At 51.6% G+C, this 133,850-nt stretch overlaps 2 protein-coding genes and 1 long non-coding RNA gene across 15 annotated transcripts; 1 reads left to right on the forward strand and 2 right to left on the reverse strand.

The window, feature by feature from the left end:
- Positions 1-26,068: 26,068 nt before the first annotated feature.
- Positions 26,069-30,281, reverse strand: Gm30263. The gene is made up of 3 exons (XR_386555.2): positions 30,073-30,281; positions 28,282-28,353; positions 26,069-26,868 (listed from the first exon to the last, which is right to left on the reverse strand). It is a non-coding gene; the product is annotated as a predicted gene, 30263 (long non-coding RNA).
- Positions 30,282-52,805: 22,524 nt separating this feature from the next.
- On the forward strand, positions 52,806-117,185 carry Syt7 (synaptotagmin VII). 13 transcript variants are annotated; one of them, XM_030250997.1, is made up of 14 exons: positions 52,928-53,517; positions 77,344-77,447; positions 81,967-82,046; positions 85,761-85,892; positions 86,399-86,521; positions 86,789-87,016; positions 90,303-90,671; positions 94,342-94,464; positions 99,554-99,689; positions 103,156-103,426; positions 106,832-107,001; positions 107,381-107,495; positions 107,989-108,188; positions 112,344-117,184. In XM_030250997.1, exons 6-14 carry the CDS (start codon positions 86,973-86,975, stop codon positions 112,446-112,448), a joined length of 1,533 nt encoding a protein of 510 aa, XP_030106857.1. In that variant the 5' UTR covers positions 52,928-53,517; positions 77,344-77,447; positions 81,967-82,046; positions 85,761-85,892; positions 86,399-86,521; positions 86,789-86,972; the 3' UTR covers positions 112,449-117,184. The 13 variants fall into 13 exon arrangements, with proteins under 13 accessions (XP_006527267.1, XP_030106855.1, XP_030106857.1 ...); XM_006527204.4 differs by lacking the exon at positions 86,399-86,521 and having other exon boundaries at positions 52,806-53,517; XM_030250994.1 differs by lacking the exons at positions 52,928-53,517; positions 86,399-86,521 and adding an exon at positions 53,525-53,880.
- Positions 117,186-119,374: 2,189 nt separating this feature from the next.
- On the reverse strand, positions 119,375-121,451 carry Lrrc10b (leucine rich repeat containing 10B). The gene has a single exon (NM_001111140.2). The coding sequence runs from the start codon at positions 121,317-121,319 to the stop codon at positions 120,441-120,443; it is 879 nt and encodes a 292-aa protein (NP_001104610.1). The 5' UTR covers positions 121,320-121,451; the 3' UTR covers positions 119,375-120,440.
- Positions 121,452-133,850: the final 12,399 nt, after the last annotated feature.

Here is a 133,850-nt window from a genome sequence, read left to right on the forward strand (position 1 = left end):
GCAGGTTTGTGTACTCAGACAGACCCTGCTCTCAGCCTCTGGCTCTGTAGCCACTCTTGGAATTATTATTAATGCTAAATTTACATTTAAAAACATTGTGTGTGTGTGTGTGTGTGTGTGTGTGTGTGAGCTCGTGCTTGCACACCTGCGTGTACCTGGCACCATACACAGGTAGAGGTCAGAGGACAACCTGTAGGGGTCAGTTCTCTCTTTCCACTCTGTGTGTTCTTAGAATTCACCTCATGTCAGGGTTGGTGACAAGTGCCTTTCCTTCCTCTGGCAACCTCCCTGGCCCCGCCATTTTGGAGCTTTTAATCAGTTACGTGTGAGAGCCCCATGTTTCCTTTTCCATTGCGCTCTGCAAATTATGTAGCTGGCCTGTTCCTAATAATAATGCCAATTACTGACAGAGCTGGCTGTACACTTGGCACCAGGTCTTTTTTTTTTTTCTCTTGTATGTAAGTCACCTGCCCCTCACAGCAGCCAGGTGGAAATTGCTTCTCTTCAAAGCCAACCCACATGAGAAGGCGTGCCAGGCACTAGGTACTCCATGTCTACTGGGGCTCCAAAGGCTCACAGCGGGGCAAGGGGTACCATTACCACCCCCGTTAGAGTTGGGGACTGAAGTCCAGGAGAAGTAACTCACCACAGTTTGTAGCTAGGGAGAGTTCCAGCTGCCATTTCAATTCCCACGTGTCACCCCCGTGTCCTCTACATTGTGTGGAAGCCAGCACAGGCCCTGACTGTCTAGCCAGGGCTTGTCTCATGTGCTCTGTACCCCCACACTCCTCCTCCCAGCCTCCATGCTAGCTGTGTGACAGGCACCCCACAGTACCTGGGTGGGCAAGTCCCTCTACCCACGCTGTCAGTTCCCGTTGCTGCCGCCTCCTGGTGTGACAGCTGCTGCACCAGGCCCAGGTGTGCAATCTGTGCCCCCTCCCCCTGAAGGTGTCACTTTCCATCTCTCCTCGTGGTGCTGAGCTCATGAGCCTCCCAGACCACAGCTGCTGCTTCTGGGACTGGGCTCATCAGTGATGTTACTGCTAAGATGACAGTTCCAGGGGGACTCAGGGTGGCTGGAAGCCAGTCCGCAGGGATCCTCGAATGCTCAGTCTGGCTTATGCAGCTTCTTATCTGAGAGTGAGGTGAAGAGGCTGGGCTCAGCAATTAAGGATTTAGGGTCTGGGCATGTATAACCCTGAGTTCAAATTCTAGATTCAGCATTTAACGGTCCCCTGGAAAAGCTGAAAGAGTGAAAATATAGGTGCCTTGGTGAGGTTCTCAGCCCTGACAGAGAGCCTAAATTTCAAGTGACAACTTGGGCATTTACTACACGTGGGACACGGTACTATTCCAGGACTCACCCTGTGCTATCCTCCGGGGCTTCTGTTGGGACTGAGCAGCCTGGTGCCTGTGCACCCCTTCCTTGGTACCTTGTAAGCCATTATGGTATCGTTGAATAGGATTGCTACTGAGTCCTCGGCAGATGAGATGTCCTGCTGGGAGGGTCAGAGACAGGGCACGGGGAGGGAGAAGGCCAAGTTCAAGGCCATGTGTCCATAGCTCTGGGAATCTGTAGCTGAAGCCGTGGGTCTCTGGATACCAGGCTGGTGACTAAGGATCAGGAACTAGGGCACCAGGAAGCGTTACACAGATGTATAGACACAGTGTACTTAAGGGCAACTCTGGCCATGGAGCAGGCTAAACCCACATCAGCCTGACTCTCCGCCAGCGTGTGGGGGTAAAGGGCAGAGCTCTAGGTCAGGTCCCTTTGCCCAACTCTTAGAAAGCCCCCTCTTCCCCACTCCCAGGCCCTCTCCCCATCACTATGCTCACCAGCCCCTGCGGAGCTGGCTAACGCACTCATTGAGATGCTGCAGCGGAGGTGGGGCCTAGGAGGACTTTAGTAGCCAGGTTCAAGGAATGCAGAACCACACTCTGAGTGGCCGGCATCCACAACATCACAAAAATACAAGTCGTGAAAATTAATCCTAATTTGGGCTGTTGAGTTCTCAGTCTGGTCTGTCTGAGAGACAATTACCCCCAGAGGTCACAGGAGTCCTCACTTAAGGCTCAGAGTCACTAGGCTCTGGTTTTACACACAAGGGTAAGAAGCAAGGGGGAGAGGACCTTCAGCTTGGGTGACAACAAGCCACTGTTTTTCAAACCTGAGCTTGTATACCAGCTGCCTCAGAACGACCTGAAGACTGAGGAATGTATAGACTCTTGAGTCACAAAAGAAAGATAGTGATGGATACTCTCAGAGGGAGCAGAAAGTACTCATTTATATAGACAGTGAAACATACGGGAGGTGGACAAAGGGCAGGAGAGTGGGAAGGGAGGCTGTGTAGCAAGTGCAGAGGCTCTGCACCTTTGCAGCGTGGGAAAGCTCTAGAGACCTGATGCACAATCGGATATTTACTACTGGACTGAACACAAAAACAAGGGGTGTCCAAAAGGCAAGGGACACCAACTGTGTGGCTGCAGTTCAATCCTCGGACCCACGTGGAGGGAGGAGAGAACCAACTCCTAAAAACTGTCTGTCCCCTAATGTTCGTACATACCACGACATGGCACGTGCCCACATACAATCATAGGCCACCCAGCCCACGCACAAATAAATGTCGAAAAAGCAGTTGCTTGGTGTAGTAGCACACGCCTTAATCCCAGCACTTGGGTGGCAGAAGTAGGTGGATCTCTGTGAGTTTGAGGCCAACCAGAGCAACACGTGAGACCCTGATTCAGAAACAAAAACAACAAACAAAAAGCAGCTAAAATTGAGGCTGGGGATATGGCTTAGTTGACACAATGCTTGCCTATCAAGCACAAGGGCCTCGGTTCAATCCCCAGCATTGTGTAAGTCAGGTACAGTGAGGCACACCTGGACCCAGCACTTAGTGTTGTGTAAGTCGGGTACAGTGGGGCCCACCTGAATCCAGCACTAAGTGTTGCGTAAGATAGGTACAATGGGGCATACCTGGATCCAGCACTCAGGAGGTAAAGAAGCAGGAGACTTAGAAGTCCAAGGCCAGCCTTAGATAAATGCACAGTGAATACAAAGCCAGTCTGAGCTAATGAGACCCTAAAACACTCAGTATGAATTCAAGACAATGGTCTAGGCTTGTGACTCGTGCACTTCAGAAGATATCTCGTTCAAGGCCAGCCTGGGTTATAGGGCAAGGCCTTGTCTCTCAAGCAGGCAGGAGTGGGGCTGAGATACTAAATTTTACATTATGACCTTTTTTTGTGCACTTAAAAAAATTCTTTACAATCCTGCCCCTGGCACCAAAGATCCTTTTACTCTCATCTGAGGGATTTGAATTTTTACTCTCCTGGTTGGGGCTGGGAGGCAGGGAGTCAGACACATGACTTGCTCATGCAGAGCCAGGCTCAGAGACCTCTGAAAAAGCAAAGGCTGTACTGAGAGAAGTCCTCCCCTCCCCCTGCCCTCACAACCTCCCTGCCTAGCAATCATAGGAGCCCTGTGCCCTCATCTCGCCTCTGCCAGCCCTAGTGAACTTCTAAAGCACAAATCCGATGCAGGCACGCAGCTCTGCAGCTCTGCGGCTCCATGAAAACCCTCCCAGCCTCCTGCTGGCCTTTGTAAAATAGAAGAAGCGACTTCAACAGAGCCTGTTCAGGGAGGGATGGCAACACACTGGGCCAGGGAGCCTCTGGTGTGGGCAGAGGTCCCACCAGGGTCCCTGCCCAAAAGACAGAACAGAATTGGGCTGAGAGAAGCTTTCAAAAGAGAAAGCTGTTTTGAGCAGAGCTATGGGAAAGGAGGTGGTGTTGGCCAGCGCCCCAGGGAAGGTGAGAGGAGGTAGGACCCAGGGTAAGGGGCAGCAGGGCAAGGAAGGGCAAGGAGGTACATCTCATGGGTGACAGGTAATCAGGAGACCTGCACTGGTGAGGGCAGGCATGGGAGGGAGAGCAGAGAGAAGATAAAAAGGCAGTTTGGCTGGAGCTAAGGACTGGGAGCTCTTAGGGCTGCCTCTGTCTGTCTGTCCCCAAGGTGGTGTCAGGCTTGGGATCTGGTTGCTGACTCTAGGATGTCCCCGTTGCTTTCCTTACTCCTGGGTGGGGGCTTTAGGGAAGGTGATCTTGTTCCCAGCTACCCACTCCTCTAGGCTCAGTCTGCCTCTCCTTCCAGCCTATGGATCCTGTCTCCTCTCAACTACACAATCAGACTGCCTGTTGATAGGTTTATCTATAGTCACTCATAATAGGTGTTTAGTAAAATCTGGTGGACTGTTGAATGCATGGGTCTAAGAGGGCAACCCCTACAGATCCTCAGACCCCACTTCTACCAGGGCCCCTCGGGCTTCCTAGGACATCAGAGATGAGTCGGGGAGTCACTGTAAGAGAGGTCCATCCTAAGGGAGGTCAAGTTGCAAGTCTCACTTATCTCATGACCAGCCATCCCAAAGGAACGCACAGCTTAATACGAAGAGGTCCCAGACAGTCTCAGCAGGTCCAGTCAGAAGCCCCCACCCCCACCCCAACTGCAACACCCATTGTCAGCCTCACCAGCACAAAGGAATCCACAAAGGAACTGTTCCCATACCCAGCATGCATTCCAGAAAGCTCCCTTCCACCCAGAAGTATCAAAAGATACCTTTTACATTCACTGGTACTCACTCACAGGGGGGTCTCTTCTCCCTACCCACAGCCAACCATACAGCCTCTCAGCTAGAGCCCGCTCAGCATAACAGCCACAACTCCTAGAAGACCCCAAGTTCACCCCAGAGGCCAGTGTCTTGTGACCCTCCTGCCACAGAGTCATCATGGTGTAGCTCATGCAATACTTCTGCTTTTCAGGACCAGGGAAAGCAGAGATAGCCCTGTGAACGCTGGCAAAGAACTCATTGAATCATTGTTGGCAGGGAGGTTAATTGGATACAGATGTAAGCTTGTTCCTGGGACAGGTATGTTAATAGGAGCTAAAACTTCTGAGAAACCTCGGCGCTGGAGGGAGAGATTAATTCATCAGAGTCCAAGGTCACAGTGAAACAGCACCCAGAGAGCACCCATCGACAACTCTGACTTCTCACCTCCTCACTACCAGTGCCCTGTGGTTCCCAACAAATTCCTGCCCCTGAGGACCTAGGAAATAGCGCTGTGCAAGGCTGGTCTCGGAATCACTGATGGAAGCTTTGCTGTGATCCTGTGTGGGGTATCATCTCAGCTTAGGAGACTGAGGAACTCGAGGTTTGCTAAATGAGATGAGATTTGTCCCAGTTGGCAGTGAGAGGCTCTACAAGGACCCTGACTTCAGTCTCGGATTCATTCTAGCCTGGACCACAGAATGGCCAGGAAGACGTTCTCTCGCTGTCCACTAGGAGGCGCCAGTTCTCCCTGTTGGTACCAAATGCCGTCGGGACCCTCAGCCAGAGTGGCTTTCTTTGGTTTCTAAGCTAGCTGGCCTGCTAGCCCTCGGGTTAAGGTCCAGAGGCACAACAATCCTTCCCTTCAGTTTCCAGGGGTCAGAGAAATGGTAGGGAGGGTATGAAATCCACAAGGACCGGGAGCCGATTATCACCCGCCTCAGTTCTCATGGGAACCCCAATGTGTTAGATCAGAGTGGAGTCAGCTATAAATGGCAGAGGCTCAGAAAGGCTTGGTAACTGGAGGTCACAGACCAAGACTGTGGCATTCAGGGGCAGGAGAGTGCTGGTCTCCAGGCCTGCAAACCAGAATGGTGACAGAATGGTAAAATACTACACAGAGTGCTCCAGTTATGTCTCAAAAGTGATGAGCTGAGGGGCGCACATGATACAAGGCTGGAGCAGCCAGCAGGGTGTGTGCGTGGTAAGGGTCTCCCTGGTGTGGGTGCTTCTCTCTGGGACATTGGCACAGTGAGGGGGACACAGGATGGCTTTGGAAAATCCCAGGCTTCCCAGGCAGGTGACAGAACCAGCTCTCCCAGCCAGACCCAGCAACGTGGAGGCCAGAGCCACCTGACTCTAACTATAAATAGAGAGATGACGGAAGGCTCCGGAAGCCCAAGGGAGGCCAGAGAAAGGGAGTCTGATGCTCCCTAGAGACTGAGGAAGATACACATACAAGGCACCCTTCTGTAGTGTGCCTTCAAGGTCAGCTAGGAGTCCTGCAGAGGGCTGAGGAGGGGACTCTTGGCAGGCACTGGCTCAGAGGGTGGGGCAGAGGTGAGCAGAGCTGTGACAGATGACAGGTCCCAAAGGCCAAGGGGCTTTGGAAGCCAGAGGGAAGGCTTTGTGCTTCGTGCAGAGTCGCGCTCTTACAGGACTTCTGGCAGCGTGTTGGAGAACGGGATGAATGTCCAAGAACAAGAAAGGCATAAGAACAAAGAGCGAGTGATTCAAGGCCGCTGGGGGGCACAGTGCCAGGAAACACAGCCAGCCTTCCTGTGGAACAGAGGCAGATTATGGGATGCCGGAGGCTGCCGGCTGGCTCCAAGTGTGTTCCCCACCGAACTCCTGATGCTGAGCCGGACACAAAGTCACCTGAAATGAAGATGGCAGATCCAGCATATCCCTGAGTTCCTCTTAAGATATCTATAGTCCTTCTGTGATGTATAAACCTCTTGTTTCTTCTTTGCTGTGCTTTAATGTGCACGTGCTTGTTGGAACTGGAGCAGCCGTTTGGGACCAAGAAACAAGTACTAATATAGGTACCCGCGTGTGGGACTGCCATACCAGCCCTGAAGTAGATACCTCCACCTTCTGTTTACTTGGGAGAAAAAAGGAAACAGTATGTGGCCACTGTTGCTTTGTTGGTTGTGTTGTTGTTTCTGTTTTTGTTTTAGTTTTAGTTTCTTTCAGATGAATGTATTCTAAGTACATACAGGTCATTCATGAATCTCCCGAGAGCCCTTATACATGGGCCATTTTACATCTGATAAGCACCTCAGTCATGCTAGATGATTCTGCATGAAAATTAGCAGGTGTTAATCCTTTCCAGAATCTTCCCCGGGGAAGCAGCGGTGGAATGCCCGCCCGGCCATGTGGCATGGGTGGTGTGGATAGATGTCTGTGCCAGGGCAGTCAGCCCTCCAGACAGCTTTGTCTTCTTAATCTACAAGTCAGAGCCTTGGGACCACCAGGGTCCCTGAAACTTCTACCACTCAATGCTGGGCCACCCTTGTACCTGCCACTATGCTGTGTATTCCAGGCTAGCTGGCCATGAGCTTGCAGCTCATTCCCCTGTCTCTGCCATCTATCTCTGCTGGAATAGCTTTGAGTCATCACATCTCAAGAACTGAACTCAGTGTTACTAAGTTTCAACGGCAAGTGCATTCACCCTCCGAGCCTTCTCTCCATACTCCTATTGGTTCCTTTTGTCCTTCCTGGATGGGTAGGATTGAATGATCACCCTATGACAATACTAGTCACAAAGCCACCATGTATCAAAGACCCCAGGTCACCCCTTACAATAATCAGCTTTCCATGAGGGGACTGTGCACGCGCCTCTTCCCCTTGCTGGGATGGAAACCTAGTTTCTGACCTTCACAGGAACAACTTTCCACTGTGGCACCCAGAGAGATGCTGTTGAAGGCCACTTCTCAATGCACCGAATCCCTTACTGGATGGTGAGCAAGCAAAGGAGCAGGAGGCAGCTGAGAAAACATTTCCCCGCAGCTTGAGCTGTCTCTTTGACTCTTATATTTATTTTGTTGAGGTCACAGGGCCTTTAAGGGGGGTTGGAGAGCTGGTAAGGGCACTCCGGGCCCACATCCCTCTTCCCAACATCACCTTCCAGTGGACAGCACATCCCAGGCCTGGGAGAAACAGGTCACAGGGGTGAGGCAGAAGGACCCATGGTTGGAGGTGAAGGGGTGCAGGGTGAACAAATGGATTCAGACTGCCTGGGTGGGAGCCCTATTCTACCACCAGTTCTGAGAGTCCCAGGGCTTTGACCCAGCCAGGCCTCCAGTTCACGATCATGTCTCCTAAGGCATTGTGAGCGAAAGGTGACTCAACATATGTCAAATTTTAGGACATTGTGTGGTGCCTGAAACCTGCCCACAAAGCATGAGCTGCCTGTACGTCATCAGCATCATGAGCACGCCACCGCAGGGAGTAACGCCATGACTGAAACAGGCCTCTTCACGAAGGACGTGACCCCGCAGGGGTGTAGCTTCTCACTTCCTATTTCGTAAAGAGCACTCTCTGCCCACCTGATACATCACCTCCCACTCCTGAAAGGGGCTTGGTGACTCTAGCTCAAGAGAGTAGTCTGCATCCTACTGCATCAGTGTCAGAGGCAGCCAGGAGTTTGGAGCCTAGGCAGAGCCTAGGCTGGATCTGAATCTGAGATCTTAATTCCCTGATTCCTTTGGTTGAGATGAGCTGATGTCAGTGGCTGCCTGTAGGTTTAAATAACTCCAGGTGGTCGGTGACAGCAAGGAATATCTGGGGCCAGAACAGTGAAGGGGCAAGGGTTTCCCAGGCTTTGCCGATGGATACTCCTGAAGGCTGGCACCCTGTGTGAACCAGAAGTAAGAGTGCAAGGTGATGACATGCCCCAGCTCCTGCCATGGGGTGGGGTGGGGTGCACACCTGAGAATGACTTTATCCAGGCACTGAGTGAGGGGCTGTTGTCCATGATAGTTCAGAATGGAAGAACTGTCCCACTAGCCTGTCTCTTTCCTTTGCATCCTGCCCCAAGAGGCTAACTCTGCTACCCAATTCTACGTATGAGGAACCAAGACCTGAGACTCAGGGGTGGGGTTATTTTCCATCAAGCCTGACCCCAGAATCCCTGCCTGATCCTACCATGCCTAGATAAAACCACTGCCAACATCTGGAGTGCACAGCTTGCAGGCACACATTCACTCCAACTCTTTCCAGCTCCTCCAGCTGTGTCCCACCCCCCCCACCCCCCCACACACACATACACACTTTTTTTCCCCTTTTACCAAGATTGGTGACTTTGAACTCCAGTAACTCACAGAAACAACAAGGTGTCTCTTTCTAGACTTCTTGGAGCTGGGGATGGAGCTTGTAATTGACAATAGATCTCTGCAGCAGGGGAACCTGCAGGCAGAGTGGGGAGGCAGATGGAGGACTTCCTGGAGTGGGCAGTTCTAAGCAGGCTGGAAGAAGGGAAGTTCCCCTGTCTTTGTCAGGGTTTGTATTCCTGCACAAACATCATGACCAAGAAGCAAGTTGGGGAGGAAAGGGTTTATTCAGCTTACACTTCCACATTGCTGTTCATCACCTAAGGAAGTTAGGACTGGAACTCAAGCAGGTCAGGAAGCAGGAGCTGATGCAGAGGCCATGGAGGGATGTTATTTACTGGCTTGCTTGCCCTGGCTTGCTCAGCCTGCTTTCTTATAGAACCCAAGATTACCAATCCAGAGATGGTCCCACCCACAAACTAATTGAGAAAATGCCTTACAGCTGGATCTCCTGGAGGCATTTCCTCACCTGAAGTTCCTTTCTCTGTGATAACTCCAGCTGCGTCAGACGCTAAACCAGCCAGTACAGCCACCTAGGCACTACAGGAAGGTGCTGCACTTGCAGACAGACTGCCAACTGGCCGGTGATCTAGGGCATGACAATTCTCCTGCCTCTGCCTGTGCGTCGTCGCTGTGTAAAGCAGAGGTGTTGAGAGTCACACTGCGGGACTAGGGATGCGGCTCAGTTGGCAGAGCACTTGCACAGCCTTGGGTTCGATCCCCAGCACTGTATAAACTAAGCTATAGAGAGGTGTGTGCCTGTAATCCTAGCACATGGAAAGTAGAGGGAGGAGGAGCTGAAGTTTGAGCTGCACAGCGAGTGGAGACCAGGTTGGACTGTGTTAGATACTGGAAAAGGAGCCGGGGAAGGGAAACTGACTAGAGGAAGAGGAGTAAGGCTTCCTGGATGCGCACTGGAGGAGGAGTCCCGACACGGAGGCCCCGCCCACTGCAGGCCCCGCCCACTGCAGGCCCCGCCCACTGCAGGGCTAACATACCACACCACTGTATTTGGACGAACATCATGATTGGGCCCGTTCAGTTTTGCTTGGTGCCCCATGCTATATCTGTGGTGTCTACTGGAACCTCACAGCCACTTTACCCAGCGGTGCACTGTGTTCGGATGAGGAGACATGCCCAGAGAGGCTGGCTGACTTGCTGAAGGCTGCACAGCTGGCAGGTGGTAGAGAGAGAGAGAGAGAGAGAGAGAGAGAGAGAGAGAGAGAGAGAGAGAGAGAGAGAGAGAGCTTGACACTGTCTCATTCAGGATCCTGTGTCCCTAACACTTGGACCACTTCTCCCCTCCACCTCCCCTGCCGGGCTTCCTGTCAGTGGGTAGTTCCATTCTGTTTCCTGGTGATTTAGTGGCCCCAGCTGCCACCTGCCTTGTGCATTGGGGAGGGTCACCCCTGGAGCTCAGTGCCCCCACCGGCCTCTGCTACATTCTGACCCATCCCCAGGCTGATGAGAAGTCCTGCCTTCCTCACTGCCCCCCAGGGCGTGCGTGGGGAAGGTCTGGCTCTCTCTCCCCTAAGAAAAGGGTCCTGGGAGGGAGGAGTTTCATCCCCTGTGCCGAGACTCTGTTGGCTAAATTTAGGTGTTAGGATGCAGAAGGAAGATAGTAATTAAGGAGTGTTGTGTCACTTTCCCACTGCCTTTCACATCCCTTGAGCAGTCACATGCCACTCAACACTTAGGGAAAAAGAGGGAGGAGGCTTGGGTGGCCCAGAGGAGAAGGAGGAAACAGCTGAACGGCTGGGTTTAGGAGCAGGGATATCCAGACCTACACTGCAGATCTGAGTTGTAGGGGCTGCCTGGGCTATTTACTATCCTGAGGCCCTGGGACCCAGGGACCCTGAAGGAAAGGTTTCAGAAGGATAATTTTCCATCAAACACCCCAAGGACTTCCTCCAGTTACCACTATTTACAATCCCAACCTAGTGCTATTACCCCAAGAGCTCTGCACCAGGGAAAGGAAGGGGCCAGCTATTGATAGTGGGGAAATTGAGGTGCCCAGGTGTGCACAGCTGAGGCCTGAGGAGATGTGGTGTGGACCACAGACGCCAGTCAGAGCTTAGCCTTGGCCTCTGATTCTGGCCCAACACAGTCAAAATATCACTCTATAAGAGAGATTCTAAGAGGAAGCTTTGCAGAAGAGATGAGGTGGCCAAGCCCTGGACCGCAACAGCTGCCTTTGGGGGGTGTTGTGATTTAATTAAATTGATGAATTTACTGTTTATGGGGAGTACAGGTTGACTGGGTTCTTCTTCAGTTACTCCCTGCCTTTGTTTTCAGATTAAAATTTAATTTTATTACTGTGTGTGTGTGTGTTCATGAGAGAGACAGGGACAGACAGACAGACAGACACACACACACACACACACACACACAGAGAGAGAGAGAGAGAGAGAGAGAGAGAGAGAGAGAGAGAGAGAACACGGTAAATAACTGCTGAGCCACCACTCCAGCTTCTCACCTCAGTTTTTGACACAGGGTCTTTTCCTGAAGGAGCTCAATGATTTCCCTAGACTGCTAGGCCAGCAAACCTGGGATCCTCCTGTCTGCCTTCACACCACAGCCTTTACATGGGAGGCAAGGCTCGAACTCCGGTCCTAATGCTTGTATGGCAAGCACCTCCTCAGGCCCTGTTGTTCTTGAGACTGGGTCTCAGGTATCCCAGGTTGGCCTCAAATTCCATATGTATCTGAAGATGACCTTGAATTTCTGACCCCCCCACCCCACCCCACCCCCGGCCTTCCACCTCCTAAGTTCAGGGGTTACTAGTGTTTATCACCATACCCGATTTATGAGGTGGTGGGGGTCAAACCCAGAGCTTCACACATGCTGGCTAGACAAGACTCCCATCCAGTGCCTCTGTAAAGAGTAGCAGGTAAGTGTGGCCATCCCAAAGGGCCCAGGCTGCTGGCAAAGCACTTGAGGTGTCTGTGATGGGGTCTTCCTGCCTGTAGTTTTATCCCTGGCAACATAAATGCAGACCTGAATCACCCAATTAAAAATTGGGCAAAGGATTTAAATACACATTTCTCCAAAGACCTGCAAATGGCCAATAAACACATGCAAAGCTGCTTAGCCCAACTCACCAGGGAAATGCAAATCAAAGCCACAATGAGAAGCCTCTTCAGACCCGCAAGGGTGGCTGGAATATAAAGGCAGGCAGACAATAGCAAGTGCTGGCAGGAGTGGGAAGAGATTACAACTCCTGTGCTCAGTCGGTGGGAATGCAAGATGGCGGAATTGTTTTGGAAATCCCACTTGGCACTTCCTCAGAAAATAAACCACAGAGTTACCAAATGCCTCAACAATTAAACTCCCAGGTACATGCCTCAGAGAACTGAAAACATGTGTCGCCCAAAGAGTTATACTGGAGTGCTTTTAGGAGTGAGATAAAATAGAAATCATTGAAATGTCTACTAGATGATGGGTGGATGTGGTCACAGAGTGGAATATTATTCAGCAGTGAAGAGGATTGAGGCACTGATAGGTGATATAAAATAAACAGACATTGAAAACGTCATGCCGGGCTGGAGAGACGGCTCAGCAGTTAAGAGCACTGACTGCTCTTCCAGAGGTCCTGAGTTCAATTCCCAGCAACCAGATAGTGGCTCACAACCATCTGTAATGGGATCCAATACCCACAGTGTACTGAAATAAATAAATAAAATCTTAAAAAAGAAAAGAAAGAAAAAGAAAAGAAAAGAAAAGAAAAAAAAAAAAGAAAACATCATGCCAAGCAAAAGAAAAAACAAATGGCCACATCTTGTGTGATCCATCAGCACTACCCAGGCAAATTCACACAGTCAGGCAGCACACTCGGCATGTCTAGATGATAAGGAACAACTCCTCACGGAGGTTAATGAGATTTAATTCAGGATTAATGATAACTAAAGAAAGGCAGGACATATATTAAAAGCCATGGAAGTATACAGTTTAGAAAGGACAAGCACTTAAAAATCTTACATTTTATTTGTGTGTGTGCATGTACATGTGTGTGTGGATGTGTGTATATGTGTGTGTATGCATGTGCTTCATGTGTGAATGTGTGTTCTTGTATGTACATGAGTGTGCATGCAAATGAGCATGTGTGTGCATGTGTGTACATGTGTGTGCGTGCAAGTGAGCATGTGTGTGCATGTACATGTTTATATGTATGTTTCATGTGAGCATGTGCATGAGCATGTGTGCATGTGTGTACATGTGTGTGCATACAAATGAGCATGTGTGTGTTTGCATGTGCAGGTGCCCATGCGGATCAGGATAGGTAGCCAGATCCCTTAGAGCTGGAGTCACAGGCATTTGTGAGCTGTGCAATATGGGTACTGGGATTAGAATTCAGGTCCTTTGCAAGAGCAGTGCACACTCTCACCTGCTGAGCCACTTCTCCCAGCCCTGAGAAGAATGAGTTTGATAGCATATGAATTACATATCAATAAGGCTATTTAAAAAAAAAATCCAGAATAGCCTCTGAAATTTTTGGGACTGCAGATGAAGACCCACATACCATATGCTTAAATATTCCCAAACCAAACAAGCTGTTAAATAAAATATGTTCTCTTCTCCTACCTCGACATACACACCTTCACAGTGGCAAAACAGGAGTGTGGGTAAGTCCCTGGCTTTTAAATGCGTGGAAACTGGTGTTTGGGTAGCCCACTGACAGGGCCGGCTGTGTTTAGACAAGCGATAGTGCGATACATAATTCATAAATTTTTATTTTATTTTATAAAATGTCCATGTATTCACTTCACCAAAAATGACTAATTTCTGTAATCATAATGATCCAAAGAAATTAAAGGAATGGAGATTTACCAAAAGATAAAACATGCGGCTGGAGACGAGGCTCCATGGGGAAAGCGCCTCTTGCATTCTGTGGGTCCTGGGTTCCATTTCCAATAACTGCAAAAATAATGATGCAAGTTAGAGCAAATGGAATTTGTAAAGATGTGTTTAGTGAATGTATGAGTATCTGCATCAGTTTCTGTGTACCACATGTGTGCTGGTACCCGAGGAGACTAGAAAAGGGAGTTAGGTTCCCTAAAACTGGAGTTACAGGCTATTGTGAGCCACCATATGGCTGCTGGGAACCAAACCCAGGTCTTCTGAAAAAGCAGTAAGTATTTTTAATCACTGAGCCATCTCTCCAGTAAATGAAAATTTAAAATATTTTTCCCCAAAGATATTTTTTCTAACATTCAAAATTATTCATTGAAACAAAGAGGTAAAATAGAAATTATAATTAATGTGATAGTTGAAATCCTCATTTGAAATCATATCTCAATTAGTAATCTTTTTGAAATTTTAATAAAATCCTGTTAACCAGTTTTTGTAAAATGATTAGCAATTGTAGTATTCAGCATCCATGAAGTAGTAAAAAAGAAAAAATCAGTATCATATTTCAAGCACGTTTATATTAAGTTTATATATACAAATAAAAGAGTAGTAAGAATTGTTTAAACATTGTGAAAGGTCCCTCAGCTGCAGTGGGCATGGCTGAAGATCCTGCATTAATTCACAAGAATCTCTGGAACTGAGGGCTAATGTAACACACCAAGAAAAGCAGGTAAAGGGGCCCTGCCCAGAGAAGACAAACCTAGTAATTTGCCTTTCCCTTCATTATGTCAGCTTTCTAGTACTATAACAAAATACCAGAGACAATCAACTCAAGAAAAACCTTACTTAGCTCACAGTTTTGAAGGCGTCAGGTCAGGGTTGCCTTTGGCTCTGGGATGATGTAACACAGGTTGGAGAGAGCTGTCTACTTCACTGTGGCCAGAAGAAAGAGCCCTAAGTGGAGACTGGATTTCTACTCTCCCCTTCCAGGGCACGCCCCCAATGACCTAAAATTACCGTTAGGTCCCACCCACCTACTCCACCACCTAATAATGTCCAGTTGGGCACCAAGCCTTTCACACACAGGCCTTTGATGTCCCAGAATTTGGAGGACACTTAGAATCAAACTACAGTCTTCTAATGCTCACATCTGATGCTCAAGACACACCCCCCACACCCTCAGAAGCAGGGTCCCCTTCTTAGGTCAGCAGTGACACCATCCGTGAACAGTGATGACACTCCCTCTCAGATTGTGCCTTGTGGTCAGAGACTGGGCAGGAAAAGAGGAGGCTCTGTCTCTCTGATAGTGTTTGTAGTTTAGAGTCCATGTCAAGAGCTGTGTGGAGCTGGCTTTGAACTTGGGGATGCCTGATCTCTTTGTCCTGTCTGCCTGCCTGTGGTACTGAAGGAAAACACAGATCTTCCATGGAAACCATTCCATGAACATCTCCCCGTGGCCAACGTAGTAAATTTACAGAGTTGTTCGGTTTTTAACTACAGAACCAGAGATCTAGAATCTTGAGTCAGGAGAAGTGGAGGGATGCTGTAATTCTAACCCAGGCCTGTTTCTCTGCTGGAACACTATCCAACCCTCTATGCCCTTACATATAAAACCCAACATAGCTCAACAGGCCCAGGGCCAGCTTTTCACTTCCCACTAGCTTCTCTCTCACCTGTCCCTCACACTGAGCCAGCAAGGCCTCCCCACAGACTTGTTTCTTTCTCTGAGACACCCTTTTGGCTTTATTTTATTTTTAAAATAAGATCTCATATATCTAACCCTAGACAACTTTTATAATTCTGAGTATGACCTTGAACTTCTGATTGACCTACCTCTTCCTCCTGAGTGCTGGGATATAGGAATGCACTTTATCAGACCTTTATGTGGTGCTGGGAACTGAACCCAGGGCTTCACACATGCTAGGCAAGCATTCTACTTACTGAGCCACATCCCCAGCCTTCTCTCTGCCTCTTGCCTTTCTCCTCCCTCAGCTTCAGGTCTGGCTGTTTTTGAACCTCCACACTGCCATTAGGCTCCTTCCCTCTGAGCAGTGTATGCCCATCGGTACAGGGACAACTGGCCTGATGGCTTCTCTACCCTGGGACATCCCACTGGCCATGTTGGCATGGCTGGCTGATGGAGTGAGAGCCACATTCTAGAGGCTCCAGAGAAGATTGGCCATTATTTCCTCTCCACATCCTCCTTTCTGGTTTGGTCTCAGGGGAATAAACAGACATTTGCCCAGAGGACCTCTGTGGGGACGGAAAGGTGGGACTTTTCGGTACCCTGAGATCTCAGGAGCTGATATCAGAGGCTCTGGATATGACTCCTTGAGGACTGGCCCACATCAGGAGCCTTTCAGGTGCCTTTCTCTGGGTCCCCTCTTTCATTTGTCTGCCAAGCTCAGCACAGCTGCATGTGACAATTGAGACTCAGAAGTCCCCAAGGCCTCCTTGTTCAACACCATTGCTCTCCTTTTCACTAGGTTCTTAGGGCTGGAGACTTGTGACCTGGCTGAGCCCATGGACATCGTGAAATCAGATGAGGGACTGAAGGCACACTTGGAGGCCAACACGTTCAGGCAAGCCTGTGCCGCCACCTATAAACAGTGGGACCTATTTTTAGACTTGGTTTCTGTCATCTGTGAAATGGGGGCAGAGTTCTGCTTTGTGGTGTCTCTGTGGGACAGTGTGAGGTGACGCTTCTTGTAGAGGACCCAGCAGGTTTCCATATTAGTGATGTGATTACCATCCCCGTGAACTTTAGCAAACCTGACCCTTATTTCTTCATCCAGTTAGCCCGTCCATGGGTGTTGAGTGGTGCCACTCCGGCAAAGGCCTAAAGTGGCCTGGCACAATGGGGACACTCATAGCCAAAAATGAACCAGTGTCTTTGATCTTAAGTCAAAAAATACCTGAAAGCTGTGTTCTCACATAACAAGGGCTCTAGAGGTAAAGGTCCAGGGCTGGTCTGCTGGCTTCAAGATGTTTCCAGCTTTGAATGCTGGCTTTCTACCTTGCTGTGGCACAATGGCCGCTTTACCTCCAGGTCTCGTGTCTGCAACGCTTGGCAAGAAAAATGGAGGTTAAAGCCAATAGGAGCCTACCTAACCTGGTGTGTCTCTTACTTTTTCAAGAGCAAAGTTTCTTCTAAATTCTGCCTGGTCAACTTCCAGTCATTCCTGTCAGTCAGCCATGGAGTAAAGAGAAGGTGGGTAACTGGGAAAGACAACTAACTGAGGCTAGCCCAAATCCACCCAGGGCCATAGCAACCCTGTACAAAATGTAGTGTAAGTAGCACATGATGTGTGAGGTGAGGTCACGGGCATGCCAAGGGTACTGGAGAGTTTACACCATCACCCAGAAACCTCCTGGCATCATGTCCTTCAGGCCACTGTGCCCAACCCAGACTGACCTGCACATCTAGCACCAGGGTTTACAGAAGTAACTTGGTCACATACACAGCAGAACAGGAGTGAGGCTGAAGCTCAGGCCTCCTAAGGGTCCCAGCATGAGATGATGTCATAGTTGGCTAGCCCCTTTGGGACTAGGCAGTGGACTCTGGGGCCAGTACAGGGACTCCTATACCCAGAACTGTAATAGGGAGGGAGATGCTGGGCACAGTTGGTCTTCCCTGTTGTCATCAATACACCCCTCCACCCCCAGGGCACAGCCAGCTCATTGGCATGGCTCACTGGCAGGCAGCTAATTACACTTGTCACCCACTGTCTTCTGGGAAAGACAGCTCTGTAATCTGCTTGTCAGGTAAAGAGAGGAGGTTGCCCCTTCCCCATCCCCTGCTGAGGTCATGCTTGACAGGAGGTGGCAGGACCATGGAGACCAGCCAGAGGGCAGATGGACAAATGATAAAAGGCAGTGGAAGCAGAGGTAGAGATATTTTACTAGGCACGCTATACCATGGAGCTAAACTGAGGTAAACTGAGGCAAGATCCCTATGTGCCAACAGCTGCTGTCCCAAGAGGAAAGGATGGGGTAATAGATATAACATGTCCAGTAGATGAGTCTCTAAGCTGGGAGATATCCCTGAGAGGCCCTGGTGTGGGGACTGCTGAGGAGAAGAACCCGAACAGAGGATCCCTCCAGGTGGATGCTGAAGGAGAGCAGAGCATTCTGGGAAAGGTGTCTAGTCACAGGCATGGGTAAACAGCAGCAGGGAGACTTGCCAGCAGATCAAGATCAGCCTGAAACTCCACCAGCCGTGCCTCAGCTATGGTGCCCTGGTCCTATTCCTACCTTGAGTGTGAAGTACCAGGGTCAGAAGTCACACTCATAAGCGGCAAAACAGGTATGCTAGCTCAGCTCAGCCTTTCTGCCTCACTCACCACTGGCTGGTTCTTTGTAGCTGCAGCAGGGTGAGAAGCAGGTAGGTGGGTGGATGGGGGTGTCCTTTGTGTGCCAGGTGAGGAAGCTTGGATTTGGAAAACGGAGCCATGAATGGTCTCCTCAAAAGGAAGGTGTTTCATGACCAGGTTGTTTTGGAAAGAATACTTGGTTCTTTCTCTGAGTGGACCTGTAGATTTTTAACCTCTTGTTTGCTCCTTTTGTTTTGTTGTTGTTGTTTTTTGTTTTTTGTTTTTCTTTTTGGTTTTTAGAGACAGGGTTTCTCTGTGTAGCCCTGGCTGTCCTGGAACTCACTCTGTAGACCAGGCTGGCCTTGAACTCACAGAGGTCCAGGTACCTCTCTGCCTCTTGAGTGCTGGGATTAAAGACGAGCTCTACCACCACCCGACACTTGTTTGCTTCTTACACGGGGCATAGAGTAATAGTTAAGTGTATGGGGTCTGGAGCCCAAGAGCTTGGATTCAAGTCCTCTCCAGCTGTAGACCAGTGTGCACCATCAACGTCTCAGTCCCACCTACAAAACAGCACCATCGCCTTGGCATGGGGACTGGTAGGATTAGGTGAATTCTGCCTTAAGGCCTGTCAGAAGCCAGTGCTGTGGCCCACCTCTGCAGGCTCAGCTTCTGGGCAGGTAGAGTCAGGAGGGTCTAGAGCACAGGAATTCTGGGCTAGCCTGGGCAACACAGGAAGAAACCAACAGATCTGTAACAGTGCCAGGCGGAGCAAACATGCACAAGGCTGACTACTTGTTCACTCAGACCCCCAACCTGATGCTGCCCTTTTACCTGCTAACCTAGATTGCAGCCATCTCTCCCTTGTTCCCTTGGAAGCCTACAGACTGAGGCCCCATCCCTGGTTGCATTCCTGTCTTAGGGCTGCTGTAACTAATGACAACCTGGGTGCCTTCAAACAATAGTGGATTATCTCCCGGCTCTGAAATCTTCAATAAAGTCTTGGTAGGGCCTCCCTCCAGGCCTGTCCTTGGGGGGAGGGAGGGAGACAACCCCTCCCTGCCCCTTCTTGGCTCTCCTTTCTGTTCCCTGACTTGGAGCCTGGAGGCTTCAGCCTGTGTCTGCTGTCATGTGACATACTCTTCTTGTGTCAATATCTTTACTATTTTCCCTCCTAAGGACGCCAGGCATACTGGAGACAGGGCCACTTTACCTTAGCAGCCCTGCATGGTCAACACCAATTTCCAGTTACAATTTTACTCTGATTTATTGGGGATAGGTACTTCAGCATATTTTAACAGGTAATTCAACTCCCAACACACACACACACACACACACACACACACACACACACACACACACACACACCCTGGCTGCTGTGTTCATTGTCGCTCAGCTCCAGAAAGGCCACACTAGGTGGCAGCGAAAAGAGAAGGAGGGGGAAAGAGAGAGAGAGAAATCAAAAGGGTCTTCCTTTTATATGGATAGTGATGTGGCCATAGGTAAAGGTGGATGGTGAGCCAAGTGGATTCTGAGAATACGGTGGCTGTTGCCTTGACAAGAGGTCATACTGTCTCCTAGGTGTGATGTCACTGGATTCAGAGATCCTGATACCAACACTGTTCATAGAAGTATTGGTGGCACACGCCTTTAATCCCAGCACTGGGGAGGCAGAGGCAGGTGGATTTCCGAGTTCGAGGCCAGCCTGGTCTACAAACTGAGTTCCAGGACAGCCAGGGCTATACAGAGAAACCCTGTCTCGAAAACAAAAAAAACAAAAACCAAAAACAAACAAACAAAGAAACAGAGCAGGTCTATGAGATGGTTCAGAGAGTAAAGTCACCAAGTCTGACAGCTGAGTTCTATCTTCAGAACCCAAAAGAAGAAAGAAGAGAACTGACCCCTGCAAACTGTCCTCTGACCTCCACACATGTGCAGTACCTTGTGCCCCCACCACACAAAGCAAATGAGTAAAAAGAGAATACAATGTTTACTTTTAAAAAGAATGAATTAGGCAGGGGTTGTAGCTCTGTGCTGGAGGACTTACTTACCTGGCGTTCCCAAGCCCCTAGCCTCAATCCTTAGCCCCGATGGAAAGAAGTCAGTGTTCCTGGAGCTGAGGAGAGAACCTGCCACAGGGGCTAGGAGGCTGGGGGACAGACTTTGGTTTTAGATTTGTACGTGGGAGCTGGAGAGATGGCTCATCAGTTGAGAGTACTTGTTGCTTTTCTAGAAGACCTGGGTTTGGTTCCCAGCCCCCACACGACAGCTCATAACTGTCTAACTCCAATTCCAGGAGATTCAACATCGTCTTTTGGTTTCTGTGGATACCAGGCACACATGTGATACATAAACATGCATGCAGGTAAGATACCCATGTACATAAAATACGGAAGTTTTTAAAGAAAAAAATAAAGAATCTTTGTGTGTGTGTGCAGGTGTGTATCCACGTACATATGATTAGAAGGCAGAGGAAGACAGCAGTTGCCTCTGACTACACCTTGGGTATCTCACAGGATTATCAATGTCTGCCTCCCCAAGAGCACTCTACCACACCCAGCTTTTTATGTAAGTTCTGAGGATTCGAACACGGATCTCTATGCTTGTAAAGCAAGAACTCTTTTGTACTGAGCCATCTGGGAGATGGATTTTAATTTACAAAAATCTTGTGGGATTTGCTCAGTCAGCTGGCTAGTCAAGCCACCCGTAACAAGAGTCCTTGGGGACCAGGTGGGCTGGGGAGCATTTCTACTCCCAGAGGTGCAGGCCTGACTGCTGAGCCCAGAAAAGCTGACAGCGCACAGTGCTCAGTGCTCAGCACTACTGCCACTCAGCATAGACGGGGATTCCCCTGGGAGACGTCACAGCAGCCGGGGGCGACTGACGTCTCCTTGACACTGCTAATCCAAGGGCCCAAGCTGCCTTTGCATCAGCCGGTGACTCGCTGTGAGGGGTGGGGGTGGAGGAGGATCCTGGAGTTGTGGGGGTAGTGGGGGAGGGGACAGCAGCTGATGTTGAGTCAGGGTAGAATAGGACAAGTAAGGAGAGCAAGCTGGGGGTCTGCAGGGCATTTCCCAGGTCCCTTGAGGCTGGGGAATTGATGGCCAGCCTAGCTGAGCCCAGGAGGCCTGGAAGAGGGGCGGAAGTAACAGCAGTAAAGGTCAGCAGTCCTTGGGGCCAGGAACATCCAAATGCAAATGTGGAATTTACCCTCCTGCTATGCCCGCTGGCCAGCCAGCTGCCTGCGGCTTGCATGTCTGTATGCCAATCAGCAGCCTGGGCCTGGAAGGCATAGCGAAAGTCCTGGACCCTCCCAGGAGCTAGGAGGTTCTAGGAATTCCCCCTTGCTCTGAGCCCTTCAGGAGGGGTCCTGGGTGTGCAAGGGTTGGGTGGGATCTAGCCTTGGAGGTTCTCATTGTCCACTCTAGCTTCCTCTCCCACCCTCGGCTCTCCTGGCTCCATTGATGAAGGAGCTCAAGGGTCAGGACACTGGACCAATTCTCTTTCCCATGCATTTGCTTCTCCCTGCTTCTTTGAAGGGTCAAGGGTAGCCAAATGGATATCAGTGATCTTCTCGTGACCTTGGGACAAGGCAAGGCAGACAGATGGGGCCTCTCTGACGTGCAGGTGCATTTCATCAATCCTCCAGCAACCTTGCCATTATCCCCCGGGCAAGGTTGGATTTGCAGAAAAGAGTTCTTTGACAAGATGGTATCCAAAAGAATGGCAGAGCTGGAGCTCAAACTGGTTCCTATCACCTACACGACAGGGATCAGACCCCAGTCTTGGCTCAGTACCCTTCTCTCTCCAACCTTTGTGATCAGCCTAGGGTGTTCCAGATGAAAGGCCATCCACTATCACTCACACCAGACACCAAGCAGGCTACACCCCCTCATATGTGTTTGAGGGCTGAGGGCGTGTGTGTGTGTGTGTGTGTGTGTGTGTGTGTGTCTAGGACATTTGCTCCTAGCTTTTGCCATGTGACCCTATCGTGGATCCCTAGGGTGATCTGTCAGGAACTCTTCTGAGCTAACCTGTGCCAATTTCCTTGTGTGCTTACAAACCTCTAGAGCAGAGGCTATCTCTTTCCCATTCTGCCAGTCCCCGACCTGCTCCTGACACCTAGAGCCAAACTTGACACCATGTGGGTGTTCCATCCATCTTAGTCTTGCCTGAATGACAAACCTGCCACTCAGAGTCCCTGAGGATGCCGTCCAGAGCTTCCTGAAAAGGATTCCCAGGCCAGAATGCTTTAGTAGCTCAATCTTCGTTTTCTCCCTCTGTCTACAGACCCACTCTGCCTCTCTGTGTGGTTTCTCTCCCTTTCTCTGGTTTTTCTCTCTGCTGTACTGGGTATGTATGTCTCAGGGTTCTAAATGTTTCTGTCACTCTCTCATTTTTTTCCCTAAATGCTCTTTCTCATTTCTTGGTCTCTCATGCTTTCTTTATTTTTAAACTTTTTTAAAAAATTTTTTTAGATTTATTTATTTTTATTGTATATAATAAGTACATTGTAGCTGTCTTCAGACACTCCAGAAGAGGGAATCAGATCTCGTTACGGATGGTTGTGAGCCACCATGTGGTTGCTGGGATTTGAACTTTGGATCTTCGGAAGAGCAGTCGGGTGCTCTTACCCACTGAGCCATCTCACCAGCCCTATTTTTAACTTTTAATTACATTGATTCATCTATCTATCTATCTATCTATCTATCTATCTATCTATCTATCTATCTAACTATCTATCTGTTTATTTGTAGGGATGGAATATGTGCCTGTGGAAGTTAGAGGACAACTTGCATGGGTCAGTTCTCACCTTCTGCCAGTGGGTCCAGAGATTTGAACCCAGGGGGTCAGACTTCGCAGAAATCTTCTTTGTCCAGCAAGCCATGTTGATAGCCCTCTGTGCTTTCTTATTTGCTCCTCTTGGGTCTTCTGTCTGGATGGCTTGCCTTTCTTCTTTGTTCATCTCATGAGTCACTTCTCTCTCTCTCCCTAGATCCTTCTCTTCCAACATTTGAGTTAGTATTTGCCCCTAACCCCACCTCAACCCCACATGCCCCAGGGAGTCCTTTCTTACTGTCAGGTGACATCACTTGTGTCTTCTGGACTATCCGTGCCTTTAATCATATTGACATTCACTTAATGAGTTTCTCCCACTGTTGACAGAGCTTCCTGCCCCACCCATGCTGGTCAGGATCAGAGTTCAGAGTTTCTGTAAAGCCACTTGGGGTCATGAAGATAATGACGCCATGGAGTCACCTCCTGGGTATCATCAGGGGAACTCCTCCTGGCACCTGGAGTCTTTTATGTTTCCCTGGGAACAAAGTCAGCTCTAGAAATAGAGTAGGTGTTGTCTAGAATACATAGAGTCATGGGGCATGAGGTAGATGGACTGCTGGGTCTCGGGGCCTCCTTGGGAGGGCACTGGGGATAGCTCCAGTGAGGGAAGTCCCCAGTGAGAGGCTGAGGAAGTCAGGGCTTAGAATGAACCTTGTAATTATCAAGGGGTGTAATGCCCTACCTGCCCACTTCTCACTGAGCCTGCCCTCTTTGTTGTGAAGATAGACCTGAGATTCAGGACCCTTGTGTCAGGGAGGGCCCCATGTCACATGAGGCCGAGGGAGACCAAATCTTTGTCCATTACTTCCTGGTGAGGAACAATAACTCTAGGTGGACCAGTGCCCTCAGTCCAGGGTACCGGAACGCTTATCACAAGAAGGTCATCTGGAACAAGGCAAGAGTATCGGGGGTTGTTTAGACCAGATGATCTGGGTTCAAATCCACTCTGCTCTTTGAGGCCGTGGGACCTTAGGAAAGCACCTAACTCCTCTTAGCCTCTGTCTCTTCCTGTATGGAATAGGCAACTGTTCTTTACATCCAGTGGTCCTTCAGGAGAAATGAGCACCATGTCACGTGTGCCACGTGCTTGGCACAATGTCCTCCAGCTCAACAGACAGCCGACTATATAATTGCTGTCTTAAAGTTTCTTACCACACGGACACAGCCTTGTTCAAATATCAGATTGGCAAAGCTCACAGTTTGATAACATGCCTGCTGGCAAAGCCACAGGGGAGCAGGGCAAGCAGACAAGGCTGGGCTGGTACAGCTTGGGGACACCACGGTGGAAGGCATTGTGATCCTCTCCACCCAATCAGGACCTCAGATCCCCACACCTCCCCAGGAGGGCCTCTGCTTGCAGGTTTACAAGCACCCACTGAAGCGGCACATGTGGGGGGTTATTTATTGCAACATTTAAAGTAATTGCCAAAAGCTGGAAACAAGCTAAATGTGCATCAATAAGATCTGTTAAATAACTCCTGGCCGCTCCATATAAGGAAGTCCTGCATAGCCATAAAGCAGGGATGAGGGCACTGGTTCCAAAAAACGCCTAGCAGTAACCAAGATATATGTGCCAGGGAGGAAAGGCAGGTTGGAGAAGGATGTGCACACTCGGTTAAAGACGATGATGGGTGTGGGCACCAATGAAGGTCATGATTCACACATAACATATTTCAGGAAATAAGGATGCCTCTCTTTGCAGTAGGAAAGTGGAGGGGATGGGGCTGTTGGGACTCTGCTGTCTGCTAAGCATGTCTATATGTGCATGTGTGCATGCATATGTCTGTATTCTCCCATACCGCAGCACAAATGTAGAAGTCAGAGAACAACTTATCCTTCCACGTCGTGGGCCCCAGGATTCATCCTCAGGTCTTCATCCTCAGTGGCAAAGCCTTTACCCACTGAGCCACCTCACAGCCCTGTTTTGGGGTTTTGGAGGGGGTTGTTTGATTGGCTTGTGTTTTTTTTTGTTAGCTTATTGTCTGATATAAGATCTCTTGCTATATATATCGCAGGCTGGCCTGGAACTCATGGCAATCCTCTTGCCTCAGCCTCTGGTGTGCTTATATCATGTACAATCGTCGCCAGTTTATTTCTGTGATTTTTTTCTTTTTAATCTTGAATTTTGAACCCTGTGCATGGCACATTTTGAATGTGCCACTCATTCAAAATAAAAACGTATATTAGACTGGGTATAATGGTGTATGCCTGGAAGCCCAGAACTTGAGAAGCAGAGGCAGGAGGGTCAGGAGTTCAAGACCAGCTTGAACTATAGCCCGTCTCAAAATTAAAGCACACACACACAGTTTCTAACTAACTAACTGTCTTAGTCAGGGTTTCTATTCCTGCACAAACATCATGACCAAGAAGCAGTTGGGGAGGAAAGGGTTTATTCTGCTTACACTTCCATACTGCTGTTCATCACCAAAGGAAGTCAGGACTGGAACTCAAGCAAGTCCGGAAGCAGGAGCTGATGCAGAGGCCATGGAGGGATGTTCTTTACTAGCTTGCCTCCCCTGGCTTGCTCAGCCTGCTCTCTTATAGAACCCAAGACTACCAGCCCAGAGATGGTCCCACCCACAAGGGGCCTTTCCCCCTTGATCAGTAATTGAGAAAATGCCTTACAGTTGGATCTCATGGAGGCATTTCCTCAACTGAAGCTCCTTTCTCTGTGATAACTCCAGCTGTGTCAAGTTGACACAAAATAGCCAGTACACTAACTAACTAACTAACGAATTAATTGAAACAGTTTCTCTGTGTACCCATGGCTGTCCTGGAACTCACTCTGCTGGCCTTGAACTCACAGAGATTTATCAGCTTCTCTCTCTGAGTTCTGGGATTAAAAGTGTGCGTCATCACTGTCTGGCTATTTTATTTGTCTTATTTTCAGACCCTCCTGACTAAGACAAAATTTTTTTTATTACGTATTTTCCTCAATTACATTTCCAATGCTATCCCAAAAGTCCCCCCCCCCCCACTCCCCTACCCACCCATTCCCATTTTTTGGCCCTGGCGTTCCCCTGTACTGGGGCATATAAAGTTTGCCTGTTCAATGGGCCTCTCTTTCCAGTGATGGCCGACTAGGCCATCTTTTGATACATATGCAGCTAGAGTCAAGAGCTCCGGGGTACAGGTTAGTTCATAATGTGAGACAAAGTTTCAAATGTGCTTTTGGCTCCATGAAATTTTCTAGAGGTAGAAATGGCATGTGGAGACCCTCTCAAGGCAAGGACGGTTTGGGGCAGAGGCTGCACCTGCACCTGCGTAGCAATAGCTCCCATGAAGGTTTGAGCATTAATCTTACATTCCATATCCTGCCCACTGAGGCTAGCCAAGAAGGAGCTTGTGCGCATGAATGGACAGAGCAGTGTCTTGGGCGGAGCCCGCCACTTTCACCCACACGAGAAAACGCTGAACAATTTCCTTCTCAGTGGTCATGTCAAAGGTGCAACTCCCCCAGGTGTTCTGACCCTGCTGGTGGCCAAAGTGTTTAGAAACCCCGCTGAGGGATGTTGTCCTTAGCAGCTGGCACCTGCCCTGCACCTGTGGCAGGTGCCCTCTCTCACCAAAAAGCAGGAGCCACAGCAGCAAGGATGACTGCCTCATCTGCCCCCACTTCCCAGGGGGATGCAATGCCTCTGACAGAACTGAATCTCTAAACCTACTCATAGGGTCTAGTCAGCCCTCAGTGGGTGTGGCAGCTTCAAACACACCCATGCAGGGCAGCAGAGGCTCTGCTGCCAGGAGACGGTCTCCCTGGATCCTCACTCTTTGGGGTGGTGACGACAGCACTAGGCGGCAGGGAGCCACCTACATTTCCAGCACTAGGGAGGGTGGATGCTGGGCTCCAGAAGATAGGGTGAGGGTTGTCTCCCACAGCAGGTCACAAGGAGCTGGTCCCCTGGTGAGCAGCAGTTTCTTCTGGTCCTGTATGAGTGTAGGATTTCAGCACAGAGACACTGAGGACAGGTGGTCTCTTGAGATCAGTAAACCAAGTCAACCTCACAAGCAGAGGAGAGGGACCTCCTGACACTGGTCACACTTGGCTGCTTAGGAATCTATTAGGTACAGGACCTTGGGATGTGGCCTCATAAATTCTCAACGGAAACTGGGAGAGGATCCCACTTTCAGAGACTGAGGCTCAGGAAGGGGGCCGCTTCACCCTACGCTTGTAAGCCACAGAAGGAAGGTCCTTTTCTCTCCACTCTTCCCCTGTGCCTCACGAGTGCTTGTATATCTGGGCCAGATCAGGCATACAGGGCAATGGCTTTGAAGCGAGGTATGTGCCATGGGCAGAGCCTAAGCCATCACTCAGGGGTGGAACTGCTTAGAACACAAAAGAAGAGTGTAGACAGTAGAGGGGATGGATGGCCACTGTCTCTCTAAAACATGAATACAGTGGTGGTGGCGGAAGCTGACTCAGGTAGAGGGGACCTGGGGCAGGTGTCGTGAAGGTTGCAGTAGAAAGAGGCTTCTGAGGCCAGGATGCTCAGACGGAAGCCCAGCTGGTCTGCTCACCAGCTGTGCGACCTGGGGTCACTTACTTAGCCTTTCTGGGCCAGTGGTTTCATCTATAGAATGGTGGTGACAATACACCAAGCTCACAGAACTGTTTTGAGGACAGAGTCAATTCAAACAAGCCTTGCACAGACCAGAGCAGTCGGGACAGAGCAAGCACTTCAGGTTCAGTCATCGGACATTCATCATTATGACTGCTACCCTGGTCCTCTACCTCATAGCCCAGTTCTAGGCCATTTGGCTATGTGGCCAATTTCTACTGATTGGAGCTGAAATAAAGACATGAAGTCCAGTTGGGGAGAAGGGACAGTCCTCCCTGGACAGAGAGGTGTTCCTAGCTCTGATGACTTCAGAGCCCTGTTAAGAGACCAAAGTCTGGCCTTGGTGATGGTGTCCCTGCCATACCCTATCTGTGCATCAGCTTCAAGGATCACTGCACCCACCAGGCCCCCAAGGCTAAGCTCTATGTCTCGAGCTGGGCCCAGGAAGAGCAGTAGGAGAAATGATGTGTCTGGGAGAGGCACGCCCAGGCAGTTCTAATGAGGCATGTGGAGGCCAGAGGCTGAGGGTGGACAGGAGGGCAGGGGTGAGGGAGGCAGCCTGACAGTCAAGCAGGATAAGCTGCCGCTGGCGGTTGCTCGGGTGAGCAAGCACACTCCCAGTCACTCGGCAGTAATAACCCTAATACCCTCATTACCACTCCCAGAGCTGATGCGTGACTCAGATGGGAGCTGCCAAGGGTCCCTGCCTTCTGAACCTGGTTTCACACACCCTCCCCTGCCCCACATCTGTGCCACATCTGGGCTCCAAGGCAGCCAGTACCTGGCAGGCTTTGTCACCATCTGTTTCCCCAGAGTCAGGCTCCTCAGAGGGGGTGCTGGAGTCGCTGGGGACCTGAAAGAGCAAAGCAGAGCTCATGCTCACCTGGTCTAGAGTTAGGAGTGCCCATGCTCACTCAGCTATCTACAAAGAGGTGAAGAGCCAGGCTGGGGGCTCCTGGTGAGTCCTAATAGATGTAAAAAGTAAAATAAAATAAAATAGTAAATAAATTTTAAAAGTCCTCTTTTTCTTCTTCTTTTTTTGTTTTGTTTTGCTTTGCTTTGCTTTTTGAGACAGAGTTTCTCTGTATAGCCCTGGCTGTCCTGGAACTCACTTTGTAGACCAGGCTAGCCTCGAACTCAGATGTCTGCCTGCCTCTGCCTCCTAAGTGCTGGGATTAAAGGTGTGCGCCACCACTGCCCAGCTAAAAATGGTCCTCTTAATACCTGAGTCTCAGCTTCTCCACAAGGATGCTGGGAAGCCTGCCCAACCAGCACCCTCATGCTTCTTTGACCAATCCCAGCTAGCCAGGATCTGACACACATGCTTGTGTGATGTGCATGTAAGCACATTGCTGTGTAGATCAGACTCTATGTGCCTCTCTTTTTGTTTGAAACAGTGCCTCCCATTAGTCTGGAACTGCACCATGTAGGCCAGGCTAGCTACCCAGAGAGCTCCGGAGATCTACCTGTCTCCTCCTCCCATCTTACCATTACTATGATTACAGACTCAGACTGCTGGACCTGGCTTTTTTTTTTTTTTTTAATGTGGGATCTGTGAATGGAGCTCTAGTTCCCACACTTGCAAAGCAAGCACTTTACCAACCAAGCCATCTCTCCAGCCTGAGGGGGCTCTTCTAAGGACATCTGAACTGCAAGCTTAATGGGGTGTGGCTGGGGTGCAATGGAAGGAGGAGGGGCGTAATCATTGCTTCCCAGAGCCTTCTGTTCCACGCAGCCTCAGGCTGCCCATCAATTTGGGGGCACTTGATTCATTTTCTCTTACCCCTGCTAGGGTCAGAGATTTTTCTTGCATGGCTGAGGGAAGTTGTTGGAATTCTTGGCTAGAATAACAACAACTAAGGCTTTCTGAATACTTTCCCAACATCCTGAGAAGGCACAATGCTAGGGCTAGATGGTGCCACCACAATCCAGTAGGTTGGCAGCATCATCCCCAGCTCAAAGAAGATGCACAATGCATAAGATCACATGGCTAGTCAATGGTAGCACCGGGATGTGACCGAAGCTTTGTGTGATTTCATGAAGCCACAGGTTCTCCTTTGCACAGTCTGGAGTCACAGGTTACTTCCTTTCTAAAGGAGAAGCTCTCCAAAGCTGGAGACCTGGCTGTACCCTCATGTCCCCACCCATTAGGCACCCAGTAGTCACTGACCATTGGCTAGTACACAGGAGTTAACCAATAAGTTGCACCAGGTAGAAGAGGCCGGGTCCCATAGGCAAATGGCTAATACATTACCTCTTATACTCTCATCCCAGGAAATGAAAGTGACACAGAGAACTTACTTGAGAGAGGGAAGGGACTGGCTCAGGGCCATCCATCAAACTGATATCAGAGTCAAGATTGTGCTTATGGGCTGGTGAGATGACCTATCAGGTGAATGCATTTGCTGCCAGGCTAGATGATCCACGGTCCATCTTCAGGACCCAGAGAGTGGAAGGTAAAAAACAACTCCTGCAAGCAGTCCTCTGGCCTCTACATGCACACCATGGTGCATACCTCCTCCACTCAGTGAATAAATAGAACGTCATTAAAATAATAAAAAAAAGACCGAACCTGTGTGCAATCTCTACAAGGAGCACAGCTGGAGTCCTTCATTGCAGGCCCTGGGGACCCTGATCTTTCCTGAAGGGCATACCACCTCTGCTTCTTGCCATATGTTGATACTTGGGAAGATGGCTGGAGTACAGCTCAGACAGGTCCACACTTTATGGGAACACTGGGCTCCAGAGGTCTCTGTCAGCTGGCTCCAGGGACAGGCTGTGTGTTCAGTGAAGGGCCACCTCATCCCCCTCTGTTGACACACCAGGCTCTTGTTCCAACAGCAAACATTGGCCTGGAGAGATGGTCTCATTGGCTGGCAGTGCCCTACTCTAGCTTCCCTCCTTGCTTAAACAGACAGTCTTATTTAGCCTGCCTGCCCAGCCCCCAGGACCTCACTAACACCCAGATCCATGCCCAGTGGACAATTCACATCTCTTGTTCCAGTGGGATCCCCCTTCATTACTGGAGAAGCCCATGAAAAGTTTGAGACCAGTTTCAACCCCACCCCCACCCCCCCACCCCCGTCCCCACTAAAGCACTATGTCAATGTTACAAATAAGGAAACAGAGACCCAAATGGAGAGGGGACAAATGTACACACAGATGGGCAGGCCAGCAGCCAGCTAATCACTGTGATAGACAACCTCTGCAATGGGACATGTGCTGTTGCTTTTGCCTCCGTGAAACTTGAGCCATCAAATAAATGGTACCCCCAAATCACCCTGTGACTGCCTCCAATAGCTCACAACACACCTTTTAAGCTCCGGGAGGCCAAGGTGTGGGATATCTCATATCACACACATACACATACTCTCCCCCCCCCCCTCGAGGTTCCCAGCCCAAGACCTTCCAGAGTGATGCCCTGACTAGGAATACGGATGAATGAACACAAACAAATCCTCTCCATCCTGGCCCAGCCTGGCTTCTCAAATCCCCATCCCTGCTCTTCTAGGACTGAGGAAAGCTGGGGGACCTTTGGGATCCTGTCACAGCATCTCAAGAGCCTTTTCTAGACGTGTGTGGAAGCAGGTGTGTGTGCTGGGCGAGAGGAGGGGGTGGTGTACACACCTGTTGAGGTCCAAGGTTGATGTCAGGAGTCTTCCTCAACTGCCGCCTTTTTCTGGTTCAGGGGCTCTCAGTTGGTCCCAGAGCTTGTGGGTATGGCTAGTCTGCAAAGCCAACTTGCTCCAGGGAGCCCCAGTCTCTGCCTCCTGAGCATAGATATCACAGTCAAGCCACTGTGCCCATCTAGTATTTATGTGGGTTCTGGGAACCCAAACTTCTGTCTACATGCATGTGTGACCAGTATTTTAAGCACTAAGCAATCTCTCCATCCTTCCCCCATTTTAAACGGGGTCACATGCAGTCCAAGTTGGCCTTAAACTCATTACTTATCCAAGGATGACCTTAAACTTCTGATCCTTTTGCCTCTACCTCCAGAGTGCAGGACTTACAACTGGTTTTGGAGGACTGGACCAGAACCCAGGGCTTCATGCACGCTAAGCAAGCATTCTACAAGCTGAGATTTATCCCCAGTCCTGAGGAGGCTTCCAAGACATGATCTCAAACTGGAAATGTAGTTTTAATTATTAGAGTACTTTCTCAGCATGCACAGAACCCTGGGTTCAATTCCCAATAGAACATAAGCTGGGTTTGGTGGTATACATCGAAAAATGCCAGCACGCTGGTGCTCTATATCACTAGGAGGATCCAGAGTTCAAGGTCATCCTCAGCTACACAGTGAACTGGATGCCAACCTGAGCTACATGAGACTGTCTACAAAATAAAAATGGCATGGTCTCCTTGTTTCCATTCCTGAGCCCAGGCCTGCCCAGCCTTCTCTGGGCTGTTGTGGGTGATTCACTGCAGGCTGTAAACAACCCCCCGAGCACCGGCTGTACCACCAAGGCCTTGGCACTCATCCTAGCCGTGCCGAGGGGAATCTAAAAGAAGACACTGTGCCCACGCACCCCTGTTGAAAAAGAGAAGGTGGAAGAGAAGCAGGGGGAGGCTTCCAGATCTGTATCCCAACACGTGCACAGGAGCCCATGATACAGCCCGATTTTGCAGGGCCCAGCTGTACCTGAGGGTGGTGGTGGGGTGTACCAGCCAGGCTTCCTGGGAGAAGGGACCTGGAAAGGGGAGGTAGGATAGTCACTGGAGGTTGCAAAGCCAGTAGCATATCTGAGCTCCTACCATGCAACAGGCACCTGGGGAGACTGTAATGGGAGACCCTAGGGGCCACAGAGATGGCTCAGTGGGTAAGGGTGCTTACCTCCAAGGCTGATGATCTGAGCCACAGAATCCATACAGTAGAAACTGACTCCTGCTGAGTTGTCCTCTGACCTGCATATGTGTGTTGCGGTGAATGCTTGTGCTTTTGTGAATGGTTGGGTGCACACAATCACAAATGTAAAAACAAAAACTTTGTAACAGCCAGGCGATGGTGGTGCCTACCTTTAATCCTAGCACTTGAGAGGTAGAGTCAGGCAGTTATCTGTGAGCTGTGGCCAGCATGGACTACAAGAATGAATCCAGGATAGCCAAGGCTACCCAGAGAAACTGTCTCACAAAACCAAAATGATGATGGTGGTGGGTGGTGGTGATAAATAATTTAAAATAGAAAACCAAGAACTTATGCCATGGAGAGCTGAGAAGCAGGTGGTGGGGCAGTGCAGGGAAGATGACTCCTTCACTACAGAAGAACAGAGCCTTGGAGACCTTCCCAGTCATTTGACAGGTGGAAAAAGCAAAGGCACAAAGCAGACTGAAGATTTGCTTGAGGTCTCCCAAAGAGCAGGCATGGAGGAAGGTCCCAAAGCCACCATGTGGGCTAAAGATAAGGGTTACCTCTCTGGCATTTAGGAAGAATCTGAGTCGTGCCCCCTTCAAGATTGCCCACGAGCAGCTTCACCAGCCCTGGGTGGGGAGGCACTGGACGAAGGCAGGCTTCCTCCCTCTACCATGCTGAGACAGGTTCTAAGGTACATAGAGAAGTGACAGGGGCTCATGGGTAGATCCAGGTCCTGCAGTCACATCTGAGGGTCACCCATCCCTGTCCTCATTAGGGTTACTATTGCTATGATGAAACACCATGACTTTTGGCTCACACTTCCACATTGCAGTCCATCACTGAAGGAAGTCAGGTCAGAGACTCAAACAGGGCAGGAACCTGGAAACTGGAGCTTACACAGAGACCATGGAGGGGTGCTGCTTACTGATGCTCAGCTTGCTTTCTTACAGAACTCAGGACTACCAGCCCAGGGATGGCTCCACCCACATGAGCTACCCCCCAACCCCCCCAACCCCCACCAATCACTAAGTGATACCCAGGGAGAAGGAGAGTGGAGGATCTGTGTGAGGGGAGACTGAGAGAGCAGGATGATACTGCAATGTAAAGGGATGGATAAATAAATAAATAAATATAGGAAGAGAAAGGAAGAAACAAAGAAACAAAGAAAAAAATGCCCTACAGGTTTGTCTATAGCCTTATCTTATTGAGGCATTTTCTCACTTGACATTCCTTCCTCTCAGAGGACTTTAGCTTGTGTCAAGTTGACATAAAACTAGCCACAACAATTCCTGTCTGCACCAGAACAGCTGCAATTTTATTTTATTTTTTTCTGTGTAGCTCTGGCTGTCCTGGAACTATCTCTGTAGACTAGGCTGGCCCCGAACTTAGAGTTCCCAAAGATCTGCTTGCCCTTGCTTCCCAAGTGCTGGGATTAAAGGCATTTGCCACCAGTGACCAACCTGCAGCTACAATTCTTGACTCCTGTCCATGAGGCAAACTGTCCATGTTGAAACTTTTTGCCTCTCTGAATATGGACAGCTGATGTCTGCTGGCCTGGTCCAAACATTTAAGCATCTTCCAGCCTCACACCCCTACTCCCTACCCTGCAACCTTGTACCACACAGTGCTTCATGTTCCTCTAGTGACTCAGTTTCCCTAGCCTCAACAGCTTTGACAGCTGTAGGGGCAGATCGTGGCACTGACATTTTCAGAGGCCTGCGCTCTTGCTAAGTCAACAGTAGACACAGATAACTTAGCGGCTGAATTTGTGGCTGCCTCCTACATAGCGGTTGGATAAGCTTTTATTGTCACCTCCCCCTGATGCTGTATCCCTGGAGCCCATGGCAGCTTATTTACCCAGAGACTGGAGGCTGCTAGGTAGGGAGAGCAGGGCAAGGTTGGCACAGAGTCCTAGTCCAGAGCAACAGATCAGACACAATCCCTCTGGACTCTTCTGGAAATGGCTCTCCATGGCATGTCTTAGTTTCCTGAACCTGTGGACCACTCATGAGTACAGACTTGGGACCAAAGCAAAGCAGCAAGCATATTTACAGATCACCAAGCCAGTCTTCTAGCCCTAATCCTTGCCCCCAATGATTTGCTGTTCAAGGCCCCTGGCCTCCCTCTGTGGGAGGTGCTACTCCTCTGAACTCCCACTGCACCTGCCAGACTCAGGCTACACACATCCTGGGTCACTGTGCATGTCAATGCTGGCCTGGTGTCCTCGCACAACATACAGTTGATTTCTATATATGGTTTGTGTGTGTGTGTGTGTGTGTGTGTGTGTGTGTGTGTGTGTGTGTGTGTGTGAGAGAGAGAGAGAGAGAGAGAGAGAGATGTTGTACAGCTGTAACCCCAGCATTTAGGAAATTTAGAATTGAAAGTCCAAGGCTAAGGATGAGATAATAGCTCAGTTGATATAATGCTTGTTTAATATACACCAATCAGTTCAGTCCTCACAGTCATAACTGAGTGTGGCTCAAATCTATAATCACAAGAAGTTGATGCTCATACTATACGACACAGACAGGTCAGGGCCAGACTAGGGCACATGAGACCCTGTCTCAGAGAGAGAAGGAAGGGAGGGAAGGTAGCAGAGAGGGAGGGAGGAGAGGAGAAGGAAGGAAGAAGGGAAAAGGAGGAGTAAGAAGGATGGAAGGGAAGAAAAAAGAGAAAGAAAGAAAAGTTACTTCAAGAAAAGCCTGGAAAACTTAGCAAGACCTTATCTGCCAGTAAAAAAAATTTAAACAGGTCTGAGATGCTGGAGAGATGGCTAAGTCTTTAAATGAACTTGATGATCTTAGAGGACCTGAGTCTAGATTTCAGCACTACAGTATAGCTCACAAAGGTCTGTAGCTCTAGTTCCAAGGATCAGGTGCCTTCTTCTGGCCTCTGAGCATCAGGTCCGCACGCGTGCGCACGCACACACACACACACACACACACACACACACACACACACCAGCAAAACACTCATGAAATAAAAATGAAAAACCTCTTAAGATAAGCGAACAAATAAGGGTCTGGAGTTATATAGCTCAGTGGTAGTTTCCTTGTCTAGCGCATATGAAGCCCTGGGTTCATCTCCCACCTCCCTAGTACTACAAAAAATTAATTAGCATAAATAATTTTAAAATTTCAAAAAGATGACATAGCAGATGATTAGTAACCTAGGCAGGAACTGTGGCAGAACTACCAGAGAAACCAGGGGAGGCATCATGCAGTACCTCTGCTGACCTGGAGGTCAGATGGAAGCTAGCCAGGCAGGGGAGAGCACTCCAAGTAAAGGGGAGATGGAAGGGGGTGGATATGTGATGGAGTGCAGGCATAGGGCTTTCTTGGGACTCACTGTACGTTGGAGAGCCCTCTCCATCTCTCTCTGTCTCTCAGAGGATTTATTTTATTTTATTATTATTTTTAAAGATTTATTTATTATATGTAAGTACACTGTAGCTGTCTTCAGACACACCAGAAGAGGGTGTCAGATCTTGTTACAGATGGTTGTGAGCCACCATGTGGTTGCTGGGATTTGAACTCCGGACCTTTGGAGGAGCAGTCAGGTGCTCTTACCCACTGAGCCATCTCACCAGCCTGATTTATTTTATTTTTAAGTCTACACATGTGTGTATGTAGGTACCTGGAGAGTCCAATGTAGAGTGTTGGATTCCCCTGGAGCTAGAGTTCTAAGCAGTTGTGAGCTGTTGGATGGGGATGCTGGGAACCAAACTTGGGTCCTCTGCTGTTTGCCACTGAACCATCTCTCCCACCCCTCTTTGCCCCTCTCTGACTCTTTCCCATCTGTGGATAAAGTGTTGATCTACTATCATCGAGTGAACATCCCAAACTGGAAGAGTGCAGAGAACCCCCAGGAGGCTTGTGACTCGGCACATACTTCAGGGTTCAGCCAGCCACTTCTCTGTTCTGTATTTTGGTTTGCTTAATCTATTATCTAGGGCAAGGCATGGGACACACATGCGTGTGAACACACACATGCACTCACTCTCTCACACACACACACACACACACACACACATCTTTTTTTGGTTTGGTTTGGTTTGGTTTTTGGTTTTTGGTTTTTCGAGACAGGGTTTCTCTGTGTAGCCCTGGCTGTCCTGAAACTCACTCTGTAGACCAGGCTGGCCTCGAACTTAGAAATCCTCCTGCCTCTGCCTCCCGAGTGCTGGAATTAAAGGCATGCGCCACCATGCCCGGCACACACACACATCTTAATACTGTAATTGACCTGGAATAGAGGAAATCCTGCTAGCATTTCTCTCCCAGCCTAGAGTTGCACCCTGGGTTGGGCATGGTCTGCAGTTGGGTGGTGTAGAGGAGATCAAGCTGAGGTCAAGCTGCAGACCCCTGTCTCATCTTCCTTCTTGGGAACTTTTCTCTCAGCCATGTTAGACAGGGATATTTATTTATTTATTTATTTATTTATTTATTTTAACAAGGAGCTGAAGAAATGATCTTCCCGTTACCCAGCAGGCAAGCTTTTGACAAGAAACATCTTTCCAGCCAAGCATGTTCTTCTAAGAGGTCCTTGCCACTACCCAGCCTGACCTGCCATGATTCTGTGTGGTCCAGCCCATCTTTTCCACACCTCTGGTCTCCCCCTGCACAGTGTGAAAGGGCTCAGATGCAAAGCCTTGAGGGAACAGATGGGTAAAGGAGACACTGGGACTGGGTGAGCAATGTCACTCTTCCGCCTTCCTGTCTTAGTCACAGTTTTATTGCTGTGAAAAAACACAGTGAACAAGGGAAGAAAGCTGACTTACAGTTCCAGAGGTTTGGTCCACTATTATCATGGTGGGGAGCAGGATGACAAGCAGGCAGGTGCTGGAGCAGTGGATGAGAGCCCCACACACTGATCCTTAGGCAGAGAGAGATACTGGGCCGGGTGAGATTTGAAACCTCAAAGCTCACTCCCAGTGATACAGTCCCTCTAACAAGGGCACACCTCCAAATCTTTCTACTCCTTTCTAATAGTGCCACTCCCTGGTGACTAAGCATTCACAAATATGAGCCTGGTGGGGGCCATTCTTATTCAAATCACCACACTTCATCTTTTAGAAGGAGATAGCACCTGATGAGTAGAGATTGCAACAGCAGATACTCAGCTTGAGTGAGTTCCTTTATAAGGCTCAACACATTTCTACAATTAGTTAACAGGGCTGAGGTAACTTAGGGGTAAATGAACCCCATAACTGTACAAATAGAGACCCAAAGGAGGGGCTGGAGCCTCCCCAATCATAGCAAGGGATCAACAGCAGAGTGCAGATTAGAACTCAAGTCTTCCAATTCATTCTGGGTCTGAGACTGGTGTTGGAAATAAAACTCAGTGCCCCCTAATGCTGTGACCCTTTAATACAGTTCCTCATAGCATGGTGACCCCACACACACAACCATAACATTGTTTCCATTGCTACTTCATAACTGTCATTTTGCTGCTGTTAGGAATCATAATGTAAATATCTGTGTTTTTCAATGGTCTTAGACAAACCCTGTGAAAAGGCCTGGAGGGTGGTGGCAAAGCTAGACCAGGATGCTCTCCAAGGGTCAGAGAACAAATTTCTATTTCTCTGCAAGGCTGGACTCCTGGCCCACCTGCCTGTCTTCAGTGGTACGGGTTTTGGGGAGCCAGATGTGTTCCAGGTCTGTCGATAGCCCAGATTTACAGAGCTGCAAAAGACTCCTGGACCCTACACATGAGGGAAACTGACCAGAGGCTACTTACTGAGTGATCAGTATCTGTCTTTTGATTCTCAGGGGTGAAGAGGCAAGGCTGTGGATAGAATCTGACATGCCAGGGTTTGAACCCCTACTCTACCACCCAGTGGTTAAAGAGCCTGGATTGCTCCCTGGGCATTTTCATCCCTTGAACCTTAGTTTCCCCATCTGTAACCTGGGAACGACAGCGACAGGGACCAAATTCAGCAGAATGGGTTCTAAGGGAAGCTTTTCATTCAGCACTCTTCCTGACATCTACAACATCGCCTGGCACACAGTAGGTCCTCGGTAAAGAGTGGTTATTGTCACCCTACTCTGCTTCTGGATGGACACAGTGAGTGAGGGCCCTTACGTGACTTCTTTTGTCTCAGTCATCTGAGAGAAGGAGGACAAAGTGTCACCACGCTTCCTGGGAATGATGGCTGCACATCTGTAGGCTGGCTCCATGCCTTTCTGTTTGGTTTGCCTCCTGCTGCAAGCAGAGTGGGCATGGCTGGGTGATGCTCAAAGACCCCAGTTTGTGGATTGCTCCTAGACTCACTGTTACAGCTTTCTTGGGGAGAAGGGCAGAGAGAGGGGCCAGAGACACCAGAGAACCAGCTCTCCATTAGGCTGCCTGTTTGCAGAACATGAAATGACCTAGGCAGCCAGGCATTAGTGCAGGAGCCACCCTCTGCTGAGACCTGAGGCCGAAGCTTCTTGCCATTCTCCTTTCATTAAGAGGTGAGGAGCAGGGCTAGGGCTTTGCTGAGCACTCTGTCTGTACCCACCTCACTCAAGCCTTACCACCACCTGGCACTTAGCAGCTCCTGCCCAGCCCCCACTAGGCCTTTGGATGTGGAGGGAACATTGTGGCTGTTCTCCCAGGCCAGGGAGCCTATTCTGGCCCATTAGTACTTGTTCCCTGAAGGCCCCTGTGAAGAGGTTTTATTGCTGCTTCCAGGTTGCTAGAGGTAGAGAGTGAACTGCTGGGAGCAAATGGCTCTGCTCTGCAAGTGTGCTCGGCAGGTATCTAGGCAGGACCCGGAGGTCCCTCCCAGGGCTGTTTTTCTGAAGTCTTTTTTATGGTCAGGGAGCTAGACCACACAGTCTCCTTCAGTCCTCTTATCCCCTACGTGCACACTCATGCATACACACATATACGTAAACCACATGCTCACACACATATACACAGATGCACACACACACACATATTCATAAACACGTGCATATGCACATATAAGCACATGCACACATATATGCGTATGCGTGCACACCCTCATCAGAGTCACTCTAGGCTCTTAAGAAAGCCACACCTCTTCTGAACCCATGGAGGAAATGTGCAGGGGTGTGGAGGTGAAAGGCAGGGAGGCAAACAGGAAGGGCCAGGCTGGGGAGGAAGTCCAAGGGTGGGGACTAGGGAAAAGGCTTCATCTCCCTGATCCTATGAGCTCTGTGAAGTGAGCAGTGTGGCCCTGGCCTTCGACTGTTCTGAGCTCCCTGGTGGGCCTGTCCCCAGGATTCACACCTAACTGAGTGCTTTTCAACTCACGTAGTGGAGTCCAGTGCTGGGGCTCAGGGAATCAAAGTCCTCCCTCAGTGGGGACACAGATGTGACTTGACCCTCTTCTTTCTTCTTGGCATGTAGGAGCAAAGAACAAGCCCACCCCACACTCCTTCTTCATCCTTCACCCTCTCCATAGGTAACAGGCACAAAACACCAACAACACGGTACTGGCTCCTTCCCCTGCTTCTGCTTCACAGACTGGAAGGCACAGGGCATTAGAAAAAACAAAAAGGTCCAGATTCCTTCCAACACCGGCTGCTTGACTACACAGCCTTGCCAGTCATTGATAAGGCTCCTCTTCTGGTGTAGCCATAGGAATACACATTTTTAAAACGTCAATTTGGGGTCTAGAGAACTGACTTAGTCAGGAAGCACTTGTCATGGAGGTACAAGGAGTTCGAGGCTCAGGAGCTTCACAATAAAAGCCTGCTGTGGTAGAAAGCACTTGGAGTCCCAGTGTTGGAGAGGTAGAGGCAGGTGGATCTCTTGGGCTTGATCATCAACCAGTTTAGCATCATCAGCAAGTGCCAGGCTCTCAACAAACAACAGCACCTGAAGAGTGGCACCTGATTAACCTCTGCTTTCCCTTCTCACCAGCACAGTTACAGTTCAGCGGGTCAGGGAGCTTGAGCAGTCTGGCCTTGTGATGAGAAGTCTGGGAGACTCGGGGCTTCAATCGCTGCTCCCTTCATCCATGCCCTCTCCGTACTTGGCCTCCCCTGCCCTTCCAGACCTCATTCAAAGGTTGACCTTTTTCCCCAGTTCCCTGAAGGGGATCGATCAGAAGTACCTCCAGGTTTGCATGGGTGCATTCCTCCCCACCGGTATCTGCACCCTCCGGGATACCCCACCACACTCTGCCTATGACTTCCCATGCTCCCGGCCACTGAGACTTCGAACCCACACCTTATGCTCTGTTCAGGAGCATCCCTGCCCATATCACCACATCCCCAGCCACTTCCTCTGCACCAATCATCTAGCCACACATGAGCCTGATACTTTTCCTCCCATCTCACTCAACCTCTGTATTCTGGCTTACCCTCTCCCTCTCCCAGCTACTGCTTTGCCTTCTGTCCACAAAATCTCCTGCTAGTTTCCTCTCTCAGAGATCGTGTCATGAAGATGTCCAAAGGCCCCCACAGGGCTCTACCAATGATCAGTTTGCATGCTTCCTATAACTGGCTTTCTGAAGCCTTTGACAGTTCCTGCTCCTAGGAACATGATTTCCGCTGTGCTCATGGGAGTTTCAGTTTCCCTTCCTTCTCTCCTCCCCTCTCTCCTCCCCTCTCTCTTCCCTTCCCCTCTCCCCTTTCCTTCCCATTTCCCCTCTGCTCTCTTCTCCCCTCCCCTCCCTCCCCTCTCCTCCTCCCCCCTCCCTTACCTCCCTTCCCCTCCTCTCCCCTCCCTTCCTTTTTTTCTCTACATCCCTGGTTGTTCCTTTCAACTTTTATACAGCTTTTCTCCCATCCCTCAGATATCACTGGACACTCCAAGCTCAGCCTTTGATCTTGATCTCTCTCTTCATTTACTCCCCCGCCCCACAAGCCCGACAAGCTCATGCACTCTCCTGTCTTTAAACACTATCTATATACTGATGATTCCAGATCCTCATTTCCAGCCTTGGACCTCAAGTATCCACCCATCTGTGTGTGACCTTTCTCTGTACTGGAAAACTCTGACCCAACACAGGCAAAGCTGATCTTGGTTCTCCCTTGTTCTACTTGATCCATTATATATTTGTCCCTCAGGGAAAACACACACACACACACACACACACACACACACACACACACACACACACAGAGAGAGAGAGAGAGAGAGAGAGAGAAAGTCAGACCGAGACAGAGATGCAAAAGTTGATTTTTGGAGGACAAAAATCATCTTACATAGTGCAATGGTTTGTGATTTCTCAAAGTATATTAACTTATGGTAACTTTGGAATTAAAATTCCATAGGGAGGAGCAACTGGGGGAAATGTCTAAAAAGCTTCCTTGGCGGTGGGCGATATGAGAAAGGATTGGGAAGGAGGGCAGCTGGAATGAGAACCTTCCAAGTCATCCACTGATAATCCCACCCTCCACCACTCAGGCCAAACCCTGCTGGCTGCCTCACCTCCTCCTTTTTTGTCACAACTCAGATCCAATCCATCAGGAAATCCTTTTGGTTCTGCCTTCAAAATAGATCCACCTCCCCCATGGCATCCAACCACCATCGCTTCTCGACTGGATTATCACAACAGCATCCACCTCGCCTCCCTCTGCTTGCCCAACTCCTCCCCACAGCCACAGAGGCTCTCCCACCATGGAAGCCATCTCCTATTTGTCCTTGCCCTTCACAGAACACTCAGTGGCCTTCTGCCTCCAGAGTCTTTGCTGTGACACATCTTGTCACTTCATCTCCCTTCCTCTCTCTCTCCAGCCCACCAGTATCCCTGCTGACACTCTAATACCCCAGGTATGCTTATGCCTTAAGGTCTTTCCTGGCTGCTCTCTATCCTCCAACCCTCTATTACACACAGGGCCACAGGGCTAAATCTCTCCCTTCCCTCAAGTCTGTCCCCGACCCTTTTCTGAGGCGACATGCACATCCACCTGGTGAATATTGGCATGGCCACCTCTTATTCCCATGGTGCTCATGTCTTCTAACTTATTCTGTATTCTGATGCTTAGTGCTGCTTGCTGTCTCCCCTGCTGGGCTAGGGTATCAGCTTTCCAAGGGCAGATATCTTTATTTCAGACCCTGCTGCATCCCCAGTAGGAGAACTTACAACACAGCAGGTGTGCCTGAGAAGCCCTAATGCCCATCCCAGGCTCCTGTCCTATCAGGTTTCTGACCCTTCCACCCAGGCGCCATCACACGTACCCACCTTTGTGCCCACTGTCTGAAGCATGCTCCCCATCACCTTTGGCAGCTTTTTTTTTTTTTTTTTTTTTTTTTTTGAGACAGTCTCTTATGTAGAACAGGGTGACCTTGTGCTTTTCTTATGGCTGAGGATGACCTTGAACACCTGATCCTCCTGCCTTCACCTCCCGAGTGCTAGGATTACCTATAAAGGTGTGCACTACTACATCTGGCTTATGTGGTCCTGGGAATTAAACTCAGGGCTTCTGATATGCTAAGCAAGCACTCAGCCAGGTAAGCTATATCCTCAGCCCTCTTTGGCAAGCCTGCCAAGATTAGGTAGAAAAGAGAATCTGAGATTTTGCTCAAAAACAAAGGACATCCATGAAAGGGCTCTGACCCGATGTTTTGATGTCATAGGTGACCATAGAGAAAGGGAGGCTAGGTTGAAGGCTGAGTAGGGAATATAGAGCAAGAAGCCTCTTGGAAGCGCAGTGGATGAAGGCAGGGGATGAGGGCAGGAGGAGTACAGGGAATGGGGGCAGGGAAAGAGGGCAGGGGAGGAGGGAAGGGGATGGGGGCAGGGGAGGAGGGCAGGGGAGGAGGGAAGGGGAGGAGGGAAGGGGAGGAGGGCAAAGGAAGAGGGAAGGGGAGGAGAGCAGGGGAGAAGGGCGGGGGAGGAGGGAAAGGGATGAGGGTAGGGGATAAGGGTAGGGGATGAGAGCAAAGGAAGGAGATCAGGGCAGTGGACTGTGGAGAGGACATGAGGTCAGGGGAAGAGGACTGAGTGTAATGGCAATGAGAAGTTGTGAAGTGAGGGAAACTATGCGTGGGGGGGACACTTATCACCTCTTAAAATTTGAATCTGAGAAGCCCTCCACAGTCTCATTTCAAACTGCTTGTTCCCCAGCTGATAATTTAATTTTGAAGACTCTGAAGTCTTTAGATTGTGGGACCTAGCTGGAAGAAGTAGTTCATTGAGCCTGGTTCCTAGTTCCAGCTGCTTTCCGCTCTTATCCAAGGTCATGTGAACAGTTTCTCACACTCCCGCTGCTGCAGAGCCACGGAGACTTCCTGGCTCTGATGGGCTGAAAGCCCCTAAAACCATGAGCCAAAATAAATCCCTCTTCTCACAGTTGTTTCTGCTCCGTATCATCTGGTCATAGTGAAACAAAAGATCAGTTCAGCCCAGGGTGCGGCATGGAGGACAGAACAGAGAGGGTGTGTCCCTGGGACTATGTCACCAGCAGGACCAGATATCCTCAGGACCACACCTTCTCATGTCTTTACACTGCAGGCAGAGAGAGAAACTGAAGCCCAGTGAGAGAAGTCAACTGCCACAGGACCTGACTGATTTTCTCAGGGTGTGGGGGGGGGGACCTAAGTTTCATAGACAGAAGGACTAACCTAGTCTGACGGGGACATCACCAGTATATTTAGCACTCTTCTTGAGAGTTCAGAGTAGTATACATACACAAGCTCACCTAATCCCTCTGTAGTAAATGGCAGGGCTACTTTGTGCAGATGTTATAAAACATGCCCTGCCCCCACCCCCCGCCCCCATAGCCTTCTCTCTAGTCTCATTTATGTTTTCTTTCTTCCTCAAATCCACGTAATTCAGCAAAGATTTATGAGACTCGTGTTTGATGCAACACTGTGGGCATTTTTGAAGCCTCTGGATTTCCCCAGGGCTAAGGTCATTGTACTGTTTTCTCTCATCCAAGAGGACTTGACTCATACCTGCAATTATACACGCTGCACTGTTCACCCTGCAAGACTTGGTCTTATGACGGCTGCATACCATCACCAAAAGTCTGGCATTTCTGGTGGCTAGTGGAAGAAAGGCATACATCAGGCAGGGCTATCAAACTGAGTGTACTCAAACATCCCTCTGTCACTGACCCAATTCCACTGCACACCTGGCACCTAGAGGCAGCCCAGAGTTGGACTTCTTTATACTCAATGCTTAGCATAAAGTAGCTACTCAACCCACGTTTGTTGGATGGATCGATAAAAACGTGAAGGAAAGAAAATGAAGATGGATAGTAATAAGTAATTCTTGCATTTAAAGTGTTCCCACTGCCAGGCACGGTGGTGTCTGGCTGTAATCACAGTGCTTAGGGGGGAGGGGGAGGGACAGGGACAGGGAGAGGGGGAATCTCAAGGTCAGCCTGAGCTGCGCAGTGAGACCCTTTCTCAAGAAATCAAATAAGAAGTTAAAGAAAAGAAGGATCTCCAGTGTACTGTATGATTAGAAAGATGCTAAATAAGCTAAGCTGTGGTACTGCATACCTTTAATCCGAGCACTTGGAAGGTAGCGACTTGAGATTCTCTGGGAGTTCCAGCCTGGTCTACAGATGGACTTCCAGGAGATCCAGAGCTACATAGAGAAACCCTATCTCAAAGAGACTAACAAACAAACAACAACAAAACAAAAATGAAGAAAGAAAGAAAGAAAGAAAGAAAGAAAGAAAGAAAGAAAGAAAGAAAGAAAGGAAGGAAGGAAGGAAGAAGGAAAAAAGGAAGGAAGGAAGGAAGGAAAGAAAGAAAGAAAGAAAGAAAGAAAGAAAGAAAGAAAGGAAGGAAGGAAGGAAGGAAGGAAGGAAGGAAGAAAGAGAGAAGGAAAGAAAGGGAAGAAGGAAGGAAGAAAGGGGAAAAGAAAGATGCTGCTGACTCCTGTTGGGGGTCCTATAGAGGACATGCATTTGAGCTTCTGGAGACGCTTTCCTAAGGCAATCAGGGACAGTTCCTTAGAAGAAATGGATTGTCCATTGGGCTTTATAGGATGGAAACTTATTGGTGGAAACTGAGAAAGAATTTTTAGCTAAACATGGGGCACTGAGCCAGCAAGGGGGCAAGATATAGAAGCCATACCAGAGAAAATGTTGTTTAGGGCTAAAGTACTTGTAGCTACTGTTACTGGTAGTAAGGAGCCGTTGAAGACCCCCAGGAGTTGGGAAACAAGAGGCCTGATCTTGGTTAGAAAGTCACACTGGAGAAGGACTGAGGGGGAGGGACAGTCAGGAGCCATGCCTGAGGTGTGGGGTGAGAGAGAGGCTGTGAATGTGACTTGGGGAGGTGGCTGCAGAGTCAGAGACAGGATGTGAGAAGCACTGCAGGGCTAAGAGGCTGACTGGATGAGGCAAAGAGTTCCAAGAGGATCTGGGAAACAGATCTGGGACTTGGGAGAGTTAATGAGGCCTTCTGGGGTGGGCGGCCTTGTGATCTAATGGGGGCTGCTTCCCTGGGGAAGGGAATGAGTTCACTCCACCTGGGTGGAGATGCTTCATTAAGAATGCAGATGCCAGGCTCAGGAGGGAGGTCAGGGCTCCAGAGACAGGACTGGAAGCAGGGCTGAAGCAGAAGCTGAGGCTGTGGGAGTGAATGAGATCACAAGGAGAAAAGCAAGGAAGATGAAGGCTGAAGACAGCCTTGGGGGCCACCCACAGCTGGGGGGATGGGAGCAGGAAGACAGGGACCTGGGAGAAATCAGAGCAGCAGAGAAGTAGGGGATAGAACCCTTTCTTTTCCCTCTTCCCTCACTGCTGGGAACCTCTGCCCCTCCCTCACCTCTGTGGGCAGGACCACAGGTGGCTGAGGGGCTGCCCCTAGTACCTGCCCAATTTCACCTCCAAAGCTTCACAGCCCACTCAGGTGACTGGCTCCCTTATCCCCTCCTTCTGGCTGCGACCTTGCAGAGCAGCGGAGCAGCGCGGGAGGGGGAAGCACGACCTCGGAGGCTCAGCCTCCTCACCTTCCTAAGGGGATAACCACGGGACGGTTTCTATGTTGGTTGCTGTGACTATTAAGTGGGATAATGTGTGTTATGCATTTGGCACTCGGGCCAGGCAAGCCCTCAGAGCTCAATAAACGCTGGCTGCTGCTATTATGATTATCACAGTTGCGGGGACTGGGTTCTAGCGCTGGATCTGGCACAGCCAATGTGCCCAGCAGCCCCTCAGGAGGTCTTAGTGAAGGAGGGGTCTAGTGACTTTACACTACCTGGGTGCTGGAATGCATCCTAAGCCCAAATCTAGAGAGGGCAGTTACAGGCCAGCGGGTACATAATTACGCGATCTGAAGGACCCTCACACCCACTGAAGACAGCCTTCAACTTCAGTAAGAGCTGAGGTGGGCCTTGGGCAGACATTGAGCACTTTCCAGCATTGATGTTTACCGGCTCTGTGTTTGGGTCTCCTCCTCCAGGGAGGATGCTCCTCCAGGTCCTGGGTCCTGTCTTCTCTAGTCTGAATATTTGTCAGCTCACCAGGGCTCTGCAATGCCCCAATTTGTGCATGCCCTCTTGGGTACCTGCCTGTCAGGACACTATGTCAGGACACTACTGGAACTTCAGCACCGGGTTGGTCCAAGTTGGAGACAAGGACCACCCGCTCTGGATTCCAGTGGAGAGGTGGCAGTCCAGGGCCCCAAGCTGGGCGATTACAAGTTCTTTACTATTAGGAGCAAAGGAACCTAGTTTTTCTCCTCAACCCTGACCCTCCAATTTTGGATCTGAGCCCAGCTCAGAGGAACTTTGGAGACTGGAAGCTACTCACTACTGGAGCACGGAGATCTTGGGATAGGGCTGGGAATGTATGCAGTTAAAGTGTTTGCCTGGCATATATAAAGCCCTGGATTCCATCCTCAGCATTACATAAATTGGCTTGCAAGTGCTTGTTCCATCAGGTCTGTAATGACAAAGGCAGAAGGATCAGAAGTTTGTGCTCAGCCTTAACTATATAGCCTGTTGGAGGCCAACCTGGGATACACTAAATGCTGCCTTGAAAGGGTCAGGGGGACATGACTGTTGTATGTTCCAGTTTCTGTCCCCTCACACATGGAACCTGGGACTGAGAGCCTCCATTTCCTCCTTCTTGGCATCATGCTAAGATCTTTCACTAACCAGACCCTGAAAATGGGTCCAGAGGCTTCATGGGCCCTGTGGTCACTCATTCCTATCTAGACAAGAGGACACTCCCTGAAAGGATCAGTACTTGATTCTCTGTCAACTAGACTGGGGATGAGGTCCCAAAACAGTCCCGGTGGGAGTTCGACACTGGGAGGACCCTGTTAACTAGGTCATCATTGAGGATGGGCACTGGAGGCTGGAGCTGACCAGCTTGACTCTCTGGAGGAGGCAGTGGCAAGAGCAAGGCTTTGAACAAACCACAGACGGTTTCTGCAATATCAAAAAAGAGCTCTTAGAGACTAATCACATAGGGGGAATGGGGCAGCTGGCGAAAGAGCCTCTGCTCGGTTCCCATCAATGGAGGATCAAAAAGCATTTGGTCAAAGAACCTTTAAATACCTTGAAAGGCAGGTGAAGCCGGTTCAATGGGTTCCAAGAAGGATTAAAACACCAGTCTGAGCTGCAGACAGGCTGGCTCCAGCTACACAGTGCTGAAGGGAGAAGCCACAAAGGCTGGAGGGAAACACTTTAGGAATAGATTCCCCCTAGCCCACCTCTCTCATGACCCAGAGTAATAATGGGGAAGGTGAAGAGTGCGAAGAACTGGGTTGGGACTGCAAGATTGGAAACCATCTTGCAGAGCGTCAGGACAACGGATCTTTTACTGGAAACTTTAGACCACACACTTACTTATAAGCAAAAATGTTATATCTGTTTGTACCTGCTTTTTTTTTTTCTTTCTTTCAGAAAGACCTAAAACATTATCAAGATGGCAAAATCGCATCCTTATGGCTCAGAATTGTAAACTGATTCTCAGAAAAATTGAGGGTCCTAAATCAGATGCTTGAATTTGGCATCAGCAAGATAAGAAGCTTCAAGGGGTCTCATTCTCAGGGGTCTGGAGCAGCCTAAAAGTCAACACAGAGGCCCAAGACTAAGACTGTAGCTGTCCCTAGATGGGTTTACTAGAAGAAGGGCACCTGCTTTCAGCTTTGGGGGCAGATGTTACAAGAGCTGAGCCAAGCATGAATGGCTATCAGGAGGACCATGCAGAAAAGAGAGACAGGGGCACAGAGGCCTTAGCAGGTAAAGGCACTGGCCACCAAACCCTATGATCTGAACTTGGTCCTGGGAACTCAGATAGTGGAAGGAGAGAACTGACTCCCACAAACTATGGCATGTGCATGCCCATGCACATACACAAAACAGATAAATAAATGTTTTTTAAGTTTAAAAAGAGAGAATCAAGATGGGAAAAGCACAAGGGCGGACAGATGATATGGAGGTACAAGACTGCTTCTAGACCTGCAACAGAGCCTTGGGGATCCTTGAGGACCTGTAGCTAGACAAAGATCAGCCTGGGTCAGGGTTCTTGATGCTTTGGGGTCACCCCCAGGGAATCTGGAAAGACACCTTGCCATCTCTTCAATGTATTTTGACATTTCTGCAGTACTATTTTAGCCCTACTCTACAGGTTGGGAAACCAAGGCCCAGAGATGTTGAGTAAGTGACTAGTGACCAACAGCTTGAGAAACAGAGGCAGGAGTAGAGCACAGGACTAGAATTATGCTCTTAATGTTGTAACATGGAGTCTCTGTCTTTAGGACTAGTCTTCCAAAGCAGGAGAGCCACAGGGCTGGGCATGGGTAAGAAATCCAACAGTGCTTATTACACTCCCTGAGATGAGACAGGCACAGTGATAGCTGCTGCCACCTTCCTGGTCCTTGATGCCCTGTCCCTTCAGGGTAATGACATCTGTTTATTATTGTTTTAAGACGAGAGCTTTTATAGCTCAGGCTAACCTTGAACTCCTGATCCTCTTGCCTCAACCTTCTAAGTGCTAGGATTACGGGCATGCAACACCAGCATATCTGGGTGACATATTAATCCTATGCTTTTATCCATTCCAGACTCTGGGCCTATGCAGAGGAGGAAGGGGCTGGCAGGGGGCCGTGGGGACAGGGCTGTGAGACAATTGTTTGCTGCTGGCCTAGCACATTGTGTAGGTTCTGATGTGGCTGTGCGAGCTGGTCTCTGCCTGTCACTCCTGGATCAGGTTAACGCTGTATCTGAGTCTTTTGCCACATGGATTGTGACAAGGAGAGAGATGTGTTTGTTCTGTCACATGCACACACAAACAGCTTCCTCAGCATTTTTATTAATAATTCATCCTGTAGCCTGGTAGGTGGGGGTAAGGGGACAGGAGCTGTAGGGAGGCAGCCGTATAGAGATCATACCAGAGAAGAAGCTGGTGGACCCAGGAGCCCTGCCTCCACGTCGTGGCCTAGCAACACAGCCAGGTGGCCTCGGGGGCCCTGTTTGGGAGAGTAGAAGCCTGGCATCTGCTCTGGAGGGACAGAATGTCCCTCCCTGCTCCTACTCCCAGCCTGCAGCTGACCCAGGACACCTGATTTCAAAGACTGTACCAGATGGGAAACAGGCCTAAGGGGTCCAAGGCATGCAGCTAGCCAGTCCTTGGGGAATCAGGTGCTGTGACTGCTTCCTGCCACGTCATGGAACCCAGGACACAGGGGCCTGCAGCATCATGGAAGAAGAGGGCCTCTCCTGAAGGTTCCTCTCCAGAGGCCCAGGACTTCTTCTAAGAGCCAGGGCCTGAGGGTAAGGTGAGAGCAATTCAGTCTCCTGGGTCCTTGCCCAAAAACCTGAGCTCTCACTCAGGTCCATTTCCTGCATCTTCCCAGTCTTTGTGAGTGCTCAGAAGGCAGGAACTCCCAGTTGGCTGGGATCTCATGATGCTCCAACAGGAGAGAGTAGCCCTCAAATGTAGCAGAATGGCTTGAGGTTAGACTTCTGAAATGACTTCTTCAACAAGCAAAGCATGAGAATGGAGAATATTTAGTATCTCTCTCTCTCTCCCTCCCTCTCTCTCTCTTTCTCTCTCTTTCTCTCTCTCTCTCTCTCTCTCTCTCTCTCTCTCTCTCTCTCTCTCTCTCTCTCTTTGGTTTTTCGAGACAAGGTTTCTCTGTGTAGCCCTGGCTGTCCTGTAACTCACTCTGTAGACCAGGCTAGCCTCGAACTCAGAAATCCTCCTGCCTCTGCCTCCCAAGTGCTAGGATTCAAGGCGGGTGCCACCACTGCCCAGTGTAGTATCTCTCTTAAGGATGAACAACAATAATAGAAATCAATATCAAGAATAAAACCAATGCTTAAAATATTATTAATGGTATCGGCATATTGAATCTTACAGCAATCAAATAATAAGAATTGCTATCCTCGATATAGAATGAAGAACCCAAGACCTTAAAACGTGTGTCTGTGCAGGCTAAATACAATGGCAGAGCCACACGAATCTCTATTTCTTTCTTTCCAATGCCTCTGCTTCCCCTAAACAAAGTGCCTGAGGGGGAGAAGAAAGAGGTTTTCAAAGTCTTAGGGGTTTGAAGATGTAGCAGAGTACTTCCCTAGCAAGCATAAGGCACTGGACTCAATCCCCAGTATTCAAAAAAAAAAAAAAAAAAAAATCAAAACCCACAATGCCCTGGAGCCTTGTTTTGCACAAAACAATCTCATGAGGTTTTATCTAGCATGTCTGGGGGACTGTCCATCTTGAGTTTGGGAGTAATAGCTATCTCATACCTGCTGAGAGAGAATGAGTTGGAGTTGATTTTTTTTTTTTAAGAGACACTGCAAGTCCTGGGATGGGAGCAAATGGAAAGGTCTACCCATGGATCTCAGACTGGCATGCAAAATGCTGGGATTTAAACCAAGAATTTCTCCATATCCTCTAAGCAGCTTCCGTGGCTGCATTGGGCTCCCGGGATCTCTTCTAGGGGCTTGATTTTCACCATTTGTCACCTGAGGAGGTGGCTTGTGTCATCTCTCTGATGTCCTCTTCATCGGCTCTGAGAAACTGGGAGCTTCTAGCTGCCCGGCAAAAGACCTGTCAGGTTGCAATGGCAAGGGAGTATGCTGCCCCCCCCCTCAGGGTGGGAGGGATCTGGAGTAGGATGGTTCCTGCAGAAGGGCCCTTTCTGCATACCACTGATGGTGCCCTGTAGATGAGGCACTCTTGCCCTGAGAGAGGCGGCTGGATTTAGGAGGAGGGATGAATGAAAACTGGAGACCCTAGAGCCCCAGCTTGGCTTCCTAGAGTTTGCTAGGCCCCCCAAACAGGCTGTGGCTAGCTCCTGAATTCTTGGGTGCATGATGAATGGGGGACAGAGCAGTCCTTGATCACAGAGTGAGGGCTGAGATTTCTGGCCACTGGGGAAATACAGACCCAACTGTCCACGTGCCTTTTCCCCACTTCCGTTTTATTAGACTCTTCAATCCCAGGAAGTATGTTCTTCACCAGAACCGTCTTAGAGAAGTTTTGCTGGGGAATTTTCCTTATCTATTTCTCAACCGGAAAAGCTGTGGGTGGAGGTGAATATGTGTGTGTGTGTGTGTGTTTCTATGTGAGTTCCAAGAAATGGTGTGTGTGTTTTGTATGTGTGTGTGCACGAGCACAATGAGCGACTTTTGGAACAAAGGTTCATCCCCATGGGTGCTGGCTGCCTGTACTGTGTGGGAGGTGGAGGTATGGCAGGGCACGAGCCATACACACAGTATAAAGCCAGATAGGTGGCTTTTGAGGAGCAGAAACCTTCAATGTTGAAAAGCCTGGTTCACTTGTGAACTGCATGGAAGGAGGAATGCTGACATTTGTAACCCAAAGATTGTGCTGTCTTAGCCATTCAACCTTTTCAGTATAGGGTATGGCAAGACATGCACCGTAGGAGGGGTCTATTGCTTTTCATGACCTAGGTAGTTTGTATGCTTGAGAGTGTTGGGGGCAGGGAAGTGAGTACCTGTGTAGACGTGTGCAAGGCGGCATGGTATTTTATCCCCATGTTTCAGTCGTGGGTCTTAAAAGTCTCCTCCCTGCCCCAGAATCAAACAATCTCTATTGTGTAGAGAAAAACAGAGTCTTTCCTATTTGGACAATGTTGAAAAGATACAGGGGCAGAGAGCACACCAAGATATTCTCAAGGTTGACAGGAGAAGGGGGGTTTTCGTTCTTATCAAGGGTGCCCTGGGTCAAGGGAAAGGACCGGAAGAATGGGGTCGGAAAAGGAATGAATAGGGGCTAAACGGTTGCTTTCTTCTCTCTTGGAGCTGGAATAAGTGGGAAGGTTCTTGATACTTAGTACCCCACGGAAGATGGAGATTCTAGTCCTATTCGTTCCTGCAGCTGGCCAGCTCTAGGAAAGACAAGCCCGTCAGACCGAGGCCCAGCGCTGGCAACATACTCCACTCCTGGTTTTGATACCCACCAACCCTTCTTCTCTGGCCCTCCGCTGTTCCTTGTCCCGAGCTAACGCCCTCGAGTAGCCACCGAGCGGAAAATCTGGGGTGGATCTCCACGCCTTTCGGAGCGGAGTCAGAGGGCACCTCGGAGGAGGTGGCCAGCTGGGCGACCCTGTGGCGTGAGACACCACCGCCACCCGTGGTGCACGGGCCGAATGGATCGCGTCTTCCGTAAACTAGACGAGCATAGCGGTGGAGCTCTGCCGTCCTTCCAGGCGGGGCCCAGTGAGCGCCTGGGGTGCGCGGGGCGGCGGCCGTGCCCTCGGGGCGGCTCCGGGCGGCGGCGGCCAGTCTAGGGCTGCAGTGCAGCGCGCGGCCGACAGTGGGCGCAGCAGCGGCAGTGGCCGTGGCGCTCCACGGCGGGCGGGCGGCGCCGGCGGTGCCCCGGGCGCGCACACACTCTCTCGCTCTCTCTCTCACACACACATACACACACACATACACACACACTCACTCACTCACACACGCACGCACACACATACATACACACATACACACACACACACACATCGCCTCGTACACACTCACACACGCTCCGGCGCGCACACGCGGCGCGCAGGCCAGAGGGAGGAGGCTCCGCGCGGCTCGGCGGCGGCGGCAGCGTGCTCCGCGGGCGGCCCGGAGGGCTGGCGGGCGGCCCCCGCTCCCCGGCTCCGCGGCTCGGTGCAGCCCGCGCGGCCCCCGCCCTCGGACCCGCCCCCGGGGGTCGCCCGGCCCCATGCCCTGCAGCGGCGGCAGAGAAGCGCGCGGCCGCAGGCGGCTCTGAGGAGCCCGGAGGGAGCCGGCGACGAAGGGGACCATGTACCGGGACCCGGAGGCGGCCAGCCCAGGTAAGCGCGGCCCCGCGAGGGCTGGGGCACCCCGCACGGGCTGGGGCGCCCCGCACCGGCGGGTAGGACGGCTGCAGCGCCTGGGCGCCGTCTCGGAGCCCCAGCCTGGGGCTGCTGTCGGCTGGAGCCGCACGAATTGCACCCCTTTCTACCAGGGTCATCCGTGCCCCGGGGGCGTGGGTTCTAGTGGCAGAGACTCTTATTCAAACCCCGCAGTCGGGACATTGATAGGCTGGATGCCCGGGGCCGACTTCGCAGTGTCCCCACAAAGACCTCCCCCCCCACCCCCAGCAGCCCAAGGACAACGTGTGTGGCGGAGCGAGGAGCTGCTGTCCCCGTGGGAGCCGGGCAGTGCCCTCAGAGGTACCCCCTGCTCCCCAGCACCAGTGCCCCGGGGATGTCAGTGTTGGGGGACCTCAGGGCAAAGAAGATCCTGGCAGCTTTGGGCCAAGATGTGGGCACAGAGGAGCGGAGTGTCATCTGCGGTGCCAACTGTGAATTGAGAGGGCTCCAGGGGGCAAGTGGGAATCTGGTGCAGCGGCGGGGGATAGAGGCTTCTGGGAGGTGGGGAACCGCAGGAGCGGTGAAGGGGGAGGCAGGGGTACCTGAAGAGAAAGCGCAGCAGTGGATGACAATGGGGGCGGCGGGCAGTGTTCTCCTAAGCTTGGGGAGGGGGGACGCAAAGAATACCAAACTCACTCCAGTCCTACCAGGGAAGGGGGGAAGGGGGCCGCACCCCTTTGCCTTTCTGAAAGGGAGTGGCCTGCGAGCCCACTGTCGGCTTAGCTTCCATCTAGCATCCTTGGAGCCTAAGCCAGGAATCTCTCCTTCTTCCTCTGGAGATTGCTCTGCCATTTCCTCCTTGGCTCCTGCCGCCTCCCCCACGCAGTGCCCACCTGTAGACAGGTCTCCTTCAGCTCCTGTCCAGGCTCAGTTCCAGCTCCCACCTGGGATACTTCTCTAAACCCAGCAGGACCCCCCTACCCCCACTCCTGCTAGTTCACGCCTCCTGCCCTCCGGGGTCTGTTTCTGGGCTGCTCTCCAAGGCTAAAAGCTCCAGCCTAAGACCTACTCCTACAAGAGTCTCTGGGTTTCCCCTACAAGGGTCTCTGGGGGAGGCAGGTGCTGTGAAGAAGGCCAAGTCGAAACCCTCCACAGTAGGGGACTCAAGTCCTTGAAGCTCTGCACAGGAAGCTTTCGGACACTGGCTTTGCCCATTTATGCCCAATCCACACTTGCTGTCTTCTTCCCAGGGGCAGTCCAAGTCCACTGAGGTTGACCTCCTGGGGGCCAGACACTGTATTCAGTCAGCACTGGGCTCTGAGACTCAGTCTCCTCTGGAGCTTCACGCCCTTCTCTAAATGTCCTCTAGGTGTGGGCTGAAGGGACATTACCTTTGAGGGGCCTTTTCATCTGAACAGGTCACCTAGCCTGACATTTCTCCCTAGGGAGAACTAGGGGCATCCTCTTGCTTGCTTCTTGTCAGTTGAGTTCAAAGCCCAGCTCAGGAGTGGGGGGGGGGGGTGCAGTGGGGACGGTCTCCATTGCGACTAGGTCACCGGCCCTGGGCCATGCCCTCACCCACCCACTGCTCTCCTTCTAATACTTTGGCATCATGATGTACTATTCCTCCAAGCACCTCTGCCGTCTCCACAGAGACCAACTTGATGTGCTCAGCATCTTTCGGGCAAAGGGCCTGGATTCCGTAGCTGCTTCTGACAGGCTTTCAGCCCCCTGGACCTTCCCTTTCTTGCTTGCCCATCTTGTCCCTTGAAACTGCAGGGCCCACCCATGCTTGTGGTGAGAGTGTTTCTGACTGTGAAGGAAGCTGGTGAGGTTTTTTTTTCTCTCTGGTGTGGGCATTGGACTGGTGGAACCAAAAATAGGTTGGATCGGGTAGGGTATGTTTGAATCCCGATCCTCTGGCATCTCTGGGGCCTTCTGTGCCCCTTAGTATAACCATCCACTCCTTAGAATCCCTGTAGTTCCATGTCAGAATCCCATTCCTAGCAACTTACTCGAGGTCTCCCAGACTCTGCTGTCCCTATGTCCCCCTCCCTTTTGCCTGGCACCAGGTAGGAGTGAGATATGCAAATTAATTCCCAGTGAGACTCAGACCAGTCCCTCATCTCCCCTCTGGTCCCACAGGAACCAGTACCTCTTACAGCCTGATCTCTTCATCCCCTCTCAGGAACACCTGTGGCCCATTATTGCTTCATTACAAAAAAGAAAACAAGAAAAAAGAAGATATCCTCTTCTGCTCCTTATGCCCTGAACCAGTGCCAGAGGGCTCTCTCTCTCCCCTCACTCCCTCTGCAGGTCCCCATTGGGCTCATCCTAAGACCAAGACTTTACCTGACAGCTGCTATTCTCTCTCCACCTGATCCCTGGCCCCTAGGCGTTGTTACTCCTGTTATTATAAAGAAGAGGTGGTGGAAGAGAACAGGAGCCAGGTGGAGAATGAAGACCTGGTCTTTCCCATATACACCCATGAGCTCCTGCTCCAGGCTGCCCAGCCTCCCACCCTCTACCTGCAGCCTCCTCTATCCTCTCCCTCCCAACCTTCATCTTCTGCATCCCAACGCTGGCCTGGTCTGCCTCCTTTAGTCTCTCTGACTGCCTGTCCCAGGCTAGGCAGGGCCTCAGCAGGCCTGCAGGGGTCAGCGTTGCAGTGGGCAGGCAGGACAGGCAGGACAGCAGTGGGAAGGAGGAGGGAGGGAGAGGTGACCTTGCAGTGAGCTAGTGAGCAAGGCCAAAGAGAAGGGCTGGGAGAGAGAGGTCAGGTCCCCAGGGCTTCCTACTCAGTTACGAGGCTTCTGGGACTTTGTTAGTCCCACTGGACAGCAGTGCCTGAAGCCTTCATTTGTCCCACCTGTTAGTGGATTCTGTCCCCTGCAGACACTCTGTCAGGCAGGTCATCCCCTAGGGGTGAAGGACACACACACACACACACACACACACACACACACGTCCTTGACATGGCAAAGTAATTACTGTCTAAACCAACTATCAACTCCCTGGGTACAGTTAAGGGCAGAGTCTAATGAAGGGGTTGGTGTGAAGCTGGAGTTAGGGATGAAAGAACAGATTAAGTTTATGGTATAAGGCCCATGGATGGGGCCAGGGCTAAGGCTGGGTATGGAAATCCAACAAAACCAGACTGTCCCACAATTTCCCTGACAACTGCTCTCCAAAGGACAGTCCTCCCCTAACTGACCCCACCTGAACAGGCCTCATTTGCTGTAATGCCTGTGTCCTGGGCTTGGCGCAGAGGTTAGAACATCACAGCATGTGGTTCCCCCAACAGGTATGGCAGGGTCTGAGGCTGAGCAGGTCTAACACTGGGTTGGGATATAGGGGCCCCTCTAAGCTGTAGAGTTGCTGTGGAGACAGGCCTATCACCGACTGCTCTGTGGCGTTCCATGGCCTTGTAGAGACAGCTTGACCATCAGGCTAGATGCTTAAGGACCCTAGGATTGAGAAAAGAGATGGCCCTGAAGACCTTCTTTGGTGGTAGGATGCTACAGAAGGTTGGATCATGGTGATGGGCCAGCTTATGATAGGTGGTAGGGGTTATGGGGAAGGCTAAAAGGCAGAGGAACAGGTGGGCATCAAGTAAACAAAGGGAAGTCTTTGGTCAGCCGGTCCTGGCCCTAGCTGACCCACAGACCCCAAGGGCAACAGAGCAAGGGCCTTCCAGCCCAGATGTTGAAGCATGTCATGGGAAAGGACAGAGGAGGAGCGAGTGGTCCCCTGCCATCCACCCCCACTCTCCACCCACCACCTATTCTCCCAGGGACTTTGAATCCTTATTGAATCTGATGGACCGTTTTCAATAACTGCTTCCCCCAGGGGAATCAGGCCTGGAACAGCAGGGGAATAGCTGGTGAGGGGGCCATGCGCTGGCTGGGAGGCTCAGTCCTGAGTGGAGGAGGAGGAGCTGGTTCCATGGCCTCTCAGAGACACTGAGATATCCCAGGTGGGCACAGACATCTCTGTGTCCCCATTCCATGGTCGGTGCCCACAGGTGGCACTCACGGTCAATGAGGTCAGCTTTCTCCATCAGGGCGGTCACTGCTCTGGCCAGGTGCCGGAGCCAGTCTGTGCCAGGCTAAGCCTGGGTACCCTTCTCCCTTGCCAGGGAACCCCAGCCAGTGGTGCCAAGCGAATCGTGCCAGTTCCATGGACATGGAGGTGCTGACCTCCAGGCAGCAGGGGGTAGCCCTGCTGGGCTTTGTCCAACTTGCCTCTGGAGGGCCAGACTCTGTCTCACCCAGCAGAATTCCCCAAGGGTTGGAGCAGAGTTGGCAGACAGAATGAGACCTGTGGAAGGGACTGGAGAGTGCCCAGCATCTATGCCTGCATTCCCAACCCTTGATAGGAAGGTGGGCTGGCTCGGCGGCTGCTCGGGAAGGCTGGGCAGCTTCTACCTGGAAGGAGCCCTAGGGAAAGGTATGTCACCTGGGGTGGTTGGGCCTGCAACTGAGTTATATGGTGGGCTGGGATGTTTGGGGAATTGGTATATCCACGTGAGAGAACATGTGGGGCTCCAGCGAGGGGGGAGGGGAAGCTGGGGTGCTAGCAGAAGCTTGGTGGCTGTGTGTGTACCTACGTGCGTGCGTGTGCGGGAGGCAGCTGGCTGGCCGTAATAGCTGCGCTCCTGTGCCGAGTGCCCTGCCCGCTGTAAACAGCAGCTAATGAGTGTATTCATAGCAAGGTGCATTGAGGTGCATAGGGAGCCGTAATGGAAAGCTCCCAGGAGGGCCCCTCCCCCCATCCTGTACTCAGCCTGACAGGGTGGGGACTCTCTAGGGATCCTGCCTACCCCCTGCCACACCCTCAACCTGCCAACTTGGCTTCCATCTTCAGAGATCAGGGCCTCACCTGGTTGTAAGCAGGTATGAATGTGAACATGGGATGGGTTGTGAGGGTATTCTGTATACGGAGACAAGATTACCATGATGCTGAGTGTGTGTGTGTGTGTGTGTGTGTGTGTGTGTGTGTGGTGTCTGGTATGTATGTGTGTGTGTCTGTGTGTGTGGTATGTGTATGTGGTGTGTGTGTGTGTGGTGTCTGGTATGTATGTGTGTGTGTCTGTGTGTGTGGTATGTGTATGTGGTGTGTGTGTGTGTATCTGTGTCTGTGTGGTGTGTCTGGTATGTATGTGTGTGTGTCTGTGTGTGTGGTGTGTATATGTGGTGTGTGTATGTGGTGTGTGTGTGTGTGTCTGTGTGGTGTATGTTGTGTATGCATATAGCTGGGTTAAACTGAATTCATCTGTGTTTTGGTGATTGATTCTATGCATGTGTGTTTGCACCCCTCCCCCAGGCCCCAAGAGAAGGACTGTCCCCTGTATCAATAGTTACCCTGATGGTGACAGAACCAAGGTGTTGTCAGAGCAGGCTGTGCTGCTGGCCCTGCTCCTTCAATGTCCTTGGAGTTCGGGAGAATGAGGGCCTCTGGGGCTGCTCAGTGGAGAGAAAGGGGTGACCCTGTTCTTCCCACTGGAGGAGGCAGGAGGGAGGGTCTGAGTCTCAGCTTCAGGAGGCTTCCAGAGCTATGGTTTGCATCAACAAAAAGGGGCCTCTGGTTCTTGTGCCTCCAGGAACCCCAGAAAAAAGAGAAGAGGGGTGCCAATGAGTCTGTCCTAACTGGTAGATGGTGTGTATACCTACACCCTCCCAGGGCTGGGTAAGTGTGAAAGGGGTGTCTGCATGAAGCCCCAAACAGGGGAGTAGAGGAGAGAGCTGTGTGGCTAATGTGTCCAATTAAATTACTTCAAACCCTGCCGCGGCAGCTGCTCCCGGTGGGGCTCTGGATACAAATTGGATCCGTCTCATTACTACGGGATAGTGTCAGCAGGGCCAGAGAGCTGTGGCTGGCTTGGCCAGCCCAAAGCAGGCCCTGTCCTGCTTGCCCAATCTGAGTACACCAGAGCCCCCTAGAGGAGTTGCTCATCAAAGCATCCGCTGGGGTCTCTAGGCCCAGTGATATTAGCGTTCCCTGTCTACCACCTTACAACCCCTGGCCCGATATGTAGCAGACCCAGGACCCCTCTGAGCCCCTGGTTTCTTCCTCCCAGAGTGGAGTAGGGTGTAATGTTGCTTAAGGATTCCTTCTCGGCTCTCCCAACACCTTCCCACCACTAATAGTAGCAGAAGCACTATAGCAGTAAGTCTTATTTGTGGAGTACTTAGTATATGCTAGGTGCCTTGTGTGTATGCCACTAGGGATGACTTGCTTAAACCAGGGCCCTAGGCCTACCTGCTGTCTAGGCGCATTCCTGCCGAGGTAGTTGTTGCTGTCTCATTTTTCCTCTGCTGTCTCAATTTCCTCCTCTGTGAAATGGGCATAATGATGGTTCTTTCTTTCTTGGGCGACTGGAGGATGAGGAGAGACGAGGCAAGAAGAGTAGTCATCTCAGAGCTTCGCACGTAGTAAACACTCGTGATGCGGAAGGGCAGCTGTTATCAACATTACCCCGTACTGAGAGATTGATGTGTGGGACGGGGGTTCTGGAAGCTCCGGGAAGGACAAGCATGCTACTGCCTTAGTGAAAGTGTTGGGAAGGATTTCGCTGAGGCCATGGGGAGTAGCTGTCAATGTAGCATGGATTTGCCGAGTGCTCGCTGTGTGACACGCACTCTTCTAAACTTATTACACGTCCGTCATCAGCATACCCTGGCAAGGACTTGCAATTAGAAGTCAATTGGGATTCTAGGCGTGCAGCAGGATCCAAGAGCTTTGGGTACAGAGCTTTGGGTCTTGAAGATCAAATAAGAGCTTGCTGTAGGAAGAAGCATAGGTCAGGCATTTGGCAATGTGCTAAGGCACAGGGACCTGAGAGGGCTTGGTCAGTTGAGGCAGCAGTGACCAGCGACCGAACATGGCTGGAAGGGAGACCCTAAGGAATAGTAGCCTGGAGTGAGGCTTGGGAAGATAAATTAGGCCTGGGCTATTGACACAGGGAGCAACTGAGTCTCATGTACTCCAGACTGGCCTGGAATTTCTACCATAGCCCGAGAGGACCTTGGACGTCTAGTTTTCCTGCCTCTCTACCTCCCAAGTGCTGGGATTGTAGGTTTATACCACCATATTTAGATTATGAAGTGCTGGGGATTCATGGCAGGCAAAAATTCTACCAAGTCACATCCCCACTTTTGTTTTGTTTTGTTTTTTTTACGGTAATGGAAGCCCTTTGAATAGATGTCTGTAAAGAACTGTAACAGTGTGGTAGTGTGAGGGTTGGGGAGCTTAGCAGCAAGATGGAAATGGAGTTAGAGTCTCACCAGGAGAGATACCTGCCCATCTCTGTCTCTGACCTTCTGCCACATTCTCTCACCTAAACATGGTCGAGCCCAAAGCCGTTACCCGGGCTCTGACCTTAGCAAACCTGTGGTGGGTGTGGGCATTTAGATGCCAGCCAGTCTGGATGGGCATCAGTAAAGACCCTGAAAAGGTGTTCTAGCACTGGGGTCATTAGACAAAAAGCCTTCTCTCGAGATGGATGGGGAGCCAAGGGGAGTAGTAGTTACAGGGCCCCAGAGACGTAGGTGATATTCCTATTGATTGGTCTGCATCCCATGCCCACTTTGTGTATCAGGGACAGGCCATGACAGGACCACAAAAGTCACTCAAGCCTCCAGGTCTGGGCTCCAGGGTCCCAACAGCACTAAACTGTCTCCATGACAGCTAGGCAGGGCACCCCTCCCCCTTCCCCATGCCCAAGCACAGGGGTCCATTTCCAGCAGGGTATAAATATATCTTCTTATTTCCCTTGGGTGCAGACATCCCAGGGCAAATAGACTTACACTGAGATTTTGGTAGCATACACACATGTTGGCATTTGAGTCCATATGCGCATACATACATATGAGTGTGTGTGCATGCATATATATATGCATGAGGGAGTGTGTATGTGTGTGTGTGTGTGTACCACCTTGCTTTTTAATCTAAACTTCACAGCTAGCCTAGGTTGTATAGGTGAGGAAGCTGAGGACCAGAAAGCTAGAGGATCTTGGCTGGGTCATCCCACAAGGCAGGATAAAGAATTTGAGTCATTCTTACTCCATAGGCTGAGTGGTAACCACTGAGAAACGCTGCCTAACACTTCCCTTATCCTACTAGGATCCCGGCCAGCCTGTCTCTCAGCCCATCTCTTAGAAGGGAGTGCTTAGAGTTGGTTTGGCTGCAGAGCCGGACTCAGAGGGTGTCCCCAGCATCTTCCTTAGTGCTTAGGGCTGTCCCTATAAACCCTTTATTCTCCTGTCCCTGAATGGAGTAGAGATCCTTTCTTTTCCATTCTTCTCCAGGCAATGTGGAAAGATCCTCTTGCCAGATGATCTGGGGAAAAGAGGAGGAGCCCCTCACGCCCTGCTTGGCACCTGCCAGCTTGGGAGGAGCCCAATGAATTGTCTGTGTGGCCCTCCCCAACCTCATTCCTCCCTCTCCAGCCCCCGCCTGGTTGGGGAGGTGCGAAGGGAGCGATTTCACAGCCTGTCAGCTGAGGCCTAAAAATACCCAGAACTCTGAGATGTTTGGGCAAGGGGAGGAGAGAGAGCGTAGGGACCAGGGATGGGGTGGAGGGGTGCAATTAAAACTCAGCCAGAGAGCCCTGGTGGTACCATAGTCCTGCTTGGGAGTGAGGGCTAGACCCTCTGTTCCCATGTCCCCCATCTGTCTTATTTGTGGAAATGACTAAGGTGGGGCTGGCATCCCTAGGGTTGTGAGAGCTGAGTTATGACAGCTAGAACTGAGGGAAGGCTTGGTCCTTGGTAGGAACCATAGACCCAAAGGCCCCCAGAACCTCATGCTGATGCCTCTTTCTCTCCCTTTCCACCCCCGAGTTGGCTGGCATCTTGAGGCTGTGGGAGCCAGGCTGTGCCTGAGCCTGCTTCCTTCCTGGAGAAGGTGCCTGCTTCTGTTAGAGGAGAGGCGTGAGGAAGGCAGTGGGGATGGGGGTGCCAGCAGGTGTGTGACGTGGTGAGCCAGCCACCCAGGCACTAGAGGGAAGCAGAGGAGAGAGGGTGTGGTGGCCCACGTCACTACCACGTGGCTATGCAGTGCAGCATGGCACGAGGTCTCCACAAACCAACCAGAACCCAGAGGGGTGTGTGTGTGTGTGTGTGTGTGTGTGTGTGCATAAATGCATACTAGAGTTGGCCTCATCTTGGTGCTGGAATATGTGTGGGCATGTGTGACCCAGCATGACTATTCTAGGTACATACTGATTAAGAACAGATGAACAGGTAGGTAAAGAAGGATAAGCCACAGGCAGGGAAACAACCAAGAACGTGCAGTGTCAGGCAGAGCATGGGGACGCTAGGTCAAAATTAGCGAGAGATTCTGGGCTAGATAGATGGCTCAGTTAGTAAAGGGCTTGCCATGAAAGCATGAGGACCTGAGTTCAATTCCCCAGATAGACATTTTAAAACAAAATCCTGGCACAGTGGGACATCCTTGTAATCTTAGCACTGGAGATGCAGAGACAGGCGGCATGCTGGCCACCAGCCTAGGCACTTCATTAAGCTCTAGACCAGTGAGAGACCCTGATTCAAAAAAAAGAAAGAAAGAAAAGAAAAAGAAAAAACCCCAAAAACAACAACAACAAAAATAGGCAAACCAAGGAGTGGGTAAACGCACCTGCCACCAAGCCTGTCTTCAACCCCAGACTCACGTGATATAAACAAAGAAAAGCTACTGCAAGTTGTCCTCTGACCTCCATATGCATTCTGTGGAACCTGCATGTCCCCCAGACAAAATAAAAAGAAAACAAAGATCTAATAAACATAAAATAAAAACCAAGGTGAACCGCTCCTAAGGAAAAACACCCATGGTTGTTCTCTGGTCTCCACGTGTGTACATGCAAATGCGTGTGTGTGTATGTGTGTATGTATGTGTGTGTGTATGTATGTGTGTGCATGTGTGTGTATGTGTGTGTGTGTATGTGTGTGTATGTATGTGTGTGTATGTATGTGTGTGTGTGTATGTATGTGTGTGTGTGTGTATGTGTGTATGTGTGCCCGCCCATACGTGTAGGCACCTGTACACACAGACGTACAAGTAATGGGGCTCATACCCCAGATCTGCTGTGCACTGATTTGCTTTGTGACCTTAACCTTGCAGTGCTTCCATTCCTGTTTATGAAATGGAGATCTCAGTTCTACCTCAGGGGGCTCCTTAGTGAGTAAACCATGCACGCATGAGCTGTCACTGTTATCTGGCCCCTACTCTTAGATGTTACAGGTGAGAGCCGCAAGACTCAGAGAAGGCAAATGATCTTTCTGAAGTCACACAGTAAGTGAGTGGCTGAGCTAAGACTAGAACCTAGGCCACAGTGCCTTAAAGGGGACTTGTTAAAATGTGGGACCTCGTGAGCCTGCTCACTTTTATGCAGCAAGAAAAACTGCAGCCCCGTTGGCATTTTGGGCCTAGATTTTCAGAATTGGGAACTCAGATAGTGCCACAACAAAGGGGTCTCTGGCTAGTGACCTCACGATGGCTGGCTGGCCACCAAGTTGGAACCATTTCACTAGTAGCCCTTCTGAGTCTCAGTTTCTTCACTATAACAGGGTGATAGGGTTGTCATGGGGATCAAGTGGGAGCCCACACATCACATGTTAAGCAAGTGGCACACTCTGCCTTGTAAGTCCTCAGCAATGTTAGCTGCCATTGTTGCCCATGCAGAACCTTCCTACTCAACCCTCCTTTCTTGACTTCTCTTTCAATCCCTTGGCTACCTTTGCTCCCTTGGACTACATGCCACGGGGATTTGATCGAGGCCTGACTTGCTGACAGTCAAGATCTACATTCATCTGCTGTCTACCATGGAGACTTAGCGCTTGAGTCCTCTGTGCCCCACTTCCCCGCCCACTTTCTGTTTGACCTTGGCCAAACACTACCTCTTTGTGCTTTGACCCTACTGCTGAGACACAGATAGACTGGAGCATACAGCCCCATCTGCTCCAGTCATATTACTGTGACCCGGAGGGTCCCCTGGCTCAGCCCACTGGAAGGAGCTACAAGTTAGCATTGGAGGAAAATCGGCTGGTTGTCCCCATAATGTGGAACATCTGGGGCCAGAGCTAGCTGGTGGACTGCCATCGTGCCTACCCACACCTGTGGCTGAGTAGGAGGGTACACAGGTCCAGCTGGCTGCGTACTGACATTGAGGAGGCTCAAGGACAATGATGTAGAGGTAGCCCTTCTTAGGACTCTGGGAGCTGCCACTCCAAGCCAGCCTCCCCTATTTTCCAGTCCTCTAGGGTTTTCTTCCAGTGGTTTCTCTTTCTTTCCTGCCCTCCTTCTCTCCTTCTCCCTCTTGGAGTCTCCCAGTGACTCCCTCTGCCATCCTCTTTTGTAATCTTGGCTATTTTGTGGGGTGACTTTTTTTTCCTCTCTGAAGAAGGGAGAGATGTCTGTCTCTGTGTCTGCTCCTTGGATTCTTCCCTTCTTCTTTCCTTCCTTTGTCTCATCCCTTCTCTTCCTTTCCTTGTAGCTCCAGATAGCTTGTTTCTCCAGATAGCTTGGCCCCTTCAGCTGCACAGGTCTCTATTACTCTGCATGGGTTTGTCTAGGCTGCTTCTGGCTTCTGGTCTCCTGACTCACGGCCACTCAGGGGTCGGCTCCTAGCTACTACCATCTTCCCTTCCCTTCTTACTTGTCCTTGAAACAACTTGACCCTCCACTGCCCCCACTACCCTGAGCAGCCCTGACCCAGGACATTTTCGTGACTAGTGCTGCCACTCCCTCCCTCTACACACCCTCATTCCTGTGGGTTGAGAAAGGGGTCAGCCCAGGGCCCTGGGACTGGCAACCATGCTTCCTAATTAGCAGGAGGTAATTGCCTGGAAGAAAAAAAACCATTTAGAATGAGACTCCAAGACTCCAACTTAAAGCTGAGCCAGCTGGTGGCCCCTGGGGAGTGGGGAGAGGGAAAGCAGCCCAGGTCAGGGCCTCAGAAAGCCTCTTAGGAACGGAAGCCCCCAAGGATTTTTCTGCCTTGTGTGCCAGGACCCCAGCCATGAGCAAGTGGGAAGAAAGCACTGAGCTAGCAGGCTCGCTACCCTCAACTAAGTTCTGACTAAAAATGTGACCTAAGGCAAGCTACTCATTCATCTGAGCATTAGTGTTGACCCCTGTAAAGTCAAAGCCAGGTCACTCCTGCCTGCCCTCCATCCTCAGTGTCATGAGGTTCAGTTTAGTCAGTGGCTATGACAACACTTAGTAAGGTTACACATACTGCCGAGTGCAAGATGTTACTGTCTCACCCATGTCCATGTGGCTCTCAGCTGAGGCCAGGGTGGGGCACGAGGAGGGTGGTCCTGCAGATACCCAAAGGATAGTGAGGTCTCTGAAACACTGGGAGATAGCTGATTGAGTAAAGGTGACAGATCAGGTTCCCATGACAGGGTTCTTGTCCACCAGCAGCATCACCTCAGGGGATGGATGGCTCCAGCTCTTTAAGCCCCACTTTCTTCACATATAGGAGGCTGAGCATGATGCTTCCTCCTGCGAGTGTTTGTAAGGCTAGAGGATGTGATGTTTGCAGAGCTCTTAGTGCGGTGCTTAGCATGTAACAAGTGCCCAATGAATGGTACTAGATAGCTTTACTGTAATTAAAGTAAATTGACTTCACTCCTTCCCTGAATGAAGAGAAGCCGTGGTTCAGTATTGTCTATGGTGGTTTCATCTGCTTTGCTTTGTTTGTTCATTCTGAAGTAGGGTTTCAGGTATCCCCAAGCTGGTCTCCTGATCCTCCAGCCTCCACATCCTGAATGCCAAATTACAGGTGCAAACCGTTGTTCCCCATTTATGATGCGCTGGGAACCAGACCTAGGACCTGGTGCATATTAAGCAAGCACTCTACCAACTGAGCTGTGCCCCTAGCTCCCATCCCTGCCTTTTGTTTTGGGTGCTTGGGGGAATTTCTCCAGGCAGCCAGGATAACTTCAAACAATTCAGAGTCACCAAACACAGCTACTTCATAAAGTAGCTGGTGCTGAACACTCCTCTCACCTGTAGACTAGGAGTGTCTTGTGGTTCTGGCCCCGCCCAGCTCCTCACTTTAGTCTAGGGAAGGGCTGGGAGAAGCATCTCCTTCAGGTGGCTGTGAGGTAAGGAGCCTCTGCCCCGAGGGAAGCAAATTATAGGCATTTTCTGGCCACGTAGTGGGAGGAAAGGTTGATGTTTGTCAAGTCAACACCACCCACCACCTAGAGGAGGAAATAGCAAGTTTTGCTTGGTGCAGTTTGGTTGAGTTCAGTCTGCATTGTGACCAGGGCAGCACGGCATCTAACCAGACCAAGGCAAGGACAGACTAGTTGGAGCGTGCTTATGTTGGGCAATGATGCAAGCTCAGCATGCCAGATTGCCCTGGGAGCGGTGAGGGGGCGGCGGGGGCCAAGCCGTCTGCCGCTTCTTCCCTGTGCTCCTGCACCACCACTGGGGACCTTCTGTGCTCCTGCTCTGAGTGCAGGTTCCAAGACTGCCACCAGGAGGCAGTGTGGCAGGCTGCCCTAGAGGGAAGTGGGTGCGGTCTTTTGTATTGGCGGAGAGACTTGTGACTCGATGGGACCACACCATCTAAAGAAAAGGAGTTCTGGAGGTCTTCTCATGGCTTCAGCTGGGGTTTGGTCAGGAAGGAACTGACAAAGAGAAAGCTACAGCACTGTAATTGTGAGAAGGTTCTAGTCTCTTGCGTCTTCCTCTCTAGGAACAATCAGAGGGGCGGAGTAGAGGAGGTCACAGTTCTGAGACAGAGGAGTGTTCAGCACCAAGGACAGGGATATCCGGGCCACATCTGTTTCAGTACCAAGGGCAGCACCAAAGCACCGAGTCACTCAGTCTTCCAAATCACTAACCCTGTGACCGATATCTTGTAATATAGTGAAATAACACACTAGGGAATCTCAAACACCCTAAGGTCTAGCGACAAGGCTGAGAACAGAGAGGTGAGTGAGTAGCCCAAGGTCACACAGCTGATGCGTAGTAGAGCTGGATTCAGATCCCCAGCAGTGTGGAGTCCCTCTCTAACTACCTCTTTCCTTCTTAAACATCTCTGGAAGGTGCTTCTTCAAGAGCCCTTGAGCTGGCAAAGATTAAGTGTACTCCCCACCCCAAACCCTAGCCGAGGATTTGAAATTCAGGATGGATGAGTGAGTCCTCCTGTGGCCTTGGTGGCTCCAAGCCTCAGGTGGGAGGAAGTCAGAGAGGACAGGTGCCCTTCCTGGCCCATAACGAAGCCTATAGCCTGGGGAGGTGGAGCTGAGTCATCAGTACTGAAGAACTGTGCAGTGCTCTGAGATCCTCCAATGAGATACAACGTAGCGTTTCAGCCCCGGCCTCTGAGCTGCCGTGTATTATTAATAACAATAAGATGCTGATTTAGGCCAAGGCACAACAATGCATTATTCATAGGAGTAACTAGTGGTCATGGCTTGTACTTAATCATCACACATCCCTGACCCTGCCCCCGCTCCACACTCCTGCTGGAGAGGCCCTTCCTGTGAGCTCCTCCTTTCTTGGGTTCCTGCTGTCTGATGGATGTGATCGTTTTCATGGCTACCCAGGCAGCTCATCAGCTTTGGGAACAAGGTGGGCAGAGAGAGCAGCAGGTTCCTGGATCACTTGGCTAGATACCCTACACAGATCTGACACTTGAACCTGTCCATCCTGAATGGCCTTGATCCCGGTGGCTTCTGGCCTCGGCAGATCTTTGTGATCTGCAGATGGCCTGTCTCCCTTCCTATTCTTTTGAGGCTGAAGGCCAGCACACAGCAATTCCATGCCTCCTTAAGCCAGGAATTGTGGGAGGTGAGAGTGGCTGTGGTGTGGGGAGGAGGTTACTGGACAGAGGATGCCCTCCTGACCTCCATTAAGTGCGGTAATGGATGTGAAACCTTTGGTAAGCTGTCCAGCACTCCACAAACTGTTCCACACAGTACAAATGTGAGCTGTTATTCCCCAGGCCGTGATGATGTCTGCCCAAAGAGAGAGCAGAAATAGGGAAGGTGTGGATAAGACCCTGTAGCTTGCCTCGCAGGCCTCACCCCCTGCGGAGGAGTCTGAGTGTTGTGCATCCTGACGTGTTCCTATCCAGTTCTTGCTGGACCAGCTCCTGGCCCATCCGGATAATCCTCCATTCGCTGTTTACTCACTTGGCACCTCTTCTGAATTCTAAACTGTCTGCATGCAGCCGGCCTCTGCGGCCCCTGCCAGCATGCTCGCCCTAGCTCACTCACGCATTATCTGTTTTTATTACAGTCAAGGTTGAGAAGACTTGCTTGTGTTAAGCCCCTATTTTCAGTTACTTGTAACTTTCCAAAACAGTTCCCCTCAGGCTTTCTCTTGTTCTTGCCCCAGGTGAGTCCCAAGGTGTTGTGGGCTTCCTGAAGGACGCTTAGGGAGGATGTCCAGGAGGGCATGGGGGAGGGCAAGATCCAGCTTTCCTTGGAAAGGCATGCTGGGCTCTCTCCCCCCCCTTTTCCTTTTCCTTTTCTCCCACCCATCTCATTTTCTCTTCCCCTTGCAAGGAGAGAGCTGCCAGGCTCCAAGGTGGGTGGCCTGGAAGGAGGATTTTCAGAGTGAAGAGAGGACATAAAATTCTACCGAATGCCAAGCAGCAGGGTTTTGCCTGCCTGCTTGGGCTTCAGGGTTTGGCTCAGTTGTTCTGTCTTCCTTTCTCACCACATCTTGGCTTTCTGGTGTGTATTGGGTTAGAGGAAGAAGGGAGGTGACACAAGTACCCCAAATGTCCCTTCTCCATGTCCACATCACCTACCCCAGGCTGGTAGGCTCAGTCTACTTGTAAATGCCGCCCCTCCCCAATTTCCATATGCTCAGCATTCATTTGGAAGGGGGCTTTATGTGGGAAGCCCTGATTCCAGCTTTCATGGTTTTCTGCCTTGAACGGCATCCTGGGGGCTGAGGGAAGCACTGCCTAGTGCAGGATCAGGTGGGAGGAGGTGGGCTCAGGATGGGAAGGTGCTGGCAGACTAGACCCAACCACCCCCAACACTCTGCGCTCACTCTCGCTCATTCCCTCCCTCCCTCTTCCTCTCTCTCTCTCTCTCTCTCTCTCTCTCCCCCTCTCCCCCCCCTCTTCCTCTCTCTCCCTCTCCCCCTTTCTCATAGTGTCTGTGCCCTAATCAGTACCAGTGACAGAGCTCTGGGCAGGGTCTCAGACTACTCTGTTCTTTCCACTCCCAGCTAGCCCAGCGTCTGGCCCCAGCTTCTTCTGGGACTTCTTCTGAGCCTCTACCAATTGAGAATGCTTTATCAGGCCAGCACCTGGGGGAAGATCTGTAAGCAACCTATGCCAGAGGGGGGTCTGAAGTGCTGAGGAAAGTCAGCTATGGCTCTGTCTGGGCAGTTCTTGAGAAGGAGACCTGTCTTAGTTAGGGTTTCTATTGTTGTGGTTAAAACAAAAAACAAACAAACAAACAAAGCCAGGCAGTGGTGGCACAAGCCTTTAATCCCAGCACTTGGGAGGCAGAAGCAGGTGGATTTCTGAGTTTGAGGCCAGCCTGGTCTACAAAGTGAGTTCCAGGACAGCCAGGGCTACACAGAGAAACCCTGTCTCAAAAAATAAAACCAAACAAACAAACAAACAAAAAACCCACCATGACCAAGAGCAGCTTGGGGAGGAAATGGTTGATTTTTATCTCACAGGTCCATAGCACAGTTTATCATTGAAAGAAGTCAGGGCGGGAACTCAAGTCAGGAACCTAGGGGCAGAAGTCATGGAGGGACACTGCTTACTAGCTTGCTCTCCATGCCTTCCTCAGCTTGCTTTCTTGTACTGTCTAGGGCTACCTCCCAGGGGATAGCACCTCAGTGGCCTGGGCCCTCCGACATCAATTATTAATTAAGAGAATGCTCCACAAGCTTGCTCATAGGCTAGTCTGGTGGGGGCATTTCTCAGTAGAGGTTCCCTCTTCTTAAATGATTTTAGCTTGTGTCAAGTTGACAAAAAACAAACAAACAAAAATCTAGCCAGGACAAGCCCTTCCCCTAACTTCTTTATCCAGTGTCCAGTCTCTCTCTTCCCTCTAGCCATGGAGTGTTTTAAGAAACAACATCCCTAGAGTAGAATAGAGGAGAGCCATGGGACATAGGTCCTGAAGACCTCATGTCCTATCTGCTTTGATCTCTCTCTTGTTATGTGTTCCAGGGCAGGCTCTGAGTCCTTCTGACTCTCAGTTTCCTTCACTGTAAAATGGGCATCAGAGATTTACTTTCATTCAGGTGTAGTGACCTCATTCCTTTAGTCCCAGAACTCAAGAGGCAGAAGCAGGGTCTCTATGAATTCGAGGCCAGTCTGGTCTACATACTGAGTTCTAGGACAGCCAGAGGTACACAGAGAAGCCCTGTCTCACATACACTCCTCAAAAGGAGATTTGCTTTCAAATAAGTACTGAGGGCTGTGGACCTGACTCATGTTATCAACAACTATTACTGAAAGTACTTGGTAAGAAGGTCAGTGGCGCCGGGCGATGGTGGTGCACGCCTTTAATCCCAGCACTTGGGAGGCAGAGGCAGGCGGATTTCTGAGTTCGAGGTCAGTCTGGTCTACAAAGTGAGTTCCAGGACAGCCAGGGCTACACAGAGAAACCCTGTCTTGAAAAAAAAAAAAAAAAAAAAAAAAAAAAGAAGATCAGTGGCATGCAAGCTGGGGGTGGCAGAAGAGCCTCCAGGAAAGGGGACAGTCCAGGTAAGGATGAGAAGGAGTAGGCACAGACAGTATGCATGTCACCATCTATGGGTACATATGTGAGTGAATTTTGGTAGGGGAGTCTGTGTGTAGATTTCTGGTGGACCCCATAGTCCTCCTATAGCATGATCTGTGCTACATGAGCAATAAGAAGAGAGGGCATTACCTCCATGGCCTTGGTTGAGGGAACAGATCTATGCCCAAGAAAAAGGAATGAGATATGTCAGTTAGTTCTTCTTGGAGAAAGACACCCACTGCTTTGTTCTTGGGGAGGGCTTCCTGAGGGAAGAGGTCTTTCCTGGAACTGGATGGTTGCAGGCATTTATTTAGTAATTATCTCCACAGCATCTCTGTGGATGTTTCGCTGCAGAGATCATGATCTGGGGTCTCAGCCCTCCAGGTACTTCCAGCGTGGAAAGGATATAGAGAGCTAATTATGAGAGATCTATAGAGAGCCATAGAGAGAGCTCACCCAAATGGTGAGCTATCATAGTTCCAGTATATAGAAAGGCTTATGGGAGGGCTGGGGAGGTAGCTCAGCAGTTAAGAGCACTGGCTGCTCTTCCAGAGGATCCGGGTTCAATTCCCAGCACCCACACTAACTCACTACTCTAATTCCAGTTCCAGGGGATCTGATACCTTCACACAGGAAAACATGGTTGCATATGAAATAACAATAAACAAGTTTAAAAACCTCAAAAAAATACAAGAAAGAAAGAGGGGGAGAGAGAGAGAGAGAAGGAAGGAAGGGAGGGAGGGAGGGAGGAAGAAATGAAGGCTTATGGGAGTCATAAAGACCATCTTTGGTCAAGTACCTTGAAGAAAAGACCGTAAGTACCAATCATTCAATCAACTTGACACAAACCTAGAATATCTAGGAAGAGGTAATCTTAAGCAAATGCCTTCATTCAGATTGCCTGTAGGCAAGTCAGTAGAGCATTTTCTTAATTAATGATTGCTGTGTGAGGGCCCAGTCCACTGAGGGTGGTGCCACCCCTGGGCAAATGGTCCTGTGGTGCATAAGAAAGCAAACTGAGCTAGCCAGGAGGAGTAAACCTCGAAGCAGCATTCATCCATGGCTTCTGCTTCCGTTTCTACCTTACATTTCTTTCCTTGCTTGAGTTCTTCCCCTGACTTCTTCACTGATGGAGTAAACCTTTTCCTCCTCACGTTGATTTTGGTCACTGTGGTGATCACAACAATGGAAGCCCAACGCACCATGCAAAGCCTCCCAGGCATGAAATGTCTGGCCTGGGTGCCTGTGGGAAGGAGGGAAATGGGTGTGGCCAGGCAGTACAGTAGAGCATATCTCCTGACATCCATTTACTCAGAGGGAGGTCACAGTAGCAGGGTGGGAAATCACAGGCTCAAGGATGTTGGTTCTCCAGGCCTCTGCTTCTTCCCCTGTCAGTTGGGGATATTAAATAGGTTCTAGAGACTATATGCACAAACTCCCTGGTGTGGTATCTGTCACACTAGGTGTCCCCAATGAATGTTAGCTGTCATTGAGCACCATACCAGGAGAGTGCAGGACTGTTGTCCAACATTGGAAGGGAGAACACTCAGACCTACTGTGGGCCTTGCACGGGTTATGCATGTGGACCGAGATGGGCCTGGGGATTGAGCCCAGATCACGAGCTTCCAAGAAGCCTTACAATACCTCCTCTGCTGTTCCTCGGAAGGAAGGAGGAGAGACTATGTGAGTGGACAAATGGCAAACAACTCAGGAGTGAGAATTCCAGGCCAGAGGAAGCACCTGAAAGCCCAGGCCTCATGAGTGACAGAGTGGGCTATACATCTGCCGTGTACTGGGCCATGTGTACACAATAATATGTGTGCTTAAGTATGAGTATCTGTGCCAGAGATGAGTCTCTGTGTCGTGGGTGTACACGAGAGATCTACAGTGCCTGTATCTGCGTTCTTTGTGCATATACCTGCCCTTCCCCTACCAGGCAGCCAGTGAGCTTGCCCTCAGAAGTCCACTTGCCTCTCAAGCAGCTTCCCCAGGGCATCCCAGCAGCCCGCAGTCCTGTTTGATTCTGTTCATCCATAAATCATGGCTTGCTGAGGAGATGAGAGGCAGTGGAACCAAAGCTTTACCAAGGACTGCACTGGGTCTGCAGTTCACACCTGAGGCCCAGCCTGGCTTCCAGCTGTTGCCCCTGCCCTACATCTCCCATGTCCCAGCCCTTCCCCTTCTATTCCAGAAGCACCCACTGATGTCTGCTGTCGGTAAGCTTCTACAGGGCTACATCCTGGGGCAGGAGGTAGATAGCATGCAAAGAACCCAATAAAACGCGACCCTTCGCCTCTGCTGACCTGGGGAGAAACGAGAATGGACCCCGTTCAGTGCTTCATTCACTTCCCAGTGAGCCCAGCTCCCTGCCCCAGATATCTTTGGTCCAGGGCACAATGCAGTAATGCTATGATAATTTACTGCTTACTCTATGTCAGGCACTGTGCTAAGCACATTATTTGTGCTAATTCCTGTTAGTCTCTCAGTAGTCCAAGGAAAATGGTGCTATTATTAGCCCTGGCTCACAGGTAGAGAAACCAAGGCATGCAGGGATTAGGTCACGTGGCTGGGATGAGTCTGAGCCAAAATTTGAGCCCAGAAGTCTGATTCTAGAGCCACAGCTTAATCACTACACTCTAAAGGATGTTGCAGGCACAGCGTAATGGGAACGCTGAAGCAGATGACATCAATTCTCATTGGGCAGATTAAGGAAGGCTTCATGGAGGTGTTTTCATTGGGATCTTGACAACTCATGGGTTTGTAGGGCGAAGTTTAGTTCAGAGAAAGAATAAACAGGGTCCTAGTTCCGAATGTGAGTGGATGCCCGTGTGTGTGTGTGCGTGTGTGCGTGCGTGCGTGCGTGTGTGTGTGTGTATGTGTGTGTGTGTGTGTGTGTGTGTGTGTATGTAGAAGAGGGAGGCTCCAATACTGTCATTGACGCCTCTCCCATCTCTTCCCTTCTATCTTGTTTGGGTGACAAATGAGATAACATATGCAGGCATTGAACACATTCAACAAATATTTACTGAGCACATCTTTGTGTGTCACCAAGGATACTGGAGTGATTGTAGCACTGACAGCCTCTGTCTTCACAGGTCCTGAAGTGTAGTACACAGTGGGTGCTTATTTAATAAATGACATCCTCCCAGGGCTAGTCTTACTCCTAGAGGCCTGGGAGTCTTCCTCATTGATTCTTCCAAAAAGTATTTATTGAACGCCTACTGTGTACCAGGTTTTACCCTCCTTGTTGGAATGGGGTTACGGAAGGAGCCAATCTCTACCCCACAGGGGTTGATCTACTAGAGAGTTCAATGCATGGGCAGCTGGGCCTCCTTTCTCTCACATTTGCTTGGGGGTGCTATGGACAGGAAGGCAGGACTCAGTTTGATCGTGAATGCCGAGTTCCCATGTGGTGACTTGTCCAATACAGGCCTGGGTAGAGGGGCAGCATCATTCCTGAGCCCATCCCTCCCTCCCTGAACACCCCTACAGTTGGCCCAACAGGCTGGTTCTACTTAGCTCCTGGTTTGCCCTGCCTCCCAGGTCTCCCAATGTCATCTGTCTGCCCTTGTCTTTGTCTCACCCCTGGGGACCCAGGATGTCTCCTCTGCCCAAGGAGAGGTCGTGGAACTCCACTCTGGGCATAGGCTGACTAAGGCTGCAACATTTCTTTCCTCAAACGTTAATGTGCTGATGTTAAGGGGACTTGAAACCATGCATGTCATCTGAGGAAGGGATAGAAAGAGCTAGGGCAGCTTTGCCTGGAGAAGACTTGAAGGGGACATGAGAACTGTCGGCAGGGATTCAGAGGCCTGTCATGTGGCAGAGCAGCCCTAGGGCAGGCTGGGGACTGCGGCTGCGAGTTCCAGGGAGACAGATTGAACTGAGCACAAGCCTCAGCAGCCTTCTCAATGGTGTCTGCAGGAGAGCCAGCCTCCTGCAGAAACAGCTCCCTGTCACCACCAGGGCTATCCAGAGGGGATAATGCATCATGGGGCCTGACTCTGACTTCCAAGGTCCCTCGCAGCCTAGGGACACAGTGACTCTATCCTCCGGGAATGATTTCTTCTGGCTGGCAGGCGAGAACACGCTTGTGCCCCTTGATGGTAACAGCACTTGAGGGCATGCTGGCCAAGGACACCTTGTCACTTTTATTTCCAACATCAGTGCAATCTGTAATGGCAAGCATTTGTTTCACTCTGCCTTCAAGGGCTGTGCAAAGGATGCTGAGGGGCCTGAGAGATCTTGTGGGGGAGGGGTCAGCTCCTTGAAAGATAATAGCATCCACGCTGCAGGAGACCCTTGAGCCACCATTCCAGAAGGATTCAACTTTGCTCAGCATCCCCTTCTTCAAATGTAATTTTCTACAAAAGCCCAAGATGTAAAGCCAAGGGAAATGATGCTGATTTGATTGAAGAGGGCTTCAGCCTTCTCTGCTCAGAATCTACCTCTACAGTCCCGCCCCCCCCCCAAAAAAAAAAGAGTCCAGGGAACACTAGGTGTTCCAAAGAGCACACTTTGACAACCACAAACCAATATCCAAGGCAAAGAGTATGGACTCTGAGCTGGACTGTCTGGGCTTGAACATCAGTCATCCACTAGCTGAGAAACTGAACATAATGTCCAAACCCTCTAAGCCTCAGTTACCCTATCTGTAAATGGAAACTAATTTATAACATTTATCTCATTTGCTGTCATGAGGATGATGTTGTCCCTATAGGTGAAGTACCTTTCACATATATGACACTGAGGTCCCAGACATCAGGGCTTGTCCATGGCCAGAGCTCACTGCTGCACATCAGGAGTTGCCTATGATTTGAAATGAACATTTGGTACAGGAGTGGACTTTGTAGGCTGCCAGGCAGGGGCCTGGTGAAGGCTGTGTGAGGGTGACATGTCCTGGGAACTCTCAGATGTTGATTTGACCTAAAGAGCCTTCTAGAAAGAATGGGTAGTAAATAGGCTCCCCAGGGTGCTGCAAGTGGTTGTGGGAGGGAGCCTGGGGGTCTGAGAGCTGAGAATGACCACCTCTGTGAGGCCCATATACAAGTGACCCAGAGGAGAAGAGAGGCAGAAGCTAAAACCACAGGAACCAGGACCAGACAGATATCGTCAACTCTTAATTACCACAATCACTGGCACCAAGAAACCCATGCAGGCTCCTCTGTAAATAAACTGCATCCTCCTGATTTAGGACACATCCCCGTGCACACATAGTTAGAGCTCATGTATGCTCCTTGTTGCTTTTTTTTCTCCGTTCACTCCCCCACATGGTCATTTTTGGTCCAGGTTTTGCATTCTGTACATTTGTTTTGGGCTAATGTTTACAACCCCCTGTGAGGAAGACAGGGGAGGCTGTTAAATATGCATTTCCAGAGGAGAAAACTGAGCCTCGGAGTTAAGGAACAGGGTCTGAGCAGAAACCCGGGGTTTTCCTCTCACCATGACTTGCCACTCCTAAAGTAGGAGGCCCCAGAATGCGTTCAATGGAAGCTTTAAGTGGTTTTTGTGAGCTTTGATGTCCTAACAAATAATACCGAGAAGGCTGGAGCCAACGGGGATGAAAAGGCAGGAAGCAAGCCTGGGGGGTTAGGATGGAGCTGAGACCAGGGGAGGGCTTCCAACCCAAGGGGAGTTGAGTTAATGTGGGCAGAACATTCCGGATACTTCCTTCTTATTACCCATGCCACTGTTGAGTCTTGGCCAAGCTCTTAAGGGAGTCTGAAGGTGCTCAGAAGGCAGATGTCCTTTGGGCCGGTTTGCTGTTCAGAATTAGGTGTGACACATGGAAGCACAAGAAGACCACATGGAAGCAGTGGCTCTTTTAGAATCACTGATGAACCTAAGGGGCACATGTATGTGTCCTCTCGAGAGTGACACAGATAGAGTTACCATGCCATGTGTTTCTTCCATTTGTACTGATGAAGAAGCTGAGGTGCTGAGCAAGGGAGGAACTGGAGTTCAGGCTGGGAGAAAAAGCAACGCTGGGAATGGGTAGTGCCAGAAAGAAGGGGTGGGGGAGGGGGAGTGTTCTAGGGGCTCTAGGATAGAGAGTGGCTCTGGCCCATAAAGCTCTGACTGTGTGTGTCCTCCTCAGGGGCACCTACCCGCGATGTCCTGCTGGTCTCTGCAATCATCACCGTCAGCCTTAGCGTCACTATCGTCCTCTGCGGCCTGTGCCACTGGTGTCAGCGCAAACTGGTGAGGCTCTTGTTGGGAGACCCTTTGAGGCTCGGCCTGACACTGCATCAGCCATACTGCAATCACTGGCTATTGAATTCTAAAGACTGGCTAATCAGAAGACCTGCCTGTTTACAGTCAGGGACATGTGCACAGAACTTCACACCACAAACTTGCACATACTCAACCCCTTTCTTTGCCTGGGTTCCGGTCCCATACATCCTTTTACACCTGGGAGGCATACACGGGGGGGGGGGGGTGTTACACTTGCAGAGCTCTACAGAGGAGCGTGTGCTCACATGCCCCACCTCATACATAAAGAACTGCAGGCACACACGCGCAGACTAAGAATTGAGGCCCCTGAACCCTGGTGCATCGCATCCTTCTTTTCCCTCCCCACGCCCCCCGTGGGCGTGGCCAAGACACATAGCCTTCTGACCAATGAGAAGGCACTGCCCGCCCCTCCCCACCCCCCAGCCGCCTGCACATCCATCCTGATTCTCCTGGTTTGTACAAGCACAAACGGCTTCTTTTCATTTTTAACGAGGGCTGGGGAATTAACGAGCGGGATTAGGCTATCAATAAGTAACGAGACTGTCAGGAGGGACATTCATCACCCGAGAGCGCCAGGAGGGAGAGCTGTGAGCCACTGGTTCCACCCAAACTCTGCAGCTAGGCAAGTGTTGCAGCTCCGCAGGACCCCTTGGGGGGGGGGGGGGTGAGGGGGCGGGGAACTTCAGCCTGAGTCCTACCTCCCACCCTGCCTAGAAGCACAGTTGGACTTGTGAGAGCTACAGGGAGCGATCTCAGAGGTCTGAGATGTCCCAGGTGTAGGCAGGAATCACACACACACACACACACACACACACACACACACACACACACACACACACACCCCTTATGCCCACCGCCTTCTCTAGTTCACAATGGGATGACTGGAAGCAGCACACAGGGAGAAACCATAAGGACCACTGAAAGCTGATTCTTAGGCCCTGAGTGGGTAGGGGCCACATGCCCCACACTCATGTAGGAAGAGAAGGGGTAGATACCTCTGGGAAGGGGCTTGGGGTCTGCTGAGGAAACTGGGAGAACCTGAGAAGCAGATATCCCAGCATGGTTCCTTCAAGAGGGCAAATTCATTTCCTGGATGAGCCTCTCCATTCTGGGGCAGCTCCCACGGCTGGGGAAGAACCATAGGCTCAGCTCCCTGCATGAGTGGGACCTGTCCCCTGCTGTGCACTGGCCTGTGAGCTAGCTGCCCTCCGCTGTTCCTTGCTCTACTGCCTCAAAATCCCAAGGCTGGAGGGAGTCGGGCTTTGTGCAGTGTCTTCTGAGACTACTGAAGTGACTGCTATGCACACACTGCAGCCTGGTGTGTGCCTTGTTGCCTTGTTGTAGGACCAGTTAGACCTCGTGAATGTGTTTGAAGGCAGAGGAAGAGGGCTGTATGATCTGGCGTGTGCGTGCTTGAGTGTGTGTGTGTGTGTGTGTGTTGTGTGTGTGTGTGTGTGTGTGTGTGTGTGTGTGTACACAGCAGGTGATGCATATCCTTTCGTCAGATCCCTGTTTAACTGAGATCTGCCCCATGTCCTAGACTCCTTGCATAAGCACTGTGCCAGTCTGAGTTGTTTGTGTATGCGTGTGAAGGCACTCTTTCCAAGCCCAGAGTACAAATGGCCTCATCCCACCATCACTCATCTCCCATGGGAATAGAGTATGAGACAGAGTAGGTGGGGACTTCTAGCACCCAGTGCCTTGGGCAGCTGGGAGGTTCTGAACAAGCATCCTCTCTGGCCTCTCTGGATCCTCCAGTCAGGACCCTTCTTCCTAGGACTCTAGCTCATACTCTGTCTCTCTGGACTTGCTCTTTATAGACCATTACTTTCTCAGTGCCCACCCCCTGTCCCAGAAATGCCACCCCAAACTCCTGGCACCATGGATCCCTGATGACAGTTCCTTTTTACCCAGGCAATTTCCTTGGTCTTTGGAAGGAGCATTAAAATGCTACCTCACAGACAGCAGCTGGGCCTTCCTGTCCCCTCAGCAACAGTGACTCGATACCTTGACAGCCCAGATTCTATTTCCAAACATTAATAACGTCCTTAATCTCTAGCTGGCTTTTCCCAGATCATCCCAGCACGCCCCCTCCCTCACAAGCAGGCTAGTGTCATTTGGCTCCTAGTGTCTCTTGGACTTCACCAGGGTTTTCTATGATTTGGGTTGTCGTATGAAATTCTCCCTGTCCCAGCCCAGTCCTACCCTGGATCCTGTCCCACATAGCAAGCACCCTGGCGCCTGCTACAGAGTTAATCACTGCAGTCAGCAGGGAAGGTTCTCTGAGCTGCAGAATCTCTCCCAAATGTCCCAGGCCATCGAGATCACCAACCTCAGCCCTGCCTGGTTTGGAGGAAGGGGAAGTTGGGCATCCTTGGAAGGGGGTGCTAGCTAAGGCAAGGTCTCCTGCCAATACCTGAAAGAAAGAGGAGAAGGTGGAGGGATTTCCAAAGTCCCCCTCAGAAAGGCCCAGCCTCATACTGCCCAGATGCTGGGGAGAAACATATCTCCAGCTCCTATCTGAGGTCCTTCCAAAAATAGTCCTTGGTGACCATGGCGTGGCCCAGCCCCTGATGGTTCCAATCAGTATTAGGAATTGTTTAGAACTTGAATCTCTAAGTAATGACTGACCAGAGGAACCAGAGAAAGGTGAGGGAGGGTAGCTCTGTAGGCCTGGAGGGCCCAGCATCTCTGTATTTGAATTTGAAGATTTGAGCTCAGGGAAATAGCTTGAGGCCCAAAGGCCCAGCATTGCTGGGGAAATGGGAGGGCCCTTCAGGTTGGTGCTGCAGACTACCTGTAGATACCAGGTCCACTCTAGGTGCTAGCGAGCGAACAGCCGAGCCTTTGTGGGGCTTTGTGCCAGAGTATAAGATCTGACACAAATAGCCGGGCAGTGGTGGCGCACGCCTTTAATCCCAGCACTTGGGAGGCAGAGGCAGGTGGATTTCTGAGTTCAAGGCCAGCCTGGTCTACAAAGTGAGTTCCAGGACAGCCAGGGCTACACAGAGAAACCCTGTCTTGAAAAACCAAACCAAACAAACAAAACCAAAAAAAAAAAACAAAAAAAACAAAAAAAACAACCCCAAAACCCCAAAAGATCTGACACAAATAAACAAAGAGAAAGAGATGCTGTCAGGGACCAGGAGCCTCTTCTCCAGTGGCATCAAACCATTCCAGGAGGGAATTAAGAGAGGTCAGGGTGGGGGGACTTGGCCAGGGTGACATGTGGCACTGTGGACCTGCTAGGGCTAAATCAAGGTGCCCTGAGATATAGAGGTGCTGCAGGTAAAATGGAGAGAGGGCTCTGCACTCCACATATTTCTGGGAGCCTTGCTGCAGGTTTCCCCAGATTCCCGTGGCCATACAGCTGCTAGGGGCCTGTGGGAACACGGCCGTGGCAGCTCTTCTTCTGTGTTTGGAAAGATGGAATAATTGACTGTTATGGTTGCAGTGTGGTGCACGTGAGGAGATGCTGAAGCGGACACGTGCCTGCTTGCATATGTGTGTGTCCGTATGTCTGTGTTTCTGTCTGTTCCCACTCTACTAGGACAGGGCCAGTTAGTACCTGATTGTAAAGGGGGCTGCAGAGCAGACCTGGCTCCTGTCCAGCCTGCCTCCTCGAACTGCCCTGCATCATCCTGGGGCCTGGCCCAGACCCGAGGCCCATGGGGTGCTCATGAGGACGCTTGGTAGCAGCCAGGAATGTTAATGGGGCTGGGCTCTGCATGAGCTAAATTTAGAAACCCAAGCCGAGAAGGTGAATGGTGCTCACCTTCCCAGCAGCAGACCTGGTCATTGCTTTTCTCCCTTGCACTGGTGGACCAGGATGCCCACCCCTGCCCCACTTCTTTCCTACCCACACTGGGCTAAGCAACTCGGGGGTTTCCAGGGGCCGGGCTACCTTGGAGCTCAGGAACCTCTGAACTGAAACTGCTCTCTTCACAAAATTATCTCTTACAGAAGCCCTGTCCCTGCCTCCTAGCCCCAGGGCACGAGGACCCCAGGAAGCCCCCAGGCAATGTCCGACAATCCTGGCAGGCCCAGGCACTTGGCCTGCTCCCCGCCCCCACCACTCACGTCATCGGCCACTGCCAACCTTGCCCTACAGGATGCCGCCCCCACCATCTGGGGGTGGTGACGTGGACATTGTGACGTGGCCAGGCGCCTGAGAGCCGTCTGTCCACGGCAGAGGGAACTGTGTTTCTGGGAGCTGGGCCAGAGGCCCAGGAGACAAGCAGACAGGCCTGATACCTGAGGGTCAGGCACGAAGGATTGCTTGTGGGCAGAGACAGGTCCTAGAGCACACATGGGGCCCAGGCATGAGATAGATACCCCACAATGACAACCCACCCCTCACACTGCCTCTGGAGTTTGTTGATATCTCGTCTATCTCCTTACCTCTGGGTCTTCTGTTCTGGGGGGTTGGGGGAGGGCTGTCCAGATCTCCCTACACTAAAGAATAACCCTGATACTGTCTCCACAGGGCAAACGCTACAAGAATTCCTTGGAGACGGTGGGCACGCCAGACTCGGGGCGTGGGCGCGGTGAGAAGAAAGCCATCAAGTAGGTGCCAGGCTGCCAGTTTGGGGGGATACAAACAGATAGCCCAAATTCGAGAAGTCCTTCTCCCTGTCCTCAGACCTGGCCACAGGCATATCTAGCACTGTCCTTATTCCCTGAGGCCATGGCCATGCCCACACCCTTGGTCTCAGAACCCTGGATGACCCCAGCCCCTACCCCCCTTTTCTGCTTATGCTCCAGACCCTGAGACTTTGGAGAGACTATGCAGCCTCGTTAAGCTCTGTACGTGTCCTGCTGATTCTTCCATCCAATCTTAATATCACATACACTGTCCCCACCCACTCTAGCAGGCCCCTGGACCCTCCAGCCTCCTCCCCAAGACCCTACTTATGGTCTTGGAACCCCCTCTTCATAGACTGGGTTCCTTTTCTCACACTCTACTCATGTTCCCAGGGCAACTTGGAAAGGGTGGGAGACAAACCATGAGGACCCCAGCCAGCCCCAGTGCTGAGTTCCAGGGAATCTGACCCATGAGGAAGGGCTCTGCCCTCCTATTGCATCGTGTCCCCCTTTAAGTCCTACTGATTGTACCCTGCCTAGGGTTCTCTACTGAGATCTAAGAGCCTAGTCCATAGACTAAGAGCACCTTGGCCAGCTCTCTGCTGAGAGTCACTAGGGGACAATAGAGAAACCCCTGCCTACCTAGGCTCAGGCTCTGAGAATGGAGCTTTCTCCCCTTGCTCTCCATGGAGACCAGGTCTTCACAGGGAGTTCTGTCCAGCCCATTTTCCACTCTAAACTGGATGGGATCAAGCCTGCTGGCCAAGGGGCTTTGCCTGGAAGCTGAGCCCCCAGCTCTACCCATCCCTTACCCCTGTCCACATAAGACCCCCCACTTTCACTGCCCCTTCCCCTGCACCCCTGCACACCCTTGCACTCCTGCATCTCTCATTCTTCCCCTTGCTCCCCTATCCATTCCCGAGGGATCCCTCCCTGCCCCTCCTCTTTTTTTCATCTCTTACTCTGACCCTGTTTGAGACTTTCATAGAAGTCATGGGTGGTTATCTGAGGTGGGGGGGGGAGGTGAATAGAAGGGTGGGCCAACTGCGGGCTTGGGTGGGTGGAAGGCTCAGAAGGAGACCATAGGGAGTCTTTGAAGCTGAGTTTGGTTGCAAGCTCTTCAAAGACAGGAGCTGGTGGGACTCAGGGGCTGTTTGCAGAACACAGGCTCAGAGCTTTCTGAAGGTGGGGAATTGAGGAGGATCACGTGAGGGGGACCAGAAGACTGCCTCCAGTCCTGGCTATTTGAAGCCCGGGTGAGGATGGGTGAACATAATCTCCCTAGACTAGGTGCTCAGGTCAAGGCAGGCATTCTAGAAAGAGTTCTCTAGCCAGCAAGGAAAAGGAAGGCATCAAGGCAGGAGGCGGGCTACAGCCAGAGCCCCAAAGGACCCTTTCTAAGCCACAGTGAGGGCACAGTGCCCCTCAACACCCTATGGACCCAAAGTCCACAGCCTGAGCCTGCTTCCACCTGACGGGCTGCCCCTGGGCATAGAAGCCAGTACTCATGTGTGTCCTTGCGTTTCTCATCCTGCACAACTTACCGCACAACTCCCCACTGGCTTAGGACTTCCTCCTAGGGGAAGCACATTGTCAAGGGTGTGGAACACTGCATTCTTCAGCAATGCTCTCCCAAACTGTGTTCCTTGGCGAACTTGTGTCTCTGAAATGATGAACAAACACTTCCAGGGGTTCACTGCCAACCTGGTTGGGGAGACACGACACACTCCACCTCCCTTTGGGTGACACTGATGGCCACTGACACATTTAAGACTTCAGTAAAGGGACAAGTTTTCCCAGTCTTCTTTTATGAGAGATCTTCTCTTTATAGCACCATAGTAGAAAACCAAGTGGCCCCAGAACTTGGGGTGGGAGGACAGCCTGGGATGATGCTGATGAGTGGATCTTCTCCTGTAGGCCTAGATTGGATAGAGACCTGGAGGGAGCAGGCAAGGGGAGCCTGCCAATCTGCTTCCTTCCTTTTCGGCCTCATGCAGGGGCTCTCCATCCAAACAAGGTCCTGCTGGGGAGTGGAGCCAAAAGGGTATCCCTGATGGGCATGAGATCTTTTGTAGAGAGAGCATTTTCCTCTGGTGACTATTCTGCCTCCCTCCCCCGCCCACTGCTCCCCCTGACTCTGTGAGCTGCCTCAAGGCCTGGGCTTGAACTTTGTGCAGAGACTCCCCTGTGAGACATTTCCAAAGAGTATCTATAGACAGTGACAGCCACCTGGGAGAGTCAAGGCCACCATCTCCTCTGGGCCCTGTGGTGGCTGTCTAGTTTATCTCATTATCTTCCCCATTCCTGCACCTCAAATGAAGCATCCAAGTCAGGATGTAACATGAGAAGCAGCTCCCCTGAGGACAGTTGATTCTTAGGGGAGCAAGCCCCCGAGTTGCCAGGCCCCTCTCCATATTTCACCTTGCCTAAGCAGGGACACAGGCTAGACTTCTTCCCTAGGCTCTTACTCCAGCATCATTCCTGTCACCGTGCATGGCTCCCTTCTAGAATGTGGCCTGGGAGCTACCTTTCCCCCCCAGTGAGCAGTCAGTACTCTTAACTGCTGAGCCATCTCTCCAGCTGGCCCTCAGTGCCCAACCCTGTCACTTTGGGAGCCCAGGAAATTAACAAGCTGTCTGTAGTTTCTGGACATCCAGGCCATGTCCTGCAGGAGCCCAGGATTCTGCCACCTACCCTATTTCCCTACACAGAAATTCCTTCATCCTTTGTTCTCAGCATATCAGCTGAGAAGGACAAGTCACCCAGAGGAGGGGTGGTGGACTAGGATAAGGATCCCTTTTAAACCTAGCAGCTCCATCTTAGGAAGGGACAGAACACAGACCTCCCAGCAGGCCAGGCCAAGGGTATACTGTGAACCCAAGGCTGGGCAGGTCCCACTGGCTTCACAAACAGAAGAGGCCCTTCACACAGGCCCCAGAACCCAGGGTCTCGATGACCCTTGATGACACCCTCTCTGAGGTCAGAGGCCAGGATACCTCCTTCTTGTGGAAGCCTCACCCAACTGTCCTAGCCACCTTATTTGTCTCAAGTGGAGCCTTCTGCTCACCCAGTCTCATGGAAGCCCTGCATTCCAGCCTCACCAGAAGTAGGAGGAGGCCCAGGGACATGTTAGGCCACTGGAGAGAATATGGAAAAGGGAGAAAAGCTAGTCATCTTTGAAGGGAAACTGAGGCCAGAGAGAGCCAGGGCCAGCTACCAGCAGCAGGACTTACCTTACTTTCCAGCACCTTCTAACATTAAATTAGCACCTTCCCCTTCTCCCAGCATTCCCTTTGCCATCCAGGCCTTGTCTCCCACCTCCACCCCCAACCTGACCACCCCTCCTCTCTCATGGTCTTTCTCTCTCCCACCAGCTTCCTAGGCACGAGACTCTCCTGTCTGCCTGCCTGCAGCTTGTCTCCTTCCTGTGCAGCTTCCCTGGCCAGCCTTCCAGTGCATGTGTGTTTGTATGCGTGTGCGTGTGCCTACATAGATATGTGAATTGCAAGGATGCCTGGCCCAGGCTACGGTGCCCATCCGCCCTCCTGCCTTTCTTCCTCTGCAGGAGCAGACCCTCGATGCCCCACCCTCTGTGTGCCCCCAGGGGCCCCACGTCCCTTCTGCCCCCGCAGGACTTGCAGTTCTGGTCTCTTCTTGTATCTCCCTGTTTTCTCCCCTCTCTCTCTGCCCCTCCAGCGACCTAGACAGAGACTTTTGGAATAACAATGAAAGCACAGTGCAGCAGAAATGGAGTTCCTATCCTCCCAAGGAGTTTATTCTAAACATTTCACCCTACGCCCCTTATGGCGACCCTCGACTGTCCCTCAAGTGAGTGACTTTACCTGGTTTGATCATATGTACTGAGTATCCGCGCACGCCCCACCCTTCCCTTCTCCTGCCCCCTCTCACTTCCTCTCCTGCTCATCTCCTTCCACTTTCCCCTCCATTCATCCCATGGGCAGGCTGGCCATGGAGACGAGCAACCCCTCCTGCCCCTTCACCTTCCTATCCCTCGCCTGTCACCTCTCCCAGGGCCAGCCATGCAGGAGAGCCCCCTCCGCAGCCACACCTGGTCCCTAGCCACGCCCCCTGGCTCCCCACCCTCTGTGCAGTCAGGATGGGGTTGCCCGTTTTGGTCCCTCCCTCTCGGTTGTGGCTCGCTTTTTCCTCCCCCCTCCCCCCGCTGTGTGCTGCGGCCGTGGCTGCTGGTGGTCGGTGGTCGGTGGTCGGTGGTTCGTGGCGGTGGTGGCGGTGATGGTGGTGGTGGTGGTGATGAACTCTGACTAACACGGCTTTCTCTCTCTCCCTGCCTGGGGGCCTCCTGGCCTGGACAGCCCGCTCTTCCTCCGTCGTTAACCCTTCGTTGTCCTGTGGGATAGAGTTGGAGGTGGCTGCCCTCCCCCAACCCCCACCGCTCCTGCCCTAGGCGGTGGGGAGGGGCCCCCTCCATTGTCGTGGTGCGTTGTTCTCTGACCCCAGCCCGCCCGGTCCCCTCTCTCCTCTACAGGCTCCACTGTTAACTCATTTGCAGTGCTGATGTCTCTCTTTCTCTCTGTCTGTCTCTTGTCCGTCTGTTTCTCTCCTCTCACTGTCTCTTTCTTCCTTTTATCTGTCGATGTTTTTCCTCTTTTCCCCTACCCCCAACCCCATGTGTGGCCTGCCCTCTCTCCCCCACCGCCACCCCCGGTGCTCCTCTGGCCTGGCTGCCTCCTGCTCGCCTCCAGTGGCACGCTCCTGTCAGGCGCCAAAGTGGCCACTGCGGCGGCGGGGCTGGCGGTGGAGCGGGAAGGCCGGCTCGGGGAGAAGCCGGCGCCGGTGCCACCACCCGGAGAGGACGCCTTGAGAAGCGGCGGGGCTGCCCCCAGCGAGCCGGGCAGCAGTGGCAAGGCGGGGAGAGGCCGCTGGCGGATGGTGCAGAGCCACCTGGCCGCAGGGAAGCTCAACTTGTCCAAGTGAGTGATGGCACCCCATGGCTGCCAGAGCCGTGAGCTCAGGCCTGCCCCCACCAGGGTGGACAGCGGGACCCCTGGCATGCCCGCTGCTGCCCCCAGAGGTGCCGTCTTCGGCCCCTGGTTCATTCCATTGTCTCGCCATCAGGCACAACCAACTCAGCCACATGCTCTCGCATTCAGGCCTCTGGCAGCTTCCCATTAATGTCTTCCTTTGCCAGTGACCAGGTCATTCATTTTCTGTCCCCAGAGCAGCTTCACTCCAGTCCTTGGGCCATCCCATCCTCTTTGACTGGCCACCCCATCTCAGCCATCAGGTCATCCCTCTGTGGGCAGCAGGCCCTTGGTTGTCTCACCATGGGACCATCCCATTCCTGGGGAGCAGGCCCATCTATCTCTCCCTGTATTGACACACTCATTAGCCAGCGGACCTTTCCTCTTTTGGGCAGCTGATGGCTCTAGGCCCAGCCTTGAGCCACTCCATTTTGATTGATTTCATCTGCCTGTTCCCAGCCTCGCTTGTACCATGACACCATCCACCATAGGATTTCATCTATGAGCAGCCACCATGCTGCCTCAAATGTTCATCTCATCGCAGCCATCCGCACTGGCTGGTCCTGTCTTGGTCAGTGAGCTGTCCCACTGTTGGGAGTTCTTGAGGGTTGAGATTATTGAGCCCCAGCAAGCAGCTCCTTTCAAATGTCAGAGGGTGGTCAGAAGAGCGGCTTCTTTTTAAGGGCTGCTTGGGCTTACCAAGCAGTCATGGACTGTTAACACAAGCATGAACTATCATCCCGCTAAGGATATCTTATTCTCCTCTTGACTTTCAGAACTTCTGGTCTCCCACAGTAAAGCCCTTGTAAGCCCCAGATCCTCTGACCCACGAGCACCTCACAAATTTGAATGTGGGTTCCAGTTTGAGCTGTTGACACTGTTTCCTTCTTGGGCAATGGTATAGCCTCCCCCTTAGATTGCCAACAGCCTTGACACCTTCTTAGTGTTGGGCTACCTAGCTCAATTTAGGACCCTCCTGGCTCTCTTCAGAAGACACCTCCCTCCCCAGTGGAGACCACAGAGGGCTAGGCTACCAGACTGAGGCCTCATTTGCTTATTGACTCAAGTGGACACAAGCCCACTTCCTCCTGATACATGGTCTCAGGAATGTCCCTAGAAGTGGATGCCTCACATCCCATCGGAGAGCCAAGGCCCCTCCCCGGGCGGCCCCGGCCCAGCTTATTGGGCCTCCATGGCATTTGCTCACTGGCTTCAGGCCTGGAGGATCCAGTTTTAGTTTCCTGTGACGGAAGGGCTGTAAATTGGACTAATTTTGGATATGATAGGAAAGTGAAATGAGGTCGGCAAGGAGACAGAGAAGACGGTGTGCACCCCTCCTCCAGCTGGCCTGCCCCCCATTGAGCTGTGGGCCTACCAAGGCTGGCCAGACCTAGGCCTGCCCTGGGGAGAGCCCTGATACTCAGCCCAAGTCAGGCCAGGCTGCTGCCTGCCTAAACTCCCCAGCTACAGCCACGTTTTGCTTTCTTCTTTCATCTGTCCTATCTATCTATCTATCTATCTATCTATCTATCTATCTATCTATCCCCCTCTCTTTTTCTCTGCCCATCCCACAGGGGCCACCTAACTGTTGTCTTTTGGTTCCCAGAATAGACTTAAGGGGTGAGCATGGCTGAGGTCTGGCTGCTGTGGTGAACGTGGCTTCCAAGGGCCCTGGGGCCTCCTCCTACTCCCAGGATATACTTGGCTATCCCATGGTCCTACAACAGGGGTGAACTAACTCTCTCAGTAAAGGGCCAAGTGACATCTAGGAAATATTTAGGGTTTGCAAGTCTAGCCACATCTTTCACATTTCTCAGCCTTGCCACTGTAGCAGAAAAGCAGCCTCAGATGGGGTGTAAACAAACGGTGGTGGCAGGGTTCCAACAAAGCTTTATTTATCAAAGCAGGCAGTGGACCAGATTCAGCTTATAGGCCATAGTTCACCACCTCCTGCTCCAGGCAGCTGGATTGGAAAGGATGAGGAGATTGGAACTTCAGACCTAGGGAGAAGGGACTTACTTGAAGTTGTTCAACACAGTGTCTGCTCTAATTCCATGGTACTTGAGTGACAGCTTGCTCCAGTCCTGTCGTGATTGTTGCTAACCAGAGTTAATCTTTGGACCGAGCACAAAACAGGCAGAAACACAAAAACTTAAGGAAAAACTCAAACTCCTGTCGCCATGCCCTGGCATAGGGGCAGTTAGTGTACAACCCTGACCTCAGCTCTGAACAAGGCCACTAAGGGGTTGCTTTGTGCCCTCTGTCTAAAGCAGAGGAGCTAAGGCCTGAAGAAGTATAAAACCTCATCTAAAGGTGTCCCGTTAACAATGACAGAGGTGAGTTTTGAACCCAGGTCTCTCTGGCTCTACATCACCTCTCACTAGCCAGGCCGTTTCCCCGTTTGTTGCCCTGCTTGGCCCAGCGTGTTTAGGGATGCTGGTGAGCCAGTGCATGGACATTCTCTTATATGTAAGAGGCGGGGTAGCTACTGTCAGTCAGAATTAGAGTAAAGCCAGACCAGTGACTCCTGGGACTCTCCCACTCCTGTCTGCTCTTTCTTTGGTCCTCACTTCTAAGTGGTAATCATTCCCTAGGTACCAGGGCAGGAATTCCTAGGAGGAAGTCATAAATCTGCCCCAGAGCTGAACTCCCAGGCTGCTCTGGCCACAGGGTAGGCTTCTGTATGTGAGTCTGCCTCCTCTTTTCTTCCCACAGAGTATGAGGAATGGCTGCCCTGCCTCCCTAGCCATTACTAGGCCAACTCTGTGCTGGCCTGGATTTCTTTCTGTCTCCAAAGGACAGTAGTACCTAGAACACAGAGGCAGATGTTCCTAGTGTCCCCCTAGTGAGATGGCAGAGGGGTGGCAGCAGCTCCCTGCCCCTCCCATTCCAACATGACAGGCAGTTATAGGGCCCTGGGGACCTGCCTTCACCACGCAGCTGCCACAGTTCCTGCAGCCCACTCAGACCGGCAGAGAGGTCGGCCCAGACAGAGGTACTGGGGAACCAGCGAGCTAGGTCCAGAGGTGGGTGGGCGGAGCCAGCCTGGGAACCTCAGGGTGGGTGAGGTGGTGGCAGCGACTGCAGCAGTGACAACTCCGATGGAGGCCTGGCGAGGTCCAGCCGAGCGTGCCCTGCATTGGGGCCTCCCAGCCCTGGCCCTCGGCTTCTTTCTCTTCCACTGTGATCCCTTCACCTGCTTCTCCTTTCTCTCCTCTCCTCCACCCGCCCCAAGTTTCGAGGACTCCACCCTGTCCACGGCCACTACCCTTGAGTCTATCCCCAGCTCCGCGGGAGAGCCGAAATGCCAGCGACCCCGCACACTGATGCGGCAGCAGAGCCTGCAGCAGCCGCTGAGCCAGAACCAGCAGGGCCGGCAGCCCAGTCAGCCCACCACCAGCCAGAGCCTGGGCCAGCTGCAGGCCCACGCGGCCTCGGCACCGGGCTCCAACCCCCGGGCCTATGGTCGGGGTCAGGCTCGGCAGGGCACCTCGGCCGGCTCCAAGTACCGGGCAGCTGGGGGCCGCAGCCGCTCCAACCCAGGCAGCTGGGACCACGTGGTGGGGCAGATTCGAAACCGAGGCTTGGACATGAAATCCTTCCTGTAAGTCCTCCCCTTGAGCGGGCTAGCTCCCCACCTCCCCCACCCAGCCTCTTCCCCCCAGCCCCCCAAGTCTCTTGGGAGCAGCTGGAGCAAGATGCTCTTGTTCCTCTGTGTCCTTGACAGTGTGTCTGGCAAGTTTAAGGGTCCCCCTCCTCGGCCTCTTGTGTCTTATATCTGGAGCCCCACAATGAGAGGATTTGTATCAGAGTCCCTAGAACTCTGAGGACCCTAAAACTCCCTCACTGCCTCTGAGGCTTGAGAAGAGAATCACACCCCCACCCTCGCCAAGTTTAGTGAGAACACTAAGTGCTTTGGAGGTCTCTGAGATCTACCCCCCCCCATCAGTCCCCAGTCGCCCTTGTCACTGTGCCAGCCTTGCCTCACTCTGCCCTTCCCTCCTCCTCTCCCCAACCCATCCCTGTTACCGAATCTCCAGAGCCCTGCAGTCCTCCCTCCAGTTCCCCTCCTCTCTGTAACCAAACCCTGCCGACCTTTCTGCCCCATGTATCCTCCCCCGTCCACCCATACCTGACCTCAGCCCTATCATAATGACCCTTCTTCCCCTGAGGACAAACCTGAGCCACACCCCCAAAGCTGCGGAGTATGGTATTTTTCTCAAGGACCCAGCTTGGCAAAGCAACACCATGCTAGCCAGCCACTGGCCTTAGCTGCTTCCCTGGAACTTGCCCTACCACCCCAATCCTCACAGGGATATTCACTCTCTAGGGGCTGAGAGGTGTGGGCCTATGAGCCTTGCTCCAGCTTCGAGATCAGAATTATCACCCAGGTCTTCCCTGAGAAACTTACTTCTCAGGTGTGGGGCAGCACCGTAAGTCTGGGAGGAAGAAGAGAAGCCCAGGGCCAAGGCCGAGCTCGATGGAATGAAGCAGGGCGTCTGGAAGGACAGCAAGTTTCTCAAAGCATGTTTTATTTCCATCTGAAAGCCCAGACAGAGCTTCCGGCTCAGACAAGAGCCATAACTCAGAAAGGCCCTCCAACAGAACTAGCTGCACACAGCTGGTTGTAAGTCGCCTGTGCTGTGGCCCACCAGCCGTTCTGCCCAAGGCTGCCCCCTGGGAAATTTGGCAAGCCTGTCCAACTGCCTTCGGGGAAGGCAATCAAGTGCTATACCAGAGGAGATGTCCAGCAAGGCCTCCTGTCTTGGCAGTGGATTGTTCCGAAATGGGTGCTTTGGCCATGGAGTAGGAGGTCCAGGGGTCTGGTTCCGCTATGGCAGGAACAGAAAGGCGGGTGGGCCCCACCTGACCTTAGGCTGGAGTATACCCACCGTCTTCCTTTTCTTTCTACAGTTGCTTAGGCCAGGGCCTGTGCCTAAGCTCCTCCTGTGGTCCTGGAAGGGACGCTCTGGGTCCTTGAGAAAGATACCAGAAGCCCAGATACCAACTTTTCCCGGCCTACCATCTTCCTAAGCAACCATAATTCTGATGGGCGTGTCTTAAATGCCTGTGTCCTGAGGCATGGCTCAGATGCCAGCGTCACATGCCCATGCTCCGGCCCCCACCGCAGCTCTCATTCCCCTTACCTGCTGGCCAGCTCTAAGCTCAGTGCATCACCCGCTTTCCCTCCCAGTAAGGGGTTGCACACTCTGCCTGTGAAAGCCAGATACTCTAGGCTTCGCAAGGCACACTCAGTCTCTACCACATAAGGTTTCTTCCCCCTGCCCCTTAATATTTTTAGATTACAGAAACCATTACCAGCTTGTGGACTGTAGAGAACCATTGACAGGCTGAGTTGTGGCCACCCCTGCCCTGCAGTTCAACTGCTTTATGGCTGAGGTCCCAGAGTCTACTTGAGAGTCCCCCCAACCCCCACCCCGCGCCCTGCAGTAACTTGCCCTCCCTTCGCTTGGAGGGTGCATCCTTTCTTCTTCATAGGCATGACCCATCCAAGCAGACCAGTGTGTCTCCCCCCAAGTCCAGCTCTGCCCCTCATCCTTGCCCTCGTAGCCTGTGCAGCTGTAGAGAATGACAATCAGGGTATTTATGCAGAGGAGCAGCTCCGTTTTTAAAGAAGACCAAAAGCAGTATCTGAAAAATGCATTAACTTGAAAAAAAAAAAACACGTGTTTTCAGTGAGTTCTCCTTCCCCCAGCTCAACTAGCTCCTGGACAGCCAAATGGAATTTTACCAACCTAGACATTAGCAATAGGCCGGAGTAAAAGAAGCCAGGTTCCGGCCTAAGGGAAGGGGAGAGTTGAGCCCCAGAAGTTCGATGCCAGCACATGTCAGCTTGCTGTGGCTATGCCCAAGACAAAGACTAAGAAGAAGAAGGACATTCTGGGGTTAGCTTCTGCTCTCCCTCAGACCCCAGTAGCAAGTGTCTCCCATTTTCCACAACTCTCATTCGTCCCTCAGCCCAGATGCTATGTCTGGCCTGAGTTCCCATTTTGACAGTCTCTCTGGGGAATAATCACAGAAGCTCTTACTTTCCATCAGTGGCTGATGTGATAGATTCCTGCCCTAGGATCCACCCCCTTCTGGAACATTCTGCCAGTCTCCCCGTCTTACCCTTGGCCCTTCTTGAAGCACATTTTCACGCTTGCCCTGTCTGAGAATCCTTCGACTCTTCGTTCTGACGGGCTCAACAGCGGTTCTCTTGAGCTCTACAAAGCCCTTGCAAACTCAAAACCTCTGATGGCTTTGATGTAGAGCAGCCATCGGAATTTTCGTCTCTTTCCAGGAAGTGCCCGTGTCACTAGCAAAGCCCCACACAGTTGTCCCATGGTTTTCCAAGGCGGGCTCCACACATGTGTGGCCTTCAACCCCGTGCTGCTGCGCACACCTCCTCTCCAAGTCACACTCATCCTGTTGGTACCTGCCCGCCATTCTGTTTTGGCCATCCTCCCTCAGAGCAGCGCCTCACTGCAGGCACAGGCTCCCTGCAGCCCTGCCAAAGCTTCTCCAGACCTTGCCAAGTTCCTGCACTTTCTCTCCACCCTTGCTTCCTGATGCCTTCTGAAGTACTTCTGCAAGGAGAGACCTCCACTGAACGGGTCCCAGAAGCCTCTTAGTCCCTGACTCTCTGGGAAGGTGGACAAGAGAGAGGTCTCACTATGTATGCCTGTGATCTCGGCCAGCTTTGGGATTTTCCTGTGATGGGCTGTATATTTGGAAGCCTGGAAGAAGCTGCTTAGCTGGCTTCAAGGACATCTTGTTGAGCATGACCCAGAGATCTATGAAGGGCATCCCTGAGCACAGTGTATAATGCCCATCGAATGTCAGATTTTCCTGTAGTGCTTCCCCCGTGTCCCTAACCTCCCCTCCCAAGCCCTGTACAAGGTATGGGAAGAGCCTCTTCCCCTTCTCCCAGGGAAGAGGTAAGCATGACTTCAGCTGGAGATCCAATCTGCAGCCTGGGTGTTCCCTAAGTCCTCTCCTCAGGCCTGTGCCTAGCCCCTGTCCCATGTTACCCCAAAGACTCCAGCTCTTGGCCCAAGGCCAGCTGGATCCTCTCCCTCCACCCCTCTCAGGTCTCCAACTATTTACAGTTCTGAAGATTGGTTTCTTTTCTCCAGGGCCAGTTTCTTACGCTTTTTCTCTTCTCTCTCTTTGTTTCTGTCTCTCTCTCTCTCTCTCCTCCCCTCACCCCTGCTCCTGTCCGTGGGGCTTCCTCCTGTCACCCCGGCTGGTGGGCTGCCCATCCTGGGCAGGGAAGGCCGGATGGTGGTGCTATCCCTGGTATTAGGGCTTTCGGAACAGGATGACTTTGCCAATATCCCTGACCTGCAAAACCCAGGAACCCAGCAGAACCAGAACGCTCAGGGGGACAAGAGGTACGAGCACGGGCGAGGCCTGCGGCAGCGGCAACAGCGGCAGAGAAGGAGGCACGGAGAGGCCACCTGCCTCAGCCGGCCCTGACTGCTGGACGAGGTGGTGGTGTCTTCAGCAGATGCTGGGGCAGAAGAAGCCCTCCAGCTGGTGTTCTGTCCCCTGACCACTTGAGTGGTGTCCCATGGGTCTATGAAGGGACCATCCTGGGACCATTCTGGATCAAGCCTGCTCCCCAGCATGCTTGTCCTGGCCTGGAGCAAGCCCAGCCTCCTGGGCCCCATCTCCCTGCTTGCCTCCCTCTGCCGCCCCTCCATCTTTCATCTCTGCCCCACCCCCAACCCAGAAATCCCCGTTTCTCCGGTGGTTGGTGAGTGAGGGCGGATGTTGGGGAATGGCTAAGCCTGTTCTTCCTCATCCCCACCATCTCAACCTCCCCCTGCCCTGCAGGACCCGTTATGCCACTCAGCCATGGAGGAAGAGCCCCTGATGGGGAGGGTCTGGGGTGAGGAACCATGGGAGAGGCCTGGTGACCAGAAGGGACCAGAAGGGTGGCCCCTGAGCACAGCCTCTAGAAAGGGGATGTGGGGCCAGCTGTTCCCAGCAAGGTCAAAGTCTGGTTCTGCCAGGCTCCCTGGCCCCATTGCCTTTCTCAGGGCCCAGTGAAGGCCAACAGTAGCCTGGTGGCTGCAGTACAGGCTGGACCTCCTAGCCTTCTCCACCTAGAATTCTGGGAAGCAGCTCCTGCTGTTCCCTCTGTTGAGGAGTGGGTGAGCGGTGCTCCTAGGTAAAGGGAGGGTTGAAGGTCGCAGGGTTTATTAGCACTCCCAAAGGTGGAGTCCTTACCTGCCTGTTCCCTCGACCTGGCCTTAGGCTGTGTTCACATCTACTTGTGCTCAGTTCTGCATTCCATGAGATCAAAGACAGGGCATGTGGGCCAGCATTGGTTTAGCCGGAGCCTTGCTCCATGACCTCAGACAAGTCAGAGACCCTGTCTAGGCCTCTGCATCTGCCTCTGTCAAATGAAGCACTGAGCAGGGTGACCTCCGAGGAACACACACTGCTTCTAATGAGGAAATGGGCCCTAGGGCCGGGACAGTTGTCAGATCCTGTGAGCTGAGCAGAGATCAGGTTTAGACTGGTAACCCTGGTGCTCATTAAAGGCCTTTAGGGACAGGAAGGGACTGCCCCAGGCTGCTGCTAGAGGCCTGTAGCTTAGGAGAGATAAGCTGTATTTGACAGCTATCTGGCTATCTCACAGTGGCTTCTGGAGACCAGCCCTCTCTTCCCTTCCCACTCTGAATCCACATTGCATGTCTAGTGGGTCAGAAGTCCCTACCGAGTAGGAGGGGAGAACCTGTTCCTCCACTTGGTGCCTCGGCTGGTGTCAGTCCCTGAGCCCGTGTATGTGAAGAAGGGGTTGGGGGAGTAGCAGAGACTGCCACCCCCAACCTAACTGGGTCTGACAGAAGCCACAGGGTATCAAAGATGGGCTCTAAGCAGGCCAGAGGGCCACAAGCCAAGGGGGGTGGGACCAGGGACAAAAGGATGCAAGGGGGACTGGAGCCCTCTGAAAGCCTGTGAAGAACCCAAGCCCTTTGCCAGGGAGGGCTAGGGGGAAGGTGTGAAGCGTGAGGGAGCAGATGCAGGCTGGAAACGAGATTTCACATCACCCATGTGTTAATTAACCGACTCCATTCTCACCCAACAGCCTATTTATACCTCCTTGCCACTCAGGTCTCCATATTTTAGTACACCCATCCCTTCTGATCATGACATCAGCTTGTCCTCTGCCTGCCTGGGAAAGGTGGGTGTGGAGGTGGAGGCTTTGGGCCCTTGCCACCACCTGGCCCCACTTTCCCAGTGGACACATGCCATTCTCACCTGCTCATGCCCTCCCATATTTGAAACTCATTTCTCATAGCTCTTGGGGTGTCTCTGAGTGGGTAGCTTCAAGGGCTACCCTCAACTGACTCTTCCCTAGTAAGTCCCCTATCCCATAGCTTAGCATATGTGCCCCCACTAAGCTGTCACACCTCTGGGATCCACCCTTTGACTTCTGGGCCTTATAGCTACAAGCTGGCTCATCTATCCCTTCCTCTAAATCATGCCCTCTCTACCCCAGCTGACCCTTGGACCAGGTGTCTTTGCTGTTGGAGGAAACACTCAGTCCCCTTGGTCTGTTAAGCAACAGGCTCATGGGGGGGGAGAGGGGGAGAGAGAGAGAGAGAGAGAGAAGCGAGAGCACTCTGTGAGGAGAAGCCACTTCAGGGTTCATACAGAAAGGATGGGTATCTATCAAGGTACGGGGATGTTAGGGACAGTCTGCCTCTTACCCACTCAACATTTCTTTGTCCCCTGGGGGCTCCCTTCCAGAATCTCCCAAGCCCTGGGCCTCAACATCTATCTCAGGTACTCTTAGGTGTAGGAGTGGGATGGGGGATGGAGCATCCACCCTTGCCGTCTGTCCCACTCATTCTCCCACACCACCCACTGCGCTCTCATGGCCATCTTTCCAGCATTTCACCTTTGCTCCTTGGGATCCAAATGGTTTCCACCGTGGCCCCACCCTCACCCCGAGTGGGGGGCAGAGCGGACCAGGCCACCCCCATTGCTCGCCTCCTCCGAAGCCACCATGTTTCTTCCGCCTCTGTGTGTCCCCCGCCTCCTCTCTGCCTCTCCTGTCGGCCGCCTCGCTCCTCCTTGTCCCCTTGTCCACCCAGCAGCCTTCTCCACACGTCTGACTAACCTTTCTTCGCCTCTCCCCTCTTTCTCTGTCTCTCTTCTCTCTGTCTCCTCCTTCCATCTGCTCCTCACAGGGGTGTCCCTGGGCCAGTGACCAGCCCCTCGGCCTCTCCCTCTGCTGATCCCTATGCCTATCTCTCTGTCCTGTGACCTCCGACAGCTTCAGGGGTGCTGACCATCTTTTCCCAGGCTGCTTTGCAGCTATGCTGACGCTGTGGTGTGGCCAAAATAACTCCGACTTTCTCATACCTTCAGTAGTCAATCTCACGCTCTCTCCTCTCCTGCTCTATTTTTAACCTGACTTTACCTCTCCAGCTATTTTCAGTCTCCTCTTCCTCCCCGTGCCTGTCTGTGTGAGCACGTGTCTCTGTATGTGTGTGTGTGTGGTCCTGGGGGGGTGGGCTTGTATGTACCTGCTACTCTGTGCACTGGTGTGTCCGCACCTCTAGGGTGTTCAGGGAGAGGGCAGGCAGGTGGGTGGACATGTTATGCCCTGTCTCAGCGCAAGGCCAGGGTCTCAACAGCAGGTGTATGGTGCACCTGATGGCCGGCTGTCCCTGCCTTTCCTGCTTCTGTTTTGTTCTAATTCACATGCACACTTTCGCGTGGCTGGGTCTCCCCCGCCCTCCACCTTTAGGGATCTAAGTATGCCCTCAGCTGTGTGTGTTACCACAGAGGTGCTGGCTGCACTGTGCCTGTCGCCTTTGCTGTCTTCTCCCTGTCACTCTAGATATCTGTTGGGCTTGTGTGAGTTTTTATGTGTATGTATGTGTGTCTGTGTGTGCACGCCCTGCTGTTGGATCCTGGTGTCTTCCCAGGGCCTGGCATATTCTGAGCATGTATGTATCTGCCTGCTGTGGCCGCCCATGTACTTCAAGCTGGTCTGTGCCAGGGGATGTGGCTTGTATCCAGCCTGTGTGGCTCTGTGCTCTCAAAGCTGTTTAATTTTAGCCTTCCCTAAGCCCTACACCATCTCTTCCTCACTGCCTGTTCCCACCTTTTCCTCCTCATGAGACATTCCAGCCTGGTCCCTGGGCAGGGTCTTAGTCGTCCCTTCCTAAGTCCCAGCTGAATGGAGCCTGGGCTAACCACCTGACTGTTAAACCAGAAATCCCGGCCCCCTGAACCAGCATGGCATCGGGTATGGACACGGTTGCCTGCTAGGTGGCAGCCTGCCTTTCTCTAACTCTGGGTGAGAATCTTATCAAATGTGTTGTGTGAGTGGGGAACGGGGTGGGGACTAGGGCTCACGGGGTTATCTCTTGCCCTAAATGGCTGTTAAGGCTGAATGGGCACTTCTTGTGCCATGTTAGAAATAGAACATAGGGTCTTGATTAATGTTGGATAAGCAAGCACTTTATCATACAGCTACATCTTCAGCTGGTAAAAGAGCTTGTATTAAATCAGATTAAAGCGTTAATGCTCAGGGCTGGGGTGATGGCTCAGTCAGTAAAAACACAAGGACCTGAGCCTCTAGAGCCCATGTAAAAAGAAAAGCTGTGCATAGTGGCTTTGGAAACCCTGTGCTGAGGCACTGAAGTCAGGCAGGCTCCTGTAACCCACCAGCTAGCCACACTTTACAAGCTCCAAACCAATAAGAGACCCTGTATCAAAAACAATAGAGACAGCACCTGAGGAATGGCAATCAAGGCCTTCACATACACGCATATACATGTGCATATCCATATGCACATACAGGCATGTGCACAGTGCTTCACTCTGGCAGCATGCAAATGTAATATAGAGATTCCAAGCACGTGGCTGGTACTGAGTGAGACAGCTCAAGAACACTTTATCACAGCAGAGAGACATTGCCAAACAGAGCCATGTGGACAGTGGTCCCCGCCTCACCTTGGCTATAAGCTGAAGAACACCTTGGCTCTGCTCAGGCCGAGCAAACACAGGTGGGGCTCTGGGAGAGAGGCTGTGGAGTGTTTATAGAGGGTAATGACGTGGCGAGACACCTGGACAGGCCACCTAGTGCCTCCCCTTTCCAGACTGGATGGAACAGGTCTCCGCAGAGCTGAGGAGCTCAGAGAATAGCCATGTAAGCCAGAGAGCTGGGGGGCTTTGGGGAGTAACAGGAAGTGTGCAGGCTCCCTCTAAACAGCCCCCACAAGGCAGCTCAGCCAATCACCTGAGACAGAGGCTCAAGAAGGATGATCCCCAATTGTGAGTCTTCAGGAAACACCAGGCTTTCTGTGAACAAGGGTTTCACTCCTGCTGGCCCACAGGAAGTGACAAGGGCTGATTTCTCAGAGAAGATCCTGTGGCTACCCAGGCCCATGGAGCCCAGCCCAGCCCTACCTGAAGCCTGTGTTCACTGGAACTCCCTACCCCCACTTCCAGGTTGCCTGCAGGAGGGAAGGCTGTGAATACAGCCCCAGTGCCCGGCCAGACGCCACACGATGAGTCTGACCGCAGAACGGAGACCCGTTCCTCTGTCTCGGACCTCGTCAACTCCCTTACCAGCGAGATGCTCATGGTGAGAAGGGTTGGGGACGGGCTGTTGGGGGACCAGAAGTAGTCAACTCAGTCAGAGACTTAGGTACTCAGTCCCAGCCAGGTGGCTTTGCTGACTGACTGAGGCCCGCTCCTCTCCACCCCCATCTTTCATCGAAATGCCTCTCCGTGCCTCAGTTTCCTCATTTGTCTTCCTTTGGTCCTTTTCTGAGCTGAGAAAAAGACTAGGAAATCCTACTCATACAAGATGTTTTTAATGTCCTGGGAGGAGAAGCTGTGGGGCAGTGGCATGGAGGCACATGCCTCTTCCCTAAAATGGCAGAGATGGTAGTAAGGTGGAGATCCCAGGGGTGACGGTCTTGTAGCCCACCAGTGACCTCGGTTGCTCTGTGGCTGACTGGCTTATAGTCCCAGGCTAGGTTGTTCACCTTAGCTGAGGCTGCAGTTCTCATGACACCCCCTGGTGGCACCAATGTGTTACAGCTACTTGTTCTTTCCAGAGGCCCAAGGACAGGCTTGGCAAGTTGGCAGACAAGAACCAGTTAAGGATCTGGTGGGCCGGGAGTTCCTGGAAGGAAGGCTTAGAGAGGGTTATGGTGGGGACCCAGCACCTTCTCTTTCCACTGGGTTCCCATACTGAGAAGGCAGGGTCTCACAGTTTCCGGGGCTGCCAGTCTGTCCTATCTCAAGTAGCAATGTGCACACAGAGTCACAAGGCTTCCGGGTAAGGACTCATGTTTCCAGGCATCAGGCCTGAGGTGGAGCGTGCGTCTGCATGCCCCTTGGCCCGTTTGCAACTACAACTCTGTGTAGGCTGGTTGTCTTTTGCTCTGTGCAGCCCATTGCCACAGACCACCCTGCCTCATTGCCTAGCCCCCTAATTGGTGCTATTTCCCGGTAGTCAAGTTCCCAGAAGGGACAGCCCTTTCCCAGTCAGCTGGCCAGCCCCTTACTGCCCTGAGGGAGAGGCTGGCAGACTCCAGCAAGCAGCGGAAGGAAGTACAGGCCCATCTCTCTCTCTCTCGTGTGCTCCACAGATGCCCGGAGGTGGGAAGGCAAGTCTAATTACCCAGTCCTCTGCCAGTGCCAGGTCATTCATATTAACAGTGACAGTAAAGATAAGCAGGCCAGAGTATGACCTGTGACCTCACTCTGTGGTGCTGTCCAGACCCCAGGCTGCTGAGGCTGAGGGCCAGGAGTCAGATACCTAGAAGTGGACAGAACCAACCTCTCTAGGGAGCATGGGACCTGGCACAGGCTGGCTTGATGTCCTTTAAGGCTTACTGCTGGGGCAGGGGAGGAGAAAGTTGGGCAGCCTAGTTGCCATGGCAATGGCTTGTTTACTAGAGCTCAGAGTTGGGCCTTGAGAAAGCACGTGGGTGCTTAGCTTCCTTCCCTTTAGAGGTGAAGTCTGCCCAGACAGACCAGATTTCCTCCATGAGATAGAGCATACTTAGGTGGGGCTGAGGCTACCCACACCTACAATGGCCTAAGATTCCCCCATAATATGAGAGGGAATGAGGGTGCAGGTAGTTTTGGCTGGCTCTGCCTACTTGTGCCATGAATTCTTTTACCCTCCTGGGAGTCCCACAGTCTTAAGTTCCATGGTCCCCAACCCCCCTCCCCGAATGCAGGTTCTGGAAGTAAAGTTCAGGGGAAGATGACTGCTGCGAGCTTAGGATGTGAGGACATCAGGAAGCCACATCCTGAGTGGGCCTAGGATAGAGCCTGTGGGCTATGAGATCAGCCAGGGACTAAGCAGAGGCATCAGCAATGGGCCTAAGTGTAGTTCAGGTGGTGGAGTGCTCACCTGGCATGAAGCACTGTTTGGTCCCTAGCACCTAATCAACTAGGTGTGGTGGCACGTGACCCATCAGTCAGGGGATAGAGACAGGGGTCACAAGTTCAAGAACATCTTTTCAACAGAGAGCATTAGAGGCCCTATGGGCTAAATGAGCCCCAGTCCCAAACACACACAGTGCAATCCCCATTCAGCCACTGGATGGAGCCCAAGGTCAAGTTCAAACTAAGGTCTAAGTTCAGGAGCCAAGACAAGTAGCCAGGAACCCACAGTTGCTGGCCACAAACCTGACTTCAAGTTATGACTAGCCATTCAGTCATTGGACTTGAGGTGAGTGACCTGAAATCTGTGTGCTCCAAGCCAAACTTTGAACATACCAGTGCCTGCCTCAGGGTAGAGTAAGACACAGAAGAGGCCAAGCACAGGGGAGAGTTAGTGTGTGGCAGGTGGCTGACCCGTGGGCGTATTTTCCATCACCAATGTATCTTGGACACTTCTCAGTGGTGCAGGCAGGTCTTTGCTTTCAGTGGCTGTGGGGAGGGCCTTCCTGTGACTTGGGGGCTGGGCCTGTTGAGTGGAGCTTGAAGTCAGAGAGGGTCCTTACTGCTATGAAAGCTTGTACGTGTAATTTAACCTCTTTGAGCCAGTCTCCTCAGCAAGAGGTGAGTGACAGCCGCCTGGCCTGGCCATGAGAAGGTGACGTAAGAGACTTCACCATGGTATGTGCCTCTGTCTGCCTTATGTCACTGTGATACTGTGTGGAAGAGCTGGGGTTGCCTCTCCAAGAAGCAGGGTGGGGGCAAAGATTTTCTGAGGGAATGTGGGGAGAAGGCAAGTGCCTACCATTTCATCCTACCTGCAATTCCCTGGGGTCCATTCCTGATTCCTTTCTATCAACTAAGGAGATGTAGACCATAAAATACCCAGGCCAGCAGGGCCCCTGACTGGGCAGGGTAGGACCTCAAGGCCTTCCATTATTCTTAGAGAATGATAACCCAGCTGGGAGAGCCCCAACTGCCCCCCTTCCGTTTCCAATGAAAATGTGACACTCAACCCTTCCTTGTGGCCACCACTGCTGTCCATACCTGTCAGGTATCTATTCTGAGGAATGGAGACAAGGGACAGGCATAGCCTGGAGGTACAACCTCAGTCCCCAGAGACCCCAGCCTGCTTCAGTCAGAGTCCCTGGGGACATCCTGGCAAGCCTATCTCAGTCATGCCCCTGGTGTCTCAGCCTCTCCTCATCTGAACACTTGCCTTTCCTATCCTGTAAACTATATCATCCACGGCCCCCAGAAAGCCCCTTTATAAGAGTTGGTGTGCCTCCCATGAGTCTGTAGGGCTGGAATAGGAGAAAAGGCCAGGCCAGCTTAGGGTGACTCTTAGAGACAGTTTCAAGAGGAGGTGGGAAAGCTGGCTGTCCTGCTCATGACTCTGGGGTCCATCCAGGAGGTAGAGCCATCCTGGCCCTGTTCCCCTCCCTTTCTGGTTAAGGCAGGGCTCTCAGAGCCTGAACATCCTCCACTGGCCATGAATGTGATAGGACACCACCCCAGCTGGCCACATGTTGCAATAAGGAGACATTGGCTAGCAGGCCTCCAGTCCAGACAGGTTTCTGGACCCTGACATGTTGCTTAGGAGCCTGGTAGACAGGATCCCCACCAACCCGCCATCTTTTCCCTTGCAGCTCTCCCCGGGTTCTGAGGAGGATGAGGCCCACGAGGGCTGCAGCCGAGAGAACCTGGGCCGAATCCAGTTCAGTGTTGGCTACAACTTCCAAGAGTCCACACTCACCGTGAAGGTCATGAAGGCCCAAGAGCTGCCAGCCAAGGACTTCAGCGGTACTAGTGACCCCTTTGTCAAGATCTACCTGCTACCCGACAAGAAGCACAAACTGGAGACCAAGGTGAAGCGGAAGAATCTAAACCCGCACTGGAATGAGACCTTTCTATTTGAAGGTGAGGCTGGTTGCTGCTCCCACTGATCCGTCCCGCCTGTGTGGCTGCAGTTTAGAAACATGGACAAACCCACGCCTGCGAGCGCACAGGCATGCAGGCATGTAAGATGCACACACACGCTAGACTCCCACGCGCACACACGCCTGTTGATTGGTCCCAGGAGATGAGAGAAGTCAACAAGCTGACCACAGGCTTTGAGGGGGGAGACTGTTACAGGCTAGGGTCCCACCTTATGACACTCAGAGGTACATTGCTCTGGAACAACCAGGTAAAGGGGCCCTACAGATCTAGAGAAAGTGCCAGAACCTTCCTGGACTCTTTCCTCCATCTTCATCCTCATCCTCCTCAGCCCTGGTCTAGTCTGTCTGAACTGGAACCTCAGATTTCGTACTTACTGGCTGTGTGACATTAAGAAAAATCCTAACCTCTCTGGTCCTCAGTTTCTTCATTTATAAAATAGCAGTAATGATGGTAATTAAGCAAATTAGTAACTTTTCAAAGCACATAGAGCAGGCCCTGACACCTAAAAGGTGTTGATATCAGCTCCTTGAAGATATGGTCTGTTGCTGGCCTTTGACTCCTTACTGCCATGGAAGGCACGCAAGATCTCTGAGCCATTCCCTCTGTCCGTGAGGCATTAAGCCAAATGTGCCCCTGCTCTCAAAGCCAATCTTGTCTCTCATATCTGAAAACATAGTGCAGTGAGGGGACTCCCTATCCCAGGCAGGGTGCTACAGTGGGAAGCCTGAAGTCTCCCCATAACCTGGTTCAGCTAGGAAAACTCAGTTCCTGTGGGTTACAGTTGCTTTGAGGTGCCCTGGCCTGGTCTTCTAGAGCCCAACAGGCTTATCCCAGGGACCCTTCCCCAACTGGCACCCAAGCCCACCAGTACCTGTGCATTCTGTGCCTTGACGTTGTCTGTGACAATGACTCTCTTGTAAATGCCTCTGTGTTTCTGGGCCCCTCCTCCTCAGGTCAACATGGTTACTGGGTTGAAGATGGCACAGTTAGCCAGAGGCTTGGCATGTATGGCCAGCACATGGGTGAGGCCCCAATCCTCAACTCTCTCACACAAACGTTCGCTCAGTGCCAACTTTTAGCTGGATCCTGGGAGTTCAGAGAAAAAGGAATCAGTCCCGTCTCCTGGAAGGCAAAGCTGCTATTGTGTCCAGCCATTCAAGGCAGGTCCTGACGGATGAGCTTTTGATATATACGAGACTGTTTCGTGTGGCACTGGAAAAACTGATTTAGATGCAGGAACCTCTCGGAGCCACTGATATTCCCAGGACACTTGTTTCCATGCATGTCACCTGAACAGATGCCACGGGTCACCTGGGCAAAGTCCCTTGGGGCCTTCAAGATGAGCAAGACATGTCTTCCCTAGTCGGTAGAAAGAAAGACGCACCCTGCGTGAATCAGAAGGATCGTCTCCAGATCCGCGTCCATCAGAGGCCCCTCTGGGGTTTCTGTGTCTTTGGGGAAGAGCCTACTAGTGTTCTTCCCGGCCCTTCCTCTCCGTCACTCCAGCTGGTGGGGCTCCCTCAGGTGTTCCCTTCTTCCTGCTCACACCTCAGTATCTCACAGCACATCGAGGCTGGCCTGTGCCCATCCTGGGTCACCTGTGCCTCCCAGAAGTCAGACCCACCTTCCTCCCTTTCTCTTCACTCTGGCCACGACGCGGGCCAGCCCACTGACATCTCTACATCCATTAAATTATTTATTCTGTGTGTGTGCACATGTGCCGGGGCGTGTGTGTGTGTAGTGTTCAGGTGCACATGCACATGCATGTGTGTGGAAGGTCAAGGTTGACACTGGGTGTCTTCTTCAACTGTTGACCTTCTTTAAGAAAAAGTTTTGCTGGGCAGTGGTGGCGTACGCCTTTAATCCCAGCACTTGGGAGGCAGAGGCAGGTGGATTTCTGAGTTCTAGGCTAGCCTGATCTACAAAGTGAGTTCCAGGACAGCCAGGGCTACACAGAGAAACCCTGTCTCGAAAAAACAAAAAAGAAAAAGAAAAGAAAAAGTTTTATGTGCATTTGTGTGCATCTACATAAGTAAAAGCCTTCTGTGTGAGGGGCCTTTTGAGGTCAGAAGTTATGAGCTCTCTATCATGATGCCACGCCTAATGACCGTTGTTTGATTCCCCAGGATACACATGGTGAGAACCAGTCCCTGGCAAACTGTCCTCTGACTTCCACATTCACACTGGTATATGAGTACCCATGTGTGCGCATGAGTACCCATGTGTGCGCATGAGCACACACATACACGCACACATTCACACATATAAATGTAATTTAAAAATATTAAGTGGCTACCTTGGCCTGGCAGGCCAGCCATAAGATAACGTAGGAAAGAGATGGATAGATCTGTTTGGGCTTGCCCTAGAGACAAGAAGGCACAGTGATAGAGTGTGCTACAGGGTAGCCCACCCCATCTGTGATGCCAGGAAAGAATTAGATGTAAAAGTTGAGAATTGGCTGGAGCAGGCATGGTGGGGGCTCACGGGTTAGGTCCTGATGAGGACAGAGGACTTCAAGGGATCAGGGGAAAGGTATAGGGATGGAGCCTGGGCACTGAGGGAGGAGTGGGTACCAGCCCACAGAAGGAAGACAGTGGGGCCACACTTTAGAAGGACTGGGTAACAAATTGGTCTGGCTTTCCTTCTGAATACACTGGGATGTTAAAAGGAGCAGGCTATGGCATGCTGTCTATTTTTAAAAAATCAATCTGGCCACAGTGTTGAGAATGGGCCACGGGAGGAAGCTTGGGAGCGGGAAGGGCGGTTTGGACATTCTCGTGGCTGCTGGGCAAAAGGTGATGGTGGTTTGGGTATCCATGAGTTCTGTTTAGGAAGAGCTGATAGACAGGCTCAGCTCTTGGAGGAAGTGAAGGAGAAGGCAGAGTCCCAGAGCACGGGTTCCATCTCACAGGCACCTTTCTAGTTTCCCTGTTCCCTCTCTTCCTAGGACTCATTATATGACAGCCTCATAGCCTCAGGCAGAGCCACTTGTCCAGACTTGAAGGAGGGAGCAAGGGGACCACTGCCCAGATCTGAAATGGGCACACAAGCAATGAGCTCATTGATGGTCTTTGTCCTACTGTTGGTCCTGGGACTGTCATGTAAACCATCTGAGCCTCAGTTTCCCCATCTGATGGGTCACGCGAGACAGTCCTTGCTGGCCCTTCAGAAAGTGCTACTGCAGTCAGCTGTGGCCCCCTGGCCTAGGCTGGTAGCAGAGGTTATAAGGTCAGCCCCACTCACAGGGCCTTCCTTCTTTCTTCCCCACCCCATCCCTTTTTCCCCCTCCATCTTCCCCTCCCTTCTACTCTCTTATCTCTCCCTTTTCTCCATTTTAACTTTTCTTGCTGTGATAACACTTCTCACCTTGTTTCTCGGCCCCAGGGTTTCCCTACGAGAAAGTGGTGCAGAGGGTCCTCTACCTCCAGGTCCTGGATTATGACCGTTTCAGCCGCAATGACCCCATTGGGGAGGTGTCCATCCCTCTGAACAAGGTGGACCTGACCCAGATGCAGACCTTCTGGAAGGATCTGAAGCCATGCAGCGATGGGAGTGTAAGGCCCCCTGTAGTCCCTTAACTGAAGCCATGTGGTCAGGGATGGCAGAGGGTCCTCACCCAGCCTCAGTCCCAGGATGTCAGCAGGGCTCAGAGTGGAATGAATCACCTGAACTGTGCAATGAGCCCAGGGCTTGCTCTGTTCAGGGAATTGAGAGCCCCGAGCAAGCACAGGCTCTCCTGTGGAGAGGAGGTGGCATGGCAGTGCTGACAGAGGGGCTGCTATCACCTAGGTCAGGGCATAAAAGACCTGTGGACAACTAGGCTCTCTGACCACACCCTCCCTTCTAGTTCCCACACCTGTCATCCCTGCAGGGAGAACAAGGGGAACATCCCCCTTCCTGTGGCCCAGCCTCACTCTTCTTTTTGCCCTATAGGGGAGCCGAGGGGAGCTGCTCTTGTCCCTCTGCTACAACCCCTCTGCCAACTCCATCATCGTGAACATCATCAAAGCTCGAAACCTCAAAGCCATGGACATCGGGGGCACATCAGGTGCTGAGGCTTATCACAGCAGGGTGGGCAGGCCTGTGGGGGAGCTTCCCGTGACACAAGGGTCACTTCAGATTCGGGAGATAGAAGTGTATTGGGGTCCTAACCCTAACCCCTGCCTGTTGGTCCTCTGACTAGAGATAGCAGAGCTCTCTGGACATATTCTGGGTCAGTGCCATCTTGGCAGCCAGGCTCCCTGAATCGGGAAGAAAGGCAACATTGTGGTGGGAAGACCCTGGTCCCAGCTCAAGCTGCTTAGGAAGACCTGTACCAGCATGAGAACACTGAAGCAGTGGCCAGGGTCTTTTTAGGTTCTACCTTATGCTAATGATCCCTAATCCCTCTTGTTCTTGCCTGACCTGGCCTAGTCACCCACTTAAAAAGCATGCAGCCAGCTCCCACTTAGGTGCACCTGGAAGGGCATGAGGATCCTTGAGTCCCCCACCCAACATACACACTCTGACCCTCTGACCCTTCCTCTACTATCACCTACCAGACCCCTATGTGAAGGTGTGGCTGATGTATAAAGACAAGCGGGTAGAGAAAAAGAAGACCGTGACAAAGAAGAGGAACCTGAACCCCATCTTCAATGAGTCTTTCGCCTTCGACATACCCACGGAGAAGCTGAGGGAGACCACGATCATCATCACTGTCATGGACAAAGACAAGCTCAGCCGCAACGACGTCATCGGCAAGGTAGGACTGGGCTGGGGTGCACAGCCAGGCCCAAAGGGTTTGCCCTGAGGAGGCAGCAGGGGCCAAGGATAAGCAAACCAGGAAAGACAGCCAGACAGGGAAGGAGGTAATTCCCCAAAGGTTTTCTGAGTTCCCGACTGGTTTAGCCCTACTTCTGGGACCAACTGAGTGGGGCTGTGGCAGAGCCCCTGCCAGAAACCAAAGACCCTAGTGACTTCAACTAACTGCTCTGCACAACGATGGCCGGGCAGTCTGCAGTAAGTTACTCAGCCTCTCTGAGCTTCTGTGTTATCTGTAAAAGGAAGCTGATGCCAACCCTGCCGATCGCCCCAGAGTAAGGTCAGAACCACCTGAGATAGAAGGAAATTCTGGATGAAGGTGACCGCTTCTTGCATGGTAGGCAAGAAGCCAGACATGACTTGAATTTTTCAACAACACAATTCTGTCATTCATATAAACCCTCCACTTTCTACTTTGAAAAGCATGTTCCTGTGTTTTTAACTCAATATTAGGACTCAGCACGGACACAAAAATCCAGCTGCCTGGGTCCGGGTTTTGTTGTTTGTAGCTTTTAGAATGGAACCCAGTTATACACTGCCACTAAGCTACACTTCTGGTACTGAAGCGCCACCCTTAAAAGCTGTCACCTCTCTGAGCCTCATTCTCTCTGCTGCAGATGAGAGTCAGGGAGTGATAGCCACACAGTGTAGTGGGAGCGTTTGATAAGGGCACAGTGAGACGCTCAGCCTGGCGCCTGAAGTACGTGTGTAGCTTCTGTTGTTGTAGATGCTAGCTCTGAAATGTTTCTGCCGATGGCGTGTGTGGTCATTTATTCAGTAACAGAAGTCTGACTTCCATTATGCTCTCTTGTTTTGTTTTGAGTCAGTTTCCCTGGCTGTCCTGGAACTCGCTCTGTAGACCAGGCTGGTCTTGAACTCTAGAGATCCACCTGTCTCTGTCTCCCTACTGCTGGGTTCAAAGGCGTGCGCCACCGGCTCAAGCTGGCCTCCTTATGTAGCTGAGTATGTATGGTCTTGGATCTCTGATCCTGCTGCCCCTGTCTTCCAAACACTGTGGTTGGTTACAGGCAGCTGCCATCGAGCCTGCCTGATGCAGTGCTGGGGACTGAGTATGGGGGCTCCATGTGTACTGGACAAGCACTGACCAAGTCAAGTCATGGAAGCGTGACCAGGAATAGTGCCGAGAACCAGTGATCAGGACAGAGGAAGTGAGGGAGTGGAAACACGGGTCCCTAGGTATATGTGATGTGTTTATAAAAAGATAAAGAGAGGAGGGGATATGTTCTATGGAGGTGAGGTGAGGTATGGCCTCAGCGGGCCCATGCCAAGGCATCCCTCCCCCCTGAGGGACCAGCCACACGACAATATAGTATAGAATAGAGTTTATTCAGGGTATGGGGAGGGGAGTTAAGAGGGTAGTAGAGGCAGAGAAAGGCAGAGGGAGAAAGAGAGTAGAGGAGTAGAGGCTGGCCATGAGCTTGTGGAGAGAGAGATGGGAGAAGGGAATGGGGAGGGGGAAGGGAAGAGCAAGGGAGCAGGAGAAGAGCAAAAGAGCAAGGAGGGTGGCAAGCAACCCCTATTATAGTGGGACGGACCTACCTGGCGGTTGCCAGGTAACTGTGGGGCAAAGCATACCTGGCTGTTGCCATATAACTGTGGGGTAGAACTTAGACAGAATGCTAACAATATGACTGTTTTAGATACTTTTCCTCTGCTGTGAAAAAGCACCAAGACCAAGGCAACTCATAATTTAATAAAATTAATAAAATAATAATTTAGGCCTCCATTTCAGAGGGCAAGTCCAGGGCCATCATGGTGAGGAACATGGTGGCAGGCAGGCGGGCAGGCACGGTGCTGGTGCAGTAGCTAGGAGCTCACATCTGAGTTGGCAGAGAGAGCTAACTGGGAATAGCATGGGCTTCTAAAACCTCAAAGCCCAGCCCCAGTGACACACTTCCTCCCACAAGGCCACACCTCCTAATCCTTCCCAAACGTGTCCACCAGCTGGGGACCAAGCATTTAAATATAACAAGCCTATGATGTCCTTCTCATTCAAACCCCAACAATGGTGTTTGGAGAAGGATGGTCTGGCATCTGCAGAGAAGGAGCCACTCTGGAGGCATTCCCTAGAAAGATGAAAAGGAGAAACTAGTTGTTGGGGAGAGAAAAGCAGCTAGCCTTGTGGAAGAAAGCTGGCCCTGGGAGTATTATTCAGCCAGCCAGTGGGCACAGGTATGGAGACTAGAGTGTATGCTGTGAGCAGGGCCCACTGAGCTCCCTAGAGGCCCTTGCAGCCATGCTACAACTCTGCTTTATAGAAGTAGATGTTCTTGGGGGGTACTTTAGCTTCCTTTACCAGACCAGCCTTCTGTGGGCCAAACCAAGTCAAAAATGTTTTTTTTATAATGTTAGTTTTTACATTGTTCTTTTTTTTTTTCTTTTAAGTTTTATTTATTTATTATATGTAAGTACACTGTAGCTGTCTTCAGACACTCCAGAAGAGGGCGTCAGATCTCGTTACGGATGGTTGTGAGCCACCAATGTGGTTGCTGGGATTTGAACTCTGGACCTTCGGAAGAGCAGTCGGCGCTTTTAACCACTGAGCCATCTCGCCAGCCCCCAAAAATGGTTTTGTTCTTGCTTCGTCCTGGGATAGTTTAGGAAGCCCAAGGACCCTGGAACCTTTCTGAATCACAGGCCCAGCTCAACTCCTGGAGACTGGGAATCTGGCCTTGTTCCAGGCTATGGTACCAAGCTGGGCTGACATTGCAAAAGCAAGTAGGCACGAAGGAGCACTTGGCTGTGACCTGTGGCGGTGGTAGTAGTGGTGATGGTGGGATAGTGGGGTGGAGCATTTAGTGAGCCTCAGAGTGAGACTGAGAACTTAGTCCAGCGAGGGCAGCAGACACACGCCACTTCCAGCTGTCTGTAATATCAGTGTCTATTATCAGTCAATTGGCTCAGAGGAGTCTGAGTTGCACAGAGGAGCCTTGAAGCTGAGAAAGATATTCCACCCCTGCATAGGGCTTGCTCATTTTGTCTTGGTGTTTTATCGTTTGTTTGTTTTGACAGGCTCTTGCTTTATAGCCCAGGTTGGCACTCAAACTCACTATGTACCTCCAGGGTGGCCTCCTACTCATAGCAATCCTTCTGCCTCAGTGTGAGAACTTTAGGTATGAGAATTTTAGGTAGTAATACCTGATGTTTAAATGTACATAAAAGTAGGAAATGTAATATGGTGTATCCATATCCCTCTTGCCAATGTCCTCAATTGCTAGCCCCTCACAATGTATCTGTCACAGCTTAAGGAACTGACATGGGACCTTGCTGTGAACCTGTCAGACTTCATTTGCATTTGGCCAGTTCTTCCACTAATGCCCCAGGCCTGCTCCTGGATCCAGTGTTAGCTAGCACGTTGTACTCTGTCGTCAAGGCCCCCAGGCTCTATGACCTGTGACAGTTTTTTGCCCTATGAGTTGTCATCTTGATGGCCTTAAGGTGCCCTGGCCAGGATCTTGCAACACTGTCCGCTTTTCTTCTAATGCCCCTGGTCTTAAGCATTCCTGGTGTCTAGGCCAGGCTCAGCTGAGACTGCTTTGGGAGTTTCTGGGGCAGCCCTGCAATGTTGCAGGGCCCTTACAAGAGCCTAGGCTGCATTGGCAGTCTAGAAGCACCAAGACTTTCCTTATACCATTTTGAACTTTTAAACTATGACTGAAGGTAAGACTCTTAACTCTGTGTGTTTTCCCATCTGAAAACTGGGGCTAATCTGGTAGTTTGTTCACCTGCCAGGTTTGGAAGCACACACTGACCTCGAGATATATAGCCCCCAGTACAAAGTCAGGGGCGGGGCCAGGAAATGCAGGGAGATGGGAGAGACAATAACAATGGTGTCCCTTCCTAGGTCAGGGAAGATTGCCCCAGCCAAATGCCTGTATCCTGACCTTCACTGCAAAATAGGTAACAGTTTGATGTCAAAGGGCCAGGCATGCCCAGGCCCTTGAGGGATAGCAGTCAGGAAACTAGGTCAGGCTGGCAGGAAGGGAAAGGGGCAGCCTCTGTGGGCCAGGCTGTTACTATGGGACAGGGCCCAAGCCTCAGAGCCTGCCATTACGCATCTTCTCTTCCTCCCCAGATCTACCTGTCCTGGAAGAGCGGACCAGGTGAAGTGAAACACTGGAAGGACATGATCGCTCGTCCCCGGCAGCCTGTGGCCCAGTGGCACCAGCTGAAAGCCTGAGTGGGGCCAAGGGAGGCTCCAAGGGCCAAGGCCTGGCTCCCCATCATGCCCCTACCACTTTATGCACAATGCCCAGCCCGGCACCCCTGCCATGGTGAGGGGAGACCCCGAGGGCTCAGCCAGGGAGGGGTACCAGAACTCTACTGGGCCCCATTTCTAGGAAGTACCAGCCCCACCCCATGAGTCCAGCTCAGGGGTGGGGGCTTGGGAGCCATTCCCTGCTTTGCCTCTTTCTTTCCTGATTTGCTGATACTAAAGACGTGGGGGAGAGCTCAAGAGCCAGATGGGCAGATCCCTCCAGAGGCCCGCCAGGTGGGCATAGCCCCCGTTTTCTTTAAGGCAGTGCCTGGAGTGGAGAGAAGCCACCCCTTCCCTAGATCCCCTTTTTGGGGCCCAGAAGAGGAAGGCCGAGGCGTTTGGCCACGGCCTGGTCATCAGGCCCATCCCCAGCTTCAGGTGCCGGCTGGGCCCTGGACACTGAGGATAGTATATAGCCTGTGCTCCAGAGTCCTGGAGATGTGGCCCTGTGTATTTGTGTTGTGTCTACTGTGTGTGTGTGTGTGTGTGTGTGTGTGTGTGTGTGCCCACATGCGTGTACACATGTGCACCTGGAAGCTCATGCGCACGTGTGGGAAAGGGGGAGCTCACTCCCTATCGCCCTGGGACCAGCAGTGCTGATTGGCTATGGAAAATAGCAGAGTTTCGTGAGGATGAAGTAGGGCTGGGTCAGGTAGAGGTCAAGGCCACAGGGAAGGTAGGAGAGGAAGGGTATGGACGGCTGAGAAGAAGTGGGGACCAGGGCAAATGGCTGTTTCAGCTGCCTCCTGGCACCCACTTTGCCTGTCTCTGTAGCCCCCACCCCCACAATTCCCCAGTAGCAACTCTCTACTGCAATGTCGTCCCTTGGGCCTGGGCTCACACTTTGTAGGCACCTACTCACCGTGTGCATGGCCTTCCAACAGGGCACCACTCCCATCCTTCTCAGGCATTCCTAACCCCTCGCCCAGGGACCCCCACCTTTCCAAATCTCATTTTGCAGTCAAATTGGCATCTGCTCCACACTCTGGCTTGGATATAGCCCCCGATCCCCACCCCTTGCCCCGACACCTCCACCTTTTCTTTGCATAATCTGATCAACCCCTGGCCTTCTCCAGGCTGTCTTGACACATACCCCACCCCCACCCCTACCCCCACCCCAGAGTAGCAGCTCTTTCTGCCCCTCCCACCCACCACGCAAGCAGAGGAAGCGGGGAGCATTCCAGGAGTCTGAAGTTGCCATACCCAAAGAAGCTGTCGTCCCTTCTCCCCGCCTCTGCTGAGACTAGAACTGGCTTCCCTTTGGAAATAGCAGACTCCAGAATGATCCCTCTTAAGTCCTGTCGTCCCTCTGTGCTGTATTGAAAAGACCCAGCTGGTGAAAGAGCCTCAAAACCAATTCAGAGACTTGAGCCCAACATACCCTAATTCTACCACCAGGTGGCACCAGAACACCACATCTATGGTAGCAGTTGGGGACCATAAATACAGTTCTACCCTGACTGGCACCTTGACACCCCAAGGATGGAAGGGGCTCTGGACTGCATCTGCTTATCTAGAGCACAGTGGGAACACAGTTATGTGGGCACAGTTTCCTTCAGTGGGCTTCCCCTTAAGCTCACCCTTCTGCTCTAGGTGGGAGATCTCCTTTTGTCCATAGCAAAATGTCCTTAAATCAGATTTCACACCCTGTCCCCAGGGACCTGGAGGAATCCCTTATGTAGTAGGTGAATCATTCGTAGAGTGAATAATTCCATTGTAAAACAAATAGTTACCCATATTACTTGTAAATCTAAATGTTTGTATACTACAGCTTTTGCTTTAAATAGGACCATCCCCAACTCCCTTGCCCAGCTGGGTGTAACCCCAGGAAAGGGACCCTCCCAACTCCCTGCAGAGGCTGTGTGGGAACAGAAGAGGGTAATGTAGAAAGTCTGGAAACTCGAGAGAAATCGCTGCCATCCTTCCTTCCATCTGCCTCAGTCTCCTGAGTGCTTCCACCAAGGCATCCGAGGGGCCCGAGCAACCTGCACCAGCAGGTGTAAAGTTGGCAGCGGGTTTATGCAGAGCGTGCTCCTGCACCTCTTAGCCAGTCAGCTCAGCATCCCCCCACATAGCTGTTCTCCCCTCAGACTACTAGGAATAGTAGTGACCCAGCCTGGGTGGAGGGGTGGGGGGGCCAGCCAGACCTTGCAAACAGTGGGTGGAGAACAGAGTGGGTTTGCACAGGGTGCAGCTGGATGACACAGAGGCTGGGCATAAGATGTTAGGGCAACTGGGGGAACATGGAAATGGGGGGGAGGGACTTGAGGGTGAGGAGGGCACCAGAGCTCTGCCACCACTGTCCTAGGATCTTGGGCAAGTCACCCACACTCCCTGGGCCTCAGTTTCTCCATCTGTAAAATGATGGTAATAATACTTCACCTACCTCATGGGGGAGGTTGTGAGGCCACCATCACCTGACCTAGGGGGTCAAGGCAGGAGGGCTCTGAAGGTGCTACCCAGAGCAAAGTTGTCAGTGAGGCCTGAAAGCAAGGCCCACCTGCCAGTCCACCCTACCCCACAGAGCCTCTAGGGACCGCCAGAGCCAATCTGTCTCTTCACTGTGTCCCCACCCCCTTTATGAGCGTCATCTGACATCTTGTGGGCACCCTAGACTTAGTTGTTACATTGTTTAGGTAGCTTTTCTTGTGATCATCTTCTCTGTGTAACTGCTATACAAATTCCACCTGCCCCAGCACACCCCTCCACCTGCCCTCCAGCACCAGAGGCCAGGGAAGGGACAAAGGAAAACAGCCACAAAAGAAAAAAAAAAAAAAAAAAAGCCAAGGGGACTCCCAGCTCAGCTGGGGCCCCCAGGGGTGGGAACTGGTGGCGCTGTTTGTATTGTGTTTGAGTCCTTGAGCGCAAGTGTTTTATAAAAAATAAAACAAAAATCCACTATCACAAAAAAAGAAAAAAAATACAGCAAAGAGAACTGAAGACAAAAGGGAAAAAGAACCATACAATTTTTTTCCACCATATGCACCCTCTAAGCCAGCAAAATTTTCCTCTTTGCAAAATCATATTTTTGTGGGAATGGGCCCTGCTTTTTGTGGCAAGGCCTGTTCTGATTAATAAAGGATCGTGAAAAAGTAGGGCCTTGGCTGTTTCCTCTGTGGGTCCCAGCCCTCTCTCTCTCTTCTTCCAGGGGAAGCAACAGCTGGGATTGGAGGGACTGGGGAGTCTTGGGGGTGTCTCCACTCAGCTTGTCACCTGACACTTGACTTTTCATTGTGGCTTGGGCCTGCTGGAGCTGCCCGCTCACTCTCAGATCAAGACTAATCCCTACAATTCACCAGCTGCCCCAAAGTAGAGAATATTGCATGCCCCAGGTCAGACCTAAAGTCATCTCAGAAGTAGTGGGATCTCCCTGAGATCGCCAAGACCTCCCTTGGAGTCCAGCCTCACCATCACCTGCTCAGCTTCTATGACTTGGGGCCAATGTCTCCTTCCAGGTCCTGGCAGGGGAAAGAAAGGTAGTCTGAGCTCTAGGTCAGACTGCTGAATCTGTGGCCTTTCTCCAATCTATTGTCTAGGCTGATTCTCTATGGTTGGGGAAAAAAATCTCTCCAATCTAAAGAGCCCCATCGGCAAGTTCCAAGCTGAGGACCTGAGAGACTCCGGTGCCCTCCTGTATGTGGCTCTGGCAAGCCATGCCCTTTGCTGTGCTCTCAATGTCCTCTATTCACAAAGAAGCAATAATTTTCCAGCCACTCCCTGCTCTGTCCAGGGCAGCTGGCCTGCCAGTTCTCAGGGTACTGCAGAAGGCCAATCATATCTGCTTCAGATAGGCACTAAGGGGACCCCATAATTCCATGGGCCCTGCCCCACTCTGAAGTGAAGAGGGTCACATACCCTCTGTCCCCCACATCTGGGACCAGCAGCTGCCTCCTTAATCTGTACTAAGTACCCTCATTCTGAAGCAGCCTGCCCTTTCCCCTCTACCCCTTAACTTCCTAAGTGTAGTTTAGACATCCCTTTTAAAAGGTGTATGCAGGCTAGGGTATAGCTCAGAGGTACAGCTCCTGCCCTAGTGTGCACAAGCACCTGAGAGGGGATAAAACAGCTTCTGTTGGCTTCTATTCCAGAAGTTCGAGGGAGTCCTGGGGTCAGGTAAGTAGCTTCAGGCTCACCCTGGGTTTTGTTTAGCTTTTCTTTGGGAAAACAAGCCCAAGAAACAGTTTTAGCATAGTTGGTTCAGCACAGCAGAGGTGCCAGACCCTGACCACTGGCACAGGGCCTCTACCCTGGACTTCTCTGGCTCACTCCCTCTGCCTGCTCTGAGCTACTCACGCATCCCTTCACGTGCCTGAGAGAGACCACTGTCCTTCTCCCGCAAGTCCCTCCCAGATGCACTACTTCTAAAGGTCTCTCTGGCCTTTCTGGATGCTGGGCTCTCCTCTCCTTCTCTGAGAAAGACAGCTGAAGGATAATTCGAACATGCTTGACGCTCCATCCTGAGCTGCTCCCATCTGTTTCTAATGAAGTCATCCACTTCCCATGTTCTGGGTCCTGTGTGTGTCTGTGTGTCTGTGAATGTATACATGTGCGAGTGTGGTGTCTCTTAGATTGTGAGCCCTTGGGCAGGGTTCCCTGTCTGAATAGACGTTCTGTGTGGCACGCCTGGCTGTGGTAATAAATGTCCATCTTCAGAATCAGTGCCCTGATGTCTTGAGGAGCTTTGGGAGAGGTTTAAGAAAGCACGGAAGGAGGGGAGGGGCTTCTGGGGAGGGTCTCCTGTTCCTACTCATCCCATTTCTCCCTTTATCAAACCCTTTGGGTAGACAATTACAAAACTAGGAAAGGATCCTGCTAACATCCCAGACTCGGATGCCCTGCCTGCCAATCAAAAAGGGTCAGCTGGTCTGGAGGCTTGGGACTCAGTCCAGAGACTTGAGAATCAGAGGGGAGGAGACAGACTATAATTCTCATCCATCTTACTTGCCAATTTGCCAGCCATCATAGTAGAAACTGAGCACTGGGTTAGGAGTCCACAAATAGGCCAATAGACAGGTCCCAGACTCTCCTCAACCTGTTTCTTGTCCTACCATGTCCTCTTCCCGCCACCCATGTTCCCTTGGCTTTTTCTCCTGCTCTGAATGCCAGCTCCTTCGGCCTCTGTCCCTAAAGCTCTCCTGTCCTACTCACACGTGTCCCACCTCTGACTGCCCCTGACACTGGGGCACAAATGAGGCTGTGGTTACAAGTGTCACACAGCTCTTCCTTCTCTTCAGGGACCTAGCCAAGACCTTATAGGGTGGCGATAATGGGATCCTTCATACCTCACATCTTCACCACCAAGGGGAGCTGGGTCAGGGGAACTGGCAATAGACTCTCCTTTCCCAAGTGCCCTCATTTCTTCAGAGAGATCTATACCAGGGTATCAGGCATCTGCATGAACTCTAACCAAACTAACTTTCCGGAAGAAACTGGATCTGCTTCTGACAGCCTCGGGAGCTCCTCCTTGGATGGCAAATAGCCATAGCCATGGGTGCTACGTTGGATAAAGAAAATTAGGCCAGGCGTGGTGGCGTATGCCTTTAATCCCAGCACTCGGGAGGCAGAGGGAGGCAGATTTCTGGGTTCGAGGCCATCCTGGTCTACAAAGTGAGTTCCAGGACAGCCAGGGCTACACAGAGAAACCCTGTCTCGAAAAACACAACACAACAAACAAGGAAGAAAGAAAGGAAGGAAGGAAGGAAGGAAGGAAGGAAGGAAGGAAGGAAGGAAGGAAGGAAGGAAGAAAATAAGGGGGCGAGGGATGAACATGAACACCTCGGGATGATGCAGGAGAGTCCACTGTAGGGCATTGCTCAGACCATCTGGCCTTGGGTGAGTCAGGACAGGGGAGCAGAAAGATCAGAAAGGAAACTTGAGCTGTAGCTACACAGGAAAGAATGGTGGATAAAACAGTGGGTGGAGTCTTGGGCTGGAGCATCAGACTTAAAAATCCAACTTCTCCACTCCAGATGGAGAAACTAAGGCCCATTTATCCAAGACTTCATCAGGGTCATTCAACCAATTGCAGAACCAGGAGCAGAACCAGGAGCAAGGACAGACCTGGTCCATGGTGGTTTCCCCTGTACCTGACAAGTTCTGGAGCCAGAGGTCAGTCCCTGGTGGGCTGCAGCTCTCACTCAAGCTACCTGATAACCTCACCTCTCAAATCCTTACCCCCACGTAAGGGAGGTTCCTGAGAGCCCCAGAGCCCCAGAAGGAGCCTTAACAAAAACAAAGCCTACGGTTGGGTCCCATGTTAATCTTACTCCCCACCTTTCATTCTGTCTGCCTGTGTAGTCTTATCCCACTCTAGATCTATATCCAGCCTCCTCCCTACCCAGAGCCCAGCCCAATGTACTAGCCCAGCTACTGGGTTGAGCCTGACCTTTTGGCTCCATATATGACATCAGCTCTTGTTGCCATGGTGATGGGGGGGGCAAAACTGAAGGAACTGAGGCTGAGAAAGGCAAAGGAGAATAGGGCAAGTATAGTCACAGAGTGGGAGGGGCCAGTACTGTCCAGCAAATAGAGGAAGGGCAGCCCAGCTGGTGGGAGATCCAAGAATTAGATCCCAAGAACCAAGCTGCAGATGACCCCTACAGCACAACCAAGGGTAGGGTGAGCCAGAACATGAGGACATCCGAAGATGCCAGGTGACCAGCTTCAGGGAGTAATGCTATTTCCTTCTGCAACAGGCACTTGTTCCCCAGACAAGAAGGACAGACACAACAGCTGGCCAGGGTCATCCTGACACAGAGTTGGGGCACTTGGGTGGGGGAGGTGCACCCACAGCGGTGGAACTTGGTGCTCCCGGGCTTATAAATAAATAGACATGTGGGAAACACACATTCTTTCTCCAAGAAATAAAATTTATGTTTACAAGGTTTTTTTTTTCTTCCTAAAGAAAACACTACCTTCTGGGGCTCCAGCCCCTGACAGTGTCCCTGAGTGTCCTCTGGCCCTCACCTCCTATTATTGCTTGGATCTGGCCCTGGGAATAGCAGAGCTTGTCTCCTCAGCCCTTCAGAGGCTGTCCCTGGTGACGGAGTAGAGGCACATGGTGCCTGTCCAGTGCCCCATGCCGTGCCAGCCACCCTGGCTGTGCCCATGTAAGGAAATGGAGAGTGCAGGCAGTACAGAGGCCCTGAGCAACCTCCTAGAGTGCAGAGCCCCTCTCTCTTGGGGCAGGAGGCCCTAGAGGCACAGTGGCATCTTCTCACACTTGATAACTGAGGGCACAGGCTGCAGGAGAGGAAAGATCTCTCTTTGCCCGGCAATAGTGCAGCACAGGCTGAGAGAAAAGATCCGGAGGAAAGATGGGTGGAGACCTTTCTCTTCTGTGTACCATACATACAGCTATCAGGGTGGAGAACTGGGGCCCCAGTCTATGTCTACTTCTGTCTTGGACATAGTCCCTATGCCCTGCCTCTGGCCAGAACTCCCCCGGCCCCACCCCCAACACACACACACACACACACACACACACACACACACACACACACACACACACACATGGAGAGTTTGCCCCATACAGTCTCCTAGGGTAGGCCTAGGCGATCCAAACCCCAAGTGAAAGTTATAGATGCCCTGACATCCAGAGTCAGAGTAGGGATGATTCTACGGATAAGTGATGGCCCTGGTTCCAGGTGAGAACCGGTTCATCTGTCGTGCCATCAGTGGCTCTATCCCAGACTTCTTGGTCTGAAAACTGCCCAGAGGTCAGCCCAGGGACTCTTTCTTACTGCCTAGTACTGTCTGAAGATGGCCTCAGGCCTGCCTGTGCCGGGCAGCTCATTCAATGATGCTCCTTCACTGCCCCAAGTAAGAGGCCCAGCAACACCGTATATCCAAACAACCACAACCTCGCAGAGTCCCTTCTTCCAGAGTAGCCAACCCATCACTCAGGGAAGAGGCTCAGGTGCCCAATCCTGGAGGAGCTTCCAAGGCTCGGAGGCTGTCCCTGGTGGGCCCCAGAGCCCTGGGTCCTGCGCCTCCTATGAGTAGGTCTTCTTCCTCCTCATCATCAAAGGCCCGGGTTGGACGCCGGGCTGGCTGCCGCGGAATGGGTTCGTCGCGCTCAGCCATGCGCTCGACGGCTCCCTCGCCCACTAGGAAAACGGTGTCTGCCACCCGCGGGGGTCCAGTGACTGGGTTGTGGTCGTAGGAGAAAACTCGGAGCGCACGAAGCGGGTGCAGGTCGGGGAAGCCGCCCAGGCGGTTGCGGTCGAGGTCTAGGATGTGCAGCCGGCCCATGCGCAACAGCGCGGGCGGGAACTCTTCGAAGCGATTGCCGTAGAGCCAGAGGCCACGCAAGCCGGTCATGCGCGGCAGCTCGGCGGGCAGCGCGCGCAGCCGGTTGTCGCCCATCTGCAGCGATTGCAGCGCCACCAGGCGCAACAACGGCCGCGGAAAGCGCCGCAGGAAGTTGCCTTCGATCCAGAGGCAGCGCAGGCTCTGCAGCTGCGCAAAGTCGGGTGGCAGCGCCAGCAGACGGTTGCCGCCCAGGTAGAGGCGCGTGAGGCGCGGTAGGCGACACAGGCCGTCGGGCAGGCGCTCCAGCTTGTTGAAGTCGAGCGCCAGGATGCGCAGCTCGCGCAGCTCCTCGATCTCCTCGGGAAGCTCGCGCAGCCCGGTGCCGCTCACATACAGCTTCTGCAAGCGGCTCAATGCGCACACGGCGCTAGGCAGCCGCCGCAACCGCCGCCCGCTCAGCTCCAGCTGCTGCTCGCCGCTGCGCAGCTGCTCCTCGGCGTCCGACGGCAGCTCGTCCGGCGTGGACTCTGCGATGCCCATGGTCACGGGCCCCGGCCCGGGACGCCGCTGCCACCACCCGGCATCGCCACGCCCTGGCCGCCCCGACGGGGCCCGGGCCGCTCCGGCCTCGGGGGCCCCCCGCCCCGGCCTGCCTGTGTGCCGGGAGGGGGGCCGTGCCGAGCCGAGAGGAGGCGCCCGCCTGGGCCCCGCCGCCCCGCACCGCGTTCGGCCACCCGCCCTTCGGCCTCCCCCGCTGCCTCCGCCGGAGGCCGACTGGCTGGAGTTCGAGCTGACTTGCAGCTTAGCGACCCGTCGCCCTGGCAACCCCCGACGCGCGTGCGGCTGCCAATAGGCAAAGGGAGGGCGGGGTGGGGCGGGGCCAAGGAGGACCGTGAGAAGGGTCCTGAAGCTGAAGCTGGTCCCTGGATAGCTAGCCTATCCGTGAGCCAGCCTGAGCCCAGGCGGCGGCTGAGCGCAAACCCGGCACAGGGCTAGTTAGCGCTGAGCCCCGACGTCCGACGCTGTCTAAACTTGCCGCAGCAGGCCATTTGGTTGGTGTAGCTGTGTGTGCTTCAGGGAAAATGGGTCCAGAAGGAAGAAACCTGGGACTGAAAAAAGGGAGGAGGGATACTGGAGTAGTACCTGAAGGCGAAGTCACTTACTTTACCCCTCCACCCCCGACGTCCAGCGGCGTGCGGCCAGTCTCCCAGTTGGGGTCACTTCAGGATAGTAACTCGGAACAATGTTATGTTCTGGTCTTTTTTAGATCTGAGGATTTGTGGGACTATGCTTGGCTCCGCCCTCCCCGGATTCCGCCCATTGCTGGTGCTCTAGCACCCGCTCATACCCAAGCCCCTCCGAGAACACCCAAGGTCTATGTGTGGCCATGGTGGGCAGAGGACTGGGACAAGCGCCTACCTTTGAGTGGCACCGACAACAATCATCTTGGTTCTATGACTCGGCTGCTCTCACTAGCCTCCTCCCTTTTCTCTCTGCCAGAGCTCCACGTGTCTGTCACTTTGCCAAAAGCTACTTCCCATACTTTAAAAAAGAGGCATTGAGCAAGGCTCAAAGACATTAAGCTTTGGTTGACCAGAAAAGCTGGCGTTTGAAGCCAGGCAGTGTGACTCAAGAACCCAACTCCTAAGCATACACCTTCCCAGTAAAAGAAAACACAGCATTCCACCCACCCCTCCAGCGAGTTTTTCCTCAACAGAGTCTCTGACTCACAATGCAAAAACTAAGAAAGGAATTATTAATCCCACAGAAATGAGGAGGAAAGCGGCCTCCTGAGATTAGAAAAACCTGCTTGAGGGTTATACAAGGGACAAGAGGTTGTACCGTGAGCGCTCAGTCAACAGACCACTTTCTCCTCCCTGCCCCACTCCCACCTTCTCTAGGACCTAGCTGTCAGAACTTAGTGTCCTCCAATCCATCCATACTGCCATGGAAGTTTGAAATTAGGACAGTGGAAGGAGGACACATTGGTTTACCTCTATAATCCCAGCTGATCAGCCAGCCTGGAGAAACAACACAGCAAAAGCCCAGGGGTGTGGCTCCTGCCTGTAATTCCAGATCTTTCCCGGCAGAAACAAGAGGATTTCTGCAAGTTCAAAGTCATCCTAAGCTATAGAGTGGCTTAAGGCTAATGAGATATAGAGCAAGACCTTGTCTCAGAATGGGGAGTGGGCAATAAAAGGGGGGCGTAGAGTGTTCACATCTATTAGCCCAGCTATGTTAACCAGACTGGCAGCATAGTAAGAACCTATCTGAAAACAGGAAATAGTGATAAATAGACAGAAAGGAAGGAAGGAAGGGCTGGGAATGTCAGTGCAATTGTGTGTATTTTTGACAAATGTGTGTACCTTTGCTGTCACAGTTGGGTTTTTTTTCCCCTTTCTTTTTTTTTTTTTTGTACCTTTGTTTGTTAGTTACAGAGTTTCATATAACTCAAACTCTCCTCCAACTCAATAGATGGCCAAATTTCTGGTCTTCCCACCTCCTTAGTGCTGGAATTACAGGTGTGCATCACCATGTCCTGATCGTATGGTGCTGGTGATCAAACCCAGCACGTGCTAGGCAAGCACGGTAATAACTGAGCTATACCCCAGCCCTCGTGCTCCATTCCTACGACTCAGAAGTCCCTTCACACCTCTTCCCTCTCCCAGAGGCCACTTTGATCATGACCTCTATTATCAGGGGTCAACTTTGCTTGCTCTTGAATTTCCTAGGGATGACGCCACCCAGCAGGTTCTTTTTCACTCCTGGCTTCTCCTTTTCTGATCTTTAAAAGATATTTGTTAGCAGAACAATAGCAGCGGTCTTCAAGGAAGAGGTTTCTTGGGGTGAGATGATAACAGAACAGCCATGGAGCTCCACCCTGGGGAAACTAACAAAATGATGTGGTGACCCCAGCCAAGGTAAGGGTCAAGCCAGAAAAAGTCAAACCCAGACATCAGTTCCCAGATGGATGGATTCTCAGCCCCAGCTAGACAGCGTTCAAGGTCCTCAAGTACTCAGACCTTGTTAAGTCCCAGCCCAACACTCTTCTCACATGGGAGGATCGCGTGAAGGAGGTGGGCATTCAGATACTAGGAATCCAGGGCAAACCCAGCCAGGCATGAATATCCCCCAACCCCCATATCCCTTCAGCGCTTTTACCAAGGGACATTCGATGTGGAGGAGGGAATACAGTCAACCCACCCTCACCACATGCTCAGGCTGGCACTGCAGCACCAGGCAGCCCTCCTGGACTTGTAGGCATCCAAGCGGCCCTATGTGTGCCTCTGCTCGGGTACCAGCCAGGCACTGCTCCTGGGACTGGGAACGTGGAGGCCAGCCCTCTGCCTCCTCTGGGTCTTTTTCATGTTCTGGGTAGATCCTGTACCTTTACCTCCCACCAGGCCCTTCTCAGTGGGTAAAGGTAAAATGTGCTGCGCTCAAGGCCCACGCAGATCGGCAGTGAAGCAATCATCTCAATGAGTCATGCTGGCGCTGTGAGCGCCTGATCCCTGTTGAGTTGTCGCTAATGAATTAGATTCACCCCCAGCATGGGCTCCCCCCAACCTTTCCCCACTCCCAGGAATGCAGGAAACTGAGACCTGCAAGGAGCCAGGGCTGTGACAACTCCAGGTTCCGGCCTAGACCCAGCCATGCCCTCTGCTCCCCCCCCCCCCCCCCCGCCGCCGCAAAAATACCCAAAAGACAGATCCCCAGCCTTCAAAATGGTCTTTCTATTGCCAACCACAAGCTATAACAATATTACCCACCCTCAGATCTATATGAAGGGTTTTTTAAAACACAAAAACAACCCAGTGCTCTCTGTAATAAATGCCTCTGTACCTAGTCTCCAGCATTCATGATTGTTCACATTTTCTTATGCTTGTTCTAAATCTGTTTTCTTTTAAATAAAAGAATGAAAAAAAATGACAAACATACAGACCGAGGCTTTTGTATCCCTCCTGTGTCCCTGAAGCACCTCCCCCCTGCTGACCCTGCCCTGCCCTGAGCCAGGACCACTGGCTGCTTGCTGAGACTGAAATAATCACAGAATGTCACATTATTGAAGATTCTTAGAAAGCAAAGACTCCAGCTTATTAGAACCAGTTGGGAAATGTCAGGGCAGGGAGGGGGCTTATCACCTCTGGGAGGGTATGCTCTTTATGTCTGCAAGAAGCTGGAGACCCTGGCTTCCAGAAACCCTTCAGAAAGGACTCACCCACTGATCTGTTCATGGTCTCCTGGAGACCTAATCTAATTATTTCACTTGGGAAAAGGAATGATGGTATTCTTCACACCACAGAGCTGTCCCCTTACCTGCACCAGGCAGAACTTAACTCCCTGGGGTATTTATTTTAAGGTGTTCACTCAAAAAAGCATCAAATACCCACTGCTAGGCCTGGGCACTGGGGGGTTGCTATGGATATGCACACCAGGGCAAAAAGTCTGTGCCTCTGTGGGTATTCTGCCAGTGGAGATAGTCAACTAAAAGGGAGCTGAGTGATGGTCAGGTCATGGAGAAGTGTGAGGGCTGGGGGTGGGGAATGCCTCTGTAAGAGCAGAGCACTGAGCCAGGACAAGAGGAGGCGAAAGTGAGATGCACAGGTGTGCATCCCTAAAGGTGGTCAGGGGGGTGCAACTGGGCCTGGGCATTGCAGCTCACAAAAAAAAAAAAAAAAAGCTCAGGAGCTTTCTGGGGCTTTGGAGCTACCAGGGTTGTGACTGCAGATGAGGCAAGGAGGGACGGTAAGGAGGAGGAGGAGGAGGAGGAGGAGGAGGAGGAGGAGGAGGAGGAGGAGGAGGAGGAGGCACCTGGCTTTGGTGTTGACTTTGGATCCGAGGTCACTGCCAGACTCGGAGCAGAGATCATGCATTTGAACAACAGCTGCAGGAAGAAGCCTGCATGGTATATCCCCCTCTCATCTTGGCTCTCTCCCACACGCTAATGAGCGTTGTCATTTACTGAGCACCTACGGGCTGTCTAATTTACCCTTCACTGCCAATCCACCAGGCAGGTACTGTATCCCCCACCAGCCTCCCACTCTACAGATGAAACAGATTCAGAGAAGGCAAGAAGCTTGAGCAAGGTCACACAGCTGGGAAGAGTCAGAGCTGAGATGCAGATCCATCTTATCAAGACGACAAAACTTTTCATACCTTGCATCATTGACTCACTTGGCTGAGAGAAATCAAAGAAACTACTCAGCGTGCCCAAATGCTTGCCCTCAGCCGGAAACAGCAAGAGTTCCAGGAGTGCCCCCACTTGAAGATTTTGCTGTCGCTGGAGAGGACAAGAGTGGTGAAGAAACAGAAACACCCCCACTTCCTCTGAGCATGAGGGCTCAGCGTATTTGCCTAACTGAGGGATGGAGTGGTCTATCCTACAACTGAAAGGACAGACCTCAGAATCCCAAAGCAGTTTCAAAAGAACGAAGAGGACCCCAAGTCCAGGAGACCCGGGTTCAGGATTTCCTGGTACCAAATTATCGGCAGTCTCTAGCCTACTGTTATCCCAGAGCCCCGAGGTGCACGAATAATGGAAAGGCTCTGGGGGCGGGGGAGGAATGGGGCAGTCTCTGCCTCCCACCTCCTCCAGCCCGATGAAACGTGAGCCCAGGTGTGGCTTTCAGATCACGGTCCATAGAAACCTAGTGTGCAGTCACTTTCCTACTGTTATCCCAGAGCCCCGAGGTGCTCGGATGTTGGAAAGGCACTCGCAGGGCTGGGTCAGTCTCTGCCACGAATGTCCTCCAGCCCGATGAAACGTGAGCCCTGGTGTGGCTTTCAGATCATGTTCCATGGAACCCTAGTGTGCAGTCACTTAGCTACGCTGTTGAAAGATGAGTTTTCTCCTTCCTGTTCCACCTTCCACCTGGCTCCACCCCCTCGGACAACCGAGCTGCAGCAACAGAGGTCAAGGAGTCTGATGACTTCGTACTCCAGGCTATCACTGTGGATCCTAGTGGGCCGCCGTGTTGCAGAATGAATTCCTGATCAGGTGACCCTGATTATCGGATTGAAGAGTAAGGATGTGAGCTCCAGTAGAGTAGGGAGCCTCTCTGTCTCATGTTCATTTGAGCTCCTCATTCTCTCTGAACCTCAATTCTTCCACCTGCAGAATGAGCCTGAACTAAGTCGGGGGGGGGGGGGGGTCGGGGGCGGCACTTGCCTGGCCTCAAAACCGAAAGGACATTAGTTGGTAAAATACTTGTCTCAAAAGCATAGGGACCTGAATCTAATCTCCAGAACTCATGTAAAAAAGCTGTGTGTGGTGGTATATGCTTGAAACCTCAGCGCTGGGGAGGCAGAAGCCGATGGATAGATGGATCCCTAGGGCTGATGGGCCATCCAGGCCAAATTGGCAAGTTCCACGAAAGTGAGAGACCCTGCTCAAAAAAAAAAAAAAAAGATGAAAGAAAGAAAGGAAGGAAGGAAAGAAAATCCAGGTGGACTCTGAGGAACAATATTCCAGCTGTCCTTTGACCTCCAAAACCATACCAAATATAAACAGTGAGGGTGAGAGCTAAAGACCCTGTCTGTAAATAGTAAATATCACTTCCCTGCAGTGTGTTAGGTGCACACATATATGCACAGAGGCTCTGGAGTGTCAGGTGTGTAGGTCCATACCCAGTTATGTATGCAGATTCTAGGGTTTCTTCTCTCTCTCTCTCTCTCTCTCTCTCTCTCTCTCTCTCTCTCTCGCTCTTTCTCTCTCTCTCTGTGTGTGTGTGTGTGTGTGTGTGTGTGTGTGTAAAGGCACACCTGGGGGTGAGTGTTGTTTGTGTGGGTGCACGTGCATGCAGAGGCCCACAGTTGAGGTTGGGAGTCATCCTTGTTCACTCTTCCTTTATGCAATGAGGCAAGGTCTCTCTCACTTAAGCCCAGGGCTTCTTCTAGTGATCCTGTGTCTCTGCCTTCTGAGGGTAGAATTACAGGGAGGAACTACCTGCAGCCCCACCCAGCAGTTATCTAAATTCTGGGGATCCAAACTCCAAACTATCCAGTCCCCATGCTTTCAGGAGGCAAGTGCTCTGACCACTGAGCAATCTGCCCAGCCAGCCCCTAATTCTAGGGATTTGAACTCAGGACTTCACACTTGATCAGCAAGCTCTTACCTGTTTAGCCATCCGCCAACCCAATTTCTGGCACTTTCTAAAGTGTGGTGTCCTCCTGCTGACCTCCAGTGTCAAGTCCACAATGGGCAGAGCCACACTGCCCTGGGGATCTACACAAAGCTCAGGGCTGGGTGGCTGGTCAAGAGAGGCATTAACTCAGGATCAGCTGTTCCTCGGAAGACACTTCCTTACATCCATCCTCCTCCATTCACAAGCTGAACTGGCCTCCCAGCCTACTGCTCTCCAGGGGAACAGAACAAAGAAGCAAATCCTCAGCTCAGAGTTGCAAAAAAAGGCTTGAAATCCGGAGCCTAAACTACAGAGTGTTACAACAGCCAGGGCTGGAAGGAGAAAAAGAATTTTTGTAGGTCCAAAAGCCTGCCTTTGAACTTGAAAAGCAGACAGGCAATGCCTATAAGCCCTGGAGAGGGGCAGCATGCAACATCTCGGAAGCCAGGATTCTACCCAGGAGAATATCCAGGCTAGACCTGCAGATGAGAGAGAAGGGAAGCAGCCTGGGTCACACAGATGTCGAGGAAAGAGGTCTAGGGGGATCATGAAAGAAGCCCCAGCTCTGGGGTGGGGGGAGGGGCAGTCACCAGCACCCAGGGGATCAGGTTTTGTGGCCTGAAAATGTGACCTGATTCTACCTATCACAGAAGCCTTGGAGCAAAGGCAGAGGTGAGCAGAAGAGGTCATAAGCCAGCTACAGGGGTGGTTCTGTGACCCTAGCAATCATGGGTCAGGTCACGGGGTCAGTTGGAAGAGGATGGGTTGTGACAAAGGACAAAGAGCCAACGCTCAGCCGCTCAGCCGGATGCTGTGGCACTCAGCTGCCATCCCATCATTTGAGAGGTGGAGGCAGAAGGCTCAGGAGTTAAGGCCAGCCTCAATTACATAACAAGTTTGCAGCTAACCTCATATACATGAAACCCTGTCTCAAGAAAGCCCATACTGGGCCACAGAAATGGCTCAACAGGTTTTACAAAAAAAAAAAAAAAACAAAAAAACAAAAAAACAAACAAACAAAAAACCTGATTCTACAATAATTGTCCTCTGACCTCCACATGCTGTGACACACAACAAACACACCACACACACACCATGCAGGTGCACACAATACACCAATGCTTTTTGTGAAGATTAATTTTTATTTTCTGTGTAGGAGTGTTTTGCCTGAATGTATGTATGTTATGTACTCTCCCAGCTTACCTGGTACTGGAGAAGGCCCGAGAACAGGCATCAGATCCCCTGGAACTGGGGTTACAGATGGTTGTGATGGCTCGTGAATGCTGAGAACACAGTCTGGGTCATCTGCAATTCAGCTCCGATAGTAACTTTTATCTTATTTATTTTTGTTTTTTGAGACAGAATCTCACTATGTAGCCCAGACTGGCCTGGAACTTGCTATGTAGACAAGATTGGTCTCAAAAATCACACATCTCTACCTACCTCTGCATTCCCAGTCCTGAGATTAAAGGCATGCACTGCCATGCCCTTTTTATAAAAGGTTTTGGGGTTTTATTTGTTTTTGGTTTTTGGTTTTTGTTTGTTTGTTTTTGAGACAGGGCTTCTCTGTGTAGCCCTGGCTGTCCTGGAACTTACTTTGAAGACCAGGCTGGCCTCAAACTCAGAAATTTGCCTGCCTCTGCCTCTGCCTCTGCCTCCCAAGTGCTGGGATTAAAGGCGTGCGTCACCACCGCCCGGCTTTTATAAAAGGTTTTAAAGAGCCAAAACAAAAACATATGAAAAGGTATGTCTCTTCCACTCACAAGCTGTGTGGAAGGCAGTCTAGTCCCTAGGGAGAAGGAAATACCAAGAAGACAGAAATCCTGACCTTACTGGATTTTTAAGGATAAATTCATTCACTGGAAATAACTAAATTGATATCTTTGCTAAATCTAGCCACTGACAGACCAAGTCTGCCCTCCCCCCCCACACACACACAATGGGGGTGGGGGTCCATGTAACATGGCCCAGGCTGGCTTTGAACTCATTATGTGGGATAGCCTTGAACTTCTGATCCTCCTGTGGCCATCTCCCATGTGCTGGTATTCCAGGCGTGTGCTAGGGTCAAATGCATGGCTCGCTGCACATTAGGCAAGCACTTTATCAACTGAGCTATACCCTCAGTCACACAGTGAGACTCTGAATTGCCCCTGACTGGGTTCTCAGCACCCATAGGCAACCCCCAAGGATCTGTAACTCCAGTTCCAGGGAGCTACATGCCCTCTCTGGCCTCCTCAGGTACCAGGTGAGCTGGTGGCATGGTGATGCCTTCCTTTTCCCTTTGATGTTGGAGGCTAAACATAGTGCCTGATGCATGAGCATTTTCTACCACTGAGCTATAGTCTCTGGTCCCCAAGATGCACTTTTGTTTGGTTTGCTTTGTTCTGAAACAAGGTCTGGTGTAGCCCAGGCTAGCCTTGAACTCCTAATTCTCCTCGCTCCTTTCAAATGTTCAGATTACAGATATGTACCACCATGTCAGGTTTAATTAAACAACAAATGGGGTCTTACTATGTTATCTGTAGATCCACACCATTGAGCCCGGGGAAGGATGCAGCTTTCAGCCTCTGAGGATCCTTTGAAGTTGCACTCACCTTACTATGCCTGTCTGTGCAGGAGCCTAGAGTCAGGTGAGTCACTCTGTGCATAGCTTTTGTGTCTCCCAGAAGATCCTTCCAGCCCCACACCAGCAGCTGGGTGCTGCTCCAGGCCCACAGAAGGCATCACAATGCCCATCCCTTTGTTAGTGATGGCATCCCACATGTAAATCGTACTTGAATTCTTCAGGGCCTCATCGCTTCTGAAGCCTCTTCTTATGATGGAGAATTCCTCTGGCCTTGCAAACACTTCACCACCATCCAGACTCTCTAGAAGTTGAAAACACTGGCAACTCATTTTCCCAGTGTGCTGGCTAGTTTATGTCAACTTGACACAAGCTATAGTTACGTTTAAAAGCAGTAACCTCAAATGAGAAAATGCCCCCACCAGAATGGCCTGTGAGAAAGCCTGTGGTGCATTTTCTTGATTGATGATGTAGGAGAACCCAGGTCACTGTGAGTGCTGGTTGTCATAAGAAAGCAGGTTTAGCAAGCCATGAGGGACAAGCCAGTAAGAAACACTCCTCCATAGCCCCTGCTTCAATTCCTACCTCCTCCAGGTCCCTGCCTTGAGTTCCTTCCCTAACTTCACTGGATGATGAACTACAAGCTGGAAGAAGAAGGAAGAAGGGGGGAAGGAAGAGGAGGAGGAGGAGGAGGAAGAAAAAGGGAGGAGATGAAGAGGAAGAGAAAGAAGAAGGAGGAGGAGGAGAAGAAGGAGACGGAGGAGAAGGAGGAGAAGGAGAGGAGGAGGAGAAGAAAAGAAAAAGAAGGAAAGAAAGAAAGAAAGAAAGAAAGAAAGAAAGAAAGAAAGAAAGAAAGAAAGAAAGAAAGAAAGAAAGAAAGAAAAACTTTTCTTCCCCAAGTTGATTTTGGTCATGGAGTTTTATCACAGTGAAAGACAGCTAAGACACTGAGCATACTTTGCAAACTGAACACAGGTATGTGACCTATGTGTCCCAGAGTCTCTCCCAGTAAGTACCACATGGATTTTTGAATCTGAGATGAGAGCGGGCAAGCAGAACCCTACCTGATGGATGGGAGTACCAGCCATGGCTCTATGCACAGCAGTGGATGCACAGCAGTGGTGACTGTGTGCTGCTAAGCCTGCTCCTGGTGCGCACTAGAGGAGTATATGAGAGTCCAAACCTCTAAAATGTTTTAGCTTTGTTTATTTGTTTTGTGGTGGGAAGGAAGGGGTTTGCACATTCCAAGTACCCTACATTTGGAGTGTCGTGACTGTCTGTAATCTCAGCACTTGATAGATAGAAGCCAAAAGATTGTCATAGGCTTGACACATCCTGGGCTACACAATAGGACCTTGCCTCTCAGAAATAATAAGATAGGGTATTCAAGCCCGCAGGATGATTCAGAGGGTAGAGGTACCTGCAGCCAAGCCTTGATGACCTATATTGGATCCAAAGGGAAGAAGGGAGAATCAACTTCTTCAAGTTGTCCTAGGAGTGCCAGGTCACACACAAAACAAACGAATAAAGTATAATTTTAAAATGAAAAAAATAAAACATCATCAAATCAGTTTCTGTGTCTTTCCATGAACTTTGAGAGCCAGGTTGCTATCACGTTGGGAGTCACATGAGCCACCCCCATCCATCCCTCACCCTACTTCTGCCTTCCTCTCTGAACCAAGGAGCCCCTAGACTACCAGTTCCTGTTTCTGGGGGCCTAGGATTTGCCCTGGGTTGTTGGAATGAGCCTCCTACCTACAGTGCCACGACTGGGAGAAGACCCTATAAGAGGACTGCACACCTAGAGTCCACACCGTCTCACTGGACACTGACTGGAGCTGCCAGTGTCTTCCTTGAAAACAGTTGGGTGTCAGCCAAGCTTAGGTTGGGTGGGCAGATGCCTCTCGGACTTGGCTGTTTACCTAGGTCCTCACTCTCTCTCTCTCTCACACACACACACACACACACACACATACACACACACACTCACACACACACACACCACACACTCACACACACACACTCATACACACACACACTCTCACACACACTAGCACGTTACTTATTCTCTCTCTCACACACACACACACACACTCACACACACATACACCACACACTCACACACACACACTCACACACACACTCTCACACACACACACACACACACACACACACCACACTCACACTCACACACACACTCACACACACACTAGCATGTTACTTATTCTAACACTCACACACACACACTCACACACACACACACACACCACACACCACACACTCACACACACACACTCACACACACACACTCACACACACACACACACAAGCACGTTACTTATTCTAACACTTGCATCCTCTCCCTTTAGCAGAAAATAAACAACGCTCTTACTGCAAATGAGACGCTTCTAGGCTCTGACCCATCCCAGGCCCATACCCAATTAAGTAACCTGATAATAAGGGCTAGAGAGAGTATGTGTTCACTAAGCCACATGACTTTGAGCAGGCAGTTTCTCCTCTCTGGCTCAGGTTGACCTGGTTATCCCAAAGGTCTTTGGGAAGCTGGTGAAGGACATGTGTTCCTTGACGACTTTTCTTGGTAGATCTGTTTGGAGCAGCACCTGGAGGGAGCCAGGAATACCCAGCCCAGCCCTGCCCTGCCCTGCCCCTTTAAAAGAAACCCCCAGTGGGCGGTCCCTGATCCCATTCCTCCCTTCTGCCTGTGTGGTTGTTTGGGGAACAGTTTCTGGTGAATGGGTGGCTCTCCAGATGGCCAGAGAGGAAATCGGAGAAGTTTCATGTCCTCCATCTGCCCATGTGTATCTTGCCCACCATCCTCAGCCTCCAAGCCGCCCAGGGCCTCCAGTTCTCACAGACAGATAGATGCCTTTGAACAACACCCTCCACCCCATCACTCTCCTGGGAGCCCTGTTTCCCCAGCTGGCCAGCTGTCAAGCCCATGAACTGTTGGTTCTGTGTCATCACGTGCTCCAGGCCAGATGGTACCTGTCAACATCAGCTGCCATCCTGCTATGACAAGCCGCAGCCTCACACGTGTCCCTGTGCGTCAAAGGTACGGCCTGACCCAGCTTCACTCCCTCTCTGCCCTGCCCTGCACCCCCACCCCAATGCCGTCACCACCCTGCCTACATGTGTCCTCAAAATGCCCCCACAGGGAGACACTCTGTGCTCTAGCTGCAGAGGGGAAGGATTCTGTGGAGAATATTCTCTGCACCTGGCAAGCTGTGGGAGCTTAATAAAGGTTAGTCATGAGCAATGGAACCCCTAGAACCTTTCCTACGATATCTGCAGCTCGAGGAACGAAGCGTTCTGGTAGTCAACTGCCACAAAGGTCTGGCAGAGTGTGACCCTGGGAACAGACGA

This window comes from Mus musculus, chromosome 19 (genome assembly GCF_000001635.26).
Source record: "Mus musculus strain C57BL/6J chromosome 19, GRCm38.p6 C57BL/6J".
Lineage (NCBI taxonomy): Eukaryota > Metazoa > Chordata > Mammalia > Rodentia > Muridae > Mus > Mus musculus.

What these genes read in the sequence shown, in the direction of transcription:
- Syt7 (XM_030250994.1), top strand. Translation starts at nt 53,754, where the DNA reads ATGCCCGGGGCCGACTTCGCAGTGTCCCCACAAAGACCTCCCCCCCCA. An exon ending in TTGGACATGAAATCCTTCCT is followed by an intron (nt 90,672 to 94,341) that starts GTAAGTCCTCCC and finishes CATCCTGGGCAG; the next exon opens with GGAAGGCCGGATGGTGGTGC. An exon ending in AACGCTCAGGGGGACAAGAG is followed by an intron (nt 94,465 to 99,553) that starts GTACGAGCACGG and finishes CCCCACTTCCAG; the next exon opens with GTTGCCTGCAGGAGGGAAGG.
- Lrrc10b (NM_001111140.2), bottom strand. Translation starts at nt 121,319, where the DNA reads ATGGGCATCGCAGAGTCCACGCCGGACGAGCTGCCGTCGGACGCCGAG.